Source organism: Hermetia illucens, chromosome 3 (assembly GCF_905115235.1).
Source record: "Hermetia illucens chromosome 3, iHerIll2.2.curated.20191125, whole genome shotgun sequence".
Classification (NCBI taxonomy): domain Eukaryota; kingdom Metazoa; phylum Arthropoda; class Insecta; order Diptera; family Stratiomyidae; genus Hermetia; species Hermetia illucens.
The window spans coordinates 96,622,161-96,744,056 of record NC_051851.1 but is presented as its reverse complement, the minus strand read 5'-3'; the positions used below and the strand labels follow the sequence as shown (position 1 = coordinate 96,744,056).

At 39.9% G+C, this 121,896-nt stretch overlaps 5 protein-coding genes across 8 annotated transcripts; 2 read left to right on the top strand and 3 right to left on the bottom strand.

Annotated features, from left to right (window-relative positions):
- Positions 1-4,173: 4,173 nt before the first annotated feature.
- Positions 4,174-5,777, bottom strand: LOC119651143 (3-hydroxyisobutyryl-CoA hydrolase, mitochondrial). Of its 2 annotated transcripts, XM_038054546.1 has the most exons (4): positions 5,625-5,777; positions 4,720-5,556; positions 4,392-4,660; positions 4,174-4,256 (listed from the first exon to the last, which is right to left on the bottom strand). In XM_038054546.1, the coding sequence occupies exons 1-4, from the start codon at positions 5,625-5,627 to the stop codon at positions 4,223-4,225; spliced, it is 1,143 nt and encodes a 380-aa protein (XP_037910474.1). In that variant the 5' UTR covers positions 5,628-5,777; the 3' UTR covers positions 4,174-4,222. The 2 variants fall into 2 exon arrangements, with proteins under 2 accessions (XP_037910474.1, XP_037910475.1); XM_038054547.1 differs by having other exon boundaries at positions 4,174-4,660.
- Positions 5,778-5,806: 29 nt separating this feature from the next.
- LOC119651146 (translin-associated protein X) lies at positions 5,807-15,677 on the top strand. The gene is made up of 3 exons (XM_038054550.1): positions 5,807-6,111; positions 14,873-15,337; positions 15,398-15,677. Exons 1-3 carry the CDS (start codon positions 5,894-5,896, stop codon positions 15,597-15,599), a joined length of 885 nt encoding a protein of 294 aa, XP_037910478.1. The 5' UTR covers positions 5,807-5,893; the 3' UTR covers positions 15,600-15,677.
- A 10,331-nt stretch (positions 15,678-26,008) lies between these two features.
- On the bottom strand, positions 26,009-64,063 carry LOC119651142. 3 transcript variants are annotated; one of them, XM_038054545.1, is made up of 5 exons: positions 63,752-64,063; positions 63,224-63,700; positions 49,069-49,396; positions 48,655-48,883; positions 48,304-48,549 (listed from the first exon to the last, which is right to left on the bottom strand). In XM_038054545.1, exons 2-5 carry the CDS (start codon positions 63,634-63,636, stop codon positions 48,416-48,418), a joined length of 1,104 nt encoding a protein of 367 aa, XP_037910473.1. In that variant the 5' UTR covers positions 63,637-63,700; positions 63,752-64,063; the 3' UTR covers positions 48,304-48,415. The 3 variants fall into 3 exon arrangements, with proteins under 3 accessions (XP_037910470.1, XP_037910473.1, XP_037910472.1); XM_038054542.1 differs by lacking the exons at positions 48,304-48,549; positions 48,655-48,883; positions 49,069-49,396 and adding exons at positions 26,009-27,367; positions 27,430-27,607; XM_038054544.1 differs by having other exon boundaries at positions 48,304-48,883.
- Positions 64,064-64,170: 107 nt separating this feature from the next.
- On the top strand, positions 64,171-90,973 carry LOC119651144 (putative transferase CAF17 homolog, mitochondrial). The gene is made up of 4 exons (XM_038054548.1): positions 64,171-64,264; positions 64,327-64,383; positions 64,435-65,532; positions 90,771-90,973. Exons 3-4 carry the CDS (start codon positions 64,472-64,474, stop codon positions 90,823-90,825), a joined length of 1,116 nt encoding a protein of 371 aa, XP_037910476.1. The 5' UTR covers positions 64,171-64,264; positions 64,327-64,383; positions 64,435-64,471; the 3' UTR covers positions 90,826-90,973.
- A 377-nt stretch (positions 90,974-91,350) lies between these two features.
- Positions 91,351-92,694, bottom strand: LOC119651145 (nucleolar protein 12). The gene is made up of 4 exons (XM_038054549.1): positions 92,295-92,694; positions 91,929-92,240; positions 91,490-91,872; positions 91,351-91,439 (listed from the first exon to the last, which is right to left on the bottom strand). The coding sequence occupies exons 1-4, from the start codon at positions 92,638-92,640 to the stop codon at positions 91,371-91,373; spliced, it is 1,110 nt and encodes a 369-aa protein (XP_037910477.1). The 5' UTR covers positions 92,641-92,694; the 3' UTR covers positions 91,351-91,370.
- Between the last annotated feature and the right edge of the window lie 29,202 nt (positions 92,695-121,896).

The window sequence follows — 121,896 nt, the reverse complement described above, 5'->3', positions numbered from 1 at the left end:
ACTAGCATTTGGGTTAGTTCAAACGTGTGCCGTCCGATTCAAACTATTATCTCGGGCAGTCGGTATTCACGACTGGCTAACCTGTCTGGGGAGTATAGTTGGTTGACAACCTTGGTGACCGTGTTGGTGTCAAGGGAATGCAACGCCATATTTTTGTTCAACCGATGTAGTCGTCGGAAGATAGAAAGAGCTCCTTCATTTTAGGAGATAACATTAACTTGAAAAATGGATTCTGGAAATCCCGAAGCAGGGAGAATCAGCTCGGCCATCAATGCACTCGAACGGAGTATAGCCGTGGGGTTGACGATCAGCCCGCAGAGCTATCCTTCGTTGCTCTTGCAATTTCTGCACATTTGCTATCCTATGATTCCTAAACCATTCCAAAAAACTGGAAGAAGGGAATTATCGTTGAGATTCCGAAAAAGGGCACTCGTGTGGAGTGTAATAATTGGAGGGTGTCTGCGTGCTTCCTGCCGCTGCGAAAATAGTATTTAAAATAATCCTAGAACATATCAATGAACATATCGAAGGCTTCATCGACAGAGAACAACGTGGTTTCCGTTCCGGATCCTTCTGACTTGATTACATCAACACCTTGCTGATTAATTGGTAACAGTGCAACGAGAATTAGATGTTCGCTTCACAACTCATCAGCAATTTCAGTTTGACGGCTTTTTCCCGTGACAAGCAGACGAGAAATTTCATTTACCAATAAGCAATATAATTACTTTTCCATGTTTAGCCCCCTTAGCGTCTCCATTACAACTCTCCCGATTTCCTACTTCTCATCCCGACATTCACTTATTTTGAACAATTTAAAAATATTCGTTTTTATTTTCTTTTTCATATTTTATTTACATAACCATATCACCTTTTAACTTCTCCCAAATCCCTAAAATTCACTTAAATATTTCGAACCTTTTTGTTGCTGCTTTCACATAGATCTGCTATGTTGCATATTATCAAATACATTTCTAATGTTTGTTTCTGGGTAATGCTGCGAATTTGAAACGACTGCACACAATTTACGGAAAAATTCAATGAAGCTTTTTTGTTGTTCCAGCTGACGAGAAGTTTTGAGTTCAAGTTCCGGACCGAAAAATGAACGCGACATATGGTAGCTAGGGAAAATGAACCGGGAGCCAGCTGACTCAGGAAGTTCGTGGCTGCTGATGGAATCACGTCGCTTTTCTTTTGGATTTGGAATTTTAAAAAGGGAAGACACTAAGGAAAAGTGAGGATTTCGATTTGAAATTTGTCCGTATTGGTTGAGTGAGAAGCTCGGGAAATTGATTCTAAACGTCGCACTGATAAACTAGAGTCGGCCTCGGAGGATAACCGCAATTGTATTCCTGGATTTCGAGGAGTGCCAAAGGGACACTATTGTTGGATGGCATCTTCCGAATTTTCATTAAGATTCAGACAGTGGATCAAGTGACACTTTTGGAGCAGAGAATACAGAAGCCTCCCACACAGTTCGCAACCACGCGACAACAAGGATTTTCGGTGGTATTAAAGATGCTTTACCGATAGCCGTTTCATCATTTCATGTGGATCCTACTTCAAATAAACCGGGTTAACCCACCAAATTAGATCTCTCGTTGTTTGCAGGTAAGTCCATGGTTTGGGAATACAATAAATCCATAGAATATTTTAGGGTTGTAAGTAAAGGGAAAGTAAAAGGAGAACATATGTGCTCGACGATGTTTTTTTCTCATTATCATTGTATGATTAATTTTTGAAGTTACAAGTATAATCTGGCATCATAGAGCGTCAGACAAATTTCTAACTGCTAAATTTTGGTCCAGGTTAAGGGGCATCACAATTGTACAATGCTATGTACCAACGGAGACTTCCGATGTAGTGAAGAAGGATGCTTTCTACGAGCAATTAAACGCGGTTCAGGTGAAATTGTGATGGTGATCTGAATGCCAAGGTGGGATCTGATGCAATGGGGAAGCATGGTCTTGCCGACCGTAACGGTAATGGTGGGAGGTTCCTGGATTTCTGTATCTTCTACCGTCTCGTTACTGTTGGCAGATTGTTCGAGCACAGAGCCTGCCGTAACGTCGGTTGGGTTTTAACTGACGGTCGCCGTACGAGCAATCGATTGACTACTTCGCGATGAGCGGTAGATTTCTCCTCTTGTGGATGAAATGGATAGTATCGTAACTTGTGGATACGGATTCTTCCCCCAAGGCGAAGAATAAAAAAGAAAAGTAAAGAAAAGAGTAAAGCCGTTCGACTTGACGGTCTCCCAGCAGAGTTATTTATCGCTGCACGTGCAGTTACTGCAGATCTGCTGCTTTCATTCGTACGGAGAGTGGAAGAAGAAGATGATCGTTAAGATTCCAAACAAGTCGGGAAAGCGGGAGCTGGACGCTTTAGGTATGAAAGGTTTTGTGTATTTCTTTTCTGAAGACATTTGGGTGTGCATTTGTCCCATTAGTACGTAGCACGCAATAGTGGGGTAGCACCATTTAGTGGGAACCTCTCGATGTTTTTCAGATTTTTGGGTTGAGTAGTTTCTGAGAATAGGTCCGTTAAAGAAATGATAATTTTCGACCCCCCTCACTCCCCACCTTTAAAGCAAATGTAAAAATTAATACTGGCTTCGGAAGTTACTAATCGAGACCTTTTATTTGATACCGCCCTATATTTGATGAGAAAAAAAATATATACCTCCCTTTTGCATATATGGGGACCCCCCTTAAATTTGCCGTAGATTGATGTAACTCACTGTATGCCAAATTTGGTGTCAACCGCTATTACCTTCTCCGAGAAAAATGTGTGTGACAGACAGATGGACAGACACCGGAGAAACTGATAGCTATTATCCGAGTGACATATGATGGCGCAAAGTATCACGTGCTGCACCGAAGTAAAGTCTCGGACGACTTTAAGGACCAAACTGGAGTCCGCAACGGTTGCATCCTGTCACCGATATTATTTTTTCTTGTTGTCGGTGAAGTTCTCCATGGTGCCTTGTCCTGAGGACACGGAGGAGCCCAATAGATAATGACATCTGCCCTTAGACACTTCGACCACACTGATGACATTTGTTTCTCTGCCCAGTTCATGGATCTTGACCAAAAGGCTGTGGATTTGGAAAGAGAGGCAAGTAAAGTTGGACTCAAGGTAAAGACACCTGCAAAAGCAGGATTCTCAGCCTGACGGGTCATCGCATTCTCCCTATCTGCATTAATGGGCAGAGTATCGAAAGCGCCGATCACTTTGTACATCAAGGAAGCGTGGTTTCTACGGACGTTGGCACCAAACTAGTTGTTGCCCGACGCATTAACAGCGCTAGATTCGCTTTCGCTGCTCTGTCTAAAATCCGAAAATGCAATACCTCAACAGCAAGATCAAGTCGAGATTGTTTTTTGCTGGTGTTTTTTCTTTGTTGCTATATGTGAGTAGCACATGGAAGGTGAACTCTACTGTTACTCAAAAGCTTCAAACTTTCGTGAACACCTACCTGCGTCTTATCATTGGAGTACGCTGGCCTGACACTATATGAAACGACTGGCAGACCATCACAATCAATATACACCGCCTTAACGTAATGAAGACAAAGATGTTGCCCGGTTCACTGCAATAACACTCGATGTTCATGTCCGAATATAGGTACATTTGCTATCGATGTGGTGCTGCACCCCTTACGGAGTAAGGCCCGATGAGAAGTTGCTAGCCAAGAGCGGCCTAAACATCGAAGGTTATAGGAAACGACTCAAGGGCCTACGGAATCAACGATAAGCCTATGACCGAGGAAAGCGGTAAGTCCGAATTAGAAGAAACCGACTCCATCCTGGATAAATTACCCTTTATCCCCTCTCGATGTGGTGGCGCGACGGTTCAATTACATCAGGGTTTAGAAGCATGTTAGAAAACTGCTTTCAATGCCGTAACGGTACACTGCAGTATACTACAGTTTCATCGTTCTCGAACCAACAGTCTCTATACAGCGGAATTATTATTATCTTACCCACTATCCACTTACTATGTTGTCATGATCATTTTTTCCATGCAAGAGTTGGTATGGCTAGGACAGAGTCTACTAAGAAAAGTTATCAACTCTCAAACGCTGACAAATTGAAAAATGCTCTAGTGTAAAACTTAGTTTTTGTTTCTTGATGCCTTGACCGACGATACTGCAATAAATGTAAACAAATCTTGGTATAAAAATAATATATTATCCACAATTTATTGTTTGTAAAAGTCATCACAATTTACTTTTAACAACATTCTCTTCAGGTCTGTAAGAAAATAAAAATTTCCAACTTAGATAAATCTCAAATTGCTCATAGCAAATTGCGACTTATAGTCTAATAAATGCACGACTGGTATTTATGGCAAAACGAATACATATGGTAAAAGTTAAAAATTATTACAATTTCAACTCTTCACCGGCGGGCAGTGGTCCAAAGTAGAAGTTGACTTGATTCTCCGTAACTTGTTCCACTTGCGGCGGAACCCATTTCGGGTTTTGGTCCTTGTCTATTAGAAGGGCTCGGACACCTTCTTTGAAATCGCTATCTTCGAGGAAACGCACGACCATGCGGTATTCCATTTTCAAACAGTCGACCAGTGAGAGTGTGGCACCAAAAAGGAGTTGCTGATGTGTTACTTTAAGACTACGTGGAGACATTTTGCGAAGTGTCTAGAAAATATAAGACACTTTGCTTTCCATTGGGAACTGTAATGGGAAATATGACTGACCTGCAACGTTTTTTGAGTCCAAGCATTTTCCTCTCCCTGAAGACTTTCGAATATATCGTCGACACCTGCTTTGTCGAAATGCTTGTTGATCTGATCCATGTCTTTTGCCAGAACGAATTCATTGGAAGAGCAACTATTGAATTTGTCTAGAACCTGGCGAATGTCGTCCTTGGAACTGGAAAGAAGTGCTTCTTCTAGTTTATCTAGTTGGTCGCTGTTGCAGTAATGAGTGGCTATCCCGGCTTTCGTGACATCTTCGCCTTTCAGTCGGAATCCAGTCAGACCTAGATACAGGCCTAATTTGCCCGTCAGTCGCGGTAAAAAGTAGGAGCCGCCCACATCGGGGAACAAGCCTATTTGCGTTTCAGGCATTGCGAACATGGTCCTCTCAGTCGCGACGCGATACTTACCATGTACCGAGAGACCAACTCCACCTCCCATGGTAATGCCATCGATCAAAGCGATGTATGGGATCTTGTAATTGCCGATCAGAGCGTTAAGGGTATACTCCTCCCGGAAAAATGCTTTCGATTCTTCAGTAGGGCCGGCCTCGACCACGGCACGAACGTCCCCACCCGCACAAAAGCTCTTGTCGCCAACTCCTTTGATGATTACCGCACTTTTCGTATCCTCCCATCTTTTTAAATGTCCGTAGATTTGCCTGACCATATCCAGATTAATTGCATTGAGCGCTTTTGGCCGATTCAAAGTAATTACTCCCTTGTCACCGTGATCAGTTGCTATCACAGTCTTGTCCGTAGACATAGCCGCAGACATGGGTCGCATGTGCACCTGCTTCACGATACGCGGGACACTGTTACACAAACGAAACACAACCTGTAGCCGAAAAAATTCCAAGTTCAATGTCCACGTCATGTAATAGATTATCAACAAATTTTATTTACCATTTTGTAGGCACGAAGTTAGTTATGCAATATGATACGACCGGACCTGCGGCCTATACAGAGAAGACTCCACAAGTGAATGTCAAATGTGGTCAAGTGACAAGTGCACCGTCAAGGCGTTCAACAGCAATCAACTTCTACTGAACTTCTTTCAACTTCAGATTGAAATGCCGATATTCCAACTGGGAGCATGTTTGACATGATGATGAGGCAGTTGTCAAAAGTCCCGGCGAAGAATAAACAACAGTGAATTGTGTTATCTATGCAAAATGTCTCGGAATCGGAAACCTTTTCGTCAGAATAAAAACTCCACGAATAGCAGGCAAGAGGAAGATGTCGTGGATACCCCCGTGATGGCTGCGTTCAGAGAATACGCGAAGGAGCTAGACGATAAGCATGATCGGTACGAGCGAATCGTGAAGATGAGCCGCGACATCACTATCGAAAGCAAGCGCATTATTTTCCTGTTGCATACGATTGAAACCAGGTACTTTGATTGCAGTTATTAGGTTCTTGTGCATTTTCAGAAAAAAAATTATTTAGTTTGGAATGGTCAATATAATTTTACGTGCGGTAACTGGATAGCATCACGAGGAGCTAAGAGAGAATACATTCACTCAAAATGGATCTCATACTTTCACTTTTTTTCTATTTTTTTCATATGAAACGAGAATATAAACAAAGGATACCTAAAACATAAGTTCGTTAAATAGATGAGTAGACCCAATAACATAACATATTCCTTTTCTCAGTTTTAAAAAGTAACAAATAAAACTAAATTTCAAAATGGAGTTCTTGCATATTTGAAAGTAATCCGATTTCTTTATTAATGAAATATCGCCTGAAAGTCCCTAATTGTTTTAGTAGTGCATATTAGGATTTAGTGTGTTTCAACTTTAAAAATTAAAAAAATGCCGCTGAACAAGGTTGTTTACTGACAATGCTTGTATAAACCTTAAAAATTATGTGTATAATGCGGTTTACACATACTCCAATTATGGGATCTATTTAAAATTGTTGTTTGATCTTAAAAAAATTATTGCATACATGTACGTAGGGATACTGAACTTCCCTCCGCCTATGGTGACAATCGGGTCTATATGGTTGCCATTTACCTCTTGGTGGGGATCGCGGATCGTTCGCGGTTACTTGAAATGCCTCTGCTTTGGACCTCAAAATCTTCCGAGATTTTGTTTCGGTGCAGCACGTGACATTTTGCAGCATCATATGCGGCTCAGACAATTGCTATTAGTTTCTCCGGAATGTCCCCCTGCATAGAGCACTTCAGATGCACTCCCTGTTCACGTTATCGAAAGCTTTTGTTGGAATCGATGAAGAGGAGGGGCAGCGAAGATCTAAACTCCGCGCACAGTTGAAAAAAGATCTGTAGGGTGTTGATGTGATCGATGCAGGGAAATCCCCTGTAGAAATCAATCTGCTCTCTGTCGATCAAGCTTTCGAGATGTTCTTTGCTGCGTTCCTGGATTATTTTAGCTATTATTTTGGGACGGGAGTAAGTACGTAGATACCCCTCCAATTGTCACACTCAAAACAGGTCCCCTCCTTTGGGATCTGGACGATCATCCTCTTTTTCCACTCTCTGGGAAAGGTCTCGGATTCCCAAGATTTCCGTACAAGTAGAAGCAGCAGATCTGGATCAATTGCAAGGGCAACGATAAATAACTTCCCGGGGAGACCGTCATCACCGAGCTTCTTTACTCCCTTTGAGTGCATTAATGGCCGAAATGATTTTTCTTCTTCTTGGAGGAACAGCCCATATCCGCCCGTTACGGTGATTGCCCATTTCATCCACAAGAGAAAGAATTTCATCGCATTTAATACGCTTAAGAACCGTGGTGAAGTGTTCTTTCCACCTCTTCAGTTGTTCATTATCTTGGATGAGAAGTCGACCGTTGATACTCTTTGCAGGACCATCGAAAGATTTGCGACCACATGTAAGTTCTTCCGTGATGCGGTATACCCTTCTGAAACCACTGCGATCTGCGGCATCTTCCGCTTCCCTGATCGGCGCAATAGCCAATTCTTTTTTGACATGGTGTACACTACGTTGAACGACGGGTCACGCCCTCCATCACTCGCAACAGTCAGTAGAGTCTTCAACCCTTTCCGTTCATCGATTCGCTTTCACGGTTCTGCAGTCAGCCAGATCTTACGACGCCCCTTCGGGACGTGTCCGATCACCTGTGTTGCACCCGAGAAAAAAGCATTTTTATTGGCGGCCCAAAGCTCATCGATATTCTCAGGCGGGTCTGATTATTCTTAAGGCGTCGGTTAGTTGAAACCCAATTGATCTTGTGGCAGGCTTTGCGTTCGAACAATGTGCCACCAACGACGAGGCGTTGGAATTTGCAGACATTCACGACCCTCCCACCATTATCGTTGAGGTCGCCAAAATCGTGATCCCCCATCATATGTCCAAGCAAAGTGCTGCCAGATCCCACCTTGACATTCAGATCACCCACCATCATCACAATGTCACTTTTAGGAAGCTTCCTATGAACTCCGTTTAATTGATCGTAGAAAACATCCTTCTTCATTACCAGGTGTACAAATTTGACAGCTGCCAGACTATTAGTTTGTGTGATAGAGCATTTTGAGTGAAGTAACTTTTGTTAGTTTGAAGAAAATGGGTAAATAGAAATTTCTTGTGTTAATAAAGCAAGCAAGCCGTTCAAGCGGGATCGGCTCGTCGTGATCAGTTTCGCCATTTGGCTCTATCAAATGCCTGATCTGGGTGCAATCTCAAGGCTTTTAAATCCCCATCCACCGTATCAAACCACCGTTTTTCGTTTCCGTTTCGGCCTGACTTTTGGTCTCTTACCATCGACTTCGATGTTCATACCAATATTGGCAAGTGAATTCTAGTTGGCGCGAATTGCGTGATCCCACCATCGGAGACGCTTCTTTCGCAATTTTTCCATTATCGGTGCAACCCCATAACGAACGCGGATATCCTCATTTCGGATGTAATCAAAACGTGTCACGCCACTAGTCTAACGCAACATCTTCATCTCTATTATCGCAAGACGCCGTTTATTGCCTTTTATAGTTGAAATATATAGAACCATAGAGAGCGACAGGACGGACGACATTCCGGTCAATTTTAGATTGGAGACGTTCGTTGATACGTCGATCACCAAGAACACCAGTTGTGGAACGCCACTTCATCCAGGTTGCGTTAATGCGAAAGTAATTTCATAACACAGTTCTCCATTGGCTGATAGCGTTGGCCCGAGGTATTTAAATCGCTGTTCTGGGCAGACCACTGCCGCTGACAGTGATTGTACCTGTCGTCAAAAATTCAGTTTGCTTTAGATTCAACCTGAGGCCGTGTTGCATGAGGCGATCATTGCATCTTTGGACAAATTGCTCGAGATCATTTTTGCTATCAGATGCTAGGAAAACATCATCTGCATAAAGCAGTGTATAGGGCGCTGGACGAAGGATGTCTCGTGTGACAGTGTCCATAACAAGAACAAAGAAGAGTGATGAGAGGGCGCTTCTTTGAAGAAAACCCACAGAGACACGAAGCGGTTTTGATATACCCGTCATACTTCGAACTTTACTGTTTGGATTGTGGTAGAGCAATTAAACCCAGCGCACGAGTTCTTCTGGCACTAAGTGTTGTCGTAAAGCAAACCAGATGAGTTCGTGTGGCACACGATCAAACGCTTTCTCTAGATACAGAGGGCGATGCTTCTCACGATGTTTCTCCATGACTAACCGCGTAGCTTGTATTGCGGCGGTAGTTCCGCAGTTTTTGACAAATCCGAATTGATAGACGATTATTTCAATAATTTCGCGAATACGGTTGTCAAGAATGCGTTCAAAAATCTTCATGGTATGGGATCGGACGGTAATTTGAACATTCTGCTGGACTACCTTTCTTTTTCTATTTTGGAACAATGGTACTTTCTTGCCAGCCAGATGGTGTTCTTCCTTCCTAAATAACCGGATTAAAGAATTCACTGTGCCACAGGGTTGGGTCCCAGCCCTTCGCTTTCCAGAGCTCAGATGCGATGTCGTCAGGTCCTGTGGCTTTCCTCGATTTCATTCGATTTATTGCCTCCTCGATTTCAGTTACGCTGGCATGAAAGTCCTGGGTTGTTTAACGTGAGTACCTGCCGTGAAGGCATAATCCCACGGTCCTCTTCGGACACGGATTGATTTTGGGACCACAATCAGAGCCCCGCCATGCAAGCACAGCGGTCCTGGTTTATACTGAGTGCAGGCTCAGCATTCATACCAGTGGATGCGGGGCCTATCTAACACCTCTGCTGCAACTAAGGTGTACGGCACCCGAGTTGTACAGCGCAACTCCACGCTCGCACTGCGAGGAGCTCTGCCCGCGATGAAGGTATAACCACAACCATCATGAAACTCCCACTAGGGGGCCAACCGCAAATAAACGGGCCGAGAAAGTACCGTTCTTGTCATAAACGCAACAGCAGTGTAAGATATCCTGTGTACGTTCGTTACGGCTTTTAGCAAGTCGATATTGATCTCTCTCGCCATCCCGAGTGTCCAGTTTATCGTAAAGATTTTTGCAATGGTGACTGCGAAAAATATTCTCCATATCGATATCTGTTCAAATTAAGTTAATAATAGTATATTACCATATTTTTGAGAAAATTGAGTAAAACCCCCCTTAAGTTTATCCCAGAGTTATAAAAGTTGGGAGTAGTATAAAATATAATATAAAGCATATTATCCCAAAGTTTGGTCAAAATCATACTATTACTAACGAAGTTACAGTAGCTCAAAGTTACCGTGTAAATTAACTGCAACTAAATATCCATATCACACTAAAGTGGATAGTCAGGCATGCTAAATGCATATACATAACGGGCTACGTTCAAATGGGAAAGTTCTACACTCAAATATACTCACAGAAGAAGCAAACAAAACCTTTCATACCTGAAGCGCCCAGCTTCCGGTTTCCCGACATGTTTATATTCTGTGTTTAAGTGAGTGCATGTGACTTAATTTTTCATTCTTATATTACTCTATATTAGCAACCAAATTTGCGTTGAGAAAAACTTTGAATATCTACAGAATGAGCTCTATGAAACGGAGCAGAATTATTCTGGAATATCATTTCATAAAACGCTTTACATTGAGACAAGAGACGCTTTCAAATCCTTTCGATGTTATACTTTTCTACATTATTATTGAGCTAGGATGATGTACAGTTTGTAGTTTAGGTTCTTCGGATTGCGGAGCGAGTGAATGAAAAATATATGGATTGAACTTACTAACCTTTACCTTTACACAATATTTCCATATGAAACGCCCTTCAAAGCTAACGGGGTCTCAATACAACAACATATCATAGATAGACTTCATAATTATAGAAATACGATGTATTTATGAAACAATGAATGCATTGGTTCGGATGGTGGAGGCAATAATGACAATTTCCCCTTGCCACTGAGGTAGCACAATTCAGTCGTTTCTCCAACGAATTTCAATGAACATTGGGCCAATTCGAACGAAAAATTCCGAGCTGTGAGCTCAAATCAAGTTTTGATGCATATCTTTATGCGATAGGTTCGATAATTCCATTCGAACCGTTTGTCGTATTGCCCTTTCGTTCTCGTGTCTGTGAAGTATGAGATCGAGTCGTATTAACGCAGCCTCTGGTGCGATTTCTTGTTCACATACAGTGGATTGTTTCGCAATAGAGTGCAGCCTAATTACATTATTTCTTTGTTGTGAAACATTAGATCTTCTGGCTCGTAGCAGTGTAAAGAACACTGGAACATTAATCGCACATTTCAAAATCATATATTGAGCCAATTGTCGATGCGCGCACTATAACAATTGCCATCATCATCATCATCATCATCAATGGCGCAACAAACGGTATCCGGTCTAGGCCTGCTTTAATAAGGAACTCAAAACATCCCGGTTTTGCGCCGAGGTCCACCAATTCGATATCCCTAAAAGCTGTCTGACGTCCTGACCTACGCCATCGCTCAATCTTAGGCAGGGTCTGCCTCGTCTTCTTTTTCTACCATAGATATTGCCATTATAGACTTTCCGGGTGGGATTATCCTCATCCATACGGATTAAGTGACCCGCCCACCGCAACCTGTTGAGCCGGATTTTATCCACAACCGGACGGTCATGATATCGCTCATAGATTTCGTCATTGTGTAGGCTACGGAATCGTCCATCCTTATGTAGGGCGCCAAAGAGTTCGCATAACAATTGCCATATTTTCAAAAAATGAGCAACTTACGTTTTGAAAATTACAATTGAATTTCACACCAGAATGAATGTGCAGGATGATATGGACAACAAATTTAAATTGATTGTCACTGTGCGGACATGGTAAACAATATATAATAATAATAATCGTTGTCGCAACAATCCATATTGAATCAAGGCCTTAAAGTGTGTTAGAGCACTTCATTCAAGACCGTAACGGTACACTACAGGATTACAGTACCCTACTGGAGGCAATGCGGTCAGCATTACGCTCGCCCGAGATTATGGCCCTGATTTGGCTCAAGTATTCATTCACAGCTGAGTCGACTGGTATCCGACGTCAAATTACGATACAAATCCTTCTGCAATCAGTGAGATTTGAACCGCGACCTTCAACAGCCTTGTGCTCTAACCCCTCAGCTATCCGGGCACAACATAATGTTTCACAATGCGCAATTCATCACTTTTCGCTGATGATTTTCAGAAAAAATAATTCGAAGAGAATCCGTCCTCGAGCCGTTCAATACTAAATGTAAAGGGAAAATTAATTCTCCTCTTTATTTCTTTGCATGATTTTTTGCTATTTTGTAATAGCTATTCCGTTATTCGGGGTGAAAACAAATCCAACAAATCAAAGAACATAAAAATTTGATTAGCCGCTCTTGGGAGAAAGAAAGAAACGATTTTAGGGTAGCCTCTTTTGTTACTGGGGAAGAATAAAGCGCCGTTGTAGAAAATGGCGAAGCTGCGTTTTTTCATGTTAGTCGTAGTGGCAAGGTCTTTCTGATGGCCATCGACACTGTTAAATATGTGGGTGCATGTATATAACTCCAGGAAAATAACGCGCTGGCTTAATGATCTGTAGATTGCATTTCCTTCAAACTTCCTAGTATTATCTTTTATCTTTTTAACAACGGTCTACGATAAGGGGATGCCCTATCATGCGTCCTCTTTAACCTGGCCCTGGAGAATATGATCCGTGGTGCTGAGGTAAATGCAAGAGATACGATCCTCTTTAAGCCCACCCAATTATTGGCCTATGCTGACGATACCGACATCATGGGAAGAACGACCCGAGACGTATAAACTGCCTTCATCCAGATCGAGTAGGCGGCGTGAGATCTTGGGCTGCACATCAACGAAGGCAAGACAAAGTATATGATGGTAACGTCAGCACTAAGAACCAACCAACGAATAACATCAAACCGCACTAGTCAAACGGGAAGAATTAAGATAGGAGACGACAACTTTGAGACCGTTGATAATTTCTCCTATCTAGGATCGAAAATCGCAACCGATATATCTATGGCAGAAAAAGAAGACGAGGCAGACCCTGCCTGAGATGGAGTGATGACGTAGGTCAGGACACCAGACAGCTTTTAGGGATACCGAATTGGTGGACCTCGGTGCAAAACCGGGATGTCTGGAGTCCCTTATTAAGGCAGACCTAGACCGGATACCGGTTGTTGCGCCGTTGATGATTATTTTTTATGCTGATGTCTTCTAGGATAAGCGTAAGGGGGTTTTCGGGTAAATGTCTAAAATACAATATGATAATATACTATTATTAAATTTATTTGAGCAAATATCGGAAGGGAATTGACCAGGTCATATTCTGTGAAAAAAACATTTTTCTTCCCCTCTTCGCATGTATGGGAGATCTTACTTAAACTAAACAGAAAATGGGCTACTTGCTATATGTAAAGGGATACACAGACCACATGTTCTCACCAAATTTCGTAACAATAGGTTCAAGGGTTACCGAGTAAACAGAGTGTGACAAATAGACCGACATTGAATCGATTCGACTAAGGATTCATTCCACAAAAAAAAAACCTTAGAAAACAACGATTTTGAAATAAAAATGTTTAAAATTTTCGTTATTTTACTATTTTTAAATAAAATAAAATATAAAATATTTGCATATTCAAGGTTCCACATATTGCAGCAAGCGTACACAATAGAATGAAATTCATTATTTTGAATCCAGACCACCACAGAAGGCTGTGGTCTACTTCGGGTATAAGAACTAAGTAAATGTAAAAATAAATAAAGAATGTATCTTTTGAGATTCCATTAAAATCATATTAAAATTTGGAAAGGCCGTCCCCAAGTTGGTGTGCTATCACCACTTCTGTGAAGTATGCTGTTCGACTCGCCTTTAATTCCGTAAGATGGAAAGACATTCTAGGCACACTAGACAATACTTTCGACGTGCCGAACTATCTCTTACGGATATTGAGGGACTATCTAAGGAACCGCTTCCCGGTCTGTGAAACACGCTAGAAAGTTAGAGGAGGATGGAGGTCACGTCGGCTGGACCCCTGAAATGCTACCCATGATAATCTCCCTAAACTCGACATGCCAGAAGAGTCCCGCGTGGTCGGTTATGCAAATGATGTCGCGGCGGTTGTTGCTGGACGCACTGTTGAGCAGGCGCAAAGCAGACCCGGCATATTGATGCGACGGGCAAGCGGATGGATGACTACTCATGGTTCCAACCTTGCACTGGAAAAAACCGAAGTAGTCATCCTGGCTAAAAAGATAATTCCGGCCCTGCGTCCCATATCCCGTCTCATGGTAAATATGGTTGGTCCTACGTCTAGCAGGCGACGTCTCCAGATGAGTTCAACGCAGTCTGTTCTGCTCTGCAGTGCAGAGGTATGGGCTTACATCGCCACGTCTAGAGTGCTTCTTCTGGGCTACAGGTTGTTTCTAATAGTCTCCTGCCCAAGAATTCCTCATTTGTACGTATTATTATGGTGATAAGCCAGCTATTTTCAGTGGATTTCAACTATCTTCTAGACTTAGAAGGGGCTATGTGTGAATTTCGTCAGTACTAATCTCATATCCGAAAATAAAGTTACCGATTCAAAGCTTGGTTTTTGAAATTAATTATTCTATTAACAATTCCTAGTTTGATTCGGTATCCTCAATGTTGATAACATTATTATGCAATTAGTATTGTTGAACTAACATTACCGTCAAATCTACTATAATATTTTATGTTTTAGGAGAAATAATCGTGAGAAAGTCCTAGAAGATGCTGAAAAGAGGCTTCGAGCAGTGTGCGAAACGAACTTCCTTTTAATTGCTCGCGAATTGGAAGACCTTGACCAAAATCAATATTTGCGTGCTTTCTCGCCAGGTCTACAAGAATTTATTGAAGCCTATTCGTACTTTGAGTATTTGAAAGATAGTTCGAAACTATCTGACTGGGATGATCTACAACAATTTCTAACATATAATATTGATAAACCGTCATCAACGAAGGAGAATGAAACAAAAGAAGAAAAGTCCCTACAGGAGCAAACAGTTGCTAAAAAGCAAATCGTGTGCACGATAAAACCAGTGGAATTCATACTTGGGTTGGCCGATTTAGGTGGAGAAATAATGCGACGCTGCATTAACTCGTTAGGAAGTGGCGATATCGATTCATGCTTTCAGGCTTGCAGAACTTTGCAAACCCTCTACGCTGGGTAGGCAATGTCGCATTGGAGAGAACTAACCAGCGTGTCTAATAGTAATTTGTTTTTAAGGTACTTGCGAATCCGACCTGTTGGTAATCGAGAAATTCCACGTAAAATCACCACATTACGACAGAGTACTCTCAAAGCCGAAAATGTTTGCTATAACATCAAAGTCCGTGGTGGAGAGGCAGCATCTTGGGATACACTGGATACTGCTGGCTTCGCTATGGATAAAATAGCTCATGATGATGAAGATGAAGGCTTCTATTAACAGTATTAAAAATATTTTATTGCTGAAAGTTATGTATACAAACAACAAAGACGAACAAGTAATTGAAGATACAAAAAATTAGCGTTTCTTTACACCATTTCTTCCGTGTCTTCGTCATCTGTATCACTTGGTACATACTCGTCGTCTTCATCGCTACTGAAATCTTCCTGCTCCAACTCCTCGTCATCTATAAAATCGTCGTCGTATTCGGGATCTTTAGCTTTTTTCTTTCTTTGACGTAACATTCTTTTCCGGTTCCGATAATTTTTTTCAAAATCAGCTACATTTTGATTGTTAAAAATACAGGAAAATTTAATAAGATTGTTTATGTAGAGAAACGCCTGATGGCTTCCTATAGAAGCAACATTTCCATTAATACTTTAGAAGTCTTTAAGGTATAGATATCATCCGACATTTCTCTACCATAATTGAACTTACGAAAACTAACTTGAAGGGGGATGAGCAAATTGCTGGAAATGAACAGGATTTCGTCGGTAGCAAAGATTCCCGTACGGACAGTCTGGTGTTCCAAGTGGTGGATCTGGATATAGTGGACGCCTGTAATCTGTATCCCCAGGATGTGCCTCTTCAATACGATGCATAGGATTTTTTCTGGAAATCAAAAAAAAAATATTTACTGCACTAGGAGTTTTTCGTTATTTTCATAACATAAATTTTCTGTTAATCTTGTGGTTGGAGTTCCTCATTAAGGTAGGTCTAAATCGAAGACCAGTTGTGGTATGATAATGAGTTACTATGAACATATGTTTTTTTTTAAGTAGATTAGTAGAAATCTTAAAAGGGCCCCATTATTTTGACCACACTGTCCTACTCTTCACGAGATTGTAAAGTCCGAGGTCTACTTATTTATTTTTTTAAATGTTCAATAGAATCAGAGTGAAATTATGCGGTGTTTCCAACGATTAATTAATTGAAATAATAAAACTTGTTGTTTCTTTTTCGTTGGTGTGGGTATTTATTCTTGCAAATACCGATATTTCGGGAACCACTTGTTCCCTTCATCAGTGCAACCAAGTTGTTTGCACTGATGAAGGGAACAAGTGGTTCCCGAAATATCGGTATTTGCAAGAATAAATACCCACACCAACGAAAAAGAAACAACAAGTTTTATTATTTCAATTCAATAGAATATTGTATGAACACACGTAAAGAAAGAGAAGTAAAGAGAATTGCAGAAAAAAATCACCGTGTGGAGGCTACTTTCTTTTAAAATGTACTAAAGGATGACCAGGCTGCAAGCGGTAGTATTCTTCGAAGTAGCATTAAGAGCTGCACGGAAGACGCCTCGAAATGTTAGTAGTTTGGTCGCCGTATGAGGAGTTTTGGAGATGAATCTCGAAGGTTAAACAGCTATCGATAAGGCCATTGCATAGTTTGTAAATGACACATGCATCAGGCAGAGCAGTGACGAGATGACATGTTAAGCAAAATAAAACAATCAAAGTTATATTTTTTTGAAGGGGCTCATCCCGAGTGGTCCTAAGGTTTATGGATTAGGTATAGCAGATTAATTAATTTTATGGCTAAAAATCGCATTCTACTTTTTAAATGCGTTTTTCTCGAAACTGCATATTGAAAATCGGCTGCCACCATAGCCCAAAATCTATCCAACCGAATTCTTTGAAATTTTCACGACTTATTCAAAACATATTTCTACGGTCCGCAAACTAGGATAATTGCGATTCATTCAGTAGTTTTTTTTTATTCGATAAAGAAGCCTTAAAAAACGCCAAAATTCGCAAAAAAAAGTTTCAACACGGCGCCAAAAATTTAGTTTTTAATATTTTTTAATAATCCTAGTTTGTGGACTGTAGTTAAGTTTTGACGTTAAAATGCTGTTTACTCTTTTTCTTTAAGATTATCACAGCGCCCTCTAGCGTGGCAGCAGAGAAACACCTTTGTTTGGAGACGGGTGTATAAATTGCCCTTTAGTTCAATAATGAACAATGTTATCGTGCTGGAAAAATTATTACGTATGCTCAAGATATTAATAAATATATGGTAAAAAATTTGTATTCGTATCCAGTTCTTCACAAAAAAAAGCGAAAAAAACGGCTTTCACACGGGATGACCCCCTTAAAGCGTGAGTAATCTTTCTCTATAGTGATTCAATTATATGAAAATGCACAATAATGGTAAGGACACTAAACTACTCAATAATATTGAACGAAAGAAATATACAGAATGACTGATGAATAAATATTTTTGAAGTGGGAAAAGGGGCGAAGAACGAAACCAGACATTCTGTATGCTCGGCTGAGAATACCAATATATTGAATATTAGATCGAGGTTTGCTGTTACACATCATGCCAAGAGCCTTATAAGAGGAAATAACTGACAAAGGGCCATTCAAATAATAAATGGATGTCCGGAAAGGAAATTTTGAGGAAAACCAACGAGAAGTATTTTCTAGTATTAAGCGCAACTTATTGTGTCAAGGTATGATTGTAAGTAAGTCATTAATAGAGAATAGTTTCAAATCGTCTACATAGAGAAGACAGGGACCAGAAAATAAGAGAGGTTATTAATGAAGAATGAGAATAAAAATAGGCCAATGATAGAGCTCTGAGCTGAGCGGAAAAAGGAGTGGAGACGCAACTATTAAAGGAGACTCACCTTACGCTGCCATTTAGATAGAACCTCAACCCCTAGATAAAAGATGGTAGACAACCTAACGAGTAATAAGTTGGTTGAGAGTTTACTTTGAATTTCATGTTGCTGCTTCGTAATCCGATGTAAGAAATAAAATCAAGGACTAAATAAAAATAAAACTAGGTAGCTTTCTCCTATTACAATATATTTTAATAGTTAGCAAATACGTATTTCGAGAGCTACTTACTCTCTTCCTCAGTACTTAAGCTTAAGGGGAACTTAAGTACTGAGGAAGAGAGTAAGTAGCTCTCGAAATACGTATTTACTAACTATTAAAATATATTGTAGTAGGAGAAAGCTACCTAGTTTTATTTTTATTTAGAAGAACTACAAGCATCGGAATGCTAACTATTTTAAAATCAAGGACGTTTTTTGACATAATTCTCGAAAGTTTTAGATAGATAGAGCAATGTGGGGGATGTTATTGAACTTCCTCCACTTGCCTGGAAAGGAACCTTCAGAGACGAAAATGATAGCCGTTTTCTTTCAGGGCAGAGCCAACTCATTAGATGCTGTCCTCCGAAACCGTTTGCGGTTTTTTTAGATTACTTGGGTGCTAAATTCAAAACGAGGGGTCGGTTGAACAAAAAAGGGTCGGTTGAACAAAAAAAGTGAGAGAAAAGTGCTCTCCATTTGGTCTGGTCCGAAATCAAATAGATGCGGATATATCAAATAAAAAAACATCTCGAATTTCCGTGAACTAAACCGAGTATCTACGCAGCTTAGAACATTGATTGAGGAAATAAAGTCATATAATGGAAATCGGCTTTGTGGAAGTTGTCTTTCAAAATTTTGCGTCCCGATTGAACGATAGATCGGATTGGAGGATGGTGAACATCAACAGATATCAAAAATTCTACTGACACGACATTTAAATAAGCGGTGAAATGCGAATAGTGATTCACTCATAAGAATTGATACTGAAGAAGGTAACAGGGACACAGAAATTTGCTGTTTCACAGTAACTAAATGCAGATAGCAATCGGGCTTTGAACCGGGGGGGGGGGCTTTGTGTGGCAGATAAAATCGTGTATTATGGATGCAGCGGATATTCGCAACTCTAGAAGCTTTATCCTGAAGCCTGCCAGATCTTGGCATTTGAATTTGAACGGAACTAAGCGCGCTGAATGTGGCGACACTTTTATGAATTTTCGTAACGGGTCTAACGGTTAAAGTATTTCATAGAAACGGCCGATCAGTGGACTCATAGGCCAGTACCTCATACCATTGTTGCTACCTTCTTCTACGTATTTTTCCCTAGTCACTTTTGAGAAGTCCATAATCACTTCTGAAGGATTCGATTTCCTTTTCTTGTATCATGAGTAATTCACATGTTTATACATACCTGTTTCGACTCAGTAATTTTGCAAATAGCTTCGCAATAAAAAATGTGAATGTTCATTAATACAGTGATACCACAACTCAATAACGTCATTTACGATGGTTGTAAAAGCTTGAAGCGCAACGTAGTGACTCATTTACGATATGCATAATGAGATGCCACTTAACGCATTTCACTTAATAAAAGCCGGCTTCAAGGGTTAAGTATATGGTAGTTGCCACAGCATATTACGATGTACATCGCATGACTTAGAATCCTGCAAGGCTTTAACTTGTCAACTCAGCAACCAATTACGACAAGGTGTGCATCGAATTATTGTATGGCGAGAAACAAATGACAAAAAACTTATTGATATGATGATTAATTCGAGAAGTCTCTGCGGTGAACGGTAGGCCTTATTTTTGACGAATTCCTGAATTAATTTCATTCACAAATTAGTCTGGATCTCCTGTCTAAAGTTCGTCATTTAAAATGTTTCCGAAAATATTCATTATAGCACGTTGACCCTGCCGTTTTTCGTTTAAATTTGTGGGAGCAATTTCACAAGAATTTTCAACGGTTGCAGCAAAAAGATGACAGAAAACTCTCCATGGAGCAGATAAAATACCAAAGGCGCCCCCAAAAGTTACGTAGCCAAGTAGATATTTAGATAATTTCTTCTTTCTTCTTTTCACAACTTTTCATCAACTTGATTTGATTAAACCAAAAAAAAATAACCCTCCACTCTACGTTCTTACGACAATCGTAGTGGCATCTTTCGCTAAGGATCTTAGGATAAGCGACACTTCATTATGCGCATCGTAAATGCGGTAGTAGAGAAGACTAAATCAATATTTAGCAATATCATGTTTAAATCCATCGGAGTTTAAATCTTCACTCCACTTGCCTTTTATTGATTTCGAGGCCGTGAATGAGTCATACATTGAGAAAGAGCGTCAATTCCATTGCGACTTATCTTTAGATACTTAAAAACTGCGTGGCGCTACAGGGAAGGAGGAGTGTAGATGGAAGTTTATAGCATTCATATAATATCCTCTTTTGCTGAATGACGAAATACCTGAAAATTTCAACTGACTGCATGATGCCCAAAGTGGCGTCAGCTTCATCATCTCGACCCCGTCCCCAGATCTGAATCGCAAGCACGATCATGGGTGTTTATGATTGCCTAAAGGGGTTAATTAAATACTTGGTACTGGAATTGAGGTTCCTCCCTTTATTAAAAACAAGTCGGCAAACCGGAAGCTCGTCGCTTCAGGTGTGAAAGGTTTTGTTGATCTTTGATGTAATAATATTCGCGTGCATGATTATTTCATTTATACATACATAGCTCGTAGTGTATGTACGTTGAACGTATCCAATATTCATTGGATGTGATACTGACATTTCGTATCTTAGGGAGTACCAATTTGGCGTAAAAGAGTCAATTTCCCATTAGGCTGCTACATATTATAACCTATATTAACGCGAAACTTTAAGAGATGAACTTAAAAATAAAAAAATATATTAATATATTATATACTATTATTAATTATATGTTATATTATATTAATATACAATTATTAATTTTATTTTACCAGATAGCGACATGCGGGGTATTTCGGAGCCTAGATGTCATATTCAGGCATTATCATGTTTTTTCCCCCATTTTTCTTGTGTGTAGCTTGAGATGCTATTGTTTTTTTTAGCGATGAAGCCCATTTTCATTTGTGTGGGTCGGTTAACAAACAAAACATGCGCTACTGGGCTGACACAAACCCTCGAGAATTGCATCAAAAGCCTTTGCATTCACCCAAAGTCACAGTGTGGTGTGCAATTTCCTCAGCTGTAATTATTGGTCCCTGGTTTTTTGAGGAAAATGGGGTTACAGTGACAGTGAATTCGGACCGGTATGTAAACATGCTACAGAATTTTTTTTTCCCACGGCTAGAAAATTTGGGGGACACTTGGTTCCAACAAGACGGTGTAACAGCACACACTTCAAGAGCATCGATGGCTGTTTTGAGGGAACACTTTCCATAGCGCCTTATCTCAATTAGAGGCGATTTGGAATGGCCGGCACGCTCTCCCGATCTGTCCCCTTGTGATTTTTTTCTATGGGGTTTTTTGAAATCCCGTGGTTATGTGAACCGTCCAAGAACCCTACAAGATTTGAAGACCAACATCCAAGAAGAAATTGCCAACAACACCTGCTATGCTAACAAGAGTCATGACAAACGCCAGAAATCGGTTTACGCAATGTATGGAGAATGGGGGACGTCACCTAACAGATTTGATCTTCAAAACAATGTAAATAAAAACTTTAGACATGTACCTACATTATAAAAAATAAATAAATATTTTCCGATGCATACAATAGTTTTTATTGAGTTTTGAAAAAAGGAAGTTATGCTGCCGCACCCTGTACTTCTGTGGATTTTTTATGTATAATTATTTCTGTGTATGATGGTTAGATTTGTACATAAATCGCATTATATATCTACTGAACGGTAGTGAATCTTACACGTGATGTCTTCACGAAGGCGCCGATCGACATGACACCATAAGTCTGGATAACACACAGCAACAGTACCGTGTGTTTTCGTTTGTTCCTGTATTTTTACGACTGCGGAGGACACTATAAGTTTTCCTTCGACTTTATCATCTCCGCAATATATACTCTGGATTTACACTCTTTACAAGTATTTGGTTCAGTTTCCTCTTCTCCATCCCGAACCTTGGCAAGTGAAATATCACATGCTCTGGGTCGTCTGGCATTTCACCGCATCTAGGACAATTCCTGTAGCGACCCTCGTGCTGCTTGAGGAAATAAGTAATGTGTTTTCCCTCAGGCTATACCCTAACGTTAGAAATGAGCCTGCGCGTCCAGCGACCCTTCATAAACTCGACCCATTTGCTTTGCCAGAGGTCATATGGTTCTGGCTTTGCCGCACTCCTGCATTCTGTGTTTCCCTCTCTCTCCTAATACATTCATTTCTTTCACCAGAATATCGGTTGGGTTAATGCTCGCCGCCATCAGTATTGTCTCATCTGATGTGGTTCTAAAATCGCTGCACAACCTCAAGTTTTACCAACAAGTCAGCAGGATGAAGAGGAAAATCTTATGATATTTACGACTGAACCGTTATATTGGAACGATGGGTTGAGTATTTTAACGAATTGCGTAAAAAACAGAATATCGGCGAGTTGGAGTCCCGCCAACTGAAGACGATGGACAAATACTATCACCACCAAGCATAAAAGAAATAGTCCGTGCAATTCCTCGGTTTAAAAATCATAAATTGTCATGAGCCAATGGAATTATAGTCGAACTGGTTAAGTATGGTGACGACTAATTACACCAAGCGGTTCATCAACTCGTGCTCAATGTGTGAGACAGTGACTCAATGTCTGATGAGGCAAAGGTAAAGAAGCATTATCTTTCCATTAAATAAAAAGAGAGATATCACGCAGTGCAGCAATTATAGAGGTATCACGTTGCTGATTACTGTCTCTAAGAACAGATCAGATTTTCTCTGTGCGGCAAGCGATGGAAAAACTGTAGGAATATGACCATCAGTTGCAGCATCTTTTCATCGACTTTAACACCATCTATTATAGTATAGCCATGGTAAAAAAGTGCATGACCATGAAAAAATTCGATATGTCGACCAAATTGATAAGGCTGACTAGGCTGACCTTGACCAAAGTAAAAGAACATTCGAAATCAAAAACGGTCTAAGACTTTTTAACCTGGATCTATAAAAAATGATCCATACTGTTGAGGTAAATGCGGGAGGACCCGGTCTCTTTAAGTCCACCCAACTTCTGGTCGATGCTAACGAGAATAACCACTTTCGCGTGATAACGACATTCAAAGGCTTAAATTTACACAGAAGCGATAACTTTGACCTGTTATAACTTTGTTAGTAATAGAGCGATTTCCACCAAATTTGGCACGATCATGCTTCATGATTCTAGGATGAACTTAAGGGGGGGGGGGGGGGGTTTCGCAATCAATTACTAAAAATTAACTTTATTCGAACAGATATCGGTATGGAGAGTATTTGGGAGCCTAGGCACCATATAGTGGCAGCCTAGTGATTTTTTTCAGATTTTTCGATTGAGCAGTTTCTGAGAATGGGTCCGTTAAAGAAATGATCAGTTTCGACCCCCCGTACTCCCCACCTTTCTAGCTAATGTCAAAACTAGGCCCCGCTTCGGAAAGTACTAACCAATACTTTTCATTTGATATCTCATATGACTATATCGGGTGAAAAAAAATTTGTATGGCTAGGTTTGCGGCATGACTTTTATTACTGTTTGCGAACGAGATGTATAATGAAATGCCATTGATGCAGAAGTTTGTCGATCTGCGACGTCTGCGGGCGATCTGAAACATTTACTAATGAAATTGGGCGGAATTGAAACTATTTTGATGCGAGTCCAATCTGCCGGGATTGTTGAGTGTAGTCATATCTTGTTTAGTGCTGCTATAAGACTATGATTAGCTGAAACATTAAGCCACCCAAGGTGCTGGTACAATGTTTTGTCAATCCCCGGCACTGAGTAGGCTTTGTTTCGATATAAATTTACCAAGATCTTCAATTGAGAACGGTTGTTGGACCAAAGGATGGCAAAAGTGTTTAAATAAGTTCCAAAATTCGCGAGCACTTTCAGATTTGTACAAGCCAGTTTGTGTTTTGTTCCAATTCTTTTTTGCTTTTCGTAGGCTTGTTCTCCATTCCTACTGAGCATTTATATATTTTAAATAGATACTCCTGTTTGTGTAGTTTTAGAAGGTTTTATATGCCGTATGTTTAGCATTAAAGAGGACTTTTTGGAGAGATTGTCAAACAAATTTTGCGTCTCGCTACAGATATTCTACCGAAATCCCTCACGGCTTCTCTTGATGTATATAGTGAGCGCAATTTCTATATACGCAGTCACTTTTTTCCTCTTTTTCTTAGAAAATGCATAGAATGCGAAGAATGTGTGAAACAATTGAAGGGAATATAAGTTCCTTAGTTTCTTGAGAATTCGTTATGACAGCGACATTTAGATCAGCTGAAAAATGTCGTATGATATTTTGTTTCTGGTCGAAAGCAATCATTTGCAAGTGCGCAATTTCTATAAACGCAGGTAGCTAAAACGTGTATGAAATTACTTTTGAAAATTTTTTTTTGTAATTAAAAGGTGTGACGTGAAATTTTGTAGTGTCCTACGTAAAACAGTGTTCAACTTTAGTTTTTTTTTAGTTTAGATTATAGCGATGCCTCGTGGAAAATTGTTAACCGAAGAAAAAAAGGCCAACTTGCCAGAGTGGAAGATTCGGGCTGCATAATGAGAGCGACGTTGAGAGAAATCGGCAGATCCGACGGAGTTTTGCGGAATTTCTTTAGATTAAAGGGAAAATACGGTACAAAAAAGCATCCGTGTGGAAATAAAAAAAAAACGGGAAAAGTGAAATCACCCTGATTAAGGAGGAAGCTAATGGAAATAAAGTTTGGTTCGTTCCAGATCATGTTGAAATTACTTCTTCCTATTAAAAAGAGACGAGTGCAACAGATTTTCCATACTGATAACAGCATTAAATATAAAAAGTTTGCTAAAGCACCTCATTTAAAACCGACACATAGGAAGGCTCGTCTCAAGATCTTTGCTAGATTGTGGATGAAATGGGAAGGAGGACGGAAGGCAGTATTTTTTTCGGATGTGAAGAACTTCAACCTTTACGGCCCAGCTGAATTTAGCGCATTTTGGCACGATCTAAAAAAAATAAAGCTTCTCGAATGAGTCGCGACTTTGGAGGCGCCAGTGTTATGGTTTTGGGGACATTTTCTTTTCCCGGTAACTTTCGACAGGGAATCGTACCAACCAAAATGAAATGAATTTGACGTCGGATACCAGTCAACTCAGCTGTGAATGAGTACCTGAGTCAAATCAGGGTAATAATCTCGGGCGAGCGCAATGCTGACCAGATTGCCTCCTAGTGTACCGTTACGGTCTTGAATGAAGTGCTCTAACACACTTCAAGGCCCTGATCCAATATGGATTGTTGCGCCAACGATTATTATTATTATTTAGATGAGAATAATAACATTGTCTGGAATTTCCAACATGACAACGACGCAGGACACACTTCTACATACATGAAATCATTTTTAAATGACAAACAAATAAAAATTTTGCAGTGCATCGAAGTCATAATCTTAATCCCATAGAGAATATATGGGGGATACTTGCAAGGAAAGTCTATGCGAATGAACGCCAATTTGGCTCCGTACTTGAGTTAAAGAAAAAAATTTTAGTATGCTGGCACCAAATCGTAGAAAACACTTTAAAAATTTAATAGCCTCAACGCCAAATCGAATTTTCGAAGTCATAAGGTCCAATGGGGGCAAAACAAAATATTAGTAACCAGTCAATATGCGTTTATTTATTTCAATAGGCTTAAAAGTGCAAGTGCGTATATAGAAATTGCGCAATAAAAATGTAATTTTTTAATTTTTTTTTGTTATTCTAAACTTAAATAGAGATACATTTACTATCTTATAAACTTTATATTTCTCAAAGCTTCTATATAGCCACAACGAGCAATATATGGAAACACCTGAGGGTAAATGAAACTGCAACTTCTAACTAAAGTGAAAAATCCTGTTGCGATATCGCAACTATTGTCTATATTTTAAATATTAAAAAAAGTGAGACAAATTTTTATCATACATACTCGTAATCCATTCATATTGATTACAAACGAAAATACAAGGTATACTACCTCTGGAACAAAACGCTTATAATTAACTATTTCGTAAGACATCTTATACCGAAACACGGTAAAATAGATATTTGAATGCATTTCATAATTAAACAATTTCTAGTGGAGTCTATTATTCTCTTTAAAGATTAAACATAGTTTGAATGTAATTGGGAAGGGGTTTACAAAATAATTACTTTTGCTTGTTTCTTCTCCAAACTTTCCACTTTGGCCTCAATTGCCAATACTTCTTTTTCAAAAATTTCAAGTTTCTCTTTACGATACTTTTCTTGATTCTGTTCCAATGTCCGAATGACCTTTAACTCCTCCTCTGCGATCGTATTTGCTTCACCTAATACTTCAATCAACGATGTGAAATAGTCATTCTCTGATTGATTTTCAGATTTTGTTAAGTGATCTGCACTAGCTTTTGGAGCTTTTGTTGTGAAGTCCGTTCGATTACGTTCTACAATGACGTCATCATCGTCATCGATGACGATGGTGCTGGTAACCTCATCTCTATCACCTTGTAATTCTGAATTTATACAACTCTCACTCTCATTTGGAATAGGAGATGGTGCCATAATAAGATCAGTATTATTAGTTTGAGCACCGATATCTGATTGCAAACCTTGATCCTGATGATTCTTCATACAATTCTCATTTATCTCTGCTGCTTTATTTGCAATGTGAGATGATACCACACCAAGGTCAGTGTTTTGAATTTGAACCGCAACCTGCTGATCCAAATTCTGATCCTTCATACGATTCTCATCCGATTCGATAGCTTGCTTGTTGATATCTACTGATTCATTTGTAATGTGAGATGAGGTGATGCCAGAGTCAGTATCATAAGTTCGAGAACCAACAGACGAATCACTCGTATTCGATTGATTTGACTTAGTTTCCGTTGAAGCATTTTCTTTTTCAGTTTGATTTTCCTCATTCGCCGGATTGGGAGCGATCATTTTCTGTGTATCTAATCGGAGAAGCCTCGTTTGAACATAACGCAACCAAATCTTGAAAATGAATATATCGTTAGGAATAGTTTTGTTTCAGAAAGGCTCAAGAATGTTAATACTTTTTTCCATGTCTTCATTGAATGCTGTGGTGGAGCTAACTTATTCATTTGTATGCATAGGTCGTTCCACATGTTATTTTTCGATCTTCTCGGTTTTCGCCCCGTACGTTTCCACACTGGAAGTGAGTTCGCGAATCTATGGAAAAGTTTAAGTTGAAGGATATTCCATTTACCACCCCTGAAAATATTCGGAAAGATATCAGTTTTCTTGTCATCATTAAATGCTGGTTGTATGTTTTTCTGTTATGTTCATTTGGTTGGTATGAAATTTATATTTTATTATAAATTCGCCTTGATGTTTTCGGCCATTTTATTTCTGTCAATCCAGCGCTGAATACTCAGTTTCATAGGATCGAAATATAAAAAATAAACCTTTTTATCTCCATGATCAGATGGATTTAAAAAAGTTTCCAAAAATTCAACAGCCAGTTATCAAGCGCTTTTTTTTACGTTGTAGATCCATACGCTTTTTATTGCAATAAACGGTATGGCTTAGGCCATTTTAGCAATTTATTTCGATAAATTTTTCATCACAAAATCATGACAATTGTTAATCGGCAATCAAACGGTTTATTGAGCTCATGAGCCAGCTTCGAATAATATTTTCGGCTGTGAATTTTTGCTTTTGTACCTTCCCTGTTGTGAGCATGTCGCAATCAAAACAATAAATGTGTCGATAATGGAATTGAAGCATCCATTTATTTAAACGGAAATAGGAAAAGAGTAAAAAAGAAGAGACTTTGTAGATGAGTCAATAAACATATATCGACTAATTAAATTAAATAATAAAAATTACTTTAACTCGTGAAAAGAAATTTGTTCTTTGTCAACTATATTTCTTCATTTAAATATTCTAGCCCATTTCTTTGAAAATATTGAACAATGCAACGTCCTCAGGAGGAGCAAGTAAGTGGCTTAACTTAAGTTTAAAACTAAGGAAGGAGGCAGAGTCAAACGACCCAAGCTGTAGGGTGATGTAGGATCGGGGGAAAGTAAATTTCGACTTCAAAAGTACCCATGCTATGTCTAATATTATATCAAAGTTGACAGCAATTCCATTGGGCAACTACAGACTTTGCACAGGGTACTCACTTCAACGAAGATGTGGCGTTGCTGCAGGGAAGGAAGATTGAGGGCGCGAAGCCCCTACACGGGAAAGATTTTTTTTTAAAATAAAAGAGTCCTGGTGAATTTGCGTTGCACAGTTTCAAGACCGCAACAGTCACGGTTATGGAAGGGAGATCAGACTACACAGCAATATTCAAGGATGTTTCTAATAAGCGAGTTGTACAGTGTCAAAGAGGGCTGAATTGAGGTAAAGTCGGATAAAACCAAATATTTTGGGGGAATAATAATATCAAAAGCCTTGGAGAAATCGATGTAGATAGCGTGTACATCATATCATGAATTAAGGCATTTAGCATGGAAGATGGTAAAGACTAGAAAGTTTGAAGCAGTAGATGGATGTTTCACCAAAACATGCTGCTCTTTCATTACGAGGTGACGGAAGTGCGCGATCAGCCGGTTGTTGACGTATCTTTCGAGGATTTTGGAGCAAGAGAAGAGAAATGGAGCAGTAGTTCATAGTTAGAATCGCGTTTCGCTATTGAGGATAGATATAAGGGCGTCTCATCAAAGATAGGGAAAGTAGCATTCTTCGAGACTTGTTGAAGGGATGGGAAATGCATTGTTTACAATTAACAAGGAAGAGGTTAGGAAGCCCATTGGGATTAGGTCCGACTTTGGTGCTAACATTCCTAATGAGGGACTCAACTAAGCGATAGGTAAGACAAATGGCGAGAGATTCGGAGCAGTTTGCAGCTAGAAGAGGCGTAAAGTGTGCAATGTAAACACGGAAGAGAAGTAAAAACAGAGTAGGCCCCAGGATTGTTGTGAGGAGTTGGCAATGGAATCAGCAAATTTGATGCAAAAAGGAAAAGACTGGATGAATGTGGGATCAAAACGATTTCAAGCCACCTCGACGCTCAACAAGTATCTCTTATGCGCTTTTCTAGTTATAGACCTCACAGTGAAGCGTATAACAAATATTCATAAAAGAGGATAGTAGAAGGGAAGAGTGGGAGAGGTTTTTGGAAGGAATGGGAAAGCTTGGATGATTAGACAAGTTGAGCATTGGGAGGTTAAAATCTCCGTAGAGGAAGAAAGGGAGGAAAGGAAATGTGACAGTAAGACCTCGCCCGTAGAAATAGCAAACACTGGCCTGGAGAGGATTAATTGTTTTGGTGGACAGGACACCTTTAACTCAGGCCGCTGGTACGAGTGAATGAAATGCTTGGATTTAGAGCAGCAGCGGGAACGATATCAAAGAGTTGGCCAGCTGTGTTGCGATTCGTGACCTGCTGATGAGGCAGCAGAGGTTGCAGAGAATTACCTCAAATAGCAGACAAACATTGTAAATGTAAAGTCAAACGCTCCGCTAGCGTCATCAGGGGCTATCCTAACAACCAGGAAAGCAACTTCCTCGAATTGGTTTAGTACATTTAACGTCGCTACTTAATTGGATGCCTCTTTTTTTTGTAAAATATCCATAATCAAAATTATTCCCGATTGTTATAGGGATCTACTAACTTCCTATCAACCAATAAGGCCGGTTATCAAAAATACTTCTCTCTAAAACTGGTGAGTTTGCCCCAGACATCAGACAAACAGATGTATGTGTCTGAGACAACCAAGTGTTTCCGTCTAAATTGGATGGTTGACTCACACAGCCATATAAACAATTATCACTTACGAAATACGCGTATATAAATATTTATGTTTCTGAATTGGGAATATTGCCACTTACAGTAGATACATACATTTGCGCCAACACGGTTGTAGATATTTATATGCCTACAAATTGCAAATAATTCCTCACGGTGCGCATATAGATGATTTGGAATTGGATATAAGACCGGCTGTCGTGTCTTATTGGGCGTTAGCAAATGTGTTGTGTTGTATCATTCCCATTGGGCGCACTTTTTAACGAAAGCTGCTTTTTATGCAAAATTTATGTTATTTGTTGAGTTCAACCAAGTTTTAGAATGATCATCCTGTAGTTTACTTCTAGCAGAAAATCAGGCGCAGGATGAGAATTATAAGCATCTCCCCTCAATATAGTATAACTGTAATCAACCTCCTTTCCTCTCCTCTCTCGAAAATTCTGCCCTTAATACGTACAATTATTGACTTTAATATTCGATTGACCTTTATACAGCTTTGTGTTTCAGAAATGTCATTCAACTTGCGCACATTGAGACTCGGCGATTCCCTGTGGAGTCGATGATAAAAAGGTGCAAGCGCCATACCTGAGTAGTATCGAGGCCGGCCTATTATGCAAATATTGGAAGCCACTTTAATACTACACTTGCAATTTCTATAGTCCTACTCAGTTTTTCCTCATTTGCGACTTTTAAGGTACTTATTTCTCTTCTATGCTTGAATTATCATGCTATCCCTCTTCGATACCTTTCCTAGATGTAGACTGCTCTAAGCCGCCCGCCATTCGCCTCGTCACTAATTCCTGCGTTTGGTTCCCTATTAATAAATTTGACGTCAATATCGAACCTGATTCCAATGGGTTTCCGAGCCTTTTTCTAGTAAACAGTAAACACATAGCTTTCTCCTTTCCTTTCTCTGTAGTTGCTCAAGGCTTCCTGCTATTCATAACACAATACACATTGTACATCACATCATCTGGTCATATATTAGTATTCAATTGAAACGGTTCTATATCGTCGGCTCTTCTGTGGCGATTCGCTTCTTTTCCGATCAATCACATAAATGAACTCGCTGTTTTCGAATACGTGGTTTTTGAGACTGGGTCCCATATTTAAATGTCTTTTCTATCATTCACATTCTAATAAACTTTAAATCTAAGATTGATTACATAAAGTATTGATTGCGTTTTTCATTTCATTCCAACCCGGGCGGGGCGGAAGGTCCACTGAAACCTACCGTGTCTTATTCGGAAGGCACAGGAGATATTCGAATAGATTGCATATGGTGAAGCCCCCCTTTTTAGAGGTTGCTATTAATCATCATGCAAATACCGGGCAGTCAGAATGAAATGAAAAGCCATTTCCTCTTCATCATTGAAAAGCCTACGTGTTTTGCAGGCAACCATAGTCTGCAAGTGCTTCCGTATAAAACGGTAATCGGTTATTAGACATATCAGTTTCCTCATTTTGATTTCATTTAATTCCCAAAACTCATAATTTTTATTCGACATACGTTTCCAGTAGCATGAAATTGTTGTGACTGCAACTTAGCGGTGTTTAAAATCGATGAGCTAGTTTTAGAATCTTACATTTCTTTACGGTTTTCAGATTTTGGTCCTAAAAATTACGATTGGGAATAATTTTCTATTATGTTATGTCGCGTGATAATGACATTCAAAATCTTAAATTTTATAAGAAACCGCAATTTTCACCTATTATAATTTTGTTAGTAATAGTGTGACTTCCACCAAACTTGGGAGGATTATGCTCTATACTATAATCTATATTTGTGCAAATTTATGATTCTTGGCTGAACTTAAGGGAGTTTCGTAGTCAATTACTAAAAATTATAGTAATATACTATTATTAACTTTATTTGAACAGATATCGGTATGAAAGTCATTTTGGAGCCGAGGCACCATATAGTGGCAGCCTCCAGATTTTTTTAGATCTCTTGGTTGGGTAGTTTCTGAGAATGGGTCCGTTAAAATGATCATTTTCGACACTCCGCACTCCCCACCTTTCCAGCGAATGTCAAAACTAGGCCTTGGAAAGTATCGATTATAAAGCACGCTCGTTCTTCCTTCAGAAGCAAAACTAGATCGGGTCTGTTATGATTAACACTGTGGTCAGTGGCAATAGTGTGATCCCACAGTAGTTTGACCCGATCATTTTCAAAGATTCTCTGCGGAGTATACTTATAATAAGGATGGTAGGTTGCCACTAAGTTATACTTCAACGCAAGGTTTTGATGGAGAATCTTGCAGACGGAGTTATGACGATTGGTGTACTCGGTACTGCTCAACATCCTGCACGCAGATGTTATGTGCTGGATGGTCTCCTCTTCACAGTTGCATAACCTATGTACAACTGAAGTTGGTGATTGAGGAGTCGTGAAGAATGTACCGTTTATAATTTTTTGTTGGGAGCGAAGCATCCTGAATTGAAGTTAGGAATGCTTCGGTCTCATAGAAAAGTACACCATTTGTCAACCATTTGTTGGAGGCTTCGATGTCAATGCCTGACAACAATAAATTTTTGATATGACCTCCGTGAATGGGTTTCTCTTTGCACATGTCGATCTTCTGTTGGACTGAAGTAACATTCGACATGGGATCCCATTCTCTGCTTCTCAAGTTCAAAGGAGATAATTTATTATCTGCCATGACGGGAGCCTGATGTATTTGGCTAGAGGATTGTTTCTCATAGAAAAACTCACGAAGAGAATACACTTGATTGTAGTGCAACGTTTTTAAATCAAGCACCCCCTTCCTCCCTGATGACGTGGGATAGTGATCCTCAATTTTTCGGCAGCTCTATTGTGCATGTTGTTGTTTGCAAGATCTACTCTTACCCGTCTATTGACAGATTCTAAATCAGTATTACTCCACTGTATCACACCGAAAGTGTACAGAAGGATGGGTATGGCGAAGGTGTTGATTGCCATGATTTTATTTTTCCCGTACAGCTCAGTTTTAAGGACAAGATCCAGACGCCGTTCAAATTCCCCCAGCAACTTGATTTGATTATTGCCACAGCAGGTGTTGTTGCTTGCAATATGCCGAGGTATTTGTACACGTCGTCCGAATCCATACCCTCAATTCGGATGTTATTTTGGCTGTATCCTTCGTTGTCGGTGTGTTTTCCCCGAACAATTGTTTTTATACGACATTTTTCCAAACCCAACTGCATGCCGATATCCCTGCTAAACTGGATGGTGATGTCCAGCAAGGAGCGAAGTTGGTTCTTGTCTTTGGCATACAATTTGATGTCGTCAATGTACATCAAATGACTTAATGTACATTTCGACAATATGCCATGCTTGACTTGGAACCCTTATTTGCTTTCATGCAAAAGATGGGATAGCGGATTCAAAGCCAAACAAAACCACAGTGGGCTTAGAGTTGTTGTTGATGTTTGTGAGGATACCGATAGCTTCATGTCCCAATTCTTCATTACTGTTCTCAGAAGAAGAACGACATTCGGGTTGATTTTATACAAGCGTAACACTTGTAGTAACCACGAATGTGATATGGAGTCAAAGGCTAATTTATAATCGATGTAGGCTGTCGAGATGTTTCGTTTTTGGTGGCTTCACAGCTACCGTATCGATTATAAGCTGTTCTTTGCAGCCTCGGGAGCCTTTTGCGCATCCTTTTTGCTCCTCAGCTATCAATTTATGAACATCAAGATGTTTTGAGATGTTCGCGCACAGAACTGAAGTGAAGACCTTGTAGATGGTAGGAAGACAATTGGTCGACATTTTGAAGGGCAAGAGGCACCCTGTTCTTTGGGGATGAAGAAAGTTATCCCCTTGGTGAAAAATGGTGGAACAAAATCAGGATCGGCAATCATCTGATTAAATTGATTTGCCAATATCCTGTGAGTGCTCTTGAACCGCTTCAGCCAGAAGTTGTGAATCTTGTCAACTCCTGGCGCCTTCCAGTTACCTGCCTTGTCAAGGGCTGCTTCAACATCGACTTCAGTTACGTCAGGCATGGTCATTTCGGGGAGGGCCTCGCATGAACGCATAAGGTGTGGGAGCCACGCTGCTTCTAAATTGCAACGGCTGTATTCGCTCCATACACTTCTCCAGAAGTCTTCTGCCTGATCCAGATCGAGGTTACTTTCCCTATCTGAGTTGGTGAGATTTTTGTAGAATCTCCGTTGGTTCTGGAAGAACAAGGTGTTGTCTGTCCTTCGCTGAAAGCTTTTCTGATACCTACAGATGCGATTGGAGCATACTGCAAGTTTCTGCTTCAGCACCTCGAGGATTTCTTCGATTGGCATATCATTGGACAGATGGTAGTTTCCAATGATGTTGACTCTTGGTGATGGACTTCCAAGGAGTGCTTGCGTCACACGACCAATCTCCTTTCTCAACTTTTCGACTCTTTTGTTGAGTCGAAACACCCAGAACGGTAAAGTCCTTCTGCGCATACCTCTGTTATTCGCTCTAAGATGTTGATTATGGAGACGAATAACCGTGGCAGCTGCAACGTAGATCAGGCTGTGAACCTCTGTAGCAGTAATCTCGCTAGCCAAACGATCAGCCAAAATTCTGTCAACGGCAGCAATGATGTTAGTAGTTGCCGAAGTAAACTTCAGTTTTGGGATCTTTGGCCTAGCGTCTGGGAGAATCTCAGCATACTCTGTGAATGCGAACTGGAATGCGGTCAAAGCCTCATTATAAATTGGGTCGACATCCCCAGTTACTAAGCCTCTCCTGACTACTGAATTCATGGAGTGCCTTACAGGTGGAGTACTTGTGTTACTCCTTTGACTAGTCCGGTAATTTGATGACTCCAGCCCGAGTTCAAGTGAAACCTCTTGGAAGATTTGTTGCCTAGTTGGTAAGGCAACTCGGTTGTTATTCACTATCACCCGGTACTGGTTGACGACGTTCTGTTCCGGAACATGACTTAGCTCCGGAAATCGGGTTATGAACGCGTCATGAAGTCGATGTCTATACCCTGATGGATTCCGTTCCAAATCCGTGATACGGTAATAGGCGCGGACGATAAATTCGTTGAGTTGGTTCGTCCAAATCATACGACGCCTAGGTCTCCCGTCCCTGGTGGTTGACGGCATAACCGCCAAAACATCCAAGGGCGAAGAGCCGCTCTGATGTTGTTGAACGACCCTTAACCGTGTTGGGTACTCTCTTCGTGTCCATGGGGTCCCATAAAAAAAATTCGAATTATTTTCCCCAATTTTGTTCCCACGAGTATTGGGGAGGCAGTCAACCCTGCAACAGAGCCCCATGGTTACCCCCAAAGGTAGGGAAAGTATTTGGAGGGGAGCCGCTGAAATACAGTGTAACGTCATTGCAATTCATCCGATAGGCGCGTCGATCCCTTCACCCCGGATTACGGATTTATTACGGAGGTTTACTCCCCCAGAAAGGGAAGAATCGGTAAGGGAGGACGAACACAAAGGGAAACGTTCTGCTTGTCCGCGGCTACTTATTTAGGCTTCGACTCCAACAAATGGTTGACAAATGGTGTACTTTTCTATGAGACCGAAGCATTCCTAACTTCAATTCAGGATGCTTCGCTCCCAACAAAAAATTATAAACGGTACATTCTTCACGACTCCTCAATCACCAACTCCAGTTGTACAGTCTGTTACATAAGAGCGTGGTCACTGTTAAATAATAACAATTGATTTTTCGAAAATTCGCAAATTTATTGATTATTTGGTCGTCAATACTCAATGCAAATACCTCAGTAGCAAGTCCAATCTCCTGCATTGCCAATTATGGCCTGGCACCGTCGGAGCATACTTTCCACTAGTTTTTCTGCATATTCTACCGGAAAAGACCTCCAAATTTTCCGAATTTGTCGAGAAAGTTGATCTAAATTACATGGCTTGCGTCTGCGAAGCTGCATTTTCATCAGAGCACATACATTTTCTATGGGATTCACATCCGGTGACTGAGATGGCCAATCTAAAGGGACAACTCCGTTTTGCGCCTTCCACTCGCTACACGCTCGACTCCAATGTTTCGGATCGTTGTCCTCTTGAAGGATGCAGCTTTCATTTTTCACGATATACCATTGCTTAGCAGATGGTAACAAAGCCTTTTGATATATTTTATTCATTTTTTTGGCATTTAAATTCTCGGTAAATAAGAACAAAGTACCGAAACCTTTGTTTGAGAAGCACCCCCAAACATGGACCTTGACGGGGTGTTTAACAGTCCGTTGAAGCATCCTACTGGTGGAAGTTGTCCAGGCGTGTTTGATGCTCGGAAATGCCCAGAAGGAGGATTCATCAGAAAAAATTATGTTGCTCCAATCGCGGTCCAAGTTTTCCTTCGCCCATTCCACTCGTTTTTCAACGTGTTTTGCACTCAACATTGGTTTTTCCAAAGTACTGCGATATTTCAGTTTATTGGCAAGCAAGTGCCTGCGAATCGTTCCATAAGATACGTCAACACCTTTTGCTTTCAATTTCACAGCAGCTCCACGTAAAGTCAAAGTTGGATCTTTCGAGAACAATGCGAGAATCTTTTTTTCGTCTTTTTTGAGACCCTGCTTGCACTTCCGCGATCAGGAAAATCATCAACGTTACCGACCTTTTTATAGCGATTTATCCACTTGCTAACGAACTGCTTCGACTTTCCCATATATTTCGCAGCAGCAGTTTGCGTTAATTTGGCTTCTTTTTCATGCAAACATAGAAAAATTGCCTTAAAGCGAGAGGCGTAAACAGCACTCATTTCGAAAAACCACTCAATTCAAGACTAAATTTGACAGAGAGCTGACTTTTTACAAAAAGCATGAAGGACTGAGGTGCCCTCTATGTCATAGAAAAAGAAACAGGACGCTCTGATTTTTTATCTACGTGTAACAGTGACCACGCTCTTATTTAACAGACTGTAGGTTATGCAACTGTGAAGAGGAGACCATCCAGCACATAACATCTTCGTGCAGGATGTTGAGCAGTACCGAGTACACCAATCGTCATAACTCCGTCTGCAAGATTCTCCATCAAAACCTTGCGTTGAAGTATAACTTAGTGGCAACCTACCATCCTTACTATAAGTATACTCCGCAGAGAATCTTGGAAATTGATCGGGTCAAACTACTGTGGGATCACACTATTGCCACTGACCACAGTGTTAATCATAACAGACCCGATCTAGTTCTGCTTCTGTAGGAAGAACGAGCGTGCTTTATAATCGATGTAGCCGCACCGTTGGACCGGAACACTGTTGAAAAACAGCATGAAAAAATCCGAAACTACGGCCCCTTGGCAGACGATATGAAGCAGACTTGGAGACTACAAAAGATCGAAGTAGTCCCAGTAGTAATTTCAGCGACGGGGTTAGTCCCGCAGAACTTACATAAAGCGCTGAAAACGCTCGATCTTAGGGCTGGACTATACATGGAGATGCAAGAAGCGGTTATCCTTGCAACCTGTGCTATAGTCCGAAGAGTCCTGTCCGGTAACAATCTGACCTAATGGGTTTCAGTCTTGATCCGCACTGTCTTCGATATAAGATCCATGTCTCTGTAGTGTAGAACCTCCGCGTCATTGGCTGAAGTGTTTGCGACAATCGGGATGTAGTAATACATTTTCGCATGGTCACACACACTTTGCGTTAAGACGCATCATCGCTGTGATGCGGGCCTTTGAATGTTGCCTTCAGCCCTTCCTTAGGTTGGTCGCCCCTCGGTCTGGTTAAGCGGGAAGAGGGTCCGTGGGCTTTTTAACTATATATTTAGCATGTCGAACAGCTCACTTTTTTGTAATATTGATGTCAAACAGCTTTATTGTGGTATTGATATTTAGTATTTTGTAAATTTATTTGGAAAACTTTGAGTTACTGTAACTTTATCAGTAATAGCACGATTTGATCAAACTTGGGGATATCATACTTCATGCTACTGCAAATGTTTATGACTCTAGGATAAGCTTAAGGGAGGTTTCTAGTCAGTCTTCCAAAAACATAATATTACCATTATTAACTTGAATAGATATATCTATGGAGAATATTTTGAGGCCTGGGCACTGTATAGAGGCAGCTTCGCGACTTTTTTCATATTTTTCGCTTGGATAGTTTCTGAGAATAGGTTCGTTAAAGAAATCATCACCTTCGTCTCTTCGCATTTCCTGCCTTTCTAACAATTGTCAAAACAAAGAATGTCTTCGAAAATTACTAATCGAGGCCTTTCGTTCGATACATATGACAGTATTTTGCATGTATGAGGACCTTCTTAAAGTTAATGTAGAAAGATGTAACTTATCCCGTTCGTAGTTCCCACCTCCTCCTCACCAAATTGCATGCCAGTATAATCACTTTTGAGAAAGGTACGAGTGACAGACAGACAAACATTGAACCGGTTTTAATAAGGTTTTTGTTTTACAAGCAAAACCTTAATGAAGACTATTCCTGCTTTCTAAAATTGCGGAATTCTTATAGTTTAAGACAAACCAAGTCCGCTTGTTGCATATACGAAATTAATCGAACAAAGTTTCAATTAAATAGTTTATTTGTAAAAACCGAAAAACTTCTATGCATGTTTTTGAAGAAAATAAAACTAATTTTCAAGGTAACAGATATATGAGAAATCTAATGAAGCTTAGTCTACTGTGACTTCCTCCCCCAATATGCATTCTCCTCCCCGTGACAAAGAAAATAACGAAACTGAACAGCATTAATTGTGGGTTAAATATGAATAGCAATATTCCTGGGAAGACACGACCACACCTCTTTTACATAATCAAAGCCTTTATAGATTTTTCTTTTGCTAATCTGGCTTCTTTCTCTATAGCGTTCGCTTTTCTAAGATAGAGATCAAGCTTCTTTCTGCGATACTCAGTTAGGCTTCTTTTCCCCTGATCCAACAATTTAATTTTTTCCGCCTTCAAAGCATTTCTTTTCGCCATAGTTTGTAGCAAAAGTTTCCTTTGATCAGAATTCATACATTTATCAGGTATCCGTTCTATTGAATTGACAGTACGTTCTACTCCCCCCATAACATTTTGAGTGTGTGAATTATGCTCCGCATTAAGTAAATCCATAGAGAGACTTATAGCACTAATAATGACATCATCATCGTCTTCAGAAATTGAATCGTTCAAATTCGTTTTATTTGAGGAGCCTGCCACTCCGGTATCATTATCTAAATCAACAACTTCCAAAATGTTTTCCTCATCTACTGATGAATTCACAGGATTCTTAGTTTTAATGTCGCAATCAATAATTATGACATCTTCGTCCTCATCTAACTGCTGATTTATGGAATTTTCAGATTCGGAATTGGAGAGTGGAATTTTGGCCATGGTACGACCGTGGTTATTTGGTTGAGAGAATCGTTCGTCTGAGAGTAGTGCTGTTATGCTATCCATTACCTCAATTTGCTCCAATTCTGTGCGAGGAGTTATTATAATCATATCATCATCTTCCCACAAAGTAGATATAGCGGTTTCCTTTCGACCTGTCTCTGTTTCCATATGTGACGTTCCAGTAGCTTTAGAGGTAATTTCGCTTCTAGATTCTAATAGATGAGTGGGTTTATGTTTGCTTCCTGATGGCGATATTGCCACTATTGGTTGCTCTGGTGGTTTTTCTCTTTGAATGCTCGCTATTTTGACAGTTGTTTTTACACCACAAACGCTTTGTATTTTATTATCATTGTCGGTTTCTAGTTGGTTTCTAGACGATAATTCTGTTTTCAATTGTGCTTTAAGTTGGACTTGCTTTGGGTTGAAATTCCCAATGGGAATCGCCTTTTCAACCATATTTGTCGCTTTTTGTTTTTTTATTTCCTTGGGTAGCTCACGACTTTTAAAAGTTGTGTTTATTTTCTGCATTTGACTTGCATTTCCACTCGTTTTTCCTAGCACTTCGTTGTTTTGTTTGCCTCTTGGTTGGTTTCCAGTATTTGGTGGAACGGTTTTATTCAGATTTCTGGCTGCTTTGGATTCCATGTGAATATCTTTTTGTGAAGTGCTCGGCACCTGTTGACGTTGATTGGCAAGTTCCGATGCATTGTTGGGAATCGAAAGTTGTATTGCCTTTGGATTTTCCGCTAGTCGCATCTCACTTTTGGATTCTAGGGAATGAGTTGGTTTATTTATACTCTCTGATAGTGATTTTGGGACCACCGGATCAACGATGTTTCCTTTAGGTTCTCCCTGCTTAATAGTTTTATACCTCGAATGTAACGCAAGCGCCACTGGTTTTTCGTTTTCCCTTCGAATGGTCATTGGTTTGTCAGTTGGATTGTCAACCTCTAGTTGCTTTATGGAAGAACACTCTGTATTCGAATGCTTCCTAAGCTGCACTTGCTTTGGATTACGATTTTCGATGGAACTTGCTTTACCAACCTTACTTTTCGCTTCTTGTTTTCGACTTTGTTCAAGTTGAGAATTTTTGGATGTCGTAGGCCTTCTTGTTTGAATTTTATCTGAATTTGAACCCATTTTAGCATGCACTGTATTGTTTTGTTCGCTTGTTGTCTGTTTTTCGGTCAGTGATGTTTCTTCTTCGTCTAAATCTTTGATCGTTATTTCGAATTGGGGTTGCGTACTTGTGTTTTTATCTTTTTGGGCAGTGGTTGACGACTTTTCACAGTGGCTGACTGGTTCTACTCCATTGTTGGAGGAGCAAAGTTCAACATTCTCGGCAGTTGTGTTCAAGTCGTTCTCTTTCCTGACTCCCTTCCTTCGTTTTTTTTTTCATCTCTCTATATTTTGCAATTTCTTCGTTAAAAACTGCATATGGCAAAGCTTTCTTTACATGATCTGGATCAACAACATTCATGTGCTCTTTCCAAATCTTAAAAAGAAATTATTGATTAAGAATAAATTGTAAAGAGAATCCAATGTTAGAATGATATACTTTGCGCCAGAGGTGGGGTAAATATGTCGGAGGACCATTTTCATTAAGCTTAGTACAGAGTTCTAGCCACTTAGGACGATAAGTTTGAAGATAAGTCACTGCATTCGTTAGGCCCCTGTAGAATGGATTAGCTTCCACGAATTCGAAGAAGATTTTCTTCTGTAATTCATTGAAGCCTAACGAGCTGAAAAAGGTTTTTTTACATTTAATTATGTCAACAGAAATTTTTAAACGAAGGGAAAGCTACATATAATTAAAACTTATAATTCCATATTTTCTTTATTTCAAACTATTTTGAACAGGATTTTTGGTAAATATGTTTGGTAGTATTGAATTTGATTGGATTTAAAATTTCAAAACGACTGTACACACTGCCATAAAAAAAAAATTGTCATTCGTGATGAACAAGCGTTATCAATTAACTGACTTTCCGTAATTTCAGCAGCGTTTATTGTCCTTTTAAATTTTTTTTGAAAATTCAAGATTGTTTGCATGAATATATGTATTTCTCCTGTCCTCTTCTTTGTCAAGTATAAGGCATCTCTTTCTCTCTTTGGAAAAGCAGCTTTTTAAGGTTTTGTGTAAACACAAAACCTTATTAAAATCGGTTTACTGTCTGTCTGTCTGTCCGTCTGTCTGTCTGTCTGTCTGTCTGTCTGTCTGTCCGTCACACGCATTTTTCTCGGAGACGATTATAGCGATTGAGACCAAATTTGGTAGAAAGATGGGAACTGTGAACGCTCACGCATACAGTGAATTACATCCTTTTACGTCGAATTTAAGGGGGGGTCCCCATACATGCAAAAGGGGGGTGGAAAATTTTTTTTCATCAAATATAGTCATGTGGGATATCAAATTAAAGGTCTCGGTCAGTACTTTTCGAAGCTGGTCTTAGTTTTCACATTTGTTGGAAAGGTGGGGAGTGCGGGGGGTTGAAAGTGACCATTCCTTTACGGGGGCCATTCTCAGAAACTACCCAACCGAAAAATCTGAAAAAAATCAGGAGGCTGCCACTATATGGTGCCTGGGCTCCGAAATACCTTCCATACCGATATCTGCATAAATAAAGTTAATAATAGTATATTACTACAATTTTTAGTAATTCGCTGCAGAACCCCCCTTAAATTCATGCTATGACCACGCAGCAATATAGGGTATGACATAGAGCATGATCTTACCAAGTTTGGTGGAAATCGTACTATTACTAACAAAGTTATAATACGTCAAAGTTGTCGCTTATTTGCAAATTCAAGACTATGAATGTCAATATCATCCGAAAGTGGATATTCCCACATAATATATGCATATATTACGTGCTACGTACTAACAAATACACAAAATCTTTCGTACCTGAAGCGTCCAGCTTCCGGTTTCCCGACTTGTTTGTGTATTCACCTTCAGACGGCTAATTGTACTTAATTCTTGGATACGTGACAGTTTCATGTTTATTAAGGCATTCTATGATATTTTAGTGTACTGCTAATTCCAAAGTCAAGGAAAAAGAAGCAATGTAGAGGACAAAGGCAAACTCCTCACAATCGGGGTAAATGACCGATTCTTTGAGGTAATCAAATGACGAAAGTACCTTATCAACTATAGATTTGGCAACATATCTGCGCTTGAGCGCAGTGAGAAGCTTAGGAAAAATACTTCCCAGCAGACATCATGTGGAAAACCTACCGAGATATCCGAAGGAATTGCGGTGTTCATAAAGGCTGAAAGCGTAAAATCAGCGCGTAATGAGGAGGAGAGGCCGGACGATCTAGACTTGGTTCTTTTATGGCTCAAGGCGTACCTCGATATCCAAGAAAGTGTCATGACGGGAGCACTGATGATGCTCGAACAGAGAAGATGAGCTCCAGCCAAGCTAGCTTAAGAAGCCTGAGTGTACCTGGGGCATATCCAAGGTTTGCATAGAGAAAGTATGCAGGTAATTTGGAACCCTTCTTGCCAAAAACCATCATTCTTAGATACAATTTAAAATATGTCTTTCAGAGTTCCTGACTGGGGAGCTTGTGGCTGTCCAAGTTTCACTAGAAGGGAGAACTTGGGAGACAATCGCGGCATCCGGCTACATCCTAGGAGATCCTACAAGAGGTGGTGGCTAGATTGGTTAAGTTCTGCGAGTAGAAGGCAATGCCACTTCTCCTCGGTTGCAATGCCAACACTCATCAAGAAATCTGGGAAATCAGCGAATCAAACAAACCACGGAAGAAACCAGGCTATGCAAAGCTATAGCCATAGACAGGGCAATATCTTCTGTTTGTTTGAAGAAGGAAGATCGGACATTTATCGAGAAGGACAGGGTACATTTGTTCCTCAGGACCCATTTCCCAGGGCTTTACTCAACGGCACAAGACGAAACACGTTAGAGTAACAGGGCAAACTGCAACTGATTGACTGGTACATTGATGGATCCTTCAAAAGCGGGATCATTGGTCCAAGGAAAACATACTTCGAACCAAAGGGTAGAGACGCAATAATATATTCCAGGTGGAAATGAGCACCACAGACAGATATGCATTTTTTAAGCTCCCCTGAAGAACAGCTTTCGGATCATAATGGGCATACTCATTCGTCATTACTAAAAAACTACGGATATTATCTGCAAATTCTAAGAAGAGGTTGAGGCACTTGGGAGAATTCTTAATACCTGATGCCAAATTGAAATACCTGGAAGTAGGGAATATACTAAAATTCCTGTCGGTTATAGGCTTGCTTGGCATACTATAGGTCCATTATCATCAGTAAACGACCACAATAGTTTTCCTAGGACGCAGTACAACTTCCCTTAAGAGAATTTATTAGTCTCACGAACTAAGTTATAATAGACGTGGAGCAATTTACCATGCCGGTAGTGAGTAAAGAGCGTGTACTTATGGAAGAATGCTTTGCGTAGTTTTAGGTAAGAGATAGGCAGGTTAGATAGTCCACACGGAGAATGTTCTTAAAGAAGAGGGGTCGAATCAAATAGTGTTGAATATATCATTTCTTTGCGAGAATGGTACCAAATTAAGGAGTAATACTTAAGGGTGCTTCTGACGAAACAGATAAAGAGTACTGAGGAGGGTTGGGCAGAGTCAAAGTCAGGAGGGATATCCAATATGACGGCAGATATTATTGCGAGTTACACCACGGTCTTGAATGGAGATCAGTAATAATAAAAGGTGGCTACCAAGAAAATAGAAAAACAGAATAGGACACTGTTAAAGATGTATGAAGCAAGTCTTGTAATGAGTGGCAAGTGTATATCTCGCTGAGGATTTGGATATTTGGCCATAAAGTTGGCGAAGCCTAGTAGCTTCGTAGCAGTGGAACCTTCGCAAAGTTGTGTTGCTGTTTAGTTATACGGTGGCTTAAGCGGATCTTTAACCCGTCGTTGACATATCTTGCAAGCAATTTGGAACAAGAGGAGAGGAGCAAAATAGAACGGTATTTCTCCGCGAATATGTGAATGCAACTTTTGTGGGATAATGGTGGCATTTTTCTACATGCTGCGATCTTACGAGCTCTTTATAAAAATTATGAAGAGAGGAAGGGGAATGTACTTTATGGTTTTTAGAAAAAAACGTTAGGAAGTCCTTAATCCCTGAATAAATATTGGCATCAAAGTGACTAATTGGATAATAAACTATGAAGAGGCAAGGGAGGATATATAGCAGAGGATGCGGGGCCAACTTCACTCGGTCGAGGGAAGAAAGGAGGCGAATTATCGTCAGGTGAAAATTGTGCACCACAAATAAAGGAGGCAGTTCGATTCAGATCAGAATTTGAAGTCTCACCCGAACCATGCCAAACAAGCAAGGGCGGAGAATCTGATTACAAGGTAAATTAGGAAAAGGGCCATTATTAAAACCAATTTTCCCCGGGAACTTCCTACGGTACTTCAGACTTCACAGTTGAGAAATTTGGCTCTTTATAATAGTAAAGCATGTCCCACAAATTGGCAAGCCCGTTCTTTCCACTCCGAAACTAATTTTCCACATGTGAGCATCTTTTCTTATATCATGGCAATAACAAGCAAAATAACAATTTTTTCCCCACTTTGTGGTTCACCGAATGTGCTTAAGCAAATTCCAATTAAGCGCCCGGTTGGAGTTTTCCTATTTTACGTAAAAAATTGATTCTAAGGTGTGTATAATGTGCTAGGTAGTGACAGCAAATTCTAATTTTTGCCGTGTTTGAGTTGGATTTAAGTTATTGTTAATAGCTTCATGCCGAATGACATTTATTTGTTACTTGATAACTTCCGCCCCACTTATTTTAAATTTTCAATATCATCTACTGTCCCTTTTTCCAAACAATTTTACATCTCAACTTCAATTCCCGCATCGCTGCAGCAACGCAAAAGAAACTTAATATTTAATAATATAGTCAATTGGGGTATCAAATGGTCAATATTTTCTAAAGTAGATCTTAGTTTCGACATATCTTTTTAAGCAAGGAGTTATATATTTCAAGGACCCATTCTCAGAAATTACAAAAAATCCGGAAAAACCATGATGACGTCTTAATATACCTTGTATTTAGATACAAATCCAACATATTTCTTCATATTTTTCCAAACTACAAGACATACGTACATATTACAGCCATAGGTATTATCTTCACCCGAACAGAACAAACTGCCTATTTCCGAATACTGTACATATATACATGCACACATATATAACTTGATTGTTCCCATATTTCCGATTTACTTCGTGCACAAAAGCATACATATGTACATATATTAAATACGGCTGATTTAATGTACAAATATATCTATCTGAATTAGACACTACCCTATACCTACATACACACATATCTGTTTGGAGTAATTGATATTTACATACAAATGACTAAAAAACTAAAACAAAATAATTCTTTGGGACCCCATTCATATTAACTCACTTCGTTGTGGTATTGACGAATTGATATGTGATGATGAAGTCATACAATTCACAAAAAATGGCAGTTTCACCCCCTATAACTTTGTTAATAATAGTCGGATCTTTTTCAAGCGTGACCAAAATGTGTCTTATTTTACCCCAGGAAAAAAAGCCGAGGAACCGACCGTGCTGAGATCTTTGAGAATCCAATTTCCTCTCGATCATGGAATGTACCCTCCCGAGATTTAGACCTAGTGAAGCAGCAATTTCGACAACAATGAGACGCCGATTGTCCTCCGAAACTTCCCTAACTGTGCGGATGTTGCAGATCTGTGCAATAAAATTGAAGTATCAAATCATGCAAGCTTGAATTGATAAATGCATACAAAAGTCGAAAAGTGCATTTCAGAACATCAGTATAAGCAACTCTATCATTGAACATGGGTTATATTCATAGTACAGCATACCAATGATGGGCCCCTTTTAGATTGTTTATGACGTTTTGTCTTGCATATGAATTAAACATTTTAAAGTCGTTTTTTAGGAAAAACATCTGCGACACATCAACAATTTGCAAGAAAAATGCATGATCCGAACATTTCAAAAAGATCCGGAAGACTGGTTTTTGCTTAATGATAATGTAGTAAGTGCGTCTATTTATATTTAAATAAACATCTCGAGGCAACATATCGGGTTCATAAATCGCCTGAATATGTATCTTCGTTTCATAATGTGCAAAAAAAATCTAAAAATACTGTTCATCTTTAACTGACTCAAAATATAGAGTTAATGTGCCTTCAGTCTCACGAAAATATCATTAGTCGAAATCGTCTGTGTTGGATTAGAAATCCAGAAAGAAAAGAGCCGTCATTGGCGCAGTAGCACCTTGGAAGAATTGTGGTTTGTTAAGTAACGATCAAGAAATCTAGCAATAAGTGGCGATGGATAAAAGGAAAACAAAAGAAATAAATTCTTGTTTCTCTGTTCCATACGCAAACAGAGTCGTAGATTGAGATTGATAACATTTTTTTTAAATAGAAAGAAAACCTGAATTTATTGGTAAAGCTTGGAATCCCGAGCCATCCACTTGCGAGTGAATTGCGAACGAAAGGGGGTGATATTCAAGAAAAATTTTTGTAATTTTACAATTTCAAAAATCTGTTTTCCACTATTCTTCTTCCAGAAATAGTACATATTTTATTAAGCAAAAAATCGGTCTAATGAAAAATAATTAAATCTTCATATTTTTCCTTGTTTTGCTCCATCCCTATCAAAATAACGAACAGGCCCTGTTTTATTTTGATCATTATTTCGATAGGCTTTTTATGAAATGCAGCAATGCACTTTAAATGCCACGTGTTCGACTTTCGGCTACAGTCGTGGTTGTCTAAAGGGAATAGATGAATGATAACACAATGGACGTTTACCAGAGGTATGAATACTGGAACTACGTTTCTCCCATTTAAAATAAAAGTAAATAGATTAAGTGCTATCTATCCAATGTTTTGATATTGATATATACTATTTTTTTATGTATATACATCACAAGAGTCTGGTTTATCGAATAGTTATTTGCTTGTCTGTCTCAAGAGTGCAGTTTGTTATTGGATTTAAAATCCCAAACCTCTAGTTTGTGTTTCCGTCAGACCTGATAGGCAGTTACCGATGTAGAGTCACATGCAACTCTTTTGGAGCTCTTTGAAAAATTTGAGTTGCAATTTTTCAAAGGGTTTCCAGGTCAAACTGTTAAGAATTCAAGCCCAATAAAAGGCTAACTGTTAATTGAAAAAAGCACAGTTGAGAAAGTAAAAACTCCCATCATTCAAGATGGACGGTATATACATATTTAATGATCTTGAAGTGAAGAAAAACATACATTTTTTTCTCGCATCCAAAACAGCAAACAAACCAAAAGGGGATTTTCCGGTAAATTTCTAAAACACGGTTATGTACTATTATTAATTTTATTTGTGCCGATATCGGAACGGGATGTATTTTGAGGCCTAAATTTCAAATAGATGCATCACGCTGATTTTTTCAGATCTTTCGGTTGAATAGGTTCTGAGAATGAAACCGGCTCCACTTTTTGGGGACCTATCTCCCTATGTCCTTCCCCATATTTTACCCAATATCAGAAATCAGATCAGTTCCGTAAAGTACCATAGCCGCCCTTCAAATTTGTAGTTCGACGATTAAATTTTGGACAATCTTGTATTTAATTTTGTAAAAAAAATGTATATAATGTTCATATATGTATCATATCATATCGTCAATTTTTTATGAGCGCTTCGTAATTAAGAGTTCGAACTTCTTAGCTATATGAGAGAATCGACTCGTCAAAAAGGAGGTAAATTTTTTTTTTTTACTATCAAACTTGCAATATTCATCCCTCTTCTACCATCAACTACTCCATTCAAACAATAGAATGTAAAAAAGTATTGCACTTTATTAAACTAATGAGAATTATCTGTTACAATTTGATACGATGCTTATGCTTAACAGCTACAGGTAGGTGCCATTGAAATTATTGGAAGACATAATCAGAACTCATGAAGGCCCAATTGAATTTCATGTGTTTCATTCGATACTGCTTGTGGATACATTCCGTAGATAGAATCAGGCGCCACGGACAATGTACTTGCCGATGAATCCATTGAAATAGTCTCCGCATTATCTAAAATGGGAGTACATAGACGTGAGTCTGTATGTGCCGTGATGTCAAATAATAAATGTGCTATTTGTTTTTTAGCAAGTTCTTTAAAATCTTCAGGTAAATTACGTATTGTGTCAGCTACGTAAGTTCCAAACGCACTGCAATCATCCTGATTATGATTACTGATTTCAGTCTTATCGTTTTCAATCACATCAGGCGTGGACGGGACGTTCGTGATTGTTTTTGATACGTTCATTTGTTTATTAGAGTTATTGGAATGGGATTCACGGAAACGCTTTTTCCAGGGCACATCAGGTTTCTGTTGCATTGACGATTTTGTGGGAACGTCGTCGTCCTAAAACGGAACAAAATAGTATTCCCGCGGTTTCAAGAGTAGTCCAAACGTAATATGTACGAAATTGTCATGCACTTATGGTTAAATGTTCAAATATATGTAGAAAGGAGTTTAATATCTAATCTACCATAGATCCCATGACAACCTCATATTGCGCAAAGTTATAAAGACTAGATGATACTCACCCATGGATCAGCACCATCACTTGTAAATGCACTCGAATACATAAACTTCATAGCATCAAAATATTTCCACTTCACGGGTCTATTGAGAAATTGTGAATTCTTGAATTGATTGCGAAACGTACAGCGCATATTATGCAACTTCCGTTTTATTTCCAATGCTGGAAACGCAAGCTCTTTCTCAATTTCCAAAAACGCATTTGGTCTACTTGTCCGATCACTATAATCAACCTGCCATATAACTGGCCGCTCTTCGACCATTTTTAACATTTTCCGAATATCTTTTGATGTCCATTGTTTTTTCGAAGGCGTAGGGGAAGTTGTGTCATTTCTGAAATAGGTTTGGAAAATGGGCAGACTCAATTGAATGTTATTCAAAAGGCTGTGGCACGACTTTTGAATAGAGTTTTGTTGTCGAATAGTGGTATTGATGTGGAGGCAACTATATTACAATAGAGGAAGTTCCAGAATCCAAATAAAGTACTGTTCACGGAAGAAAGTATTTTTTACGGAAATGGTTACTAATTGATGGAAATCTAAAAGTTGACTTCCATGCGGTTACGTAATGATTATATGCATGCATTGTACCATCCACTACAGACAAAGATAGCATGGATGTGATATGTTAGTAGGTTAGTTTTTTACACATACTTTGTTATTTGATTAGAATTCGCTTTCACCCTGTGTAATCGGTACAAAAATACAACCATCTCTCAGAATGTTAATTTTTATTTAACTTTTCTAAATTATCACTGGATTTTGTCCATGACGAGGGCAATGTACAAAACATTGTTTCAATAGTTAAGGAGAAAGAGGAGTAGAGATTGCAAAATGTCTTTATTTTGTATACTTATATCCATGAGGTGTTCAAAAAAGTCGGTGCAGGGACAGTAGAGGCCGAGCCGCATTCAGCCCGCCATCCATAAGCAGGACATCTGAAATCATGCGTTCTGAAGTAGGCTCGGTTTTGTCATTTTCCTCGACCAAATGCTCCATTTGGATGAAATCGAGGGGTTCCTAAATGTCCATCTAGCACATGAAACCCTGGTTTTGGCCGGCTTTTTGGTCGTTTCCCATCCCGCTTCGATGTTCAGACCAATCTTAGAAAGTGTATATTCGCCTACGCGAATTACATGGCCATACCTTCGAAGATGTCTCTCTTGCAATCTTTTTCCGACTGCTCCAACCTAATAGGGATGGCGAGTATCCTCATTTCGGATGAGATCACGGCCACTGATCCAACGCAACATCTTCTTTTCCGCGAGGTGTACCGGATGCCGCTGCGGTAAATTTTGAATTTGAGACATTCTTTGATATGTCGACCACAAAAAAACGCCAATTGTGAAACACCACTTTATCCAGAAAAACATAATTTGCATAAAGCAGTATATAGCGCATTGGAAGTTGAATGCCCCTTATGTCAGTTTCCATGACAAAAACATAGAAGAGTGTTGATGGTGGCGCTTCCTTGATGAATACCGACAGAGACACGAAGTTGTTTTGATATACCCGCCACACTTTGAACTTTACTGTTCGTATCGCACAAGGGCTTCTGGCACTAGGTGTTGCCGCAAAGCGTACCAAATGAATTTGTGTGGCACACGGTCATCTGGCTTCTCTAGGTCCAGAAGTGCACGATATATCTTCATGAGTAATCGCGAAATGGACATTTTTCAGTAGCTCAGCAGTTGTTCATAAACTTGGCTTGATTCACGGTGGTGAATGTTTTGAATACGATTGTCAAGGATGTTTTCAGAAAGTAACCGAATCGGACGATAATTTGAACATGTTGCTGGACAACTTTTCTTCTTCCACATTGGAAAGGGGGTGCTTCTTGCTAGCAAGCCATTGAAGAATTCATTAAGCCACAGTATTGGGTCCCAGCTCTTCGCTTTCCAGATCTCAGCTTTGATGTCCCTAGATCCTGCTCCTTTTCCTCATTCCATTCTTCATGCTTCTGCTTCAATTGTGGGCAAAGGCGATATAGTCATCGGCAGGTCTTTGAAGATTTTTTGTGATAGTATTCTAATCATTATTCATAATTTACTTTATTTTCAAAAAAAATATTTAATGACTTATTGGATGAATAAGTACGGCCAATATGAATAAGCCTAGGTTACTTTATAATAGTTGCATCGCAATTTTTTTTTTGCAAATGGGTAGTTCTGATGTGTCTTTAGATAAGACACATAATCTTAACAGCCCTTTTTAATTTGTTTTGGGTTTATTGAAATGGTTACTTATAAAAGGGAATTAGTTGTAAACTTAACAGATATTCGGAACAAATATCTATCCCCACTCGTCTTACTTGAAAGTCCGCTGTTAGACTGGCGCACTAAACTTTCGGTTTTCACTAACTCGAAAAGTAATGATTTATTGTACCAATTTTGTTAGATGTAGCAACATTTCTTCTTTATATAAGCATAAATTTACAACTAGTTCCACTTTATAAGTAAACATATCAATTTTCTGTACTTTTCTCAAAACCATCATTCTCCTTATAAATTTATTTATTTCATCAATTGATATGCATCTGAAAAATGCAAATACAGGCCTATAATATCAATAAACACAAAACACATTAAAAAAATGCCGTTTAGATAATGTTTTATCTAAAGATACTTCAAAATTATCTATTTGCGAAAACAAATGCCCTCGGTTTTCAATCGCTACTATACTTTTCTAAAATTAAAAAAAAAATGTAATCCCCGTAAATTAAGAATTGGAGACCTAGTATATTCTGGCGTGTACCCTTAAAAAGGCTTCATCGCAAGAAAAAGAAAAAAAATAATTACTGCAGTCATAACATTACAATAAACGACATTATTCAAAATGTTATAGCCCCATCGAAAAAAATCCTAGAATATGCATATTCTACCAGACGAGTGGGGAGATGACCTCCCATTTCGGAAACTTTTCAACTAACAAATTTGAAGAAAATCATAATAATCCATTATATAGCTCAGTGCGTATTACAAATTTAAATATATTCTTCTAACTTCAATTGTTAGCATTAGAAAAGTACAAAAGGAAATGTTTAAATTTAATTTCTTCGTAGCTCCAAAAACAAAAGAGTGAAACTTGGTAAAAGTGTGCGCGAATTTTTAGACCGGGCGTCGACAACCGTGTTTAACATCACTTTACAAAAACACTACAAATTATGAAAATAAGTCTAAACCAAGTGCGCGAAAGTTTTCACGGATTCAGAGGAACGTTGGGGTTAATATGCCAGATAAAATAAAATCCTCATCTTAACTCTTCAAAACTTGCTATAGGGGTCGAGAAATATTTCGGCAAAAAAGTTAACCCGGAAACTATAAGGATTATTTTACGGAAGCATAATGTTAATGGAAGAGCTGTGAGCAGGAAACCTTTTGTCAGCAAGGTTATTCGAAAAAAGAGGCAACATTTCGCAAGAAAGTACGGACAAAAAACTTTTCATACAGGACCAGTTTTGTTTTTTGACGAAAGTAAGTTCAATGTTTCTAGATCAGATAGTAAATAATACATTCGAAGGAGAAGCAACGAAGAACTCAAAGAAAAAAACTTGTGAACACTTGTGAAGGATGGTAGCGGTTCTGTGATGTTATGGGGTTCTATATCAGCTGCAGACAGGATTACCAACCAAATATTAATTTAAGGAAATATATTTGTTAGTTTAACCTTTCTATTGAATTGTTTTGTTAATTTCTAATGATAAAAATGTCGTCTTGGAATTGAGCTGCTATATTTTCGTTATGTTATCTAATACAGATTTAAAAACACAAATATGAAAATTTGCGATGTATAATATATTATTCTCCAAGGTAAGTTTCATTTCATCTTCGAGCTATTGTACAGGTATATTACCTTTGACCTATTATCGATTTGTTAAAAATAATAGGATAATCAAGACTTCCCTTAAGTTCAACATAGAACGATGTCATCGACTGCATACGTGTGCATTCACAGTTTCAAACTTTCCACCAAATTTGGTGTCAATAGGTATAACCGTTTCTGAGAAACGTGCGTGTTACTGATAGATAATGAACCGACTTTAATTAGGGTTTGTGGAAAGTAAGTATGTTACTATATTTTGGAAATTTATTGGGGTTCCCCTAAGTTCACCTTACAAGTACAAATGTTAATACTGGCAAATTTGATGGAAATGCTATTATTAACAAACTTATATTGAGTCATTTAGTGCCTATCGGGTAAATTTATTGTACTCTAGAACGCACAGAATGTCAATATCAAGTTAAAGTGCAGAACCTTAAATACTAAGTGCGTATATACTATAAATGTAAAAACAGAAAGAATGGAGATGATCATGTAGCGAAATATTCTGACATAATTTCCGCGTATTTTCTTTCTTTATTGCAAACTGCTTTTATTGGTGATAAATATACTGACTGTGCTTCAACTCATTCCAACATTTTGAGAGAGCCTTGCACGTTCCTGACACTGCTTTATATCACGTAAAGAGCGACCCACTCGCCGACTACTCATTGTATGTATCCGCAATGGATTTGTCACCCTCTTTGAATGGGCGACTTATCCATTGACACTTTATCCTTCTCATCAACATGTTCATGGACACCTGGACCCTCTTGCGGTGAGATTCTTTGTTATTGTCTCAGGCCTAGAATACGCAGATGACCTGACGCAGACAAGAGCTAAGGAAGTTAGGAGTTTCCGAATAATCTTAATAATCATCCCTTTATTGCATTCACCGGAAAAGATTTGTTTCGCAAGATTTACGAATTAATGGAAGCAACCTTTCTGCAGAGAATGCAGAGACTGCACAGAAACATTTCGCAGGTTGACCATCAAGGCCGCTGCCTTTACTCGTTTGAATGCGTTGATGACAAGGATAATTTCGTTTGTTTAAAAGAACAGTGTGTACCCGTATGTTGTGGTGGTTTACCATATCAACTATACGAGGTGAAACTTCTCCAAAAAATCGAATGACAAAGAATGCCGGGACAATCATTCGAGTGAGATGAGCCTGTGAAAATAGGTTAGGTGGCTTAGCCAACAGTTGACAGGTTTGGGAGAAACATCGATTTGCGTTTAAGGAAAGGGAAAACGTGGAAATTTAACTGCAAGAAGACAGCGTTTGCGAAAATTACTATAATTCCTCCCTTGTGGCTGGATTTGAGCTGAAGTCTTAAACTCAAGTTTGCCAGTCAGGTTTGATGCTAATATCTAGCTTATACGATCAGTTTTTCATCGGTTCGTAGTCAGTCAGAATGACAATATTATCGCAAACTGATCGTTTACGACAATGACTGATGGATTGATGAATTTTTAAATTTTAAATAAAATCTGTCAGTCTGTTTGGAGAGATGATAGGTTGCGTTTATTGCAGTGCTTATTGTGTTGTTAATCGAAACATGACTTCGGGATTGTTCGGAAGTTTAATTCCATGGGAAGAAAATTCATTTGCATAATAAGGAAAAGAATTTGGAAATTAGTTCAAAAGCAGAACTTCAACAAATTCAGATATTTATTAGTTGCTGTCTGTGGCATTGGCTGGACAATGTTCAACAAACGCTATCTGACTGACAACTTATTGACAAGGAACTTTGATGGACAGCATGGCTTCATCGAATGTCAGTAACCTTGTCAGTTACATGGCAATCGCCTCGTAATAAAATGTAATTCCTATATGCGAAAGCATTCGGATTGTAACGTATTGCATTAAAGTCTATATTAAAGAGCAAAAATGAACGCTTTAGGTATTTTGTGTATTGCGATTCTTTGTATTTCTTATATAGTCGAGTCCCAATAATGCGTACATCGATAATTCGTACAACATTGCCGGTCCCCAGACTTAATTTTCTTTATTATACAATCCCGATAGTTGATCATTACGATATTTCGTCTTAAGTCGTCAGTTCCTTGACGATATGAATTATCAGGATCCTACTGTATAAGAATATTTGAGTGGATATTTGTCCAATTTTTACCTAGTTCATAATGTTTATGCATATAGTTTGTTAGATTATTCACTTTAGTGTGATACTGATATTCAAAGTCAAAGGAAGCAACTTTGACCTATTATAACTTTGTTAGTAATAATGTGATTGTGATGCCATCAAACTTGTTAGTATGATGCTCCATACTAGTGATATAATATACACTATTACTCATATTATTTAAGGAAGTCATCCCGTGTGTCGGATTCGAGGAATCGAATTTTTTTTGGCATCAATTGTATCTAGATATAGTGTAGAATATATGGGCAAAGTGATTTTTTGATATTCGGAGTCGTTCGGAAATTATAGTGTTAAACACGTGATAAGTCACATGCTAGATTTATGTCGACCGCCGTAATAAACCTCGTATTTATCGATCCGAATGACTTCGCTAAAAGGACAAGAATTGAAGTCAAGGAGGTACATGTGTTCCTTGAAGAAACCTAAGGCTTATGTTTATGTTTAAGTTTAACACGGCACCAAAACTTTAGCTTTTAATATTTTTTTAATAATCTTAGTTTGCGGACTGTAGTTAAGTCTGTACGTTAGAATGGCGTCTACTTTTTTCTTTAAGATGATCGCAGTGCCCTCTAGCGCAGTAGAAGGGAAACACCTTTTTTTGGAGATGGTTGTATAAGTTGATATGTATTTCAATAACGAACTATGCGATCGGGCTGGAAAAATTACTATGCACGCTCAAGATATTAATAAGTAAATTTATCCAGTTCTTCACAAAAAAAATTCTTAAAAAAAAAAACGCCTTTACACGGGATGACCCTCTTAAACAAATGTCGGTATGGAGGGAATTTGAGGTCCACATATCAACATTGCTTCCTTTGTGATTTTTTTCCAAATTTTTCAGTTAAGTAGTTTCTGAGAACAGATCCACTCCCCGCCTTTCCCTTTTTGCATCAAATGCCAAGCATTAAGCAAGACCTTTCATTTCATACCCCACATGACTATATCCGATTAAAAAAATGTACACCATTTTTTCGCTTTTATGGCGACTAGAACGATGTTGCTCACTGCATGCAAGCGCATTCACAGGTTCCACCACTTTTCCACCAAAATTTCGTTACAATAGGAGTAACTGTTTTCGAGAAAATAAGCGAGACATCAGACGAAAGGACAGGCAGACAATTAACCGATTTTAATATGGTTTATTTTCACATAAAACAGACAGAAAAGTATTCTCCCATATATTAACTATGCCAATATTCATATTTACAAGCACTGAGCGCAGCCTAGCAGAGCACACGTCACAATTGTCGCAGCGAATATTTTTGCCGTGCTGAATATACATCTGCTGTGAACGCTATGTGTCTGCAAGTATGAATACACTTCCCGTTGTGTATGCAAATGGCGGTAGGTTACTGAATGGGCCCGTCCATGAGTACGTCGCGCGCTTGAGGCATTGTGTCGTTGCAGACCAATCTATATCGAAATCATAATAGTTCATTCCATAACTTTGCTAATAATAGTAGGATTTTTTTCAAACTTTCCAAAATTATGCATTATATTATTACTTATAGCTATACCAAATTATTTAAGCAGATATCGGAATGGGATATATTTCGAGGCCCAAATTTCGTAAGGATGCATCCTTGTGATTTTTGCAGATTTTTCAGTTGAATATGTTCTGAGAACGAGAGCTATACACTTCTTGGGAACGTATTGACTCAATATGTCAACAGTCTTCTATTAATCAAACACCCCAATCGCAAAGATTCTTCAGTTCATCAGTCTTAGCGTTTACATCATTAATATGACGCTATTCTCGCATAATTGATTGATGCCAATTTCTCATATGCAGGCTCAAATAATTCAAAATATTTGGCTATGCAAAAAAACATCTAGAATCTGTCTTGAGAAATTTTGATTTTGAGTGTAATATGAGGAATATGGTGATCTATTTATATTACTACTAAAAATTAAGCATGGAAGAGAGGAAAGCCTATCTTTACATCATCACACAGACAGTTATGTATGTGACACAATCATTATCCTCTAGACATTATCAAATATTTTAGTAAAACGAAGCGACGTCCGAAGGTCCTGGACATGATAATTGCATTTCTTGTTTAAACAAAGTGCATACTATTTTATACAGACAAAGAAAGTAGCAAACATTCCCAGGCAATATTTTTGGGTAAACCCAATCATAAATTGTTATTACTTATCCCATTCCAAGGAAATGGAAACGTATTTTTGAGTCTAATTCCTTTGCTCTGGTCTGGATGCTGGTAAAAATACGATCCCTTCCAAATATCTTTTCAACACTTTCTTTTCTAGTGCCGGCCGTAATTAGTTTTACGATGCAAATGTGTTACATTCAGATTTTCTATTGTCGTTTCAATACATGCTGTTTTATGGGGGATATTTTGACATTGTTAAAATAGGGTTTGGACTAGAGAGCAGATTTTATGATGTCTGCAATGATGTTATTGTTTTAGAATTGTCGATGCGGATGTTAATTTACTATAGACTGAATGGTCGAGAAACATCAGTTGGGTCCTTGTAAAATTCAAAAGCTAACAACCGGGAAATTAAAAATTTCGTAATTGTTAATGAAGGATTATCTATTCCTCGGGTGTACATTCCGGTTATAATAAAGATGGTGGCAGTGGATTATTAATATTAATAAAATCTAATTACATATTGCCCTTATAAGGATGCTTAATATTAAAGAAAAACAAGTCTCAAGATTAATAAGAGCTGTAGACTTTGGATTTCGAAAACATCCGCAACCAAACTTCAAAACGTGAAAACTATCATATCTTCCAGTGCAAACAAAATCTTTATTTTTATGATGAACATTGACCATATTCGGTCTTGAATATTACTTCTTCGCCTTATGGAAGTCCTTCATGCTATTTCGACCAGAAGGCGTGAACGAATTCAATAAAATTATTTCATGAACACCACGAAAACATCCTCATCCGCTCGTTCTAATGGCGAATTCTAAACCTTAAACTTAAATTGAAGAACAAAAAACACATTATTCTAGATGTAACGTTTTCTACAAAATAATAAAAACAATGATAGTCGATAAAAAGTCTCTTCTTAGAGGAGCGCCATGACCAAGCAGTGAAAAGACTTTAAAGTCAGAAATTAAACTCATTTGAATGTTCAATTCCCTTATCCCAACCCGTTTGGAAAAGTGGCGAGTTGAATTATAGTCTGAACGACTAAGAAATTCCTAGACGTCATTAGTGCCGCGCAACGCATTTAATGTATCCTTCTGGGTTTTGGATAGTGTAATATTTTTCCTTGCTTTTAGCAAAAAACGACTTCGATATCCTGTATGCCAGAGAAATTTTGTTTACTTCTGGAATGATAATGACCTTCAACTCGCGTCTAAGCACAGACGATAGGTTTGGTTGGAAATATTCGTCCAGCGTCTTACACACTGTTTTATGGAGATGGTGTTTTCCTAGCGTCTAGTAGCAAGAATGATCTCGAGAAACTTGTCCAAAAATGGAGTGATCGCCTTATGTAACAGTCTCAGATTGAATCTGAATAAAACTGAGTTTTTGACGACCGATCTCCATGAAACAGGCACAATCACTGTCTCGCGGCAGCGACTTGCCCAGAACTGAGCGATTTAAATATCTCGGATCAATGCTATCAGAAAATGGAGAACTGCGCTATGAAACTGCTTCACGCATTAAGGCAACCTGGATGAATCGACGTATCAAATCTAAAATTTACCGGAATGTCGTCTGTCCTGTCGCTCTCTATGGTTTTGAGTGTTGGCCGAAAATAAAAGACAATGAACGGCGTCTTGCGTTAATCGAGACGAAGATGTTGCATTGGACTAGTGGAGCGACACGTTTTGATCATATCCGCGAACGATATACATTGTGGAAAAATTGCCAGAGAGGTGTCTTCGATGGTATGATCACATAATTAAGGCTAGGCATTCGCGAAATCAATCACGACGAACCGACTCCGCTTGTAAACGGGGCAAGGGCAAAAGCTGAAGAAGAAGGGTTTCCAGAATTCCGAATATATTAACTTTCTCCAACTTGGCAAAAATTCAAGCGGTATAAACTGAATATTATCTGGATTTAGGCGTCGTTTTATGGGAAAAAAGCAATGGTATGGAAGGGGATCATCACTTGATATTCTCCCCGATAGTCGATGAACATTATACTATGCGCATCCCAAAATACTGATGCCATAGCCTTGCCAGTCGACTTTTGCGTCTTTGCACGCTTTGGAGTCCACTCAAATGATCAATTTGATCTAGTATGAAATAATGGGAGGCATGATTCGTCCATTGTCATATATTCACGCCTAAATTCCGGTTTTTTATGGAGGAGCTTCAAACACTGCTCAGAATCGTCAACCCGTTGTTGTTTCTGGTCGATTGTAAGCTCGTGTGGTACCCACTTTGAACAGAGCTTCCTCATACCTAAATATTCATATATGTCTCGATATGATATCTTTAGAGCATCAGCTATTCCGACCAACTTCACTTTACGGTCATCCAAAAATGACTTGTTTGATGTTTTCGTTAGTAACAGCCTCTTTGGGGCACCCACTGCATAAATCGTCCTCGGCGCTCATTTTGCCTGCCTTAAACTTAGCAAACTACTTCTCAACGATTGAGTTTGCTAGTGCAAATTCCAGATAATGTTTATCAAGGCAAGTCTCCGCTTTAACACACGAAATTCCTTTTTATTCATTTTCTTCAAAATTGCACATAAACTAATAGCACGACATCAGTCAAATTTGTACACGTGTCTTTGAAGGTTAGGGTTAACTAAAAATCATACGGATTTAATACTAGTATAGCCATCTGTTTGTCAGCCCACGAATTTTCCAGCTCACCTGGTGCGACTGGAAAAACCTGCATAGAGAATTCCTCACATAAAGTGAGCATAAAACCTTTATACCAGAAGTGTCCAGCTTCCGATATTCCGACATTTTTGTATTTGTTTATTTTGAATTCCTAGTGTGAAGCGTATGAAATCAAATATTTATTATCGATAGAGTACTTTTCAGAGACTTTTTATACCTGAAGCCCCAACTTCCGGTTTTCCGACTTGTTACTCAATTTTCCGGTTGTTTAGTTTCTGAGAAAATTGTTCCACAAAATACTATTCGGCGCTTTTAATTTGCCCTAGATGATAGTTCCGAAATTCATTGAGGATCACTGATATGCATATGCTGGTACAGTCTGTTACCATGGTCAGTACCAATAGGGAACATGCGCAGCATTGACCATACACCAGTAGTGTGTACGTTTAATTTAACAAATATTTATGTACCGTAAATAGGCAACAATTTTTGGTTTGAAAAAGAATATTTAATTTAGAATTATTAATCAATGTGTTAAAAACATTGGACTGAAAACTGCCGAGTGTAGAGATCTGTCCCAGCTCACTTTTTTTTTAGGACATATTCAATATGTTTGAGCGGGGAATGCGAAGTGACTATATTTTTATACAATTTACGCGTGTGTATCCATAAGAGATTTTTCCCCGTATTAAAAACAAGAAGAAAAACGAAAGTTCGGTGCGCAAAAAATTAAAGATTTTACGTATTTCCGGCATTATTCAGCAGTGTATATATGTTTGGTGTGAAAGACTCTTCTCTTTGACTACTTATTACATTCTGTGATGTAATATGTGCATAACTACTTGAAAGTGAAAACTTTGTTAAGAATACCATGGTTTCCGATTACTACAAATAAAGATGTGGTCCCTACCAGTACCCCAATTTTTTATAGAGGAAGCAACTTTGAACAAACGATTTTAATAATCGCCAATCGTAATTCAACACCCCAACCCAGCAATAACATAAATAAATAATGAACATTACAATTACTTTTATTGCGAAAAAGTAAAGGAAGGTTGAAATACCAAGCATCAATAAACTACCGAGAGATGCAAATATATTATTATTACCTTTGAAGCCTAGATCGGCTAGATGTAACAATGCATATTTGGTTGCACTTTTTAGACCTCTCGGTTCGTCTCTTTGCTACCAATATTAAAACTACGGCCGCTTTAAACCTTTCATCAGATACGTGCCTATCTTCGATGGAGGAAAAATACATATGCCCTTTACATATACGGGAACCCCCCTTAAATTCGCCGTTGAATGACATCATGAATTTAATTTAAATTCTAATATTCCCACTAAATTCCATGTCAATAGCTCGGACGATTTTCGAGAAAACAGCATATGACAGACAGACAGCGAACCGATTTTAATAAGATTTTATTTTATACAAACCTTATACATTTCGTGAAAAGTTTCTAAGGGAGTGTGCAGATCTGATGATTTCATAGCTAATGAATGGTTCTCGTATTTAAAGTGGTTTGTTCCCAATAAATCCATTTCATTGTTTACCCCCAACTTTCTTCCTGCAACAGATTTTTTACGACTTTCTAGTCTCGAAATTTCTGGCTTCTTAACCCTTTCCCTGAATATACAAAATATATTCTAGCCGTATATTTGAATGTTAATGGAAATCTTTTTTACAATCCAAATTCATTTGTCGTTCTGCAAATAATGCGTGCTCTCAGGTAGCAGTGTATTTCCAGAATAGTGAAGTGTCAATAAGTCCAGGTTTTTGCTAAACTGTTTGCAATGACTAGGACTTTAAAGATTCAATAATGGCCAAATAACTAGTTTCCGACGGATAAGTCCACCTCTGCTGCTCATACTTCCAAACTAGTTTACCAGAAATAGCACAAAAAATCATATTTATGAAGCAGGATAATGATATGACTCTGATCATTTCGACGTTTTTTTAGTGCAGAATTTCCAGCATTTAAACTAGAATTATCTAATGCTGTCTAGCTTCAACGTTGAAACAACTGCGAATTGTGACGGCAAGGAGAATAGTTTTGGAAATACCTTTGGATATTTTTAAATTTTGTGAATGTTTGGGTTGTAATATTAATTCGAGAAAAGAGCGGCTATAGTTGCCTATTGGAGCTAGAAATATTTTCCCTTTAAAAAATATTAAGGGAACACACTGCCCCGCATCAAACAGTACTTAACAAAACGACTAACGAAATTAAGGGGCACCGATAACAAACGGCGAAAATGCCATGGTAAGATGGTAACTTCGATTCGAGCAGAGCTATCCAAATGCTTTCCAAAAATGCACCTTGCCACTGTGGCCAAAATCTAAAAACACGGGCTAGCTCGAAGTAATGTGACAAACGTTCCAAGCAAGCTCGAGAAGGATATTAGGTAGGCTTACACCCTCACAAACGGGAATTTGTTATGCAATGGTCGAAAAGGCAAACGACGTAGTGATTTTTTCAACATATGTCTCATATCACGACAGTGCTTGCAGATGATAAATAAAGTCACAAATGTTAACGGCAGACTCCGTTTACACGATAACGATCAGCATGAGGGGCGGAAGTGACCTTTCGCCACATTTTGTGGATGATGTAGCTACTGACCTTCACATGCGAGTACAAATTACTGCTCCAAACCAAAGTCAAATAATCTCGGCTATTTATGAAACTACCAGGGCAAGGCGGTCTTGCTGCAGAACTGTTTCTTGCAATTACTTCCACTCACCCATAAAGCCTGGTAATCTGAAATGTTTTCCAATGATTGACAGTATTGAGGGTGAAAATGGTAGGATGGGAGTTTCCGCTGCAGTCGCTAAGATAATAGTTAATACACCCCAAACAATAATAGCTACAATTATCCTGGGTCAGCGCATCAAGAATACCTTGAAATCAAGCTCGTCTGAAAGCAGGTCGCCTTCGGCTTTGGATTCTTTGCAGTCACCACATCGAGTTCAGATCTGCACTTCACTTGCTCTTCATCCATTTCGAGAGCGTGAACATGAACAAAAAAACACATGATTGCATGGAATGAAAACTCAAAGATCCCAAAAGGAAAAGATCTTTCCGGACTCATTTGCACGATAAATTGTCCGTAGCTACCAGAAAAAAGCCGACATTTCATATTTCGTAATCACCCCGCGCAACGGCACAGTCCTCGATAATATCCCTAGATTATGGCTCCATCATAGCCCTACTTAGAATATATCTACTCGCAATAGTAAAATTAGCTCGACTTCGAATTTGTGTCTGAACCGTCAATTGTTTACCCAAAACAATTAGTAAAATTAGTTATCATAAAAACGACGTAGAAACGTGTTAATGAGTAGCTTTCTGAATAAACTTTGTGAGAAAAAGAAAAAGGGTATTTACCGATAGCACTTGATTCCATACTGGCAGGAGTCGCGAACCGAGGACGTTGCTTCCTCCTTAACTGCGGCTTCATCGGGCTCGGTCTTTACTTCTGTTCCTTCTTCGGCATGCTCCGCTGGTTCCTCCTTGATTTCTACTTTAACGACCGCGGCGGGGTCTGCACTTCCCGATACTGCAGGGGGCCCCTGCTCGCCCACTACAATTTGTGGTGCAGCATCGGTATTTGAACTTGCAGGCGCATTGTTGGCGCCACCATTGTTTGCTCTTAGCCTTTTAGCGTCGTCTGAACTCGAATCATCTTGAGACAATTTTCGCTTTTGGCTATTTGCTGAAATTGACGCTGTCGTGTTGGCGGGAAACTGTGCACCGCCGTTCTCTTGTTTTGTGGTCGAGTCTATTTCCTCAGACGACATTTTTGTTAACGCATTTGACGGTGATGTCGCGGGTGGAACACACACTTTTCACGCGGAGCGGACGCTACAGAGAGACGTTGTTTTCAATAAGCACACATTCTATATCACCGCTTACCTTAAAAGACACGAAAATCGGCAATTATCCTGCGACACTACCTTTATCCGTAACCCTCAACACAATTTCACCACTTGTTTCTGCGGGAGTGATGCGGCCAATGTTCTTTGTAATTTGGAATGCGTAGTTTGGCTGACATTCCACGGAATGAGACGCCGTTCCAAATGTCATAATAAAGCAACGACTCGAACCTAATTAACAATCACATTCTGAATACTTGGATTAGTTAGAAATGTTGGTACCGCCACACGCCGTTAACCTTAAAATAATTCTCTACTTGTCTTATCCTTACACACACTCAATTAATCTGTGGTTGCAGCTTTAAATTCGGAAATTTTGTAAATAATAGATAAGCAGACTGGACGCGATTGGAATACATATGTGCGTCACTGTAAATCTACCGTTTTTTCGAAATCCACTAGGGCCGCGCTGCAGTGTTTAAAATGAAAAACAACTGACAGTTGCATAAAAACTGACAGTCTTGACAGTTGTTCTGTTGTTTTGTTTTATGTGGTTAGAGAAAATTTGTCTACAGAAATTTGAAATTGTATTATTAACGTTATTATCTTTTATAGGAGGCAGACGAAGTCACATTTTATTAATCGTTGGGACAACTTTATTCAGTTCATTAGGTAATTTCGCAATTTTTATGGTGAAGAGGTTTAGCAGTCTCTTCGTTTTAGGTAAATATTGTGGATTGGTAAGGAAAACGGATTGAGCATGAATTTGCTTCGAAGAACGTTGTATGAAAAACTTCGGTTAATCCAGAATGCGCACTGCATGTCTACAGGCGCCACGACGCACGTCGCACAATCCCTTCAAATTGAACAATTGCGCGAACGGGCCCTTATCCGAATTGTCGGCGATGAGATCAGACCATTCCTCCAAGGACTGGTAACGAACGACATTGAACATTTACAGCGCAATTCATCGGCAGTTTATGCGATGTTCTTGAATAAAGGAGGAAGAATGTTATGCGATTCCATTATATACCGATCGCAGCATGAGAACACGTTCTTTCTTGAATGCGACGTGAAATCTGTGGATGACCTGGTTCGGCATTTGAAGTTATTCCGAGTGCGGAGAAAAATCGCTGTGGATTCGGTAAACGCCGACTACTCGGTTTATGTTGTTCATGGTGGCCTGAAAAACGCGGAGGTGAACGAAGCGGTATTTCCAAAGAAGACGGCTGAACCGTCTGTTGACAAGGACATTGTTCTGTGCCAGGACCCTCGCTTAAAGTATCTCGGGACAAGAGTAGTGGTTCCCAACAAATATAGTCCGCATACTATCCAAAAATTCTTCCCTGATAATGAGTTGCTGCCTGCTGATCCCGGTAACGATTACGTGTCCCTTCGTTATAAACTCGGCGTCGGCGAGGGAGTTGGAGATCATCCACCTCTGAAAGCGTTCCCAATTGAATCTAACGGCGACTATCTGCATGGCATCAGCTTTCATAAGGGTTGCTATTTGGGGCAAGAACTCACTGCGCGAACTTATCATACTGGCGTTATCCGAAAACGCTTGATGCCAATAACGATCTCCGACCCATCTACCGCAAGTGATCGGGAAAGCGATATTAAAACCTCGAAGGGGGCGACGGTTGGTAAGTTACGAGGGCAGAAGAATGGATTCGGACTAGCCTTGATGCGAATAGAGAAGATTGCGGATAGCGGCTCGTTGACATTGAACGGGAGCGTATGCACCGTATCGAGACCTTTCTGGTGGCCCGGAGCGTTGCCGAAAACGAAAGCAGAGGCAGCTACTGCGGAAACACAAACGTAGCTATCTTGGTTTTATATTCTAAGTAGATAACGTTGTTCTAATTTATTGTTGAAATATGTTCTATGGTTTTACTGCAAGACGCAAGTCAAGTAGTTTGATTCATTAATAATTTGGGGAATATCGTCATATTGCTTCCGAGTAGACGGAAAAATGTTCATCAACCCTTTAGTGCATTCAACTGACTTGACGTGTTAGTTTGCAATGAAAGCTATATATACGATTGGTTCACTCAAATGGATTGGGTTCCATATTTCCCACAGTCGTAAATTTGTCCGGATGGGGCTGGGCCACCCTGGAAATCACCATCTAGTGTATTAACCAATCATTATATCTGAGTGTCCGGATGGCTCAAGTGGTTAGAGCGCTGGGCTTTCTTAGCGGACGGTCGCGGTTCACATCTCACTGGTGGCGGTAGGATTGGTTATCGTGACTGGATGTCGGACACCAGTCGACTCAGCTGTGAATGAGTACCTGAGTCAATTCATTGAATATTTTTGTTTGGAATGAGTTGTCCTGAGCTTGACGGTTTCGATCGCAGGGCATAGGCGATCTCATCAGACCGTCAAACCAATATTATAATTTTAAAAGTACGGTCGCTCACGAACAGAGTAGTCCGCGCACTGAATAGCAGAAGTAATTTGCTTCTCAAATATGTGCAGCCCGCCATCAAGGCTCAGGAGAACTCGTCCCAAACAAAAATTTTCATTTTATTAGCTTAAACAGTTTAGGTTCTAACCAGGCGATTTCGGTCGTTATAATTCATACCCTTGGCGGGCTTTGAATTCAATAAAAACGAAATAAATGTCACCTGTTGCCGCTTTCGGTCACGCTCCGCAGGGTAGAGGCGTTGAGGCAGCGTCTGATGAGATCGCCTGTGCCCTGCAATCCAAACCGTCAAGCCAATGCTATAATTTTTAAAAGTACTTCATTGTTATTTCTAATTGTTTTCCAAAAAAAATAAGCTTCAAGATCTTATTGACACTGTGCCCCAGTTTCGTTTACATGATCCTTAATGCTGTACAGGCGATAAACTCCCAGCAGCGACAAACAAACGCACAAGTGATTAGCTCGTAGAAAACTTTCGAAGTGGGACCTTCTAGAAATTTTTGCGCCATCCTTAATTTTATGCTGAGATATTTTAAGTGCTGTCTTTAGCAGAAACAATTCTATCTAGATATACAAATTGTTCGACTTCTTCGATGTTCCCTTCAGTCTGAGAACTGTTGGTATTAATTTTGAGTTCGACTCTGCTTACTTCGTTTTTTGAATTATCATCATCAACAGCGCAACAACCGGTATCCGGTCTAGGCCTGCCTTAATAAGGAACTCCAGACATCCCTGTTTTGCACCGAGGTCCACCAATTCGATATCGCTAAAAGCTGTCTGGCGTCCTGACCTACGCCACCGCTCCATCTTAGGCAGGGTCTGCCTCGTCTTCTTTTTCTACCATAGATATTGTCCTTATAGACTTTTCGGGCTGGATCATCCTCATCTACACGGATTAAGTGACCCGCCCACCGTAACATATTGAGCCGGATTTTATCCACAATTTGACGGTCATGGTATCGTTCATAGATTTCGTCGTTATGTAGGCTACGGAATCGTCCATCCTCATGTAGGGGGCCAAAAATTCTTCGGAGGATTCTTCTCTCGAACGCGGCCAAGCGTTCGCAATTCTTCTTGCTAAGACCCCAAGTCTCCGAGGAATACATGAGGACTTGGAAGATGAAAGATCACAGTCTTGTACAGTAAGAGGTTTGACCCTATGGTGAGATGTTTCGAGTGGAACAGTTTTTGTAAGCTGAAATAGGCTCTGTTGGCTGACAACAACCGTGCGCGGATTTCCTCACCGTAGCTGTTATCGGTTATGATTTTCGACCCTAGATAGGAGCAATTATCAACGATGCTCGATCTGGATGAAGGTAGTTTGTATGTCTCGGGTGGTTCTTCCCATGATGTCATGATGGCATTTACCTCAGCATTACGGATTACTTTCTCGAGGGCCAGGTTAAAGAAAACGCATGACACGGAGGGCATTCTCTGTCGTCGAATGGTCTTGGGAGTGATCCTGCTGTTTTTATCTGGCCTCGCACATTGGTCAGAGTCAGCCTAGTCAGTCTTATCAATTTCGTCGGGATACCATTTTCTCTCATGGCCGTGTACAGTTCTACCCTGGCTATGCTACTATAGACGGCTTTAAAGTCGATGAATAGATGGTGTAACTGTTGTCCATATTCCAACAGTTTTTCCACCGCTTGCCGCAGAGAGAAAATCTGATCTGTTGCTGACTTGCTTGGAGTGAAGCCTTCTTGGTATGGGCCAATGATGTTCTGGGCGTATGAGGCTATCCGGCCTAGCAAGATGGAGGAGAATATCTTATAGAAAGTACTCAGCAACGTGATACCCCTATAATTGCTGCACTGTGTGATATCTCCCTTTTTATGTATGAGACAGATAATGTCTTGTTGCCAATCATCAGGCATTGATCCGCTGTCCCATACCTTGAACACAAGTTGGTGAACCACTTAGTGTAACTGGTCGCCTCCATATTTAACTAATTTTGGCTGTAATTCCATCTGCTCCTGGCTTCATCCTGCTGACTTGTTTGTAAAACTTCCGCGCCTGGTGCGGTTGCTCCCTGTACTTTTTGAGTTCACAGATTTCTGGTTCTCCCAGGCTTCCTTTTTCCGTCTGTGAAGTCGCTTCTCCGCTCGACGGAGTTCGTGATAAGTCTCTGCGCGTCCCCACGTTCTTTGAGAATGCAACATAACTCGGTATGCAGCATTCTTCCGTTCCGTAGCTAGCTTACGTTCATCGTCAAACCAGCCGTTCCGACTCCTTTTGCGTGTGAGGCCAAGTATGTTTGTGGCCGTATCAATGATAACGTTCTTCAGGTGATTGCGAAGATCATTTGTTGATGCTTCATCTCCAGGACCTCTGTTGACTGCGGTCATTGCGGCATCCATTTCCCTCTTATAGGTGTCGCGGACGGCTGTGTTGTGGATGGCTTCAGTATTCACTCTCATCTGATTGTCAGAGGGGATTGTAGGTGGTGTCGTAATTCGAGCTCGGAGCACCATACCAACGAGGTGGTGGTCCGAGTCTATATTTTCCCCCCTATATGTTCTGACATTCATCAAGGCTGAGAGGTGGCGGCGTTCAATAAACACTTTGTCAATTTGGTTGAAAGTGGTCCCGTCTGGAGAGGCCCACGTATGTTTGTGAGCTACTTTCCGCGCAAACCAGGTACTTGCAACAACTATTTCGTGTGATACTGTTAACTGGATAATGCGCAAACCGTTATCATTGGTATCCCTATGTAAGCTATGGGAGCTAACGTGTCGCCTGAATACGGGCTCCGTCCCTACTTGACTGCTGAAATCTCCAAGTATGATTTTGATATCATACTTGGGACAGGCTTCGAGGGTCCACTCAACTGCCTCGTAGAAGTTATCCTTCTCCGGCCCTGCAGTCTCTTCTGTAGGGGCGTGAACGTGTATGAGGCTTATATTTCTAAACTTGCCTCGCAAACGCAGAGGGCATAGCCTTTCGCTTATATTTTCAAAGCCGATAACAGCAGGTTTCATTTTTTCGCTGACTAAGAAACCTACTCCGAGCACATGGTTTACTGGATGGCCGCTATAATATATGATGTAGCGGCTCTTTTTCAGGAAACCGGTCCCTGTCTAACGCATCTCCTGTAACGCTGTTACATCAGCCTTATATTGGGACAGGGTATCGGTTAGCTGCTCAGCAGCATTCGGTCTGTACAGGGAGCGTACGTTTCATGAGAAAATGCGTTAATCGTTAATCCGTTGTCGTTGGCGGGTTCGTCGTTGTAAGATCCATTCTGTTCGAGGCTCCTTTCGTGGCTTTGTAACATTGGTTTTCCGTCTAGGGTTGTCAGCCCTGCCCAATCCCCAACCTGGAGGACCAGTTGGTACATTTTGCCCCGTTTTTAGGCGCAGGAGACTCGTCTTCATCCTTCTCCGTTTGCAGTTTTCATAAAGAAAGAACTCCAAGCGATCACCACGTGGAGGTGGATATAGGGTTTGGTAGTAGAGCTGTTGGTGTTGGCTCAGCAGACGTTTTCCAGGTTTTATGCTCCATCGTGGGTACCAATCCACGTTTCGCCCTGGGTCCTACACTACCCTTTGACCGCGTTTTCTGAATCCAAAGCCATTTGATCTATGATTTGGTGAGAGAAGACGCGCATGTCGTCAGCATAATTGAGGTGTTTCGCACAATTCATCAAACCCCGCCACGTTCTCCGGCCAAGGCAGCATGGAGGACGTCACTGATTACCCTGACGGACCTGCTTTTAATTTCAAATTTCTCTGAAATTTTACCTGGATACAGCACATAACATTTTTCGCTGTTATATTTTACTTCTTTTTGTTTAGTTTTTACCCCGTTCACCAGCGGGGTCGGCTCGTCGTGATCAGTTTCGCCATTTCGTTTTATCAAAGGCCTGATCTGGATGCAGTCGCGAGGCTTACAAATCCCCATCCATCATATCAAGCAAGTGAATTCTCGTTAGCGCAAATTACTTGTCCATACCATCAAAGGCGCCTCTCGCCGTTATTTTTTACTTGAATAATAACTATTATTTTCTCCGGCAAGCCTTCCGCTTTCTGTCGAAAGTCTTTCCGAAATCGATGAAGAGCATTTAAAGCGATGATCTAAACTTCATTTCATAAGCTTTGTTCATTTACTAGGAAAGAATCCCCTAGATTTAGAATGGGTGCAAGGAAGAACTTTTCGGCGACTAAAGAAGCTGCAAAGATTGTTTCGCTTCTGTTTCTGTCGTTACGGTGGCTTGCCATATCATTGAAAAGGAGCGGAACTCTACCGAAAGTTATGTGTGTGTCTGTTCGAGGTGGGAGGGATGTACAGTATCTGAGCACTCATCAGCACTTTCTTGTCTAGAATGACTTCCAGATATTTCACTTCTTCGAAGAGTTGAAGGGTTTTACCTCTCATCCAGGAGGAAGCAAAGTCCATCCAGTTTTCTCCTCTTACAATTGTTGTTTTATTTGGAATTACTGAAAGTCCATGCCTGAGGCACCAACTGTCAATCAAATTAATAGCGCGTTGTGTACTTCTACAGCATAGTCACGTCATACGCATGAGCTTCAGCGTATATTGGCCGGTTTAGCAGTTCGCATAAGATGTGTCAATCAAAGTGGTCCACAGAAATGTCGATAGCGACAGATCGTCGCTTCCGTTGCTAGGTAGTTTCCGCACAGTTATCTCTGCGTTCGCATAGCATAGATCCACTTAATTAAAGTTCCATCAACACTATGCTCTCTGGGGGCATCACAGTCCACGGACACCCATTGCGTACTCGCTTTTCAGAGAATGAAGAGCAGACTCACACCACGCTGCTAAACATGTTGGTTCCTATTTAGTGGGTGTGTCCTTAGCGCCTTCTCGTGAATGTGGCGCTCAACCGGTCTCTTCTGGCATTTCAGTGAAAATGATGTTAAGTTGATTTATCTGAAGTTCTTTGGATCTGAATAGAAATCTTTCCCATGTTTAGGTATGAAGACTACCTTAACTAGTAGCAAGATATCCATGAAATATTTTTTAAGAATTTACTCTAAGTGGTCTGTACCCTCCTTTAATATCGCTGTATAGATGCCATCCATGCCAAACTCTCGCCTGTTCATTTGTAACAAGCGCACTCGCAGTGTCATACTTCTTCTTGCAACACTATCATGCTGAAAATTCTCTCTCCCTCTCATTTCTAAGACTTTTTCCACCGGGGGGTATATTTCGAAGAGGGTTTTTAGAGTTAACTTTGGATTTTGTGAAAATTCCATCCGGTTTTCTAGGCAACTCCAGCTTGGCCGACACATCGTTATTAAGGACTCTGCATAGTCTGGAAGTCCCAGTTTCATCTTCCAGTATTCTGTAAAGGAGTCCCGTTTCGGAAGTTTAATAGCCTCTATGAGTTCCGGAAGTTTAACCAGTCTTCATTCTTATTGCTTTTACAAATACGATTTAGAAGTGTTCCCAAGTCTTTGCAGTTGTCGGTTTCACCGTGGAACCGTTTTACCGCTTTGGCGTCGGGAAATAGGACAAGCCTCGTCAAAGCACTGTAAAAGTGTGCGCGTCATAGTTGGCAATTGATCTTCTATCACCGAAGGAGTCCTTAGTCGTCTAGGGAGCTCCACTTTGTTGTTTTACAGACTGTTCGCCTGCAATAGTCAGATTAAATTATAAGTAACAGTGAGGGTGAGACTTCATCTAGCATTCGCCAGTCTCTAATCAAATCTAACAACTTTGAAGTGTAGATTGTGGTGTAATTACTTCTATTCTTCTTGGCTCGTGGGGTCATCAGACTAGATGAAGTGATAAAATCAAACAACTTCTCTCCTCTAGGACTGTATTTGCCACTACCTCAACAAATATGCTGAGCATTCGCATCACAACCTATTAAGAATTCACGTCGACTTGATTCTGCATACACTACCAGATCATTTAGTTCTTGCGTCAGCGGAGAACACAAAGGACCATAGTATAAATAAACGGAGGAAACTATGACGTTTCTCCTCTTGGTGTAAGTTGACCGCAACAAGGTTCTGGGAACAGAATTATTTCAGCATGGTTGCCTCTAATAATTTTGACATCAGGACGCAGGCTCTCGATATCAAGAATCTCTCATCGAAGAAGATTCTAGTCCTTTACTGATCTAATACTCAGATTTTGTTAAAACGAACCCATGGCTCTCGTACCAGAAATATACACATAAGGACAATCCTACAACTTTGCCAGCTTTGCTCTTGTTGTTAGGAAGAGGCTTTGGTATCTTATGTTTTTAGATATAAATGAAGTCTAATGTGAAAATTACCGCTAACTGAAAAGTCGACTGCGCCCAGTGTGGATCTAACCGGTTTTACCTGCTTGGCCTTCTGCCGAAAGTTCCACTTTCTTGTGTCGAATTTTGCTGGACATCGCCGCACTTGGTGGTGTTGGAACGTTCATATCATCGTTCTTAAAAAACTTCGCCTTCTTTTGCAGTGCCTTCTGTTGTCGTCGGCTAAGAGGGTCTGCACAGAATCAACCCTGAGGTTCGTGAAAGTTCGATTCAGTTTTCTAAGAGAGTCCAATTTGACCGACTCATGTCTGTTAAGAAGTCGGTACAGCATGAAAGTCCCTTTTTCGCCTTCCAATTTGCCACAGTATGCTCTAAAGGAATCTCGCATCGAACGTTTTACGAGCCTCTTCTATTCGCGCTATGAGTTCCGGCATTTTAACCAGTCCTAATTCTTATTACTTTTGCAAGTACAATTCTTGCTGTTTCCTTAGTTTTGATCGGTTCGGCAATCTATTAAGAAATCGAGATCATTTGATTTTACATACGCTAACAAATCCTTTAATTCCTGCGGCGATGGAGGATATAGAGAATCATAAAATAAACAGAGGCAGCGATGACGTTTTCTCTCACTATTGAGCTGGCATTGTAATATGACTGTAACTTGGCCCTGGGAGCAGAACTGTCTCAGCATGGTTGCCTCTAACAATTTTGACATTCGGACACAAGCTCTTAATCTTATGGACCTTTCATCGTAAAAGATATTTAACTGGTATTCATGAACTTTACCCTCTGGTGTCCGAAATCAATGCCCGTTTTCTGTTCACCCAGTATGCGGATGATCTTTCTTTCGAGTGTCAGGTATCCAACATCCGTGTCGGATGCGCAGTTCGTTTATCACAATGGTGAACTTGGTTCATCGACCAGGACTCAACGCTGGGATTAGATACTGGAGCCACTTTAAAGCAGCCTAATAAAATGTTATATGTTTGAGAGTTCTGGTGAAGAGCTCTTTCCATCTACATCACTACAAAGTTTGTTACCTCTTGGATAAACTTGCTGGTTTTCTAGAATCGAGAATTATCGGTTGATATTTGGTGGAAAAAAATCTTCTTCCTCCCCTTAATCCAACATAAAATGTTGCCAATCTTATTTTGTCAAAGCCGCAAAATTAATTTAGTTTCGGTCTACACAATTTTATTGCATCCTCACTCCGAATAGTCAGCTCTTCAACGTGGAAGACAGATTGGGTGACGTATAAAATAGAATTGTACGCCCGAGTCACAATCCCTGGGAAGCGCATCAAATTGATTGTTGGAATTGAGAAGACAACCCAGATGATTACAACTAGTATGGGCATGAGAGAAGCTTTCGAAGAAAGCTCAAGATGCCAAAAAAGAGTAAAACACTATTGCGGAACTCGGATTTTGCAAAACAGAGGAGAACGATAATGATGCTCCTCAATCGTGTCCTGAAGTCGCTAGCTGGAATCGCTATAAAGAGACACAGAACGCTCTAAAGAAGAGCATAAGATCGGCTAAACGGTCATCATGTCTCCATGATGATCGCGAAGAGACAAACTCTCTTGAGGTAACCTCAAAGTTGAACCGGATTCTGGTTGAAGAACGTAGCAAGAAGCTGGATTATTTACGTTTACAGAACGGGAGGTACACAGAAAGCGATGAAAAAACGGGAAACAGGCAGCATCCAAAATCTAATCTCGATGCCGACAGGTGCAAACAGCCCTCAATCGAGAGACTAGAATTTGCCATGCAAAGTAGTATCACTGGAGTGAGTAAAATGGGTATTTAACTCGTTCCATAGATACAAGGGTGCAGGTCCGGATGGCATCATTCCTGCGCTAGTAAAGAGGGAATGGATTCCCTGGGTCTGCATATTCGGAATATATATCGTGCATGCTTAGTACACGCTTATATTCCAATTAACTGGCGTTATGTGAAGGTGTTATTTATTCTCAAACCAGGGAAACCCACCTACACAGAGGCAAAAAAGATTAGAGAGACTAGTAGATCGGTTCACAAGGGATACACACATTCCTAAGTGGCCACTTCACCATAGGCAACACACCTACCAGAAAGGCAAATTCACGCAGACATCACTCCATGAACTCACGGGAAAAATTGAAAACCTGATGTCCGAAAAAGAATACCCTTTAGGCGCATTCATGGACATCGAAGGTGTTTTCATTTATGCCTCATTTGCGGCAATTTGTGATGCGACAAGACAGCATGGAATGGAACCGCTGTTACTCAGTTTGATCCTTCACATTCTAGAGTGGTGAAAAACCCACATATTGGTTGGCCAGAAGGCTATTGAAGCAGGATGCCTTAGGGCTGCCCACAGAGAGAGGTTCTCCCTCCACGGTTATGGCTCTCGGTAATGGATACCCTGCTGTCGCTCTTGGAGGACAAAAAAGTCCTCGCGTAAGCATTTGCGGACGACCTAGCCATAAAATTACCGGGAAGTTTGCGGACACAGCATGTGACCGCTTGAATGCAACTCCGCAATGGACTCACGGTGAACGCTAGGAAGACTGGACTAGTTATGTTCACTAGGAACGTCAGGTGGGGCAGCTATACGCTACCCACCTTAGCAGGGGCGGAAATCCAGCTGGTACAAACAGTCAAGTATTTAGGAGTACATTTCGACTCCAAGTTAACGTGGAAACACCATATCCAGCAACAATATCAGAAATCCTGCAGATTGCTCTGGTGCTGAAGGAATGCGATAGGTGGGGACTTTCATCAAAACGGATACACTGGATGTATACATTCAGAATAAAACCCATTTTGATGTATCCATGCATCATCTGCTGGACGAGACTGAACTTTGCTAACAGCAGGAAGCTGCTAACGCAGATTCAGATGCTTGGTTGCCTAAGTATTACTGGAGCAATGAGCATTACGCCGACTGCGGCACTTGAAGCTATCCTGAATATACCCCCCATTCACTGGAGGAGGTGAAACGAAAAGCAGCCAATGACGCATATAGACTCGATATCATTGGAGCATTGAAAGGCGGCCAATCATACAGTCAGGCGTCTATCTGGAAATTCCTTGACAAACATCCGGTAGCTCTCGGGCGCAGGGGTGTTCTTGGAAAATCCGATTATGGAACTGGCCTGACCCCTCGGAAAAATGATGACCATATTCCAGGCGGAAGTATATGCCAAAGAAATAGGCAGGTGAAGAATGTCTGCGATAAAAATGGAGGGGTCACACCATTCGAATCTGTTCCGACAGTCAAGCGGCATTATCAGCAACGACATATCAAGTCAGTTGGTGTGAAGCTGTCATCAGGTGCTGCTGAAACTTGGCCGACTAAACGAAACATTATTGATGTGGGTGCGGGAGCACTCGAACATCGCTGGTAATAAGGAGGCTGACAGACTGGCTCGCCGAGGGTCTGAATCCACAATGGTGAGGCCAGAACCAGCTCTTAGAATCACGCCATCCACTGTTAAGTCTACTCTGAAGGGTGAAATTGCAAGGATTCACGCAGCCAAGTGGAGAAATTTGAATTCTCGCCGGCAGGCGAAAATCCTTGTGAAAGAACCTGGGGTCGCCAGACGATTTACGGGGATAGTACCATGGCCTGAATGCTCGGAGCTGCGGCTCCCCCAGTAAACTAAGCCCCAAACGCCAAACTTCAAAATCTCCGCTAAAATTGAAACTATCAATATGGGGATGATTTTCTTATAGTATCAGTGGGGGATACCGACTTTAAAAAACAAGGATGGAGTTCCTCAGGGCCACCTTGCTCAGAAGATACCGGGGCTCGTCTTCACACTGACAAATTAGCTTGACAATCCCTTGGTCTGCTCTCTGATAGGTGACGACGTCATTAAAGGCATATTAATATAGGTTTTCGCCGATTTCTCGGTGTGAGGAGAAGCTCTGAATTTTAATTCGTGGGTTATTCAATTTTAGCTTCGGATCCCACGTAGATCAAGAAATCATCTCGTAGCAGGAAGGACTTAGCACTCAACTCAAAATATCTTCAAGATCAGTTCTATCAATTGGCTTGGGAAAAGAACATTGGGAGGATTGTCATCATCACAGATTCTAACGGCTTGATGCCATTAGAGCCCCCATCACTAAGACCCCTGTCAATTACCTGGTTGCTCGCATACACGGTGAAATGGGGAAGGCCCGGCTGAAGCATGGTGCCGTCGCGTGTTACCCTGGCCAAGTGAAAAGGCCAAGGAAGCAGCAGGTTCGGTTACGTGGCAGGCTTGTCCACCTCCCGCTGGTGGTTTCAGATATCTAGACTTTGGTGCGCAACCTAGTGCAGAGTCGAATGAAGTCTATAAAGGGAGCTCAACAATGGAAGGCAAATCCTTCGCGGGTGCTTACCCGGACATACACCAAAGGCCATGTTTAAGTTCCATGGATGTGAAGAAAGTTAACAAATTATCTAAAACTTTCTTTCATATTTGGCAGAAATCGGATTGCAAGTGCTGTGGGGTGAGGAAAACAAATGATCACATTATTTTGCAAAAAATGTGCAAAACACGGGCCTGAGTAAAATTGGATGAAAAATGTCAACTCCTTGGCTAGTATGTGTGCGCAAGCTGGTTTAACGCCATTGAAGGATTTGGTCAGGTATATACAAGAGACCAAAGACAAGACTTTAGCTGTTTTGCTTTCCTTTTTAAGGTTTTGTGTGAAATAAAACCTTATAAAAATCGATTCAATGTCTGTCTGTCACACCTGATTTATTCGGAAACGGCTGAACCTATTGGCATAAAATTTGGTAAAAAACGTGTGGTCTGTGAATCCCTTTACATATAGCAATAGTAGCTATTTTCTGTCGAGTTGAGTTCTGAAAGTTTGGTGCAATTTTTTTACATAATAGAGGGATGTTGGGTATCAAATGAAAGGGATCGATTAGGATTTTTTGAAACTGCTCCTCTTTTTGATATTGGGTGCAATAAAGGGCAGTGAGGGCTCAACATGTGCGTACCAAAGAGTGAAATAGGACTCGTCCAATGAGCCTTGAAAGTTAAAAGCCCACTATCGGCAGCCAAGATTAAGGAATATTGAAAAATTGCTCTAAAAAATAATAAGTACAAAGTACCGACTTTCGAAAAGGCTGAACATGGAAAAAAATTCAATGGTTCACGTTCGAATATGAAAATAATAGTTCCCTCATGGTTATAAGGGTGAAAAATTGTAGAAGACCTATGGGGAAAAGGATTCTATGTGCAGGAATATATGGAAACAATGCCGCGTTACCAGTTATAAGGCATTGATTTGCTATTTCAAGCCTTGAGCATAGGTTGTTATAGTTGTTTTCCTCTATCCAATAGGTATCCGGTCTAGGCCTACCTTAATAAGGAACTTCAGATATCTCAGTTTTGGACCGAGTCTTGCCAATTCGATATCCCTAAAAGCTGCCTGGCGTCCTGGCCTACACCATTGCTCCATCTGAGCCTGGGCCTAACTCGTCTTCTTTTTCCATCATATTGCCTTTATAGACTTTCTGCCCTAGATCATCCTCATCCCTACGGAAGAAGTGATCCGCCCACCGCAACCTATTCAGCCGGATTTTGTTTACAATTAGACGGTCATGGTATCGCTCAGAGATTTCGTCGTATATCCTCCTGCAGGGGCCAAATATTCTTCGGAGGACTGTTCTTTCGAACGCGGCTAAGAATTTGCAATTTTTGTTGTTAAGAAACCAAGTTCCCGGAGAATACATGAGGACTAGCAACATTTTCGTCTTCTACAGTAAAAGTTTTGATCTTATGGTGAGACGTTTGGACCGAAAGCTGAAATCGGCTCTGTTGACTGCCAACAATCGTGTGCGGATTTCATTGGCGTAGCTGTTATCGTTTGATAGGAGAAATTATCAACTGTCTCAAAGTTGTAGTCTCCTATCTTTATTCTTCTCGTTTGACCCGTACGGTTTGATGCTGTTCGTTGGTTTTTGGTACTGACGTTGCCACTAAATATTTTGTCTTGCCTTCATTGATGTGCAGCTCAAGATCTCGCGCCGCCGGCTCGATCTGGATGAAGGCAGTTTGTATGTCTCGGATCGTTCTTCCCATAATGTCGATATCGTCAGCATAGGCCAGTAGGTGAGTGGACCTAAAGACTGGCCCTGGCATTTACCTCAACATCACGTATTCACTTTTCCAGGGCCAAGTTAAAGAAGACGAATGATAGGATATTCCTTTGTCCTATACCGTTGTTGATGTTGAGCGGTTTCGAGAGTGATCCTGCTGCTTTTATCTGGCCTCGCATATTGGTCGGGTTCAGCCTAGTCATTCTTATAAATTTCGTCGGGATATCGAATTCCCTCATGGCCGTGCACAGTTTTACCCTGTCTATGCTATCATAGGTGGCTTTAAAGTCGATGAAACGATGGAAACGATGCAACTGATTCCAACAGTTTTTCCATCGCTTGCCGCAGAGAGAAAATCTGATCTGTTGCTGATTTGGCTGGAGTGACGGCTCTTTGGTATGGGCCAATGATGTTCTGGGCGTATGGGGCTATTCGACCTAGCAGGATAGCGAAGAATATCTTATAGATCCTACTAAGCAACTTTATGCCTCTATAATTGCTGCACTGCGTGATATCTTCTTTTTTATGTATGAGGCAGATAATGCCTCGTTGCTCGGGCATCACTACGCTGCTCCACATCTTGAGCATAAGCTGCTGAACCGCTTGGTGTAATTGGCCGGCTCCTTATTTAACCAGTTCGGCTGTAATTGCATCGGCTCTTGGGGACTTATGATTTTTAAGTCGATGAATTGCACGAACTGTTTCTTCTATACTTGGTGCCGGCAGTATTTGTTCGTCGTCTTCAGATGGCGGGACTTCTAACTCGCTAATGTTCTGGTTGTTGAGCAGTTTATCAAAATACTCAACTCATCGCTCCAATATGGTCATTCGTTCGGAACTTAAATTTCCTTTTTTGTCTCGACAGGATGAACATCGAGGTGGGTAAGGCTTCATCCTGCTGAATTATTGGTAAAAATTCTGCTCCTAGTGCGACTGTTCCCTGTGCATTCTAGTTAACAGACCTTTTGGTACCTCTGGGCTCCCTTTTGAGAATGAGCATTACTCGCAGCATTCTTCTCCTCTATTACTAGTTTACATTTATCGGCGGATCCTTCTTTTGCGACTGGGACCAAGTATGTTTGTGGTCATATCAATGAATACGTTCTTGGTTGTGAAGATAATTTTGTCAATGCATCATCTCCAGGACCTCTGTCGACTACAGTTATTGCAGCATCCAATTCTCCCTTTCTAGATGTTGCGGAGGCAGTGTTGGGCAAATATATTCTTATTTGTATTCGAAAAAGTGAATATTTTCGTATTTACACAAGTGAATACGAATACGGCTACATTCTTATTTATTCGTATCTACGACTGTGAATACGAGTTCTGTTGGATTCATATTTCCAAGTGTGATTACGATTTTTTTTATATTGAAAGGTTAGTATTTGCCTGGATAGCAAATATTAGCGTCTTAGTGATCTGAGGATGTTGTATGAGTGTATGGAGCAGTCGGGCTTAATATCTAACAACTAAATTAGAAAGCGTTGCAGGTGTAGGCAAACTGCATATAAACTCGAAAGATATTTTCAAGTCTGAGGAATTGTTTTGTGAAGAGAAGATACTTGAAAACAAATACATCTACTTGTGTGTTTGGATCAGAGATCAGATAGGCAGATGTCTATGTCAGACAAATGTCTGTTTCAATTTAATTAATTAATTAATTATCGGTCAGCATGTGGAAGTGGAGGTAGGGTTTGGTAGTAGAGCTGTCGGTGTTGGTTTCCCAGGTTTTATGCTTCATCGTGTTAGAGTGACGGGTGTTAGATTCATACATACATACATACATGTGAATGGAGGGTGCAAATTTTTTTTTACAGAATGTAGCGAATATTTTTCGAAAATGGTTCAATATTTGATATTGGGTGAGTGAGGGCTCGAAATATGACCCCCAAAAAGTGTAACAGGTCTCGTTCTCGGAACCTATCCAACCGAAAAATCTGAAAAAAATCACAGTGGTGCATCTCTACGAAATCTAGGCCTCAAAATATATCCGGTTTCGATATCTGCACAAATAAAGTTTTTTTTTTTTTTTTTTTTGGGAGTAGGGTAGGTGAATGCGTTTACGCACAGAGTGTTGGACTCCCGCAACAGCACGCTGGCGGACTACCAACTAAACACCTCCCCGTCATCAGAGAACTAGCCTGGAACCGTTTGACACATTACTTCGGGCTAGCCCTCCCGCTCTCCCGGCTTTGGGAGCCTTCAAGTCAGGGAATTCCTTTCACCCCTTACCGTCCGATCCCTCTGCCGGTCGAGTTCAATCTTCTTCGTAGTAAGAAGAGCCCGAACATAATGCGCAATACGATTCCAGCTGCCAGCGCTCTTCAGCATCTCTCTGACAATGTTGTCTGGAGAGAGCTCCCCTGTGTCTGCATAAAGCTGCTGGCGGAGGCCGTCCCTCCTCTCGCAAGAGAAAAAGGTGTGTTCAGCGTCATCCGCCACTCTATTGCAGAACACACAGTCAGGAGATCGCGCCTTCCCAACCCTGTGCAGGTAAGACTGAAAACCTCCATGCCCACTTAGAAGTTGGGTAAGGAAGTAATCAATCTCACCGTGCTTTCTGTTCAACCACGGGTCTAATTTGTCGATGAGCCGCGCAGTCCACTTGCCCCTTGGCTCATTTTGCCAAGAAAGTTGCCACTCGTTAAGGGTGCGTTGACGTTCTTCACGGGCAACCACTTCTCTTAAGTTTTCGCCCTTACGGCGATAGATAGCTTTGCGCTCCTTGGCAAGGAGGGCAACGGGGATCACTCCCGCAATCACCATCACAGCCGGTTCGGAGACAGTGCGATAAGCAGACGCCACTCGCAAAGCTCCCCGCCTCTGCACTTGAGCGAGGCGTTTACGATGCACCTCCTTGTCAAGGGCATCAGCCCATACCTCCGCACCATAGAGAAGGACGGACTGCGTTGCTCCCATGAGGAGACGTCTCCTAGTTGATATAGGGCCGCCGACATTCGCCATTAGCCGACTCAAGGCCGCGACTCCTGCTGCAGCCCTGTCCGCGGCTGCTTTGATTTGCTCGAAGAAGCTCATCTTCGAGTCGAGCATTAAACCAAGGTATTTAACCGTTGGTTTTGACTCTATAGTCAACTCGCCGATCGATATGGGACGCAAGGTCGGGATTCTTCCTCTGGTCAGGATGACTACTTCGGTTTTTTCCAGCGCAAGGTTGAAACCGTGAGCAGTCATCCATCCGCTTACCCGTCGCATCAATATGCCAAGTCTGCTTTGCGCCTGTTCAACAGTGCGTCCGGCAACAAGTGCCGCAACGTCGTCTGCATAACCGACCAGGCGCGACTCTTCAGGCATATCGAGTCTCAGCAGACTATCGTAGGAAGCGTTCCAGAGGTCCGGCCCTAGGATGGATCCCTGCGCTACTCCCGACGTGATTTCCATCCTCCTCTAGCCCTCTAGCGTCTCATAGAACAGGGAGCGGTGTTTCAGATAATCCCTCAATATCCGCAAGAGATAGCTTGGCACGTGAAAGGAGTTCTCTAGTGTGCCCAGCATATCTGTCCATCTCACGGAATTCAAGGCATTTCTGACATCAAGCGTTATGAGGAGCACTATCCGTCGAGATCGGCGACTGTGTGCCCCGGCTCGATTAAACGCATCTACGACCTCCATAACAGCATCCACTGTAGATTTCCCTGTTCTAAACCCGAACTGCCTTGCGGATAAGTCCCCGGCAGCACGGATCGCTTCAGCGAGTCTACCCCTGATGAGCTTCTCGAGCACTTTTCCGGCCGTGTCAAGCATACACAGCGGTCGGTATGCAGACGGGAGCTCCGGATCTCCTTTACCCTTACGGATCAACGCGAGTCTGGCCACTTTCCAGCGAGAAGGAAAAATGCCCTCCTTCAAGCACGCGTTGAACGCTTCGAGCAGCAATTCTGGCCGTTGGCGGAACACCAGTTTGTAAACTTCCGCCGGGATGCCATCAGGACCTGGCGCCTTCCTGTTTTTCATAGTGAGAACCGCTTCTTCGAGTTCTCCCATTGTGAAAAGGGGGCAATCCACGACGCTTTCCGCGCTGTTTACATCAAGCCGTACAGGGTGTCTGGGGAACAATGCCCGCACAATGCGGTCCATCTGGTGTCCATCTGGTCGGTGCTCAGTATGCAGGGCTTCCGCAGAGCCCCGATTTTCCGAGTGACAAGCTTATAGCCAAGTCCCCACGGGTCATCATTCACCTCATTAATAAGATTTTGCCAGCCGCGAGCTTTGCTTTTATTTATAGCGCTGCGGAGTCTCCTTTTTGCTGATCTATATTGTGCCTTTATGGCACATGCCTCCTCGTTGGCGTACAAACGTTGTGCCAAACGGCGGAGCTTATGACACTCCTTCCGTAGGTCGGCAATTTCCGCCGTCCACCAGTACATAGAAGGCTTGTCGCGCCTGGGGCCTCTCCGGGGCATGGAAGCCTCACACGCCGTCGTTATCAGATTCATCACTGAATTTACGACGGTGTCAGCTGCGACACCACCACCCCCCGGAGTGCCCCCCAGCGCGGCCCTACCTGCTCCAAGAGCTTCGACGAACCTTCCGATGTTCACCTTCGCGACATTCCACACGCAGGGGGAACGTCGTGTTGGTGCTCGCCGGCAAGTAGCGTCAAACACTTCGAACGCAATGTACTGATGATCACTTGCCGAGAAGTCTTCTAGGACTCGCGACCCGTCCACCGATGATGCCAGAGATTCCGACGCAAAAGTTATGTCGGGAATGCTTCCTTCACAACCTGAGCGCCGAAACGTTGGCGTGGATCCGGTGTTTAAAATTACGAGCCCGGTTCTCGCCGCCATTTCCAGAATCCGTTTCCCTCTGGAGTCTGATTGAGGCATGCCCCATTCAAGAGCCCTGGCATTAAAATCACCGCCAACCAGGATTCGTCCCTCCGTGTTCGAAACGGCGTCCTCCAGAGCATCAAGCCGGCGTTGAAAGTCCGGAATCGACTCATTCGGCGTCAGGTAAACGCTAAAAAACGTTATCCCTAAACACCGGATCCAGACAAATCCGTCCCCCCGGCCTTCGGCAAGAACACGAAGTCGAACGTCGTCCCGAACCCAGATAAAGTTAATAATAGTATATTTCCACATTTTAGAAATTTACCCGGCACTCCCCTTATGTTCATCCAAGAAGCACAAAATTTGGCATGCGTGTAATGAAGAACATAATGCATAATTTGGGGTCAAGCTTGAAGAAAATCCAACTATTATTAACAAAGTTATAGGGGGTAAAACTACCATTTTTTGTCAATTTCGTGCACTCTACAACCTGCATGACGTCATCACATCGTCAATACCACAACGAAATGAGTTCTTATGAATGGGGTCGCAAAGAATTATTTTGTTTTAGTTTTTTAGTCATTTGTGTGCTAATGGACTTTGCGGGTAGTGCCTAATTCAAATAGATATAAGAAGTAAATCGGAAATATGGGTACGATCAAGTTATATACGTGCATATATGTTTACAGTATTTGGAAATAGTCAGTTTGTTTGTTCAGGGTGAGCGTAATATCTATGACTGTAATATGTACGTATGTTTGATAGTTTGGAAAAATATGAAGGAATAGGTTTGATTTGTAGCTATATATGGATAGAAAAATGTGCGTTGAAATTTCTTATATAAGATGAATACAAAACCTTTATACCCGAAGCGCGAGCTTCCGGTATTCCGACTTGTTTTGGAAGGCATGGTATCGTGCCACGAGAACGACACTTTTTGAAAAAAGGAAAGAAACTCTAGCACCAGATCAATAAAATTCCTCTTGGGCTCTGTAGGAATTACATGATTGCCTAGAAAATATTTCGCACTCCCCACTATTCCCTCCTCCTTTCTTGAAAATAGTTTGAATTATCGAGGTATTAAGCCAGGAGATATCAATTATAAGACTTTTTAAGTGATCTCGATCATAAAAGCAATATGAATTACTGAGATGCCTAAATGCACGTTTTTTATATACCACTTATCGGGGCTTTCTCTTGGGAGGAGTTAGTCAGAAATACGAATATTCGCAATACGAAATATTGAACTTCAACGTTATTAAAAAAATCAAATCCTGAAAATCATACTTGGAATGCAGTGAACTAAATCAGCACCTACACGTTTTGGAAATCATTTTTCCTGCTGAAAAGATATACAACACCACGAGAAATAAAAAATTGAAGAAGACAAAATGCAGCTTCGATTATTTACTCGGGGAAGAAGTCGGTCTGCTAACAATATAAGAACGAGTTTTTCGGCAGATATATTTCAAATATGACAGCACAAAAAGACAAAGGCCACTCACTATAGAAGGCTTCGTAAGAATTTGAAAGACCTAGAAAACAAATCCCACATACTAAACAGGAAAACGAGAACTGGGCTCGTTTTGCAAAGGATAAGGCAGATCATTTCGCGAAGCAGTCAAGTCCAAACCCAGCCCGAAAAGTTGTCTATTATCCAATACCGCGTGTAAAGATAATTGTGCTGAGGATATAAATTAAAATAAATAGGCCTTCTAATAAAGCTCCTGGCTACGAATTTATTACAAGGAGAATGCTGAAAGGATTGGCAGAGGTAGATCTAATCAAGTTACTACAAAAAAGCAATGCAGCGTTCAGTTAAAATACGTTAAGCGGCCAAGCTATAAACGTCCCAAAAGTAAGTAATCGTTTCAGCCAATATCGCTACTCCCAAGAACTGTCGTAAAAATTGCTTGAGATCCTAAAGTGTATTAGAGCACCGATTCAAGGTAAAATACCAAGGACCAAAATCTGAATTGAAAAATCAGCTTATGTACCGTAGTGCAATGGTCAGGTTCCAACACTGTTTCTGTATACCAGTGGTGATGTCAAAATAGTGACATTTACTAATGATACTGCTATCCTTATCACAGATAAAAATACTGAGGAAGCAACAATGAAGTTAAAAAACCTGTCGACCAGATTGCAGAATGAACCATGAAACGGAAAATCAAACTAAATGAAATCAAATTACATGAACTGCACTGGCAAGAAAAGTGAATGCGGCGAAGCCCATCACCAATGGACAACACGTGCCACAGGCGAATGAAGTTAAATATGGATTAAGGTTTGACACTCGATGCTAAACTTAGCTGGAAAGAAAATCATGAATCATGCCAGATATAGACAGATTTATGGCGGTTGGGAAGGAGTTCCAAACTCACCGTCGATTATGAGTTACTAATTTATAAGCAGTGTTGTCAAAAGAAAAAAAAAAATCATAATCATCAACGGCGCAACAACTGGAATCCAGTCTATGCCTACCTTAATAAAGAACTCCAGACATCCCGATTTTGCGCCGGGGCCCACCAATTCGATATCCCTAATAGCTGTCTGGTGTCCTGACCTACGCCATCGCTCCATCTGTTATCGTCTTCTTTTTCTCCTATAGATATTGCCCATATAGACTTTCCAGGATGGATCTTCCTCATTCATACGAATTAAGTGACCCGCCCACCGTAACCTATTGAGCCGGATTTTATCCACAACTTGACAGTATCGCTCATAGATTTCGTCGTTATGTAGGCTACGGAATCGTCCATTCTCATGTAGGGGGCCAAACATTTTTCAGAGGATTCTTCTCTCGAACGCGGCCAAGAGTTCACAATTCTTCTCGCTAAGAACCCAAGTCTCCGAGGAATACATAAGGACTGGCAAGATCATTGTCTTGTACAGTAAGGGCTTTGACCCTATGGTGAGAGGTTTCGAGCGGAACAGTTTTTGTAAGCTGAAATAGGCTCTGTTGGCTGACAACAACCCTGCGCGGATTTCATCATCGCAGCTGTTATCGGTTGTGGTTTTCGACCCTAGATAGGAGAAATTATCAACGGTCTCGAAGTTGTATTCTCCTATCTTTATTTCCCCCGTTTGACCAGTGCGGTTTGATGTTGTTGGTTGGTTGGTTTTCGGTGCTGACGTCGCCCCCATATGCTTTGTCTTGCCTTCATTGTGCAGCCCAAGATCTCGCGCCGCCGGCTCGATCTGAATGAAGGCAGTTTGTACGTCTCGGGTGGTTCTTCCCATGATGTCGATTTCGTCAGCATAGGCCAGTAGTTGGGTACCTCTTGCATTTACCTCAGTATCACGGATCACTTTCTCGAGGGCCAGGTTAAAGAAGACGCATATTAGGCATCCCCTTGTCGTAGACCATTGTTGATGTCGAATGGTCTTGAGAGTGATCCTGGTACTTTTATCTGGCCTCGCACATTGGTCAGGGTCAGCCTAGTCAGCCTTATCAATTTTGTCGGGATACCGAATTCTCTCATGGCCGTGTACAGTTTTACTCGAGCTAGGCGGCTTTAAAATCGATGAATAGATGGTGCAACTGTTGTCCATATTCCAACAGTTTTTCCATCGCTTGTCGCAGAGAGAAAATCTGATCTGTTGCTGATTTGCCTGGAGTGAAGCCTCTTTGGTATGGGCCAATGATGTTCTGGGCATATGGGGCTATCCGGCCTACCAAGATAGCGGGGAATATCTTATAGATGGTACTCAGCAACGTGATACCTCTATAATTGCTGCATTGTGTGATATTTCCCTTTTTATGTATGAGTCAGATAATGCCTCGTTGCCATCGTCAGGCATTGATTCGCTGTCCCATACATTGAGTACAAGTTGATGAACCACTTAGTGTAACTGGTCCTCCAATTCGGCTGTAATTCCATCGGCCCCTGGCGACTTATGATTTTTTAGCCGATGAATTGCACAGACTGTTTCTGCTATATTTGGTAGTGGCAGTATTTGTCCGTCGTCTTCAGTTGGCGGGACCTCTAACTCGCCGATATTCTGGTTGTTCAGAAGCTCATCAAAGTACTCAACCCGTCGCTCCAATATGCCCATTCTGTTGGAAATCAGATTTCCCTCTTTGTCTCGGCAGGATGAGCATCGAGGTGGGTAAGGCTTCATCCTGCTGATTTGTTGGTGAAACTTGCGCGCCTGGTGCGGTTGCTTCCTGTACTTTTCGAGTTCACAGACTTGTTGGTTCTCCCAGGCTTTCTTTTTCCGTCCGTGAAGTCGCTTCTCCGCTCGACGGAGTTCGTGGTAAGTCTCCGCGCGTGCCCGCGTTCTTTGAGAATGCAACATTACTCGGTATGCGGCATTCTTCCGTTCCGTAGCTAGCTTACGTTCATCGTCAAACCAGCCGTTCCGACTCCTTTTGCGGGTGGGGCCAAGTATGTTTCTGCCCGTATCCATGATAACGTTCTTTAGGTGGTTGCGAAGATCATTTGTTGATGCTTCATCTCCAGATCCTCTGTTGACTGCGGTTATTGCGGCAGCCATTTCCCTCTTATAGGTGTCGCGGAGGGCTGTGTTGTGGATGGCTTCAGTGTTAACTTTCACCTGATTGTCAGTGGGGATTCTAAGTGGTATTGTTATTCGAGCTTGGAGCACCATGCCAACGAGATAGTGATCCGAGTCTATATTGTTCTGACATTCATCAAGGCTGAGAGGTGGCGGTGTTCGATCAACACGTGGTCAATTTGGTTGAAAGTGGTCCCGTCTGGAGAGACCCATGAATGTTTGTGGACCGCTTTCCGCGCAAACTAGGTACTTCCAACAACCATTTCGTGGGACCCTGATAATTGAATAATATGCAGTCCATTATCATTTGTATTTTAATGTCAGCAATGGGAGTCAACGTATCACCTGAATACGGGCTCCGTCCCTACTTGGCTGTTAAAATTCCCAAGTGTGATTTTGATATCATATCTGGGGCAGGCTTCCAGGGTTCTACTGCCTCGATGAAGGTATCCTTCTCCGACTCTGCAGTCTCCTCTGTAGGGGCGTGAACAACTAAGAAACCTACTTCGAGCACATGGTTTACTGGATGGCCACTATAATAGATGGTGTAGCGGCTCTTCTCCAGGAAACCGGTCCCTGTCCAACGTATCTCCTGTAACGCTGTTACATCAGCCCTATATTGGGACAGGGTATCGTCTAGCTGCTCAGCAGCTTCATCTCTGTACAGGGAGCGCACGTTCCAGGAGAAAAATCGTTATTCCTTTGTCGTTGCCGGGTTCGTTATTGTGTAATTCGTCCAGTCCGAGGCTCCTGTTGTGGTTTCGTAACAAGTTGTTTTCCGTGTAGGGTTGTCAGCCTTACCCAACCCCTAACCTGGAGGACCAGTTGGTACAATTTGTCCCGTTTTTAGGCGCTGGAGACTCGCCTTCGTCCTTCTCCGTCTGCAGCTTTTCGTTAAGAAAGAGCTCCCAGCGGTCACCACGTGGAGGGTGGAGATAGGGTTTGGTAGTAGAGCGGTTTTATGCTCCATCGTGGGTACCAATCCACGTTTCGCCCTGGGACCTATACTAACCTTTGACCACTCTACTTTAGTATTAAAAAATACAATGGAAAAGTGTTAAATGGTACTTTTATTTGAGCATAATTAGGTTTGGCACGATATTTTTGGTACACTGCGAGAATTTTTGCTAAGAGAGAAGAGGTTGAACATACAACTAAACAAAGTATAAGACAATAGAATGAAAAGATCAAAACAATCACTCCCATGTATTATAGACTTCATAAGGAAAGCAAAGAAAAATTAACACACCCGAGTAGGACAAGAGCATTGGCATAGCAAGACAAATGAACGTATTTTAATGAAAATTAACCAAATTTGACAGAAAGTTATTGAATCATAACGGGTAAATTTTCGTTCATAGCTTTCTACAATGCCTTCTCGAAAGAGATGAAAGATGTACTGATTACATTCAACATAAAAACGCCAATAGTTTAAGTCTAAACTAGGCTGAAGCTAAACTTTTGTTTGGGATATGTGCTAAGCCCAAACCGAGTGAGAGTAAGTTGCTCTTCATACGGTTCGATACGACATTAAGTCAATGTGGACTTGTAGCCCTCATACTTCAAAAAAATGTTTGTTTACTTTTGCTCCTTCACACATGTAGGTTGTTTTTCGATTATTTTCGGGAATGAAAGGTTTTCTTTTTGCCGGGCAACTATAAAACTTCGCTACCCACAGTAAATCTGTTCGCCCGAGCATATCGCAACTTCTTCCTCCAATGTTATGACGTTTTTGAACGGATTTTTAAGGTTTTGTGTGAAACAAAACCTTATTAGAATCGATTCGATGTCCGTCTGTCACACCTGATTTATTCGGAAACGGCTAGACCGATCGTCACGAAAATTGGTAGGAGTATGTGATCTGCCATTCCCTTTACATGCAGTAACTGACGCCATTTTGTGTAAAGTTTAAGGGGGGGGGGGCTCCTCATACATGTGAAAGGAGGGTGCAACATTTTTTTCACAGAATATAGCCATGTGGGGTATCAATTAGTGCTTTTCGAAACTGGTTCAATATTTGATATTGGGTGAAACATAGGGGAGTGAGGGCTCAAAATATGACCATCAAAAAGTGTAACAGGTCTCGTTCTCAGAACCTATCCAACCAAAAAATCTGAAAAAATCGCAGTAGTGCATCTCTATGAAATCTAGGCCTCAACATATATCCGGATCTGATATCTGCACAAATAAAGTTAATAATAGCATATTTACACATTTTGTAAATTTACCCGGCACCCCCCTTATGTTCATCCCAGAAGTACAATTTGGCATGCGTATAAAGAAGAACGTAATGCACAATTTGGTGAAGTTTGAAGAAAATCAAACTGTTATTAACAAAGTTATAGGGGGTAAAACATGACGTCATCATCACATATCAATTCGTCAATACCACAAAGAAGTAAGTCCGTATGAATTGGGTGGAAAAGAATTATTTTGTTTTAGTTTTTTAATCATTTGTATATGAATATCAATTATTCCAACGGGACATGTATGTATGTAGGTATATAGTATGATATATGCGTGCTAATGGACTTTGCGGGTAGTGCCTAATTCAAATAGATATAAAAAGTAAATCGGAAATATGGGTACGATCAATCTATATACGTGGTCGTTCCACTTTGTGTCCAACTCAGTGGGTTATTTTATACCTTTTACAAGCTGGTGGACTGCCTTTACCGAAACGCTGATGTTGTCAAATATTAATTTCGTTTTGGTTTCTGTTGAAAGGTATCTAATTAATTTAAGAAGTACCGAGTTAATGAGAAAGTGCTGGGGCACTGATGAACTTCAAAAGGTGTTAAAAATGTAGTACCTTTGTTATCAGAGAGCTAACACTGTTTACAAGTACGGTATACAGCTCCTGGGGCTGTGCTAAGGCAGCTAACTAGAAAATCGCACAAAGTTTACAAAACAAAAATGCACATAATTGACAACTTGGGAAACGATTTTGCACCGGTGTCTGTGTATATAAAACAACTTCCCCGGCATTCACAGATTTTTTCTTTTCCCACAGGCCTAATGTCAACCAACCACTCAAGTCCGAGGGAGTCACATCAGCACTCTACTAATGAAGACTCGGAAGCAAAACTGCCACTTTCATCAACAAGCAAAGATCCAAACGAAAAGGAAATTAGCAGTGACTCAAAATTTCAAGTATCAACCGAGCCAGAGCCGCGTATCCAGTTCCGTTGCGAAAAATGCGACATCGATGAATTGTGCGACTATAAAGGACAGAAACCACCGTTCGCGAATGGAATTTGTTTCACAGAAGACTGCTTCGTAATGCGCGACCCATTCGCGCCGCCGCTGTTCCGTGCTCGATCGAAACCCGAATATTTTATAGTGCTCGGTGCCCATTGCACTGTTTGTGGGATAGTAGTGTGTAAACGGACCAGGTGTAGCGTATTCTATGAGAAGACATTTTGTAAAGACTGTGCGTTAGCGAATCTGAAATGTTTCCCAAGTGAAGTTCAGGCGAGAATGAGAAAACAATTCAGTTAGTGATTAGAGAGCGGAAGCTAGGGTAGCATTCGATGTTCGTTGCTGTAAGAATAAAATGGCCTTATCCTTTATCAGTACAATAAAACATCGGATTTAAAGCGACTGGGGACTTTTATTTTGGCGCTATTTTGTTGGCCAGCTTTTGCAGATGCGATACTTTCTTCTTCTTATCCTTAGGTTTCTGAAAATGAAATTATTTTAGTGCAAACTCGCGAAAATACGCGGGCGTACCTTTTTTGTCGTTGATATTTTCTTCCCATGAAAGTCTGATTTCTTTTCCTTTCTGGGACTATCCGACTTCTTTGATGCAGCGCTTTTGGCCGATTTTCCTCCCTTTGCTTGTTTATTTTTCTTTTCCGACATCCTCCTAGCGGGGCCACTGAGGACTTTTTTTCCTCCCTTCACTTCGCCGTCGTTTTTCTTGTAACGTTGCACTCGTATCGGCCGCTCGTCCAGCATTGTGTCGTTCAGATCAAGAGCCAGCGACACTGCCTCTGGCTTTTTGAAGCAAACGTAGGCCACGCCTGTGCAACCTTTCTCGTTGCGGATCGTCCGAACGTAATCTACATCGCCGCAAGTAGAGAAGATCTCGTGCAGTTTCTCGTCGGTTGCATCTGGGAAAATTTCCGTTTTGAATTCACTCTCTAAAGGGTCGCAAGTGGTTACTTACTATACTTTAGGTTGCCTACGAAAACTGTTCTCTTGGGCTCACTTGAGAGGTCCTGGGCGCTAGTCACGCGAATGTGCCGCGCCTTGAATTCCGTCCCGGTCAACTTCAGCGCCTTCTCCTTTGATTCGATGCTTTCGAAGACTACGTAGCCATTCAATGAATCTGTTTTTTTACGCATTGTATGCTTGAAGAGTCTTTTTCCTAAGCTAGTTCGAAGCCGGACAGAAACAACTTTGCCGAATTTCTCGAATAACATCTTGAGTTGCTTTTGCTTTGTGTTTGTTGGTAGATTACCAACGAAAATGGTGTTTTCTGAATGAAAAGGTGTTGAGTAGGTGATCACTTGTCACTTGTTGAGGAACCTACCTGGTTTCGACTCGTGTCGAAGTGTTTTCTCGGATGTCTCTTCTGGTGCTTCCGTGGAAATATCCTCCGATGCGGCCGCACTCAATGGCAAGTTATTCCTTCGTTTAGAATTTCTATTTTTTTCAGGTGTCTGATTTTTGTTCTTGGGTTTCTTGCCTTCATCGTTATCGTCCTTGCGCTCCTTTTTCAATGTTTTTGCTTTCGGTTCAAGCAGAGTTTTCCTCTTCTTATCCGGATTCTGGTGCTTCTCCTTCTTCTGGACTTTGCCATTGATGAAACTGTGAACTTTCCCTTCTTTGTTTTCTACTTCCTCGCCCTTACCATCCTTTTTCTTAGTTTTTCCCATTGTGTTCTTAATACGACCGGGAAACTGAGTGGTGAATGTCAAAACAATATGACTTCAGTTAGCACGTGTAGAAATGTTGAGTTTAAATCCGCTAGATGTGCTCTAATCGCATAGTATTCGAATATAAGGGGAATCCCAGTTGAGAAACAATAAGCTGTTGATTATTGAACTTGGGAATTCCCAGTGACAAGTACTTGCGCTTTAATTATAGGGTAATTCAAATTTGAGTGGACTACCCCTAATGGCGTGTTCAATTTTTTTATGCAACGAGATTATTCCTGGTTTTGCAATACAATATTCAGTTGATTTCCCTAGATAAGTTTTAATACTAAATGATTTTTATTTTGTTCTTTGACAAAAAGACAGTTGTGTTGCGGCCCTCACTGTGATGAGACCGTCTTGTAAATACTTCGGACACACCTAACAGTGGAACGTCAGCCTAATACGATTCCGATTGTTATCGACAGCAATATTGCTCGGGGTAGTTTGGTAGTGTTCAGCAGGCGTTTCTGAATACATTTAATTTAATCAAAAAGTAAGTGTCGTGGGTAATCTTATTCTATAAAAAAACCTAACCACCTAAGTTGATTAACGGCATGTGTTTCTAATTTTGTAACACGCTTCCTTCCTATTCGGACTGGATCTGACACAGTTGTGTTTGCAAGGGTCTTCGTAAAAACGTTTAAGGAGTTTTAATTGTGATTAGCCCAATTATTAACACATCGTATATCGCTGGCACCGTAAGCCGGACCAGTGTGGTCTGCCGCGCACGGTTAGGTTCTCGGGGCACAGTTAGATACTAGACAGCTACCTCACTCCCCCTTACCCCTCAAGGGGGGAAATCAGTGCGAGTACACACGATTTCAAATTGTTTTGCCCTTGAGCATGAGCGAGATGTACCGAAAACCCGATCAGCTGTGTTTGACATACCGCCCGGACTTGCTAATGTATTGGTGAGATTGGCATGTTTTTGCTTATGTATAAGTGAATACGTGAAACAACTTTTTGCCATATGGGTGAGCACGCCGTAGTACCAGAATAGCAAAAGCTCACCGATCTCTCTCTTACCAATACGATTTGACGAAGATTATGCCTTTTCCTTGTTTAGCGTCTCTGATGTGTACAGATAAGCTTCTGCAAGCACATTTGCAAGTGGGGTCATTTTTGTAAGGGTACTGCCTATAGTAGATCTACTGTGCTCGGGGTCCCGCAGAACACAATAAAATTAACACACACACATACCGATAAAAAGAAGATATTGTTTTGTAAAAAAATCCAGTTTTTTAGTGGTAAATTGTAACCTTAACACGTTAACTGCGGGTGGCGGTTTGTTTTTAAGTTAATATGAATCTATTCTCAAATATACATTACTTTACTACGTTTCTTAAGGGTTCGTTTGCAAAACAAAACCCTATTAAAGTCGGTTCAATGTCTGTCTGCTTGTCTGTCTTTTTAAGGTTTTGTGTAAAACAAAACCTTATTAAAATCGATTCAATGTCTGTCTGTCTGTCTGTCACACGCATTTTTCTCCAAAACGGCTAAACTGATCCAAACGAAATTTGGTGGACCGATGGGAACTATGAAATCCCACGCATACAGCGAATGGCATAAATTTAGGTGGAGTTTAAAGGGGGCTCCCCATACATGCAAAGGGGGGATTCAAAATTTTTTTTCACCGGATATAGTTGTGTAGGGTATCAAATGAAAGGTCTCGATTTGTACTTTCCGAAACTGACATTAATTTTGGCATAAATTGCAAAGTGCGTGAGTAAGGAGTCAAAATGTACGCATTTGAAGTGAGACAGGACTCATTTTCGGAAACTACCCAACCTAAAAATCCGAAAAAAATTAGCGTGATGCGCCTGGATGAAATCTAGGCCTCAAAATATGTCCCATTCCGATATCTGCTCAAATAAACTTACTAATAGTATATTACTACTTTTTAGAAATTTACTGAAAAACCCCCCTTAAATTCATCCTACGACTTCCGAATTTTGTACTAGCATAGGGGACAATATTTTGTATATACGTGCTAAATTTCATGGAAATCAGGCAATTAACGCCAAAGTTATAGCAGTTCAAACTTAGCAATTTCGAGTGAGTTTACTGCTTCCAAAGCCATGCAAATCAGATGCTGACGTCATAATTACCCGGAATAATTGACATTCGCGTGAAATATTAAAGTCGCATTTATGAAGAATCTATTTATCTGCAGCCCTTTTTAAGTTTTTGTGTAAAACACTTATGTGAAATCTAATCTTCGAGAGATGTCCCATTCCGGTATCTGCTCAAAAAATTTACTAATAGTATATTATCAACTTTTAGAAATAGACTAAAAAACTCCCCTTAAGTTCATCCTAAGTGTACTAAATTTTGCACCGACATAGAGGACAGCCTCGTGCATACACATGCCAGGTTTCATGAAAATCCAACTATTAGTGGGAAAGTTATAGCTGTTCAAACTTATCAATTTCGTGCTAATTAGCAGCATCCTAAGCCATACAAATAAGATGCTGACGTCATAATTAACGAGAATAATTGAAGTTCGAGTGAAATATCAAAATTCCATTCAAGAAGAAACTAATTCTCCCTAGCCCTTTTTTATATTTTGATGCTGGTTAAATTGTTTTCATTCGCTAATAATATTAAACTCAGAGCGTGAAGCGTATGAGGGTGACCATTATCAACACAGGGCTTTCCATCAAATGATTTATTTAAATCGCTTTCTAGAAAATAGAGGGCAATGGAATTTTTAGTTATATTACACGGAGCTGTCGTGCACTCATCGCTCCTCACATCTTTTTCTTTTTCATCAGCCTTCAGTTCACAAGCGGGGTCGGCTCGTGATGATCGGTTTCGTCATTTTATTTTATCAAATGCCTCATCAGGATGTAATCTGATCAATACTGGTTGTTGAATTCTCGTTAGCGTGAATTACGTGACCACACCATCGAAAACGCCTCTCTTGCAGTTTTTCCACGATCGGTGCAAACCCATATCGATCGCGGATATTCTCATTTCAGACGTAATCAAAACGTGTCACGCCACCAGTGCAATGCAACATCTTCGTCCCCATTACCGCAAGACGCCGTTCATTGTCCTTTATAGTCGGCCAACACTCAGAACTATAGAGAGTGGCAGACGGACGACATTGCAGTAAAATTTAGATTTGGTACGTGCGCTGACACGTTGATCACAAAGAACACCAGTTGAGGAATGCCACTTCATCCAGGTTGCATTAATGCGTGAAACAATTTCATTACGCAGTTCTCCATTGGCTGATAGCGTTGACGCGAGATATTTAAATCGCTGAGTTCTGGCAATGGCAGTAACCTGCCCAGAACTGAACGATTTCAATATCTCGGGTCAATGCTATAAGCCAATGGAGAACTACGTTATGCTCCTCACATAGGGAAACACAAAACCTTTTATACCTGAAGCGTCAAGCTTCCGGTTTCCCGACTTGTTTATTTCACGTCTGGTTTTCGGCTCGTGATTTGGTTGTTAATTTCCTACTTGTATTGCTTGTTCTAGAAGGTACACTCGCAAGTGTTTAGACGACGGGCGGGTGATCTGAAAATAGTTAATAGCACGGTTCGCTCAAAGAGAAGCAGGTCCGGGATTTTTCATCCATTTGTTCGCTAATAAGTGGGCTGCCCAGAAAAGGCCACTGTCTCTAGCTAGCACATCCTACAACTGTCTTTCCTTGGGAGTGATCAGTCTGGATCCCCAATGAGCGTGCTTAGCATTAAAACCTCCAGTGGCAACAAATTTGTTCCCCAATGTGTTAAAAAATTCTTTGAAGTCAGTTAAAACTTTGGATGACAATATAACGCGGTGACGGCTATTTCGCCTGCCCACCCCAGTAATCGGATTGAAGTTGTTTAGAGGTAGTGTTGGCAGTAATTTCGTAGAAGATAATGCTTAATGTGGGATCTGATAAGTATTCCGGTACCGCCACGGATTTTCCTTCCAGATGCTTAGTGTGGTAGAAGCAATACCCATCAATTTGCCAGTGTAAGGAGAAGCCCTTCCAGATTGTGGAGCGCTTGTATTTTGCTTTTTGTTTTGAGGTTTGGATTTTTAAACATTAGCATAGTTCACGCCTTGTTGAGGTGTTTGTAGAGCCCTCTTCCGCAGATGTGTTGGCTGGAGTGGTAAATGTTTTGGCGTTGAATTCATTTATTCGGTTCCGATTTTTGCCGAAACCAAGCATAGACTGGGAAACATCACACCACGATTGCAACAGTTTTTAGCATTAGTACCTTTCTAATTTTTCTTACAATTAGCTGTTGCGTGCAGATCTCTACAAATGACATAAACACTGGGTATATTGAAGTGGATAAAATCCGGCTCAATAGTTTACGGTGGGCGGGTCACTTAATCCGTATGGATGAGGATGATCCAGCCCAGAAAGTCTACAAGAGCAATATCTGTGGTAGAAAAAGAAGATGAGGCAGACCCTGCCTGAGATGGAGCTATGGTGTAGGTCAGGACGCCAGACAGCTTTTAGGGATATCGAATTAGTGGACCTCGTTTCGTCCTTCTTAAATACTATTGCATCAGGTTCTACCACACGATAGAGCGCCCGGAGAATCATATTACGGTACATTAATAATAATTTTTTAGTAAAGTAAAAAGAAACTGTTTTGAATTTTCTATTTATATCTACATAATTTTACTCAAACGCTTTAAACGTAAGTTTTGTTAATAATCATTCACTTCTTGTATGCTGTTGGGTGATGTTCAGAAAGAAACGATTTGTAATTGTTCCAAATGAGCAGGCAACAACACCTAAGAACAAGAAATCCAAAAGGTAGTTTCCATTTATGTGACTACAATTTCTACCTACCCGCGATTTTTTTTAAACAGATTGTAAAATACTGTAAACTTATTCACTTTATCATCGCCTACTATGTATTATTTTCTCTAAAAATACTGTAAACTTATCATTGCCTACTATGTAATATTTTTCCTAAAATACTGTAAATTGATATGTACCGGCCTACTAAGTATAGGTAAAAATTGTATAAAAAAGGAAATATAAATTAAAAATACGTAGTTCGTTGGAACTATCAAACTCAAGCTTAACGTGTTTCATTCTGTGGAGTCCAAGCAATTCGCTGCTCCCATAATTTACACTGCTTGATTAGGTCATTGTGGAGTTCAGGCAATTGCTGCTCCCATAACTGGTTAGTCTGGAGTTTTGGCATTTAGCTGCTCCGACTAACCATAATCTAATCTAGAAAGAAAGAAGAATAAGGTATTGCCGAGTGGACTGGCAACAATCACATAAGGTGGCACATCACAGGGATTGCCAAGTGGACTGGCAACAACCACATAAGGTGACACATCACATGGCGACCGTGACAGTCTAAAGACTTCATACATAAGTAACAGTCTAAAGACTTCTGCTTACTAGCGTTTCTACTTATTATCGTGAAAATTTGGAAATCAAGGTCGTGTAAATGAACGACATTGGGGAAAAGTTCGACCAGCTTTACCAGAAAATCTGGCAATTGCTCAAAAAACCAGAGCAAAACAATGGAGGCATAACACTATATAAAATTGGAGAGCAACCACCACGCTGGAAGCCGTCAGAATCAACATCGACAACTACGGTTGATGATAAACTTGCGGGACCTCGACGCCTTACGATAGAAGAATATAAGAAACGTACGAAACGACTATCCAATAACGAATCTGTCAGCGCTAAAGGAGGACGAAGAAGAGAACTCCAGCGGCAGTTCATAAAATATAAACGGTTAGAGGAAATCGCAGCTACACCAGAAGAGACCAACAAGTATAAATATTTAATAACCAAAGTTAAAAAAGAAATAAATTATTTAAAAAAAATGCAAAAAAAAAATAATAAAGTTAATCAGTAAAATAATATAAAAAAAAAAAATGTTTGTTCCAAATTAGAATTATGATAGTTTAATAAATGTAATAGTAATAAATAATAAATGATTTTTTTTGTTTGTTCTAAATAATGTTAGTATTTATATCACATGATTGAAAGCACGACAATATAACAATATAAAAGTAGATGTCTGAAAATGTTATTCTTTGCTTTTTCTAAATGGACAAATTAGAATCTCTAAAAGAGAAACTTCAAATTACACTAATAAATCTACGGAAAAGTGTAAATCGTCCTTACAGTGAAAAAACTATACGTGAAAAACGCGAATTAATTGAACAAACACTAATAGACGCAAAGTCGACTGAACAAAATATACGAACAGACGTTAAAACAGCAACTCTAATTAAGGGAGTTTGCAAGGAAATACAGCAACTATCTGCTGAAATACTTTCAATATTAGACAAACAACAATTAGGGAACATGGCTTTCGACATTAAAACAGCCACAGCTTTAGTCAAATACTTTGACGGAAACCCAGAGGAAACAGAATCCTTCATTGAGTCAGTTTCACTATTGAACGAACTCACACCAGTAGAACACAAAGGTATTCTACTTAAATTTGTGAAAACCCGGATAACCGGCAAAGCCAAATACACGGTATCCGAGGAATTAAACACAATAACTAAACTAATCGATAAACTGAGAGTAAAATTCTCTATAAAAATATCGTCTGATGCCGTTCTGGCACAACTTAAAAGTTGTAAACAGGGAAATACCAAATTAACTGATTTTACAAATAAAATAGAGGACTTGTCAAGGCAATTGACAAGAGCCTTTATATCAGAAAAAGTCGCAGAGGGCGAAACTGCAGAGAAATTAGCCGAAAAATTTGCAATGCAAACAATAGCGGAAAATGTTTCGAACAGCGAAACCTCATTAATTTTGCGTGCCGGTAATCTTACAAATCTATCCGACACAATTGCAAAGGCAATTGCAGTCGATAAACCAATTCCCAAAAATGTCTATCATTACAAAACAAACAGAAGAGGTAACAATCACAATAATAACTTCAATAACCAAAACCGACGTAATAATCAAAGTTTTAATAATACCGCAAATAGAAATTCATATGAAAATTTTAACAGAAACAATACTCCAAATAGAAACCAAAATTATAACCGCAACCAAAATAACAGGTTCAGAAATAATAACAACAATTTCCAGTACCAAAAAACCCAGACGAAGTAAGACGATTCGTCGCATTCTGTAATTATTACAGACGTTTTGTCCCAAATTTCGCTGAAATTGCCCTACCTTTAAATCAATTGTTGCGTAAAAATGTGAAATTCGAATGGACACCACTGTGTAGCACTGCATTCGACATCCTTAAAACAATATTAATGTCCCCACCCATACTTCAGTACCCTGATTTTAAACAACAGTTTACAATATCCACAGATGCATCCGAAAATGCATGTGGAGCAATACTATCACAGACAATAGATGGAACTGAATTGCCAATAGCTTTCGCTAGCAAAACATTCACTAAAGGTGAAAAAAATAAATCTACCATAGAAAAAGAACTAACAGCAATTCATTGGGCAATAATATATTTCAAACCATATGTTTATGGAAGACATTTTATAGTAAGAACAGATCATAGGCCACTTATTTACTTATTTGGGATGAAAAACCCATCATCGAAACTAACACGGATGAGGCTTGATCTAGAAGAATATCAATTTGACATACAGTACATTAAAGGTAAAGAGAACATTGGCCCAGATACATTATCTAGAATAGAACTAGATATAACAGACCTGACAAACCTGAAAAATATCTTGCAAATACAAACAAGAGCAATGACCAAAAACACAAATCAATCAAAACTCATTCACAATACTTCAGAAAACCACATTACTAACAAAAACATGCAGCCTGATCAACTGCACGTTTTCGAGGTTCTATCACCTAATGAAGTAATGCATTTACCGGAATTAAAATTTAATATTGCGCAATATAAAAATAAAAATACTGATATAGAGATAAACATAATACATAAAAATAAAGTCCAAATAAAGCGGTATATAAATCTAAATAATAACCAATCAATTGAACCCGCATTAGTGCAGGAACTCACAGAGTTGGAAAAATATCTAAATAATAGGTTTCAGATCAAGACTCTGAAACTATCGGCCGAAAGTGAATTATTCACTATATTAAATACAACCGCATTTAAAACGCTAGCGAATCATACTTTGAAAAATATGGATATCCAAATATACAAACCACTAATTACGATAACGGACAAATCGGAAATAATAGAAATATTGCATAATAATCACTCTACTCCAACAGCAGGACACATTGGACAGAGTAGAATGTATAAAAAACTTCGTGAAATATACAAATGGAAAAACATGAAAAAAACAATCGCTAATTATATTAAAAACTGTAGTTCATGTACAAAAAATAAACATCAAAAACAAAATAGGGAATTACTAGAGATAACAACAACACCAACCAAAGTATTCGATACCATGTCCATAGACACAGTTGGACCGTTTACCAAAACCAACCAAGGTAATAAATACGCTGTAACTATGCAGTGTGATCTGAGCAAATATGTGATAATAATACCTATTCCAAACAAAGAAGCGAACACTGTTGCAAGAGCAATTGTCCATGGATTCATATTAAACTACGGACCCATGAACAAAATAAAAACAGATCTCGGTACTGAATACAAAAATCAAGTATTCTCAGAGATATGTAAATTGCTAAAAATTGAACAAATATTTGCAACACCAGCTCATCCTGAAACCATAGGAGCTCTAGAACGTAACCATAAGTGTCTAAACGAATACCTACGAAGTTTCGTTAACGAAAACAAAGACGATTGGGATGATTGGGTACAATACTACTCTTTCTGTTACAACACGTCACCCAATTCCATACATGGTTACACACCATTCGAGTTAGTGTTTGGAAAAAAAGTAAATATACCCTCAGAACTCTCTAAAACAAAACCAGAACCAATATATAATTACGATTTGTACAATAATGAACTAAAATACAGATTACAAAATTCCATTAGCAAAGCCAAACAACTTCTAGAAAAAGCAAAGAAAAAGACAAAGAACCAAAATGACCCAAAATGTAACCCATTATCATTGAAAATAGGAGATCAAGTTTTGTTATCCGTCGAAAACAGACGAAAACTAGACCCATTGTATGAAGGTCCTTATAGCATAATATCAATTGACAATGTAAATTGCCTGATAAAAGACCAGGACAATAAAATATCTAAAATTCACAAAAATAGGTTAAGACGAATAAATAAATAAATAAAATAAACAAAATTGCTTTGAAATTGCCTATACTGTTATAAATATAAATATACCACCTAATTAATCAATACCAATACAATACTATTACAATAAGTAGACTTTAAAAATATTACTCATTATTGTTAAAAAAAAAAAAAAAAAAAAAAAACTTCTAACTATACATAATATAAACAATAAAGAAAAAACGAATTGTCTACCGTTCCTAAAGACAATTCATTTTTTTCAAAAGGGGTAAGGTGTAAAATACTGTAAACTTATTCACTTTATCATCGCCTACTATGTATTATTTTCTCTAAAAATACTGTAAACTTATCATTGCCTACTATGTAATATTTTTCCTAAAATACTGTAAATTGATATGTACCGGCCTACTAAGTATAGGTAAAAATTGTATAAAAAAGGAAATATAAATTAAAAATACGTAGTTCGTTGGAACTATCAAACTCAAGCTTAACGTGTTTCATTCTGTGGAGTCCAAGCAATTCGCTGCTCCCATAATTTACACTGCTTGATTAGGTCATTGTGGAGTTCAGGCAATTGCTGCTCCCATAACTGGTTAGTCTGGAGTTTTGGCATTTAGCTGCTCCGACTAACCATAATCTAATCTAGAAAGAAAGAAGAATAAGGTATTGCCGAGTGGACTGGCAACAATCACATAAGGTGGCACATCACAGGGATTGCCAAGTGGACTGGCAAGATTTCGAAGATTTCGATCATGACTAATGAAGTTTCAATATTCAAGAGTCTGATTGAAGATCACAATAAAAAGTATGAAGAAAATGAGGAAGATGAAACTGAATAAGCCAAAAATAAGCAACGTTACGGACGCGTTAAAGACAACCGTACCCTGTTCTCAAGTACAGCAGTAGATGCTGACGATGGTTTTAAAGTAATTGCAAAATTAGTTTAGTTGTTTTAATACATATTAATGTATATAGGTATTTATTTTAAAATAAATTTATTTTCCTTGTTTTGTTCATCAGTTTTTCTTTTCCCGTTTATAACGCTTTTCTGGCGAAAGCACGCTTCCTCTCTAGGTCTTTGATCCTTTTTAGGAGTAGTAGTAGTTTTTCTGAAAGATGTCTATTTTTTGCCATATAAATGGAGCGATTACCACCTGTCGCCACTTTCGGTCACGCTGCTCCTACGGCAGAGGTGAGGCAGTGTCCGATGAGTTGCCTCTGCCCTGGACAAAACCGTCAGTCGAGATTTTGTTTTCTTCTTCTGTAGTTGTTTTCGTCGTATATTCATGCCTTTGTTTCATGGATGGAGCCTTTGACGAGTGGGGTTATGTGGGTTATAAGGGCCATTGCCAATTAATCTTGTTAGATTATGGACAAGTTCACTGGAGTTTTTTTTGCCTCAGGGATATTGATGGTGACTTCAACTTTTAAGTGTTCATTCATTATTTTTTCTTGATTTGCACTAAAGATGCGACCCCATATACACTACGCGACATGACCCTACATTCAGCACAACTGCAGTGATGCGACATGCCTATATTGCACTAGCGCAGCAGCCAGCTATATATTTTGACATTTTAACAGGTGGCTACAAACCAAAACTGAGAAATCGTAGCAGTCACCTGAGTTCATTTTATGGAAGTGATACGCGACACTACAAAATATTCTCTGTATGCAACTCGGCCGCGTCGTGTGGCTCGCCTGAATGTCGCGTTACGCGACACGCGCAAGTGTTTGTTGCTGCCTACAAAACCATATAAAAGATATTTTGACAGGCAGTGCAGCTTGTGGCCGCGTCGCGTAGCGTAGATAGGGTCGTACCTTAAGCAGTGCAAACCCATTTTGATTCGGGCTGCCGTTTTTGTCATGTTTTATTGGCTTGGGTCTAGTTTTCCTGCGGATGATTGCGGGCTTCTTTTACACTTGGAAACCAGCGTGTAACCGTTCAGACTAGTCTGCGAGGCCGCGGTATATCTAATAGGCAGTATCCACAGCAGAATTCGGTATCCCGACGAAATTAATAAGACTGACTAGGCTGACCCTGACCAATGTGCGAGGCCAGATAAAAGCAGTAGGATCACTCTCAAGACCATTCGACATCAACAACGGTCTACGACAAGGGGATGCGCTATCATGCGTCCTCTTTAACCTGGCCCTCGAGAAGGTGATCCGTGATGCTGAGGTGAATGCAAGAGGTACGATCCTCTTCAAGTCCACCCAACTACTGGCCTATGCTGACGATATCGACATCATGGGAAGAAACACCCGAGACGTTCAAACTGCCTTCATCCAGATCGAGCAGGCGGCGCGAGATCTTGGGCTGCACATCAATGAAGGCAAGACAAAATACATGGTGGCAACGTCAGCACCGAAGACGAAACAACCAACAACATCAAACCGCACTGGTCAAACACAAGCACGAACAAGAATAAGGATAGGGGAATACAACTTTGAGACCGTTGACAATTTCTCCTATCTAGGGTCGAAAATCACAACCGATAACAACTACGATGATGAAATCCGCGCACGGTTGTTGTCAGCCAACAGAGCCTACTTCAGCTTACAAAGACTGTTCCGCTCGAAACGTCTCACCATAGGGTCAAAGCTCTTACTGTACAAGACTATGATCTTGCCAGTCCTCATGTATTCCTCGGAAACTTGGGTTCTTAGCAAGAAAAATTGCGAACTCTTGGCCGCGTTCGAGAGAAGAATCCTCCGAAGAATTTTTGGCCCCCTACATGAGGATGGACGATTCCGTAGCCTACACAATGACGAAATCTATGAGCGATACCATGACCGTCCGGTTGTGGATAAAATCCGGCTCAATAGGTTACGGTGGGCGGGTCACTTAATCCGTATGGATGAAGATGATCCCACCCGGAAAGTCTATAAGGGCAATATCTATGGTAGGAAAAGAAGACGAGGCAGACCCTGCCTAAGATGGAGCGATGGCGTGGGCCAGGACGCCAGACAGCTTTTAGGGATATCGAATTGGTGGACCTCGGCGCAAAACCGGGATGTCTGGAGTTCCTTATTAAGGCGGGCCTAGACCGAATACCGGTTGTTGCGCCGTTGATGATGATGATGAGTATCCACATTAAATGGACCGGACTTGCGGATATATTGGAAAAGCTTATCCGCACACATCATAGGCCCACCACTACTAGTAGCATCGACATGTGGTTTAGTGTCTATCATGTGTACGAATGTGCTAGTCCGGTCAATTTAGTGTGGATACTATTTATTTGATGTACTGTGGCCGAGGCCTCTTTCCAATTGTACACTTTTTTAATGAAGTTATATCGCGATGCAGAGAGGCAAATGAGATTGAACTCGGGGCCTGACGACTGACAACACACACTTTCGCGCTACGTTCTACCACACTCATTGCTTGTGGTACCTTTGTGGCCGTTAAGGTTAAATAGTAGTCTACAATATAGTTAGTTTGCTGAATTAGATTTCACTGATCACAAGTACGGTTTTTTATTGGTTTTTCAGTTACGAGTGTTTCACTTAAATTGTTCGCGGTAACAATTTTCCGCGCAAAATGTGTAAAGAATTTTCTTTACATCTGTTGTCTCTCCTAATTGCACAAAAATGTGATTGATACTGATATATAAATAACTAAAAAGAATGAAGAAACCAAAAACGAAATGCGTCCCGTGTTCATGTCAGTTCACTTTATATGATAATGACGTCCCCCACGTCGTGAAGTACAATGAATTCACGAGGAATACAAAACTTTGACCTTCTATAATTTTGTTCGTAATAGTTGGATTGCCTTTAAACTTTCAAGAATTGTGTCTTATATTATCACTGCTACTGGTGCCATACTTCTAGAATGAACCTAAGGAGGGTTTTTGGGTGAATTTCTAAAATATGATATTATGCTATCATTAGGTTTATTTGAGCATTTTGTATCGATCCATTACTGTGATTTTTTCAGATTCTTCGTTGAGATGGGTTCTGAGAACGAGACCTGTTTCACCTTTTAGGGGACTTTTTGAATCCTTACCCCTCGGGTGTTGCACTCAATATAAGAAAGAAGATCGTTTTCGAGAAAAGTACTAATTGAGCCTTCTCATTTGATACTCTACTTGACCATATTCTGCGAAAAAAATGTTGCCCTACCCTCTTCAGAATATTGCTTGGGACAGGTACTGGGTAAGGTCAAGGGTTAAGTGCATTGATGGTTAATATTATTTCACTTTTGTTTGGAAGAGGAGTATCCCCAAGTTATGGTTACTATTTCATGTATAGAAGGTGGAACTTCACCGTATGTTGGACAGTTGAGAATTGTGGTGAAATATTTCCATCATTTCTTAAGCTGCTCGTGATCGTGTTTCCCTAGCAGATGTCCGAGCAAGGTGTTGTCAGAGCTCACCTTCGCATTTAGATCATCCATCACGATCGCAATATTATCTTCGAAAAGCCTCTCCGGGACTGAATTGTGTTGCCGCTTTCTTATCTGCATTGGGAGTCTCAGTTGGCGCGGCAATCTGGAGAGCCTCATCGGTGCACAGTAGTTAGTTCGCCTTCAAATCATGGTAACTATTTTTAAGCATAAAAAAGATTCGAAATTAGCAGGTCCATAACCCACAAATTTGAATCCACTTTAGTCGCCTTTTACGTACAACCATTCTCCCAGCTCACAGGGGAGTCATTACCTCAGTGGGGCACCGATTTCCTATCTTAAGGGGGCCATCCCGTGTGAAGGCCGTTTTTTGGCATTTTTTAGAAATTTTTTGTGAAGAAAGATGCAAATACGAATTTTTCACCATGGATTTATTAATATCTTGAGCGTGCATAGTAATTCTTCCATCCCGATCGCATAGTTCATTATTGAAATATACAGCAACTTATACACACATCTCCAAAAAAGGTGTTTTTCTGCTGTCACGCTAGAGGGCGCTGCATTCATCTTAAAGAAAAAAGTAAACCGCATTTTGGTGTTTTTTCACGGCTTCCTCAATGAACAAAAAAAAACTACTGAATGAATCGTAATTTTCCTAGTTTGCGGATCGTAGAAATGTGTTCTGAATAAGTCGTGAAAATTTCAAACAATTTCGTTGGATAGATTTTGGGCTATGGTAGCAGCTGGTTTTCAACATGCAGTTTCGAGAAAAACGCATTTAAAAAGTAGAATGTGATTTTTAGCCATAAAATCTTAGCTGACCATTAATCTGCTATACCTAATCCGTAAATCTAACATTTTTTCAAGAAAAACATGTGTAGCCTTGGCTTCAATTCTTGTTCATTTAGCGAAGTCATTCCAAAATCATTCGGACCTATAAATACGTGCTTTATTACGGAGGTCGACAGAAATCTCGCATGTGACTTATCATGTGTTTAACACTATAATTTCCGAACGACTCCGAATATCAAAAAAATCACTTTGCCCATATATCCTAAACGATATCTAGATACAACAAAAAAAAAAAATTCGATTCCGCGAATCCGACACACGGGATGACCTCCTTAATAGTAAATACAATTAGTTTGTGTGGAGGTTGTCCCGTGTACTCCCTGAGATCCTTAGGTTTTACACAGCCATCCACACTACTCGTATAGTGACTGTTTCCCTATTTTCTACCAGATGGGCTGAGGAACGTCTGGGTTCAAGTTTATATTCATAACCACAACAATTCGTAAGGGATACGAATAATCCTTTCAAACGTACATATCCTCGACTAGCTTGGTTTATTTGAAGATACAATTGTTTCCATTATCTATGACGTCTTTATCATTTACGATATCTCCTTCCACATCCCCTTTTCTTCTTCCCGCCGTGGCAATCGTGCAACTTACATAGCCTCTCGACGGAATTATCTTTTTAATTAAATTTATTATCAGACAATCCACTTATTCTCGGGGAAACGGAGCGAAAATTCAGCGAAATATAAACAAATGGATTTCATGCCGTTTTATCACAGGTGAACGCGAAGACTTAGTATGTTGCTGTAACCTGTTGTGCATCCTTTGGATAAATTCAGCTAGTCAGTCAATGATTCTTCATTTTATCGTGTTGAGCCCGGCTCCTTCCTTTTCATTGTTATCCCACTCCAACACTGTTTCACGTTGTATCCAAAACCATTCTTCGCTTTTCTTTTAGTATATGTATGTATGAATAACTGTGTAAACCATGTCCTGAAAGCGACCGTATTCCTCGTAAAGGGTTCTGAAAACTGGAAATAGATGTGTTGCAGTGAGGGAAAGAGAGTAGCAAAGAGCGCACTGTGCTTAAACGTTAAAGTGTTGTCGTATCTTTAATGATCTTGTTATGGAATAGATATCCGCAATTCAAATGTGATCTTATTAGCAGGCTTGTTGGTTTGAAGTTTTGGGGTTGGAAGTCTATTACTTCGCTAGCTACATAGTCAGACCTGACGCTAGGGTGGATTTAGGTCGATTAGAGAAAGGAATATTTAAACTATTTTCCAAAGGCGACATATACTTCATTATCCTTTAAACGAACTCGTCCTTTACTCAGGTCTCTCTCAGATTTATTTCCGGATAACCATCGATGGGGAGTGAGGTTGACACAAACCATTATTAACTTTATTTGAGCAGATATCAGGATGAAGGGCATTTTGAAGTTTAGAAGTCGCGTGCATGTATGCAGGTAACGCCATTAATTTTTCGAAATTTCGCCGGTAGCTTCTGAAAGTGGGATCCTGGAATAAATGATTACTTTCTGCGCTTTCCTTTCTCTACAACTAATCTCGAATCAAATGCTTGTTTTGGAAAGTAGTCATTATGATCCTCCAATTGATACAACCTTCGTTTGTATGGAAACATTTCATGATAATAGATGAAACCGTTTCTGGAGGAAGAGAGTGTAACAGGTAGACAACGAACTTCCTACAGCTGAACTTAAATCATTACCAGGTGACTCCGGATCTGTTTTTTCGAAAGATGCCCGCTGGTTTTGCCATATATGTGAGCAATACAAATATCTATATAGTTTTGGTCTGTATCAGATAGAAACGGTAAAGCCACCGAAAACACGAGACGGATTTACACCTTATCTGGCGTCCATATATTCATCTGCTTAACTATCTGAAATCTCAGGCTAGACAAATTCGTATTGATAGTGAAAAAGTATTTCCCTATCCAAAGCATAACCGCCCCATAACAGTAGCTTATGATTTTGACGCGTGGGTCAGTAGTTTGCTGGCACACATTTTCCAAGGATCTCCAATGACTGGTGAGCGAAGGATATACGCATAGTGACCAGATGAAACACCTGATGGAAACAGAACAGACCGAGAAAACTGCAATAATGAGTTCCAGCTCCAGGAAACTCGATAAGAAAATATTCAAGCAAATATAATATTACTGTAGGGGGCAACACTGACGGCAAAAGCAGAAGAAAAGATGTGACATATAGTTGTCCAGGTAGAGAGAGCATGTGATGCTTCCATGCCACGCCTCATTGAACCCAAGAAATGAATGCCCAATTTCTGATGGATCCTAAAATGCCTCAAGATTTTCCTTAACGCAAGCAGACGTAGCTAGCGTGGCCGGAAGTGGCTAGACTCCGACCCATGCGGGAGGGGGGGAGGGGGGCTACAACAATCTAGGGAGATGTTCATCACTGGTTAACAATTTTGATTTGCTGTGGGATATTTCTGCGCGCTTTTCCTGAAAGGCCCAAGTTGGGAATACTTACCCACTGTTTACATAAATCTCGATGGAATTCCGTGACACTGTGACCACTTGTTATGGTTTCGGAAGATAGATTCTTGCTTTGCTTGTAACTAAATTATAGTCCTTATTACATGCTCGACCATGCGCTTTACTTTCTTAATCCTACTGATTTCAACCTTGGGTTAATTATATTGAGTTATTACCATTCTTTCAAACTTTAGAAGACCTATGGCGATGTTTCTGTCATCATGTGCGCTTCCTCACCTGATATTGTCCTAAATCTATTGGGACGCCAAACTTACTCTTCTCTAGTTTCTAGCGCTGGCCAATGTTCTGGCGCAAACGGGAGTCGTATATACCATAATAGGGTCAGTCGCGATATACCGGTCAAAACTAGCATTCGACTACATTAGGTGGCCTTCGAAACCTAGCCAGTATTGATTTTTTTTGGCGGTATAACAAGTTTCAATTACCATAACCACTGCCACATCGCTTGGAAATTGCAACATTGTTATTTCATCTGAGAAGCAAAGGCCGAGTAGTTCATTCAACATCAAATTTTTGGCTATTCCGTAGAATGAACTCCGTATACCCCATATTGTCCGTATGATAGACTACCGATTTTCTCGACTTATTGTGTGTCAACTTTCTCAAAGTATCTCTGTTGTTAAGTCGAGAAAATTCAGTAGTAAAACCAATTTTCGCCTGAGTTAGCAATTATTGACCTAGGAGAAGCGTAGCGGATGTGGATATGGGGAACTTGTTCCTGGGATCGCTACAACTTTTTAAATAGGATGTTTCTTAATGAAGATATTGCGATCAATTATCGCCGCGTTAGCATTTGAATGGTCACCGAAGCAGACCGTGAACCGCCTGGTTGAGGTTGCTTGGTATTAGCTTCATTTATCTGTACGACTCAGTGACCTTCTACATACCGAAAATTTACTATTATTTGTAAGGCGTCCTCATCTATGTCACCTTGCCCTATACTATAAACTTTTTGGTGTTGTCCTTGTGGAAGGGTCGCTATTTTCTGTATTCCCCAAACCTTTTAGAGCTGTCTTGATTGCTGGTGCATTGCTTCCACAACCTAGTCAACGCCCAACATTGTGCACCTATCCTGTGTTGGTCAGTTTAAGTGCTAATTCAATTGAAGTGGAACGAGTATATTTTCCCGCAAAAGTGACTTAATTTGGGTTCTTCCATTTTATTATTATTTCCAGCTTTTGAGCTTTTATTGTAGCTTGTTGATGCCACACTTTTTTAAGTTCACTGTCCACTACCCTTTCGCTAGACTTATCTGTTTTTAGTGTCAAATTTGATAGTTCTGAATCGATCTTCACATTTCGAGCGACTTCAGCATTGCATGCGTTCTCTTTTTGCAAATTATTACAAAAAGACAGGAAGAGTACCCATTTCTGTTCATGCTTGCTTTTGATGGCTGAAATCTTCCCTTTCTATCCATATTGCATACTGTGGATATACATGTTATCAATTTTATCACTTATCGTTTAGCCGGTATATGAATAATAATAATAATCGTTTGCGCAACAATCCAATTGGATCAGGGTCTTAACGTGTGCTAGAGCACTTTATTTAAGACCGTAACGGTACACTGCAGGATTACAGTACTCTATAGGAGGCTATGTGCTCTAACCACTCAGTTATCCGGACACGGTATATACATAGGTAAATTTAAATCTCCCTTCCCGAGTTTTCATGAATATCCTATAGCTTCTTTGTGAAATGAATGGTGACTATTTTCGATGTTTCCTTTATTGGTTTTTCTCCATTAATGCGTCATAATTGGCACTTCTTCTCCGACCTCCATGGACAATTTTGACCCCATGTATGTTGAGCACCTCAAAGGAACTTGGCGTGTATTTGAGTTCCACTTTCCTAACATTAGATGTTTTTTGCGGCTATTCTTGGCTATCAGTCAGCGCCGCAGTAACTAAAGATCAGGTCGAGGGCAAAGGTAATGTCGTAAATTAAAGTTTCTCCACTCCGGACTCTCGAGAGGACGTTGATTCCAGGGGAATCTATCCTCTCTTTCTCAACTGGTTTGCTATAAGTTAAAGTCTGCAAGTGCGTTCTCCTACTAATCAAATTCCAGTAACTATACTTACTATGTATCATTGTACATTGTCTTCCTGGCAGTTGGTTCTCTTTTTACCGGATGTCAAATCATATTGAGGTTGTTTCAGTTGTTGGGACTGAAAGATGTTACCTTAATTCCGCTATCTGACAAAACTTCGACCGCAACTGGAGTAGATCAACAAGAAAAATCGGATGTCTGATGCGTAATAGGCGCGCTCATGCAGGAAGTACTCTATGGATTCAACATCGTTTTACAGGATGGATACTTATCTTCATCTAATACTTCCATTGTGAACATAAGTTTAATTATGGCTAGTCAGAATGTCCATAATATTTCGGCATATTTGTCTGATTTTAAAAGGGACAATTTTGCATTATGTTTGCTCGGTTGTGGCAGGCAAAGTTTAGTCTGTCTAGTAGTGTTTAGTATTCGCCACTTGTCCTTATGGGGTGTCTGTTTTCAGTTATTTAAATTCTCATTTCCCAAAACTATCACTTGTTTTGCGAATTTTACCGGCGCAGGGGAAATTGAATCCTCTTTTACTAAGGTATCTTAGGTTGCATTTCGTGGTATGTCACATTGGACAGTTTCAGAATATTTCCGTTGTATTGAATCTAGATATATGGATCGAACGACTTCTATATTCCTGAACGATTTTTAAGGCCGACTGATAGGACTGATCATTGCTCTCAAGAATGGTCAAATATTGCTGCACATTAGGATATGCATTTCCTTCGATCGCTCGTCAATTATCCAGACTGGTTTCATAGGATCGTATATACTTCAACATGAAGTCTTACTCCTTGTTTTTATCTGAGAGGTTAATCTACATTCCTACTGTTCTGCGTTTGAGGGCTTTGAAATCACTAGGATATTATAGCAGTTTTTGCTTTTCTCTGTTAGTTATTGGTGTGACAGTGTTCCTGGTCGTCTTACAACATACCCTCGTCGAAAAGTTTATAGAAACTACTAATTCTATCTTGTCAATTCCTATTATTTGTTCCTCTTTATGGTGTACTTCCTAGAGAGTCTGCACTGACCCACTTCTTGAATTTATAAAGTATGATTCGGTTTTATAAGAAGTTCCGGCGTAGCTGAGTCATAGCGTTTAACGGTGTTGCAGGCGAAAACTTTGTTTCATTTTGTAGTTCCTCGCAGAATGTACCAAAGGAATTCGTTTCGACTTTCTTACGAGTCTCTTACAAACTGGGAGTTCGATCAATATGACTAGCTCTCATTGTCATTTCTTTTATAATTCCGATTCAGAAATGATCCGTTTGGTTTCATGAATTTTGTCTGTTTTTGGTTTCACTATGAAGGTAAATGAAGTAAAACCCATTTACCTCAAGTAATAGGACAAACGAGTCTGGATAGTTCATGTGGTTAGAGCGCTGGGCTGTCGCAGCGGAAGGGCGCGGTTAAAATCTCACAAGCAGAGGGATTTGTTATCGTGATTGGATGACGGATGTCAGTTGACTCATCTGTGAATGAGTACCTAGAGTAAGTCAATTCAGGGTAATAATCTCGGGCGAGCGGAATGCTGACTACATTGTCTCCTATAATACATTGTACTGTAATGGTGAATGAATGCATGGACTGCTCTAACCCACTTCAAAGCCCTGATCCAATATGGGTTTTTGCGCTAACGATTATTATTAGTAGGGCAAGCCTCTCAAAGCATGCCGGAAGAGTGCAATTCAGCTTTCAATTGTTAGTGTTTAGCCGCAGTACTTTATTTCTTTGAATTCGGTTCAATCTGTTGTCTAATAGTATGAGTATTTTAAAATCTGTGGTGGCAATCATGAAACCAACTGAAGTGAAGTTAAATAGCTTCCCTTCTCTAGGATTTCATTTACTTTTTGTCCAATAAATTTGATGGACATTCGCATCATAACCTATCGAGAATTCTAACTATTTTACTTATAATTGTAATTATTTTCTGAAAGTGTCAACTTCAATTACCAGTTTCCTATTATTCAGTTTTCCCTGACACAAGCAGACATGAAAATGCTATCACGGAAAATTTAACCAGTTGCTCTTTTTCTTTGATGATAAAGGTTTGTTTCTACCCTACTTTTTTCTTCTTCTCTTCTGTACTTTTCTTTCTGACCGACCGTACCGTAAGCATGAAGTGCAGACTTTCTATTGAACTATAGAACACGTCTTCCACAGATTCTTCGATGGGAAAATATGAATCTGATGGGGTTTCCAAAATCCGTGGTTCGGCCACGGCTCAAAATCGTTAGTGGTTAAGTACTACAGTCTATCCCAACACGCAGTGGTTCGAAGATACCCCACGTGGGCAATTTACGCTAGATCTTCAAGGGGATATTTTCGGAAAATGCACATTCCACAAGTGTCCTTGCAAACCTCTTTGATTTTTCAACAAACAGTTTCTTTGGCGAATGGATTGTATTTAATCTTTTTTTGCTGAGATCTAATGGACGCAACATGGGAGAGAAAAACTTCGTTATCTATCTAGCCAAGTCCTTCTTCTTCATGAAAGTATAATCGCTAATATTTCAACTAAATATTAATCGGCTTACTATGATTCTGACATGTCGGTAAGGGTGTTGCTAAAGGGAAGTCGAAAGCTCACGGAAACTGCTTCAAGGTTAGCTTGTATCTGATGACAATGCTTGCAGCTGAACTTTTCAAAATTTCAACAAAAATTGGATCCTGTCAAATAATAGTGATTTTTCCACGAAACCAAACATATTACACTCTGCACATTTGCTAAACAAAATTCACATTTAGAATATTGTTATGTGTTTTGAAATCCGTACCTTAAAACCAAGTAAATATAAATCTTCAACTCCTTAATCTGGAGGGGCTTCTTCTGACACTGACTCAAACAAAGAATCAGATTATGGTCTCAATGCAAAACATGATGTAAGATTGTAATTTATTACAATCCAAGTCGACCACCAGAGAAGGGCTATCCCAAAAACATAAAAAATGGCGAAATTCACTGTGAAAGCTCGCTTGCAAATACTGAAGTTCCACTGAAGCGTCCCGTAAACATATGTTTGCACGTCTGGCGGACAGAGCACCCCTTTCGACACTTATGTCTCTCACGTGTCAGCAAAATTCCATGCATCTTTGAACTGATGTGTGGGACCACACTGCAAGCTGAAATACGAAATGAGGAATGTCGCTTTAAGGGGGGTCATCCCGTGTGAAGGCCGTTTTTTTTGGCTATTTTTAGAAATTTTTTGTGAAGAACTGGATAAAGATACAAATACAAATTTTTCACCATATATTTATTGATATCTTGAGCATACGTGATAATTTTTCCAGCATAGCACAGTTTATTATTGAAATACAGAGCAATTTATACACCCATCTCCAAAAAAGGTGTTTTTCTGCTGCCATGCTAGAAAGCGCTGTGATCATCTTAAAGAAAAAAAAAGTAAACGGCATTTTAAAGTACAGACTTAATTACAGTCCGCAAACTAGGATTATTAAAAAATATTAAAAGCTAAATTTTTGGTGCCGTGTTAAACTTTTTTTTGTGAATTTTTGTGTTTTTCACGGATTCTTCAATGAATAAAAAAGAAACTACAGAACGAATCGCAATTATCCTAGTTTGCGGACCCTAGAAATATGTTCTGAATAAGTCCTGAAAATTTCAAAGAATTTCGTTGGGTAGATTTTGGGCTATGGTGGCAGCCGATTTTCAACATGCAGTTTCGAGACAAACGCATTTAAAAATTAGAATGTGATTTTTAGCCATAAAATCTTAATTGACCATTAATCTGCTATACCTAATCCATAAACCTTAGGTTTCTTCAAGAAACACATGTGCAGCCTTGACTTCAATTCGTGTCCTTTTAACGAAAGTCATTCTAACCGATAAATACGAGCTTTATTACGGCTATCGACATAAATCTGGCATGTGACTTATCACGTATTTAACATTATAATTTCCGAACGCCTCCGAATATCAAAAAATCAAAAAATATATATATTCTACACTATATCTAGATACAATTGATGCCAAAAAAATTCGATTCCGCGCACGGCTGAGCTAAAATGGGAAAAATAAAAAGATATCGGTTCGACTGTTCGCGTGGAGCCGCAAAACTCGAGACACGAGTGACGTGATCAAAAGGGAAGATCAACGGCGGATGACATCCTCAATTGAAGTTTCCCCCGCCGCAAATCACATCTTCACAAGGCGTGGAACTTGGGGTGGAAGGAAAGGTGCTTGCAATTTTTAGATCATAAAAATGGAGGACATTGTATTAGAGGGCCAAGAAAAAGCTACATTTTTCGGAGTAAAGTACTTAAATAGATTTTCGAATTTTTTTCGAAATCTAAAGCTTGAATAAACCTTCTTAATGGTTCGCATATGCAAAAATAAACTCTGCCACTGATGTTCCAAACTCCCTAATAGGGATGTTTTGTGATTAGAAAACTCCAAAGAAAATCGAAGTTTTCATTTATTAAATATATAAGATACCATATATGTCGGGATGAGAAGTAAACATTTGAACGTAGAATAAGGAGGTGCTACTGCTGTTGTATACAATCGAATGATTCGCAGGACAAAGGCGAACGAAATGATGCGTCCACCGGGAATCTGCGGATACTACAAGATCTCATAGGTCCTTGTCAGAAGCAAATGAATCAGTTCAAAATATGTTACTAGAAGGCATTAACCAGTATAAATTGGGAATATGACACTTTTTCCTTGATAAAGAAATGAACGTAATGCTCATACCCGAAATTCATCACATTCATAAAATAAATTTCAATTTGATGATATTGCTTCTACGACATTAATAATCCGGGATACCCATCAGATCCCGAATTAAGCATTATCTTCAAGAAGAGCACTGCAAAGACCACCTGCAAGAAACTTCAATCCGATTACTGGATTGGACTAGCGAGATCACATCATATCGATCAAATGTCTGCCTTATCAAATATTTTTCAACATTTTGGAAAACACATTTTTGAGAATCCAGACTGATCACTCCAAAAGGGCAGTTATGAAATACTGGCTGGAGACTCACGATTAAAAATAGTTTCTTCTGAAAAGCCCCAGATTGACGATTTTGATATTCATAAAAAATAAAAGCGTGACCTAATTATGACTGTCAAAGACTGTCAAACTTGCGAATTGCGTAATTGAGTATGTTCGTAGTCGAACTTTTTTCTTATCTCATCACTCTCTATGGATTGACATCATAAAATATATATGTTACATTTAACGGCGTTTTTCGCATATTAAACGCATGTGAAGCAAACTTTGGCCGCCCCTGGAGGGGAAATTATTTCAACAAACAAAACAGTAATTAATTCATATATATATAATAAAACAAAATTTATTTTCTTTTTAGGCATTCTTTTTTAAAAATGTTATTTTTTGCCCTTTTAAATGCTTGTTTGATCAGTGAAGTATAATTTTCATCACCAACTGCCCCTGAAAGGAAATAACACTTTTTATAGAATAATCCAGTATTGTATTTTTCGCATCAAATACCTTCAAAAATGCCGTTAATTTTTAAATACTGGCAAAATGGCAATTTGGCGTGTGTTCCATTATAATTGTACTTCAGACAAATGTCTTCGGAAATCAGCTTGCTGAAATTTTTAATTAAACCGTCAGCTTTTATCTTCATTTTAACAGTTGCAACCTAGTAATATAAGATTATAATTATAAGGATTTCTATAGAAACTAGAAAATACTCTTACATAAAAAGGAATATCCTCCTCAGATATACCGTTATTCAGTTTCTCTAATTCTTCCACCGTTTTTATCGGGAAAACAGTTGACACTTCGGTGGGCATCGTTTCATTTTTATAGATTTTATTTAGCAATACTGAATGTGATGCCAAGACGTCCATAATTGCCTGATTTTGTTTTACGATTTTTTCTGAAACAAGATAGGTCTTGTTATCCAATAAAGACCTGCAAATATAGGGAAATCTTACCTTCTAATTTTTTTAACTGCATTTTTAAATTAATGTATTCGCAGGTATTTTGGTTATCTGAAAACATAAAACCATCAATTTGTAAAATTCCATAACAGATATTCCCACCTACATTGCGAAAAAAGTTCTTCTCCAAAAGCTGCATTGCATCTTCTGACTTTACCTGGAGATGGTGGACAATTTTCCTTTGCTGTACTCATCTTCTGAAACAATTAATAACGTAGATAGTGGTGTAGTTATTGATCGCAACTGTGTAACAACGGCATGATTAACCAATTTTCTTCATGCCATGGTAGGATAATTAGCTTGCAATTTATATCTTTTATTTCAAATTTCTCTTCATCATTACTTAATTCTTTATCTGCAAGACATACACCCAAGATATTTTTCGATGATACTGGTTCCGTAAAAAAATCACTCAGGTTTTTGAAGCGTTTTCCAGTAAGCATCATCATTCCATTTTCTTTTATGAAACCCGTTAGTTTTATGGGTATATAAGGATTTATAGCGCAATAGCAGTTGGGTTCATGTAAGCTTAAATAATATAAGCTGCAACTATAGCTTATAATTTTTCCATTTTTACTTTTAAAATTCGGGGTTGTTGGATGTACAATAGGAATTTCATGTCTCTGTTTATTGTTTATTTGCTGCAATATTCCGGATGGTTTTTTGATGTACTTCTTTAAAATCTGCAGATAATTTTCAAAATTGTATGCCGAATAATCCGAAACGATTCCATGTTCTCTAACGCTATCTGGTAAATGGAGCAAACTATGAACATTGTATGTAACACTGTTTTGTCCGTATACCACAGGAAAGTTTTGTACGAAATAATTAATCATCTCCTGAATATTTGCGATATTTAGCCGATAATTCTTTGGACATAGTAAAAGTCGGTAAAAACAGTAAAGTAATAAAAAATGATAATATAAATCGACATGCACATTGTCCTTTAAAACCACAATTCCAGTGTATAAACCGAACTGTCTGAATTCTGTTGCTTTGAATCTTTGAAGCTCAGAAAGGATACTTCTCGGTTTTCTGGAAAATTCCTTTGGAATAAAGGCCGCAATGAGACCAAGTGATCCGATATCTTTTTTTTCTTTTCTTTGCAGATCTTGTAAGCAGTCTTGTTCTCAAATAATCGGATCAATATTTTTCTGATTATTCCCAAGTCTAAGAGATGCATGACATCTAATGGGAACTACGATATCATACGAACCCCAATCTTTTCCAGTGGTGTTTTTATGTTTCGAAAGCATTTCTTGTGAATTTCTGGAAAGATTCTCTCGGAAAAGTGGTTATCAGTGACTATCTCGCCAACTTCTGTCTGAAAGGTTGTTACTCCTTCAATAGATTTCCCCTTTTGTGTACATCTTATGCATCCGTTTAAAGCTGTGTGACCTACTGTACCACAAATAAATGCTTTGGCAGGAGCGTCGCAAATAAATGCTCTAATTTCAAATCTTAAGGTTCTCCCATTTATTTCTACACCGTTTTGCGTCAAATTATTTACTTCGGTAACAAAGTCAAGAAGATAGTGTTTAAGACTATTTGGTTTACTTGGTCCAAGATATGTCCCGATGAGGAATACTTTAATGGCATTTTCATTTACCACTTTCCCAAGAATAGGCCATACACCTTTATTCGAACTTTTATACAAGGGCAATCCATCGATTCCGATGTCCAAAACGACTTTTTCCCGGTCTTTAAGCAATTCTTTTACTTTTTGAAGCTGTTGACATATTCCATAATGCCTGTACTCCCCAGGAGGTACATCTTTTACCACAATTTCGGTTGAATTTCCTATTATGGTTTTAGTAGATTTAGGCACATCTAAATTTTCTATCCTGAGAATTTTTAACAGCTCATCAAAAGCCTGCCTTGATGGTGAATACTTTATGTACCAGCTCCTTAAATTATCTTTCAACGATTTTGTTCCTGTTTCTTCTAGATTATCTTTAATTTGCGAGATCTCTTCTACAACCCTTACTCTTTCCCGAATTTCAATGTCATTTTCACTAAAATGTGAAAAATCACTTGCTTCATCATTTACTAATTTTTGTTGCAGTCTTTCCCTTTCTTCCTTAATCAAACGGGACATAGTTCTTTTACTTCGACCAGATCGATTCATTGCTGTTAATTATTATCTTACTATATTTTAGCTAATTATTAATTTTGTATTAAATTGGTACCTTCTTACGTTCAATAGATAATAATTTTATATTCAAATCACTTTTCTTTCACTTAACAAACTTTCTTTCCTGCACTTGTCAGAACTTCAAATATGTTATTAAAGACGACGTTTGATTGTTAACTTGCAAAGCCTGAAAAATAATAACGCGTGAAATGTAATTATTGCATCAGAAATGTTTCTAACGGAAAATAATTTCATAACACTTCCTGCACGCGCATGCAGCATATTCTAACATCGAACTCATTACCCACTGCATTACATTTAATGTAATTTCAATGCAAAATGGAAGTAATTACTAGCGCCTAGCAATGGAATTAATTCTAGCACTAGTTACCAATGTAATTCCTTGCCACTTTTCCTTGTGGGTGGTTGAGTTGAAATTTGGTAGACATATGCAGACTGCGAAATTGTGGGTATAGATATCGAAATTATAATTTTGTGTATAGTTTAAGGGTGTCTTCGTAGGAGCAAAGGGGTTGCAATTTTTTTTCACTATATAGTGTGAGACATCAAATAATAGATCGCGGTTAGTACTTTATAGGTCTCAAATTTGACATTGGTTGCAAAGTAGCGGAGCGAGGTTTTGAAAAGTACAAATTTAAAGTGAATTGGGCATACACAACCATCCAAAAAATTTGAAAAAAAGTCATGATGCTGCCCTATGTAAAATCTCAGTTCCAGCTTCACAACACATTACATTCCGATCTCTACTCAAATAAACCCAATAACACTGAATTACTATAATTTTCATTTTTATTGGAAAGCCCCTATCAAATCCATCCAAATCCAAAACATTTTGTGGAAGCATAAAAATTAAAGGAAATTCCATTGTTACGAACAAAGTTATGGTAGATCAAAATTAAGTTCTTTGTGGAAAGTCACTGTACAATGTCAATTATACATAAAAGGCAAAGCCTCTGAGAGCTCAGACCCTAGTGGTCGAATGCCCCGTCTCACGGAATATCCCGGATTCGTTTATCGCAGGCTTTCAGCTATTGGATCTGATGCTACCCATTGCAGCTGGAGTACATCGCCACCAAAACTCTGATATCTGATGCGTCCATGATGGAGGACTCATACAGAAAATGTCTCGTAGTATTATTTTGGAGAAATCCAATTCCAATCCAATATGTTCAGCTAGTGAATTATGACGGGTCAGAATGATTTTCGACAGGATGAACTTAGCAGCGTGTTTTCTTGGTTCTGTCAGAAAAAGGTTGGTGTGTCCAGTAGAAATATTATTATGGGAAACTTGTTCCCAACTTTTGATAGCAGTATTCGCCAATGCTATTTATTCCGGTCCCGGCATGGGGAAAGTTGAACCCCCTCTTACTAAGGCATCCAGGTACCCAGAGTATCTAGAAATAGAATTCAATTGGTTTCTATATTCCTGAACGATTTTTGAGGTGTTGAAAGAAGTGCTCATAGCCCTCAGTGCAGTTTGCGATGCGCTTTCTTTACGTTTGAAGGTAGCTTCATATTTCTCCTAAACAGATGTATGGGCATGGGAACTCAAGACACTACAAAAATTTGGTTCTATTCTCCCAATAACTTTTCCAATTTTCTAAATCAAAGGGCTGGGATTTGAGTAATACCTTTAGAGCTGCGCCGGATGTCGTCCACGTGGCACCACTAATACCCGGTGAGGTTTCACCTAAGCCCAGCATATTACGGAACATCGGCCTAATGAGAGAAACATACATATATCCACGTTACTAAATGAGGCCCAAGTCCTCATATTGTGGTAGTCCAGACATTTCTGCGAAAATGATGTTAGACTGATCTGTTTGAAGGTCTTTGATATGAAGATTACCTTAACTTTCTGCCAAGAGGTAGGTATGTAGCTCAGAGCAGACATGCTAGAAAAATATTTTTTAGAAGCCGCTCTAAGCGCACTATACCCTCCTCCCTCCTCCTATTGCTGGATAGATGCGATCCTTACCAGGTGCTTTGAAGTGCTCAAAGGACATTATAGCAGCTCTTGTTTCTTCGTTGGTAAACACTGCTCTGGCAGTGTTGCCGTTCATATTGCAGCACTTTTGTATTGAAAGGTTTGTACAAACTGTTTTAGCACTCCTTAGCTTCTCCAATACTTATTTCGATTTCCTAATTCCCGTCCCGATGTAATATTTAAAATGATTAATTTTATTTTATTAAAAATAAATATTTCCATTTGAAAAATTTCAATT

Excerpts from the sequence above, each read along its gene's own strand:
- LOC119651146 (XM_038054550.1), top strand. The coding sequence starts at position 5,894 with ATGTCTCGGAATCGGAAACCTTTTCGTCAGAATAAAAACTCCACGAAT. Across the intron at positions 6,112-14,872 it reads TTGCATACGATTGAAACCAG|GAGAAATAATCGTGAGAAAG; the intron begins GTACTTTGATTG and ends TTTATGTTTTAG. Across the intron at positions 15,338-15,397 it reads TTGCAAACCCTCTACGCTGG|GTACTTGCGAATCCGACCTG; the intron begins GTAGGCAATGTC and ends TTTGTTTTTAAG.
- LOC119651144 (XM_038054548.1), top strand. The coding sequence starts at position 64,472 with ATGAATTTGCTTCGAAGAACGTTGTATGAAAAACTTCGGTTAATCCAG. Across the intron at positions 65,533-90,770 it reads GCTACTGCGGAAACACAAAC|GCCTAATGTCAACCAACCAC; the intron begins GTAGCTATCTTG and ends CTTTTCCCACAG.
- LOC119651143 (XM_038054546.1), bottom strand. Across the intron at positions 4,661-4,719 it reads GGACTCAAAAAACGTTGCAG|ACACTTCGCAAAATGTCTCC; the intron begins GTCAGTCATATT and ends TATATTTTCTAG. Across the intron at positions 4,257-4,391 it reads GCCGGTGAAGAGTTGAAATT|ACCTGAAGAGAATGTTGTTA; the intron begins GTAATAATTTTT and ends ATTTTCTTACAG.
- LOC119651142 (XM_038054542.1), bottom strand. The coding sequence starts at position 63,636 with ATGTCGTCTGAGGAAATAGACTCGACCACAAAACAAGAGAACGGCGGT. Across the intron at positions 27,608-63,223 it reads TATGGAATCAAGTGCTATCG|GGGTGGTAAATGGAATATCC; the intron begins GTAAATACCCTT and ends GAATATTTTCAG. Across the intron at positions 27,368-27,429 it reads CAATGAAGACATGGAAAAAA|ATTTGGTTGCGTTATGTTCA; the intron begins GTATTAACATTC and ends TTCATTTTCAAG.
- LOC119651145 (XM_038054549.1), bottom strand. The coding sequence starts at position 92,640 with ATGGGAAAAACTAAGAAAAAGGATGGTAAGGGCGAGGAAGTAGAAAAC. Across the intron at positions 92,241-92,294 it reads TCGACACGAGTCGAAACCAG|AAAACACCATTTTCGTTGGT; the intron begins GTAGGTTCCTCA and ends CTTTTCATTCAG. Across the intron at positions 91,873-91,928 it reads CGTAGGCAACCTAAAGTATA|ATGCAACCGACGAGAAACTG; the intron begins GTAAGTAACCAC and ends AAATTTTCCCAG.